At 48.2% G+C, this 121,896-nt stretch overlaps 4 protein-coding genes and 1 long non-coding RNA gene across 5 annotated transcripts in view; 4 read left to right on the top strand and 1 right to left on the bottom strand.

The window, feature by feature from the left end:
• Positions 1–2,930: 2,930 nt before the first annotated feature.
• Positions 2,931–69,585, top strand: LOC144727888 (uncharacterized). Its single transcript, XM_078607025.1, has 69 exons — positions 2,931–3,165; positions 9,206–9,337; positions 10,331–10,348; positions 11,876–11,914; positions 12,817–13,128; positions 13,625–13,651; positions 14,640–14,657; positions 14,930–14,938; positions 15,713–15,733; positions 16,696–17,007; positions 17,824–17,847; positions 19,251–19,358; positions 20,718–20,732; positions 21,344–21,364; positions 21,805–22,116; positions 22,499–22,522; positions 23,544–23,561; positions 24,530–24,541; positions 31,823–31,843; positions 32,839–33,150; positions 34,564–34,605; positions 36,213–36,329; positions 36,822–36,869; positions 37,065–37,181; positions 37,782–37,799; positions 38,632–38,748; positions 39,349–39,366; positions 40,199–40,315; positions 40,607–40,624; positions 41,377–41,493; positions 41,724–41,741; positions 42,328–42,345; positions 44,781–44,798; positions 45,828–45,851; positions 46,321–46,338; positions 46,530–46,649; positions 47,063–47,077; positions 47,594–47,611; positions 47,802–47,921; positions 48,293–48,307; positions 49,321–49,338; positions 49,527–49,646; positions 50,018–50,032; positions 51,047–51,064; positions 51,255–51,374; positions 51,788–51,802; positions 52,320–52,337; positions 52,526–52,645; positions 53,017–53,031; positions 55,649–55,666; positions 55,855–55,974; positions 56,577–56,591; positions 57,347–57,364; positions 57,553–57,672; positions 58,044–58,058; positions 59,055–59,069; positions 59,575–59,592; positions 59,774–59,890; positions 60,275–60,298; positions 60,798–60,818; positions 61,009–61,128; positions 61,467–61,580; positions 63,694–63,881; positions 64,301–64,434; positions 65,357–65,483; positions 65,673–65,782; positions 66,474–66,570; positions 67,629–67,803; positions 68,348–69,585. Exons 1-69 carry the CDS (start codon positions 3,099–3,101, stop codon positions 68,494–68,496), a joined length of 5,109 nt encoding a protein of 1,702 aa, XP_078463151.1. The 5' UTR covers positions 2,931–3,098; the 3' UTR covers positions 68,497–69,585.
• A 3,493-nt stretch (positions 69,586–73,078) lies between these two features.
• LOC144727951 (CUB and zona pellucida-like domain-containing protein 1) lies at positions 73,079–90,028 on the top strand. Its single transcript, XM_078607100.1, has 9 exons — positions 73,079–73,347; positions 75,085–75,108; positions 75,542–75,747; positions 76,482–76,615; positions 77,784–77,910; positions 78,168–78,277; positions 86,120–86,216; positions 87,090–87,264; positions 89,248–90,028. The coding sequence occupies exons 1-9, from the start codon at positions 73,281–73,283 to the stop codon at positions 89,394–89,396; spliced, it is 1,089 nt and encodes a 362-aa protein (XP_078463226.1). The 5' UTR covers positions 73,079–73,280; the 3' UTR covers positions 89,397–90,028.
• LOC144727950 (uncharacterized) lies at positions 78,983–85,110 on the bottom strand. The gene is made up of 2 exons (XM_078607099.1): positions 83,785–85,110; positions 78,983–79,061 (listed from the first exon to the last, which is right to left on the bottom strand). Exons 1-2 carry the CDS (start codon positions 85,054–85,056, stop codon positions 79,050–79,052), a joined length of 1,284 nt encoding a protein of 427 aa, XP_078463225.1. The 5' UTR covers positions 85,057–85,110; the 3' UTR covers positions 78,983–79,049.
• Positions 90,029–95,565: 5,537 nt separating the features above from the next.
• Positions 95,566–104,400, top strand: LOC144727953 (uncharacterized). Its single transcript, XR_013587460.1, has 4 exons — positions 95,566–95,708; positions 103,176–103,190; positions 103,851–103,868; positions 104,371–104,400. It is a non-coding gene; the product is annotated as an uncharacterized LOC144727953 (long non-coding RNA).
• Positions 104,401–104,920: 520 nt separating this feature from the next.
• Positions 104,921–121,896, top strand: part of LOC144727887 (uncharacterized) — a 17,480-nt gene continuing 504 nt past the window's right edge. The window contains exons 1-19 of the mRNA XM_078607024.1: positions 104,921–104,939; positions 105,718–105,729; positions 109,136–109,153; positions 109,494–109,808; positions 110,491–110,508; positions 110,982–110,993; positions 111,539–111,559; positions 112,065–112,076; positions 113,739–113,855; positions 114,341–114,352; positions 114,898–114,918; positions 115,424–115,435; positions 116,754–116,771; positions 117,722–117,838; positions 118,324–118,335; positions 118,881–118,901; positions 119,407–119,418; positions 120,727–120,744; positions 121,695–121,811. Coding sequence (XP_078463150.1) covers positions 104,921–104,939; positions 105,718–105,729; positions 109,136–109,153; positions 109,494–109,808; positions 110,491–110,508; positions 110,982–110,993; positions 111,539–111,559; positions 112,065–112,076; positions 113,739–113,855; positions 114,341–114,352; positions 114,898–114,918; positions 115,424–115,435; positions 116,754–116,771; positions 117,722–117,838; positions 118,324–118,335; positions 118,881–118,901; positions 119,407–119,418; positions 120,727–120,744; positions 121,695–121,811 — 904 coding nt within the window. The remainder of the gene's footprint in view (positions 104,940–105,717; positions 105,730–109,135; positions 109,154–109,493; positions 109,809–110,490; positions 110,509–110,981; positions 110,994–111,538; positions 111,560–112,064; positions 112,077–113,738; positions 113,856–114,340; positions 114,353–114,897; positions 114,919–115,423; positions 115,436–116,753; positions 116,772–117,721; positions 117,839–118,323; positions 118,336–118,880; positions 118,902–119,406; positions 119,419–120,726; positions 120,745–121,694; positions 121,812–121,896) is intronic.

Raw genomic sequence — 121,896 nt, 5'->3', positions numbered from 1 at the left:
TTGACATTCTTTCGCACCGTACGTAGCTAATCGGAGGTGGCGGTGGAAGGACGACAGTGAAGACGGCGATGGTCGTGATGGCGACTTGCCCCATCCTCCCCACTCCTCTCACCGCACCGCGTGGCTCTGTCCGAATCCCGTCCAGCAACTGTGGAATTACCTCAGACTCGGGGTTTCCCAAACTGCAGCCCTCTCGGCCTCACCACCACCACCGGGCGATTTCTTTCCACGTTTTCATAGTTTACTTCCCCCCCCCTCCCAATTCAAATGCAAACGAAGTCGTTCCACGCTGCACGCGCCCGATGATTGTTGAACACGTCCCACGTGACGCTCTGAGCAATGAACGCCGCCTGCGTCACGTGACACACGTGCACGCTGAGATCTCGATCCGAGTTGGAATCGGCTCTCTATTGACGCAGACAGCGGTAAATTAATTGCAAGGTACAGTCGAATTGGCCACGCTAAATTGTCAACATAGAGTTTGTGTTTGCGTACCGTACCTTAAGTGGATGTATAATCTTCTTGGTTTTTTCGGTAAAGTCACGTAGAAGGGAAGTAATAAAATAATAAAAATAAAACGTAATAAAACAATTCTCACGACGTTTCGGCTACAACGCAAGCAGCCGTCTTCAGGTGAAGAATGAGACACTCATTTTTATGTTTTATTTTTATTATTTTATTACTTCCCTTCTACGTGACTTTACCGAAAAAACCAAGAAGATGAATCCCTGCAGTCACGAAAGCTTTAAAAATGGATGTATAATCTCACGTTGGTAAACCTCAACGAGTAACTGAGCAAAAACAAAACGTGGTTTATAATACTGTTGAATATGTACCCCATTTTCCAAAATTAATATTAAGAATAATTCGGCCAATATTTTGTTTTATAATTGTTTTTTTACCCTTTTATCTGGCAACAAAACTGACACATTTTTTTACAAGGAGTCATGTTTTCATAGACCACAATACCTGCAGTCATAATGCAAACAAACAACATAACTCTGATAATGTATGCACTGTCCTTGAAGTTGATTGGTCCACACCCGAGACAGCTTTCCTTAGAGCCTAGTCTCACATGGTGTTGGACCAAATAATGCCAAAAGGCGCACTGGCAAATGAGGTTCCAATGGTGTAAATGCTTAACCCCGAGCTCTCATACTCTGATGGTGCATTGTCTTTGAGTTGTGCATTGTCTTTGAGCAGGGGTCTGCACCACCGCTACACCGAGCCGCCGAGGTGCGAGTGAAACTGACGGAGATTTCAGTTATCATTCTCGAGCAATAGCGAAGACACCCAACGTCAACCCAACGTCAACCCAACGTCAACCCAGCAACGAACGAGAGCATCGTTCATCGCCAGAGCACCCGGAGCCGGCGAGCGCGCACAGCCGCGTCGTCCATCACCGAGCACAGAGGTGCCAGCCACCAGCGCACGAGCGCACGAACATCGCCGCGCCGCCAGCGCCACAGAGTACAGAGGGTGCCAGTGCCGAGCCCCACCGGGCTCCACCGGGCGACCGAGCCTCTCCAAGGACAGCATCGGGCCGACGCCGCTCATGAATAAATGAACCTTGATCTCGCAGCGAGAGAGAAAGCCGCGGCTCGCTGCAATCCACGCCGAGCCAGAGGGAACTTCTCCGAAGCCGTTCGTATCCCCTCCCCCACACTCACAAATCCACGAAACACGCCGGCGTTACTCACGCAAGAATTTACCAAGGAAACTAACTCACACAATGGAATCAACCCTAGCCAATCATAAGAAGACCAATTATAAAAATATTAATCATCAGCTGGCCGTGAAGGCATCGCGGCTCATCGCGTGATTCGAATAAGTGATTTATAAGTGCCTTAGTTTGTTTTTCTTTCATATCTTTTTAATCGCATATACGACCAATAGATTCGTCGATGCAAACTAAACTCTTGTAATCCTCATCACGAATCCACACGTTTACAGAGAGAGAATATCGTGTCAAACCTGTTCCTTTGCTATAGAATCTCGCTTAAGAATTAATTAAAGCGGTGCCAGAAATACGCTCTCCCACAAAGAACACACGCACGCACTCGCACACCATTGTCTCAAAACATTTCGTTAAAAATGTAATCTTGCCGACGAATCTATTGACGTATGCTTTTGCCTTCGGGACATAATAATTTGCTTATTGCCTTTCGTATGACTATCGTTGCATGCCTGGTTTAAGACTCTACCTGTCGCCGGATATGCTCGTTACGCGGTGGAATTAATGATATGTGCGGTTGAAAAAGAAAAAAAGCATTGATGGTTAAGTGTGCTGCTCACTGAGAGAAATCTCCGCGATGGTACCGTGGATAATTCCGAGCGTGAGAGTTCGCATATTAGAGTGTCATATTTTTGTTTAGAATTAAAATTGCTTAACACAGAAGTGTTTTGAGTGTTTCTTTCCAAGTCCATGCATAACTCTTATTTATAAGAACTGTATAGTGCGTTGAGATATGAATTTGGAGACCTAACATAACATAAGCACACTAAAAGATAATCAATACATGTTTAAGCAAGAATAATTGTTTTATCCCGATTGATAAATACGACACTGGGCAGCGAAGATAAGCCTAATTATCATAACTGTCCACATTAACATAATCGTAAGCATTCGCACACATTAATACGATTATATCCATGATTATCATAATTTATGCATATAATTACATAAACTAGCATAATTTCCAAACTTGCGCATTTTTCCAATCTTCATTTAATTTATATTCTTTTTATAAAAATTTCATAACCCGACATATACAACAATAACACTCAAGACGCACTGCCAAAGTCAAGTTCAGTGTCTCACTTCCCGCTACCACCAGCATGGCCATCCTTATCAAGCCCCCATCATCTACCACGAGACGCGACCTCGACTAAACTCCGCCCTCTAACCCGAACCAACAACGACAAATGCAGCAGCCGAGGCGCGCTGTGAAAAGGAAACCAGCAGCAGCAGCAGGACAGAATTGACTCGTTCGACGCGAGGGCGACAAGACGTCCGCAGAGAGACTGGAGAGACGAGCCTCGCCAAACCCACGGCGCCTCCTCCTCATCCTCCTCATCATCATCCTCCTCCCGTCAGCATGGGACGCCTCTCCCACGCGCTCCTGTTTCTCGGCATCGTCGCGACCCTTTCCCACGCAGCTTGGGGTGAGTTTGTGAACGTCCGTCGCGCCCTCGTTGAGGGCCTTGGTGGCGCACCGCGCGGTGACCTTACGGGCGTCCGGGCGTGTTCGCTGGCCGCCCAACCCCCCTCGTGCGCCGTGCCGGATTTACGGTAATAGGTGCTACTCGTTCACGGCACTTGCCCCACAAAGTTTGTCAAGGCTACACGGGGGATCTGTGTCTTTCGTTTAGTCCAGGGACGTGCCGGACTTGTTTTTGCAGCACGCATTTCACTTGTAACGCACCTTGCACTGCTAATGCTGTCAATAGCCATGACGTTGACCTGCTAATGCTGTCAATAGCCATGACGTTGACCTCGGGCATACATGTTGGCATTATTACCGGAATGAATGCGTCCGGTTATTGTCAGATTTCGCAAGCGAAGTACGCAGCGTTTAAAGCCTGGGGGGGGGGGGATAGCGCTTAGATGTGCGTGTGACCCGCGTGCACAAGCAGGTCAGATTGTCTTTGAAATCGATTGTTTCTATTAACGTTTTGATAAGTGCATTGCCTTTGTACTGTCTGCCTCTTGCCGTTCTCTGGTCTGACACTGGCGGTGAGACAAGGTCACAGAGAAGACTGTCGTCTGGTGTAGGCCAATCAGTTTCAAAGACAATGCGTGCATCGTGATGAGAGCACGTGTGTTCGTGTGTTCTACTTCAAGTGCGTGCATCGCGATGAGAGCAGACTGTGTGCCTTGCAGTCGCTGTCGATTGGTGTTTGAACATCTTTACGCCTCCTCCTGTTTTGTTGCCAGAAAGGGTAAAGCTCTACTCTTTATTTTGTCATCAAATAAAATGCATTGGCCTTATTAACTTCCTCCTCTGCATATCGCGCAGCGCCAGGGCGCCCTCTGCGTGAGTTTCTCGCTGGGGTCGTGGTGGGTGAGTGGGTGCCAGGGTAGACTGCCCGTGTAAGACCTGCTTTTCCCTTTGTGCCACTTCCACAACTGGTTGCATCTTGCTAATGACAACCAGGGAGGTAAAAACCAGTCCTCTCCCGGCAATGAGGAGCACACTTGCTATGTAATTCTGCTCTGTACCTTTAACCGGCACAAACTGAAACCACTTTGTTTTGTTTGATTGATATAGATCAGTCACCTTAACATCCGTGTTCCCCTTTTTACAAGTCAGATCAAATGATAACTCATCTTCGGAATAAAATGTCACAACGGTGATTCGACTGCCCTGTAGAAGAGACACAATCGTATATCCGATGTCAACGGGTTCTCATGTATCGCTGGGAGAACGCGGTCACAGTAACATTGATCACTGTCAAGAATGTTTGTGAGTGTGTAGAAGCTGGCGGACATACACTGCCACCTCCAATTGGCACGGTTGGCTACGTACGGTGCGAAAGAAGTTAAACGTACATCATAACGGCGCTCTCACAACGGCCCGTACACAACACTCGCCGACACCTCTGTGCCCCCATGCACGTAAATAATGACGATTAACAGCGGCGTCTTTTATGACAATGCTATATACTATAGAGCAGTGGTTGCCTTCCTGAAGAACACCGCGTTATGGGAATATCGCGTTATAATAAACAATGTATAATATATGGGGGGCGAAGCACAGTCCGCGATAACGCGTGAGACGCGTACGCAGGCTTAGCAAAGACGGAGGCACGTGGGTAGCATTTAGAAGCATCCAGCAGCATCCCACTGCCTCGTGTGATGACGCTGCGCTGGACGACCGCTTATTCCTACTCGCGCGACGTGGTTATGTTCACTCGATCGCATCTGCGTAAAAATAAAAAATGTGTTTCCTAATATATTCATCGCGTTACATCCAATTCGCGTTATGAAAACACCACGCGGCGTTATAGGAAGGCAGACTGGATAGAGATGTCGGGGAACATAGTTCAAATGTTGATAACCATACTCTTTGGGTCTTTCAGTAACCAACATGAAAATTGCCATGGATATTTTAATAGAGGAGGAAACAAATGTCTATAAGGGAAAAACACAGCCACATACAAATTCAAGAAGTTACCACTTTGTACAGGATTGCAACCTGTTCTCCCTGATATTGCCCATTTTTGTGACACACACACACACACACGTGGATACGGATGAAGTGTTCCTGAACGGATGCTTGCAAAATGCGGAGCTGTCCCACTGTTAAAATATGAAACAAGGGCATACAATAAGCAGCCGTGAGGGATTGCCTTCCTTGTGGAGAGCATCACAACCTCCGCTGTTGTGGACACAGATTAACAACCCAGTGAAAGTGCATTTTTGTCTATATCCGAGTTATATTTTCGAAAGCCCATCTTTAACCACAGCATTCTTGGTTTATTAGGCAGTAGACCCAGCAAATGGCTTCAGAGTTCTGTACAAAAAAAACATCTCTAGTTAATCTATCATATCATGGGATGCAAGTAGGTTTCTAGTTTATTTCTAAACGGGATAGTCTCATCGGTCGAGCACAATGCAGTGGTTCATGCACCTCATTTGTGGTACAGATTCAACGCAGTGTATGATATAAAACAAGAAGAGGTGTTAGGTTCCATATGCCTGTTACATGTATCAGTAACTGTGAGCCTAACATCTACGTGGCTGATGTCGGGCTGATGGGACTCATTGACGTGAAGGTGTCACGCCAAGATGTCACAGCTACATGGGCGGCACTTAGAGCAGAATTCGTTTCAGCGTGGTCAATCCGATGAGGTGACACAAAACGCCGACTTTCCACAGTACAACAGAGCCGTGGCGAGCCTGCCTAGCACGGCTCTGGAGGTGCCAGGGTTGTATTTGCAATCGCAACTCGAGGGACGAGTCCAGACTCGTGGAGATTACGAGAAAGCGACGCTATATTTATGCAAATTTTTCTCTACTCGCTCAATTGGTCCCCCGAGCCAGATTCAGACGACTTGTGAGTTCATCATAGACTGATTATGCTGAAAGCTTAGCCGTAAAATAGCGAATATAAAATCACCTGTACCGTTGGGCCCCAACGGTTGGGGCCTTGCGCTGGCTTGGCTTGGATGTGTCAAAATGTGCAGTAGAGGACAATTTGACCTTTTTGCCAGTATCAAAGTATGCAAAAATAATAATAATAATAGGTTTCGTAACTGCTCACCCCGAGCTATGAATGCTCTAATAGTGACGTTGTCTTTATGGTGTTCGCCTTTTGGCGTTCTCTGGTCTGACACTGTTTGAGCCTAGGCCTTAAAGAAGGCTGTCTCAGGTGTAGACCAATCAGTGTCAAAGACAATGCCCATTCATTACCAGAGCGTGTCTTGTCTGTATGTCCACCACAAGTACCGTGTGTGGTTCATGCAGACACGATTCCTTGCAAAAGGTTTCTATTTGGTGTTTGAAGATCTTAACAACCCCTGTTTTATTGCCAGAAAGGGTAAAAACCGATTCTTCGTTTTTTTTCATACAGAGAAAAATTAGTTCGCCATATTGAGATTTGGCAGCCATCTTGGATTTGCAGACCTTTGTGTCGTCGAGTGACCTCGTGACAATCACGCCTCGTGCTTGCGTCGTCGTTAGACAATAACCCTCGCAGGCCCGCGACGTAAAAACTCCACTCATCAATCACCTTGGAAAGGAGAGGTCAACTTCAGTGGCAGGAGACCTGTGGCGTTGCATTCAAGGCAAGATTTGGAATCCTACAATATATATTTTTGCTGTGTTGCTATTATATATATCTGGTGCAACATAACTTTTTTTAAAATTTCGATATGCATCCAAGCATGCATGCTAACCATCGTTTAGTAATAACTATAATTTTGGTTTCGTTTTAACATGCAGACTCACACACAATCTCTCCCTGACAATTAAACGACACTTGCAATGATGCCCCGCGTCTCTCCACGTGGGCTCATGGTCGTTTAAGTTGTGGAGGCAGCAACGTGCGTGTGTGTGTGCGAGCGTGCGTGCACGCGTGTGCGTGCGTGCGCGCGAACGTGTGCGTGCGTGCGTGCACGCGTGTGCTTGTGTGCGCGCGAACGTGTGCGTGTGTGCGCGTTTGCGCGCGCGCGTGCGTGTGCGCGCGTGTCTGTGCGCGTGTGTGTGTCTGTGCGTGCGCGTGTGTGTGCGCGTGTGTGTCTGTGCGTGCGCGTGTGTGCGCGTGTGTGTGTCTGTGCGCGTGTGTGTGCGCGTGTGTGTGTCTGTGCGTGCGCGTGTGTGTGCGCGTGTGTGTCTGTGCGTGCGCGTGTGTGTGCGTGTGTGTGTGCGAGCGCGTGTGTGCGCGCGTGTGTGCGAGCGGGTGTGTGTGCGTGCGAGCGGGTGTGTGTGCGCGCTATATTTAACAGCGCGAATCGTGTACACTCTGGTCGAGTGTGTGATAACTCGAGTGTGTGTGTGTGATAACCCGAGATATTATCCGGCTCACCTGTCAGCTGTTTACTGGAGAGGACAATGCAATTACCCCCACCCCTCCACCCCCATGCGTTACACAGACACGTGCCACCCCCCCCCCCAGGGGTCACACAGACACGCGCCACCGCGAGAGAACAAACCCGTGGCGCGTTGGGATCGCGAAGTCAGATAGAGGCGGGAGGTTCACTTCCTCCCGTCTCTCACGGTGGTTTGCTATTTGCAACCCCAGTCGCGTGGAATTCACGTGGCCCGTTTGGCAAGATGTTTTAAACATTTTAAATTCACGCCTGTCAAACCCATAGGGCTTAACCCCGTATTGTTGTAGGGGGGAATTGAGTTTTTAGGTCAATAGGGCGTACAGCCGTTTTAATTCGGGCGCAAAGAAATATCACAATTTGTGATTTTTTTTTATGTTTCTCCCTTGTGATGGAACTTTGCAGGATGAACGTTGAGATGTATAAGGGCACGGGGTGACCAATAAGGTCTGCATTGGTCTGTAATAAGGTGGGGCACTGATAGAGCCTACGTGCTAAACTCGCTGATAAGGGGTTGACAGGTATGCAGATGGAACGATATATATAGCCCTACATCATCGGATACAGCGACATTGCATCGTGTGATTCCACAATAATGACTCATCCACCCGTGGATGTAAACATTGCTGCTGGTGCCGCTGAAGTTGTGCCGTTGTTGACAACGACGGCCACATCACCCGGTTCCTCTTTGGTGGCCACTCACCGTGTGCGGCGAAACACCTCCACCATCACTCTTGGCTTGGTGGTGGTTTGTACACGACGTGGTGACCAACTTGAAGCAGGGCTGCCTCACACGATCGCTGTTAAGTGCCCGGTGATCCCACGGAGACAGCAGAAGAGCTCTGCAAAAATCCTGAACCACCAACTCATCACCAGCTATAAACTCCCTCGCCTGGTACACAGGAGGTCGTGGATTCGACCCTGATGCCTGCTGTATATTTGGAGTTTGCGGTGTCTCTCTCTCTCTCTGTAGCCACGTGGATTTTTTTTACTCCGGGTCCTTCGGTGTTTCCCTAAACTTTGAGAATCAACCTCACGCGTTTCGAGTATTCGGCCGCTATAACATTTCCACACGACACCCCTCTTCGTTGGGCTAGCATTTATGGCCAGGTAGCTTCGCAAAAAAGAAAAACCAGAGATATCGTAAACCTCTGTGGGCCTTACCTAGTGAAATACATGTTCTTTTTTAGTAGTGTTGGTTTAGCTTTCTCCGCAGCACGGGAAGGCCACCACCGCCAATGTCGCCGGGCCTGATGGTGGAGGAGGGGACCTCGCCCGGGCTACCAAAGCAGAGCATCACCACAACCACCACCACCACTACCACAACCACCACCACCACTACCACAACCACCACCACTACCACAACCACCACCACCACCACTACCACATCTGCACTTGCAGCCACCGTCTCACACACACACACACCAGCCGCTCGCTCGCTCTGCCACGTGGCGGAACATCCACCAAGGCCGTGCTCGAAGTCTCCCCCCCACTCACCACCACCTCTGTGACCTCCTCCTGCGAAACGGCGTTCCCGTTCCGTCGCAACCCCAGCGCCGATCGCTCCACTTCTACGCACGACGTATCGTGGCGGTGACTTGAAAAAACCCCCCACAAAAGACGCGCCTCCTCTCCGTTTTGTGTTTGCCAACAGCGATCAGCTGCTCGAGCGACCAGTTTCGGTGCAGCGACGGGACCCAGTGCTTCCCGGGGAGCTGGCGATGCGACGTGATCGTGGACTGCGCGGATCGCTCCGATGAACGCGGCTGCGGCGGCAACGCTACGTGTAAGCTCTTCTTGCTGGCGGCATTTAGCCCGGCGTGAAAAACCTCCACGCGGCCGTCGATAGCGACGCCTCACGAAGGGCAGCGTATCGTAGGTGACGTTCCCGGCAATGCCCATTCCTTTCTGCACATCGCATTATGAGCGCGGCATCACGAGCACAGAATGCGCCGTGAAGAAAGGGGTCTGGGTTATTGTCGAGACGTGTCGAGTGCTGTGCTCGCTTTGTCTGTGCCCGTGCACCACCGCCAATGCAGCAGCATCACAAACACGCAGGAGACACCATCACAGCGATGATGATGAAAATACTACACTCTTCCTCCGCTGCTCCTGACGGGGTTGTCTGCTGGGTTGACCACCTGAATGTGGAGTCGTAGTCGTTGCTCTGCCATGTACATCAGCAGCCATACCACAACAACTACAAGCAGCATCACCAAATCATTTGTTTTGTGATTTGATCATCAATATGATTTGACCATGAGCAGAGTTTTTGTTTTTCCACACTGATGCAGTGGCTTGCATCTGGAGGGTTTCTGATGACTGAGTTGGCCACTAAAGGGTCTCGACTTCTTATAATGTGGTCACCCTCTCTCACTTGACTCGAGCTGACGCAACATCAATGTTCAGCGTCTGCACCTCTAGGAATGGCCTCGCCTACACACAGAAACATTCGGCAACCGACTTGCTGATGCTGCATTCGCTCAGAGCACTTTTTTAGAGGAACAAAACACATATATACTGGGCGACGTTTCGAGCAACGGCCCTTGTGCAGGTGCTATTCAGAAAATCCATAACAAATAAATGGAGGAAAATAATTGTATTCTTCCTTCGATTACTGTAAGGTTCACCATGCCCGCATCTAAATTCCAATGTATTTATTCTTAAAAGATTGTTCGGCTTAACACATCGAGAATCTGTTTCACTAAACGGACCAATGTGTATGAAACATAATGCGGATGTTTGTTGTGTTTCTCATGTTCTCCGTCGTGCGGCTCAGTCCCGACATCTTCAATTGGTGAGTGACTTCACGCACCCCGCGACGCGTCACCTGCCCTGTGTGCGCTTAGCCGCACAAGGGAAGCCTCCCCCCACGTCACGCGAGGTCGAATCACTCCGGCCGCGTGCTGACGTCACGCGTGCCATAATGACAGCTCGCGTTCACCGGGCGGTCGGGTGGCTGCTGGAGGGCATTCGTTGTAACAAATTCGCGCGGTGCTCCTTTGAAAATAAAAACAAACCAGGGACCCCCAGCGGGTCCACGCATGCTGGTGACGGCGTCACGCAGCGGCGGCCTGCACGCAGCCGCCAGTCGGCCCACATCGGCAAATTTGCCTCGCCAGGTAGTCCCCCGCCTCTCTCGTGGTCTCAGGCTCCTTGGGAGGTGGCATCACTTCGCCTGCGGTGGCCGCTTCCATTCAATTTGAGAGACTTCGGCAGCCCTATCGGGAGGGAAGTCAATCGCCAACATCGTCCCACGATTTTTTTCAACGCTTCACAGACAGGCTGTACTGCACATCTGTGAAAGAGCTTTATAGCTCATCGGATTCCTCCAGTATGTATATACATTTTCTGATTCTGCTCAGCAAATCTACGGATTTGATATTGGGAATTATAGATCCGATCACAATTCTTCCCCTGATGAACCAACTGTGATCACGGGCCGCTTAGGAGTTTCTCAGCAAGCAACTTACCCGCAAACAAAGACAAAGATCCCCCGTGTAGACTTCACGGACTGTTGGGGCAAGTGCTGTTATCAGGCACACTATATGACGCTCACACTCTCATGCAGACACATTTGCTCACCGCCCCGTGCCCGTCTGTTGATCATTCCTGAACAAAAGTGTCGTGGCAATTGCATCACCACTCCCTCTACCGCGTGGAAGGTGATGCTGTCGCATTACGCCGGGACATCTTATGGATAAACCCTCAACTAATTTCAGATGTTTGTTTTCCAGGCCGATTTTTCAGATAATATCTAAAAACACATCCCGTATAAATGTAATGTTGTATTGAAGACAGTCATAGGCAGCAGGAGAAAGGGAAGGTCTTGAGTCTGGACTTGAATGAAGGCAGGGGGTTGAGAGTAGAATCAACGTCATGCGTTTAGAGTATTTGGCTGCTATACATTGACACATGATAAGCCACTTCGTTGAGTTATCATTTGTGGCCAGGTCGCTTCGGAAAAAAAGAGCATTGTAGCTCAGTGGGCCTTACCTGGTAAACAAAAAAAGCTTTAGTTTAGCATGGATGGTTGAGGGTAATGGAGTCACAAACCCAGGCACAACATGATAGAAGGAGCGACCTCCTGTAGAGTCGAGGTTGACTGGGAGTTTCGATATAGGAGGATGCCTTGGTTGCTGGAATGGAAAGCATGTCGAACTTCTTTCGTACGTATCCAACCGTGCTCATCGGAGGTGCGGAGGGGATTAAAGTGAGATGAAAGGACAGAGTAGGGGTAGCAGGGGATGAGTCAGTGGGGGACCAGGATTGCCATGACCAACAACATCTTATACTTGCCGTTCTACTTATTTTATGTCTACAGCGTCATCATCTCCACCTTATCTTCCAACCGCGTCTGTTGGTAAGTGCCCTCTATTCTGCTCACGTATGCAACACCTCAGTGTCATTGCGTGTAACTTGCATTCAAGCGATCCTGTAATCCCCATGTCACTCATGTCAAGGTGATTGCTCGTTATAAGGAATGGCTTTGCTACCCTTCACTCATTGCAAATAGTCACGTGATAAACTTTCACGCCATGAATGGGTTTTTTTCTCCCTTCTTCTGGACAGTTTTGTGATTATATAAATCACAGAGAACCTTTCAAATATACCAAGCATGCATAACTGCGCGTTGCATATTGAAAGTCGTGGGGGCTCAACAGTGCCGGATTAAGCTAGCGCGGGGCCTGTAGCATATGTAATAAAGGGGCCCTAAATAAAATAAAAAAAACACATCAATATTAAAACACACATTTTTAGCTCGCATAGTAAAGTCATTGTATTTTTCCATTTGCTATACAGCCAGATAATACGACAAATCGCTAACCTTAAATACCCAGTCGTTCGTAAAGCTGAAGGCGGTTTAGTACTAAAGTAATCGAGCAAGTGCAAAATCACTGAACCGGAATTGATATCGGAATTAAATCGCAATTGATAGCTTGAAAGCATTTAGCGCGGGGCCCTTGAAAGTGCGGGGCCCGTAGCTATACATATGTAGTAGCTAAATCTTGACTTGAAGCTTTCGTGACTGCAGGAATCCATACTCTTTGGTTCTTTCGGTAAAGTCACGTAGGTATACCGACGTGACTTTACCGAAAGAACCAAAGAGTGTATGTAGTAGTAGCTACTTTTGCTACTAGGATCATCCGGCACTGGGGCTCCAACGGACAAACGCCACGAGCCAATGGGTCATCATCCCCAGCACGCGCACATCCCCGAAAGTCCCAAAACGCATTCTCATCGGCCCCTTCCCCTGGCACCCAGGCGCGCCCATCCGACTGGCCGCGGGCGGCGCGTGCCACGGGCGGGTCGAGGTGTTCCACAACGGATCGTGGGGGACGGTGTGCGACGACCTGTGGGAGCTGCAAAATGCCCACGTGGTGTGCCGCCAGCTGGGCTGCGGCGAGGCGGTGTCCGCGCCGCTCTACGCCTACTACGGAGTGGGCAGCGGCCACATCTGGATGGACAACGTCCAGTGCTTGGGTCAAGAGGCCGAGCTCTCGCACTGCGGCCAGAATGGCTGGGGAGTTCACGACTGTAGCCACAGCGAGGACGCTTCCGTCATCTGCTCGCAAGGTGTTTGAGGGTGTGCGTGTCTGGGTGTGTCTGTGTGTGTGTCTATGTGTGTGTCTCTGTGTGTCTATATGTATGTGTCTGTGTCTTTGTCTCTGTGTGTCTGTATGTGTGTGTGTCTGTATGTCTGTGTGTGTGTGTCTGTGTGTGTCTGTGTTTTATGTGTGTCTCTGTGTGTGTCTTTATGTGTGTGTGTCTGTGTCTCTGTATGTCTTTGTGTGTGCAAGCCACTAGCGCTATGAACCCGGCGACCCGAGTTCGATTCCTGTTCACGGCCAACACCGGTGGTGACGATTATCTGAACCGATCCTGGGCCTCCCCTAGGTCGACTCAGCCTCAAATGAGTACCCGGTGTTGTGTGTCGTAAACATCGCCACCGGGGAGACAAAGGCGGCCGGGCGTGGTGTCGGCCACCCACCCCTCGTGTGACCCCCCTCCCTGCCAAGGCTGTCTCCGACTGTTTTCGGTGACATTCGTCTCTTCTCTCGTCCTCCTCTAGACGCGTGGGCTGCGTCAAACACGCTGTGTAAGATCACGTTACAGATTCATGCACAACACCACATTTGTACAACACCACATTTGTACAACAACACATTTTTACAAAACCACATTTTTACAACACGACATTTGCACACCGTCACATACCACATTGTTTAGGACTCGCCTCGTGTTGTTGTGCTGTCTGTCGTTGTGAATCACTGACGCCTGTGTGAACAAAGAGCTTCACAGCTCATCGGATTCCTCCTGCAGTCCAAATAAAGATCCCGATTCTGCGATGTTGATTTACACAGCCTACGATGGCAATACTTTCTACATTAATCGAAGTGATTTGAGTACTATTATTCGTACTTGATTGTGTGTCACATTGCGTTAGCACAAACTGTGCACCGTACACCACGCGACACGGCAAATCAATAAGCGCTGTCACGTCAACAACAACAACCACAACCACGCTGCTCGCTAAAGCCCTGCACGAGTTAAGTTCAACTCACGTACCGGGCACCCTTTGAGAATGTGTTTTTTATTGTCTGGGTCAACCGGGCAGACGCGAACTAGTCTCGATTTGAAGTTTTCGTGACTGCAGGGATCTATACTCTTTGGTTCTTTCGGTAAAGTCACGTAGGTATAAAATAAAATAAATTAAATCACGACGTTTCGATCGTAACACAAGCAACCGTCATCAGGTTGAATACATATAGCAGGAAAACTGCTGACAGGAGAAAGAGCTGCTGCAACACGAGTTTATCTCGGATGTTGGTCGATATAAACTCTTGTTGCAGCAGCTCTGACGCTCGCTTGTGTTGCGATCGAAACGTCGTGGTTTTATTTAGTTGATACCTTCGTGACTTTACCGAAAGAACCAAAGAGTAGAGACGCAAACTACACCAAGTGGCAGCTCTTGAGAGCGATTCTCGGCTTTTGCGTCACAAGCTCGACACACGCGAAGGTGATGACATTTGTGTTGTTTTTTTGTTTCTCAAATGCAATGTTTGCACGCACAACGGCGGGAGCAGACACCACAAGCACCACAGGTGAGATATCTCTCAATGATTATCATCATCATCATTATTATTATTTCACTCACGCAGCGCAGACGCGACACACTTAGCACCAATCACGCAATGCCTACAGGAGCCCAATTTATATTCACAACCGCGTTGGAGCGCATACATCAACGCATCAGACGTTCATTCTCAAGTTGCTTTCAAACGCAAAAAGATGCTAATTTAAAATCTGCACTCGTTGATAACCTGCGTATATGTTTGTCTTTTTGTAATGTCTTCATCATCATCGTCTGGAGCAGCTACGACAGGTAATCCGCGACGCGACTTCGTGCACAAGTAGAACTATATAGAGCTTCAGGCGGCCTTTATTACATGTATGTTTCTAAACAACCGAGTTAACGTGGCTAGCGGTAGCATGTTCTTGCTTAGAATAAGAGAAACGTGTTCACACAAAAAAAGCACCACAACTCTGATTGGCGCCTAAAGAGCCCGTGAGTTCAATATGGAGTTGGCAACTCGTCAAAACTCCGCGTTCACAACGAAGAACAATCACGCTCGTGCATGGACTCTGCAATGCTCAAACAGCGTCACGTCACATTTGCTTTTGGCCTTAATCTGTCCAAATTCCACCGTGGTTTACTCGTGTCACACACATTGCTTTGTAGCAGGGCGCTGATTTTACTTTTATTAATTTTAATGTTTTACCTACGTGACTTTACCGAAAAAACCTAAGAATATGAATAAAAAAGCGCTGGCCCCCTAGTCTGGATAAGCGGCCACCTTAAGGGATCTCAGATTTAGTTCCTTGAAATTTGCTTCAATGGACCTTTTAAAAACATGTGGGAGGCTTAACATTTATTCGTCAGTTTGTATTCTCTGTCTCGTAATTAATAGATGATCCATTCAGCAGACAATTTGGGATAAGACAAAATAACACATCTAAAGATCGGATGTTTTCCCACGAAATATATACTTTTAACTGGGAACACGTGAATGAGGACTTCTACGGACCGCCTCCGGATTTGATGTTCTCTGTAACATTGACATTGCGTTTTTGTGTATCTCTTTCAAATGTTCTGAAGTCCGGCCAACCACAGCCAGCGGTAAGTGATGTCTTTCTGCCCTCAGGAGTGCTTCCTTATTATCCCGAGTAAAACTTGCCACTTGCTAAGACCTTCCTTCAGTAAAAAGTCTTTCTGCATTGCTGCTCCGCGTTTCTGGAATACAGCCTGCTCCTCCCCATTCAATCCACCCACCGATATTATTTTGTATTATTATCATCATATCCCATTTTATCAAAAATATGATTGTGGTATTAAATATTATAAGCTATTTAAAAATATCGTTATGAGCATCATTGTAAGTATGTTGATCTTATTTCGCAACGTACATAACCAACTGTGCGAATCGGAGTTGCGGGGGAAGGAAAACAAACTAAACATAAAAAGCATTTATAAAGGAACGAGTTTGTCAATCTAGACGATTTAAAAGTGTGTATCTCCAGTGGCTTCCTAATACTGGAAGGAAGAGCGTTCCAGACGGCCACGGAAGCGCATCTGAAAGCGTGCGATGCAGTGATATGTTTGTTCAATAATATGAGCTGTACATTTTTAATGATTACATATATTGACATATTTGCGTAATATTTAAATACTTGAGTCATGTCCTGCTCTTAAATGTTTGCTTTGGGTCCTGATAATTACAGGTCAGAGGCCTTACCAAAACAAACCAATCGAGATAGTTTATTTTTTATTGAAACCAAAGTCAAAGTTGCTTAAGACTAATATCTGTTCAGAATACAAGGAAGTTGATTCAAAGTCTAATTTGGGCTCTTTGAGGGTCACATAACGGTGTAATTCCATCTAAAAATGCCAATGTGTCGGATGTATTATCAAAAATCCATTATTCAACTTAATTCAACTTCAGCTTCAAATCAAGATTATTTCAACTGTTGCGATCCTCCACGCGGTAATGGGACCTCTGCCTCTGGATTGTTTTGATCAGCAAAAAAAAAAACTCACAAGCTGACATTTGTCTCATCTCCACCCCTTTGTTTTTGTATCAGATTTTCTAATCCGGCTGGCCGGGGGAGGCACATGTCATGGCCGGGTGGAGGTGTTCTACAACGGTTCATGGGGCACGGTGTGCGATGACATTTGGCAGGGATCTCATGCCGAAGTCGTGTGCCGTCAGCTGGGCTGTGGCTATGCCCTGTCTGCCCTGCAAAGCGCCTACTTCGGGGAGGGCAGCGGTAACATTTGGCTGGACGACGTCCAGTGCACTGGCAACGAGTCTCGGCTCTCCGAGTGTGGCCACCCTCCGTTTGGCATTCATAACTGCGGCCACAACGAAGACGCTTCGGTCATCTGCTCGAACGGTAATCCCCCCCCCCACCCCTCATGTTCATCGCGTCAACCTTTATATATACAGGGTGCTTCACACAAATGTTTACACTGATATGGGACTATCGTTTTTAATGGAAAAAGAACGAATAATACACTCAAATGAGTATCTGGTGCGATGTGTAAACATCGCCACTAGGGAGACAAAGGCGGCCGGGCGTGGTGCTGGCCACCCACCCCCTCGTGTGCCGTGCCGGCCTTCATAGGTGCAACTCGCTAACAGCACTTGCCCCAACAGTCGGTTGAGGCTATACGGGGGATCTTTGTCTCTAAAGATCCCCCGAGTCAATTACACTCGTTCTGATGTCCTATACATCTACAATTATATGAATATCAACGATATATATTCCACATCTCCGTTGAATAAAAAGACTTCCCGTATCTACAGGCTCTTACCTGGTCTTGTAGACGGGGAAGTCTTTGATTTAAGGGTTTGTGTGACCATGTGGATGCTGTAGGTTTTTAATTGATACATATGTGTCCTCTGGGTCATTGCAATTCAACAAAAGCATAATAAAATATAGAAGTATGTACAAAATAGTAAAATTACAACAATATATGAGAAATATTGGAAAGTCCACTTCGGTGCCATTTGCGAGGATGGGATTATGGTCGACTATATTCTAACCATTGCACTTCATGTGCCGTGTGTTGCTTTAAGACAATAACCCACACACACACAAAATGTTTGTCCGGACCATGCCACCTGCATTTGCAGCGCATTTTTGTGTGTGTGTGTATGTTAAGGTTAGTTTTATATGACGTGTTTTCTTTTTTTGCTTTCTCTGCAGATATGTGGGCCACTTATAAAACGGGTAAGATATTTAACCTGTTCTGTAATGTTTGTATTACCGAAGTAAAATATAAATTTACGTGCGTCTTAATTAGAAATTAACTTTTTCCCATAAGCCCTGTAAAAATATGTACACCTACTACACTGTAATAATAGTAACCTTTAATGAACAAGTCTATAATTAGAACAAAACTACAAACATGTGCTAAGACATAGACAGAACTGAAGATATCTATAAAGAATAGTGACTTTACCGAAAGACCCAAAGAGGTATAATCGTACAAATATCAAGAAGATCATTTCCAGCCGTGACTCAGAGACTCCGCGGAGTAAGACTCCGGATTCCTCCTCGTTCGTCCGACGAAACGGGCGAGCGGCCTTCAGCAGGCTCTTCCACCTGGTGGTGGCGGTGGCGGTGGTGGTAGTGGTGGTGGTGGATCTGCTGGTCCGTGCGTTGTGGGAATTCGACGCCACAATAATGGGAGCAGCCACGGAGTGACGGCGCTCCGCCAGGAGGGTTTTGGTTCGGGGGACAGCGAGCAACATTGAGGGATGAGGACCTTTAAAGTCCATGCGGGGTGGGGGGGGGATGGCCAGATGTGGAAGCCCATGGGTGAGAGCACGATGAGTTTAACGTCTCGACGTTCTGCGCGGCATTGTCCACGCGTAATGCCATCGTGGTGGCCTCTGCGCGGCAAGAATGGCGCGAATACCAAATGTACACATTCAGTGTCTATTTCGTGATGGTTTAGTTGTTACTTATGTATGTTGAACTTCTCGCGCAATGTATGTTGCCAACCGTGATAATCGGAAGTGTGGGGTGGGTCTGGGGGGGAGGGTAGTCTGGGTGGGTCTGGGTTTGGGGTCAGAGTTAGGGGTCAGAGTTAGGGGGACAGAGTTAAGGGTTAGACTTGGGTTGTGTGTATTTTCTTCGGCTGGCCATCGCGACCGATGAGTAAAATTCACGTGGACCCGCTTTCTTCCATGCACTGTCATTGGTAAACTTTGATTTTTCCTTTTATCTCTTCCCAATGGCTTCACCATCATTGTCTGGACTGGACCTGACAGCTGTGTCCGGTGAGATATAAAATCATCGAACCTATTTCCACCACACCAGCTACACCACGACTCGTGGACATGCGCTCAGCCTGTCAATCCTCTAGCAGGATCAGGACCCCCCTCCCCCTTCGGTGTCTATTTCATGATGGTTTAGTCGCACGTCTACACGTTGAACTTCTTGCGCACTGTACATAGCCAAACGTGCTAATCGGAGGTGTGAGGTGGGTCGGGGGGGGGGGGTCCAGGGAGGAGCGCTGATTGGGTCAGGGTTCGGGGTTCGGGGTAAGGGGTCAGGGTTCTGGGTTAGGGTTGGGTTGTGTTTATTGTCTTCTTCGGCCATCGCGACCGATGAGTAAAATTCACGTGGACCTGCTTTCTCACATGCACTGTCATTGGTAAACTTTGATTTTTACTTTTATCTCTTCCCAATGGCTTCACCATCATTGCCTGGACTGGACCTGACAGATGGGCCCGGTGAGATCTAAAATCATCATACCTATTTCCACTGCACCAGCTACACCACGATTCATGGACATGCACTCACCTTATCTGTCAATCCTTTGGCAGGAAAGGGCCTTCTCACGCCGTACAGGTCTTGGGGGTTATTTGACCATACTTCACCATGCTGGTCAGTGTAGGTAGTTGACGGCAAGGAGCATAGGACATAGAAGTAGTTGAAGCACAGTCTGTTGTTCTATAACGCGGTAGTTGCGTTCCTGAAGAACACTGCATTATGGAAAAATCGCGTTATAATAAACAATATATAATATAGGGGGTAAAGCACAGTCCGCGATACCGCGTGAGGTGTGTATGCAGGCTGAGCAAAGACCGAGGCGCGTGGGTCGCATCTAGACGCATCCAGCAGCATCCCACTGCCTCGTGTGATGATGCTCCGCCAAGGCAGCCGTACGACCGCTTATTCGTTCCGTTCACTCGATCGCGTTATATCCAAATTGGAGCCGCGATGTAAAAAATGCGTTGCATCCAATTTCGCGTTGTGAAAACACGTGCCGTTAATAGGACAGCAGACCGTACATCAGTGGGTCTTGCCACATTCCCCCCTGTGTTCACAACTTCGCGCAGCTGCACGGACACCGATGAAAACCTCGCGTCCGTCACGGTCACCCATCGGAGCACTGTGCAGGCTCGAAGCGTCTTAGCTTTCGAGATGTGATGAGATCGGGTGACTTTGTCACAGGAATACTAGAACACACATAGCAGTAATGCACAGAAGCACCAGTGCATGCAGTAGTCTATACCTGCTTAAGTTTGTAATTGATATTAATATTTACAATAGAATGAATGGTGTACCCATCCCGTGCCCTGCGTTCCATCATGATGTGTAGGGAACCTAAAATTATGTTTATCTATCGGTGAGATATCGTTTATCATATGGTGAGATTATCATTTTGAAAGGCGCTTTATAAAACTGAGTTTATTATTAATACTGTAAAAACGTAGTTCAGCGGAGGCCAGATGTTAACTACCTCGCCTGGTATACAGGAGGTCGTGGGTTCGATCCCGACCCTGACGCCTGTACATTTGGAGTTTGCATGTTTTCCCTGTGGTCGCGTGGATTTCCCTCCACATTTAGAAACATGCTTATAGAGTATTTTCCTGGTATAAATGTCCACGTGATGAGCCACTTCGTTGAGCTATCCTTTGTGGCCAGGTCGCTTCTGAAAAAGAGCTGCATAGCCCTGTGGGCCCTCACCTGGTGAAATAAAATGAAAAATAGCACAATATATTATTACAAGTAATAAAAACTGCGAATGAATTAATCACAACATTTATGAATTTCTCTCGTTCGCATGGCAACCTTGTCGTCTGCAGTCGTGCCAACATCGGGTAAGGGCTCTCATCATTTCTCCCGTGGGTAGCGTTGCACCGCCGTGCTGCCAACGCCTACCATTCATCAGTGATGTTTGAGTCGGATGGCGTGAAGTAAAATGCTGTGTCGTGCACCCTCCATCCACCCGACACGGTCAACGATTAGCGCTGTCATCACGTGATGAGCAAACGTGGCGAGTGTTGTTGCTGCTAACAACGTGTAACAAATTTGGTGCAGACTTTTCGCCGGCGCTTACAACCAGCATAATCGGGCACCTAGTTTGTAATATGGGAAAATACCATTATATAGGCTATTTGTAAAAAAATGTAATCGACTTATATTGTTCATATTAGAAAGTATCATATGACAAATTCTAAGTGTCATTCCACCTTTGTATAATTTGACAAAGAATGGTTCAGCCTTTGTCAAATTATACGATGGGGCTAATTTACGTGTTGGTGGAAAGTGAGGGAAAACAGCAAAATTGTTGATATTAAAAAAAAAGTTTTACAATATTTTTGCAAAAAAGATAACCATAAAAGCAGCTTACGTGTGTGCGATGTCTCTCTGTTAAAAACAACTGATTCTCTAATGTATTTTTCTGTCTCCTTCAAATGTCCGCGTTCAGAACCAGCCACCACGACCGCCGGTGAGTACTGCGTGACGCGTTGCTGCCTGCACGTTGAACTTCCTTCGCACCGCACATGGCGCTGCGTGCACGCCACCACGGGGGGTTCCTGCCGAACCTGCGCGGTGATGACTGCTCTTCGCTAGGCGCAAGACGTCGCACCCTTCATGTTTGACGATAAACTCTGATGCCTGAAAGCGAGCGCATGTCAGCACACACTCGCTATCCTCACAGCTCCGACTAGCACGGTCGGCTACGCGCGGTGCGAAAGAAGAACACACAGCGTGCCCCCTCCGTAACAAACAACTGGAGTCGCGTGACGCAAAAGAGAATCTCTTTGGCCAAGGCTCCTCCTTTGCCTTTCGACCAAGGAAAGCCGCCGTGACTTCGTAGCTCCGAAGCAACAACAACAACAACAAAAGCGAGCCGGCCTACGACTGTTCCCGCCGTTATCGTTGCAGATTTTTCCCTCCGCCTGGCTGGAGGCGGCACATGCCACGGGCGGGTGGAGGTGTTCTACGAGGGCACGTGGGGCACGGTGTGCGGCGACATCTGGGGCCTGCAGCACGCCGGCGTCGTGTGCCAGCAGCTGGGCTGCGGCTCCGCCTATATGGCCCCGAGGAACGCGCGCTTCGGACCGGGCAGCGGCCAGATCTGGTTGGACGACGTCCGTTGCTCCGGCACGGAGTCGCGGCTCTCCGAGTGCCAGCACCTTTCCTGGGGGTATCACAACTGCGTCCACGGAGAGGACGCCTCCGTCGTCTGCTCTTCAGGTGATCTGTTCGAACGTTTCACGTGCGCGCTCGGAGAGGGGGCGTGGGGGCGGGGGGAAATAAAAATGGCTATTGCAGCGTGCTCGCTTGGCCAATCCGAGCGTTTGGCGTCGAGTGGGAGGAATCGACAGAGAATGCAGAGAAAACACTCGGCGTGCTTGTACAAAACATCGCAACGTGTTCACGTAGGATGTAATTCAAAGTAATGATGGGGGGCGGTTGTGACACCCGATATTTATTTGAACACCTTTCATTGTGACTGGCGTTGGCTTTAATCGACCAAAGTGCTCTGCTTTGTGAAGTGTGTGGATCTGTCATTAGTTGGGCAAAAGTGTTGAAGCATGACATGAATTTTAACAAGTATTTTTTTTTCTCCTCTCAGACTGGTGGGCTATCCCTACTTTCGGTAAGACTATTTTGTAAATTTCTAGTTATTTGTATATACAAATACGAACGTTTACATGTGCTGATTAATGTTAAATGATGTATCCTGCCATGACGTGGTGCAATGGGCCATGACACGATACTATTAAATAAAAAAAATCGTGAGTTCAGATCCCAGTTAGGTGTAGCCTCCAGCCTTCTTCCGTCGAAATCCATTCCGTGCATTATACACACAGTGAGTCTGAGACTGTGTTTTCCCCCCCAGCTGCTGAATGCTGTTCTGGAGCATTTAACAGTACGAACGCCATACAAATATGTTAATCGGTACCAGGGTGGGTGACAATAACCGTGGTTTAAGAACCCTCGCTCCCAACGCGAACAGTTCAGACTCATTACGTGGCCATATCTAATGAAGGTGAAGTAATAAAAAATAATTAAAATGTATAAAGCACCCTTAAAACAATCGTTCTCAGGACGATATTACTAATCATACAACATCAACCGCCATTCGCCATTAAGTGGCCGTGACATCACCACGGCGCCTGTGCCAGGCTACGTGCACTTCGAATGCCCGCTGGCAGGAGGTCACGGGACAGACCCACACGCACATGAACTCTGTGTATTCGTGGAAGTTAGGTGACGTAAAATTAGACTCGAATAGATTAGGTGGAAGAAGTGGAAACAAATAAGATATAATCAATAACAGGTGACACAAACGTGGTTGGAATCTGCACCAGGAAGCATCGAGCTCTTGTTTATCTTAGGCAAGCTTAATGTAGTCATAAGAAAAGAACAATGAAAAATATATATTTTTAAAGGTTTAATTTGCACATAAATGGAGACGGTCCGTTGCCCAACAGGTCACCTATTTTATATTCATCCTTTGAAGGCCTCACACAGTGTTGTTGACGAACACGTTGAGTTGTTACTGGTGGTGTTATTGTTGGCTGTGCTTGTGCACCATCGCCACCAAATAATTTGTTTGACTAATCATCTGTTGCTTGTGTTCCTCTCTCAAATGTCGTCTTCATCAACTGGAGCAGACCCGACAACCTTACCTAGTAAGAGGCCCTTTCATGTTCCTTCTCTTTGCCCGAGCACGCACAAAACAATAAAATCACAGAGGCCATGGGCAAACAATAGCCTGCATTTGCAGGAATCGTGTAACAGTGTCTCCACATTTGTGAAGCAAACAGAGTGTTTTACGCTATTTTCCATAACTGTGTAATGACGACTTGACACACTTCTCTTGAGATGGCACTTTATTGAAGACGCGTTCACTTGACATCAGGCGGAGACCCCAGTGCAACATCCTCGATTCTCCCGCGCATCTCCCTTTTATACCAACTCGAGGCCACGCCCCCTTTCTCGATCATTCTCGCTGACTCTGGACGCTCGCTCCACCGGCAGACTCTACTGTCCTCTTCCGTCACCTGACCACGCTCCCTTTTCCAACATTCTTGTAGCCACCAGTCCCTTCACGCACTCACAACTGATAACCCTGTCATTATCTCCCGTAGCCACCAGTCCTTTCACACACTCACAACTGATAACCCTGTCATTACCTCCCGTACCCACCAGTCCCTTCACACACTCACAACTGATAACCCTGTCATTACTTCCCGTAGCCACCAGTCCCTTCACACACTCACAACTGATAACCCTGTCATTACCTCCCGTAGCCACTAGTGTATTCGCACTGCAGGCTGACTCCCCTGTCATTACCTCCCGTAGCCACTAGTGTATTCGCACTGCAGGCTGACTCCCCTGTCATTACCTCCCGTGGCCACCAGTCCCTTCACACACAACTGACTCCCCTGTCATTACCTCCCGGGACCACTAGTCCCCTCACACCGCATGCAGGCTCGATTGTCATTGCAACTGCATAATCACGCGTGAAGTTTGCAGAACATTCATTCGTAATCATGATCATTATCGGCACTGTACAGTTATCTGTTGAAAATGAACATAATGTTGATCATGTTTTTTGTTGTATTTTTTATCAACATGTGACTTTAATCTTACGAAGCTACGAGAACTGGTAACGTGGAGCACAATTCTGCTTTTTTTTTTCTTTAAAAACGCACCTTGAAACTCTCGGCGATATATATCTGTTGTTTTCAGTATTGTTTTGTGAGAATTTTGCCTTAATATTAGTTAAGCATCATTAACTCTGTCGCCTTTGAAAATACTATCATTGCATGACACTAACATTTAACAAATATATATTTAAAACGTACACCATGAATCTGCTTACATATTCATAGAAACCAACTTTCCACTGACTTCCAGTCGTAAAAATTACCCAATCATCAAATGACAGCAACATTTTTTACATGTTTAGCTCAACAACATGTGTTTGTATCTCTGTGCTTCAACGTTGTTTTGCGTAATAGAGGTTTTTGGGTTAGAAAGTGTAAATATATAAATGTGTCGCTAAACCCACCACCACCCGACACAGCCAATAGTAAGGTTTGTCACGTAAACAGAACGTGCCAATTTGTTACTAGTGTAATAAACGACTGGACCACGATGTCTGGCTCAGTGTCCTTTATTCGGTTCGTGCTGTACACCCACACGGCTGTCTTTACTCTGTAGCTTCTCCACGGTGCTGACTCCAATGTCGGCCCGATCCACAACAGCAGCCCCGCTGCTGTTTCTCTCACACAGCCCCCCTTGGCTGTACTCGCTGCAACTCCTCTCTCTCTCCGCAGCTCTGACAGCCTCGTGCTGTCTCCCTCTCTCCCTCCGCAGCTCTGACAGCCTCGTGCTGTCTCTCTCTCTCTCTCTCCGCAGCTCCTCCTGGCAGCCACACCGCTGCCTCTAACACGCAGCCCTTCTGGCTGTCTCCTCTGCAGCTGCACACCACTCCGCAGCTTCCTCTTGTCTTCGGGGTTGGCTCCCGATGGCCGTCGGTGCCCCCCCCTTCTCACTCGCCCGCGTGGCCTCACTCTTTTCCGCTCACACCCCGACTGACTTCCCCTTCCGGTTTACCCGCTTAAGGACCCGAACCTTCCACCCACGTCACATGACTCCACCCCCCGTGACGTCACATCCGGAAGGTCGCTTACGCCCGCATTACACCACCCTCCCCCGTAGAAAAATCCCAGCCGACCTCGGCTGACCAATAGCAAATCGTAATGCGGCGAACCGAGCTTCCCCCCCTAAAGGACACTAAGCATACAATGTAACAGCAAGAACAACAACAACAACGCAATTAACATCAACGAACGTACAAAAAGCATGCAATAAATACAACTGTAAGAAAAAAAAAATAACAAGACAGCAACAATCAACGAAACGTAAGCGATTTGGAACGTGTGCGGGTCGCCGGCCCGTCCCGGACGGTCGGCGGCCCACTCGCAGAACGGGAACGCGATGAAAGTCGAGGAATGACAGGGGGTAATCCCCCTGTCGCAGCTGGAAGTCCACCGACGTCCCGTGTCCCTAAAGAGTTAGTCTTGGGCTTGTCCTGTGACCGTGCCCGCAGCTGGGTCGGAAGGGCTGCAGGGCTCGAAGGTCCCGCAGACCTGGCAGGCGTCCTCCGAGCAGGGCCCCTCGTCCCCCGCAATGTCACGGCCGGCCTGTCTGGAACAGGTACGACAGGCGCTCTAGCAAGATCAATGGACGCAGGCAGGGGAGAGTCAGCAGCAACAGACCCCGGCAAGGCAACATTGGGGGATGACGCATCATGTAAGGGAGCAACATATGGTTTCAAGCGCGACGTATGCACAACCCAGCGACGAGACCCAATCTGGACGCGTGCTGACTGTGGGTTGGGAACCGCAATGAGGCGTACGGGACCATGCCAGGGTTTGTGCAATTTCGGCGAGGTCCCCGGACGTACCTGTGGACAATGAAGCCAGGCTAGGTCCCCAACCTTCCAAGGGCACTCCCCCTCAGACCGTCGCGCATATCGCTCGTTCCGGGCATGGGCTTTGGCCGTAGCCACGCGGGCATTCTCCCGCGCCTCCGTGACTCGGCGAACCGTGTCCTGAATGTATTCAGGAAGTGGTTTACGAGGTCCCTTCACCCCAGTTCCCAATTGCACATCCACCGGCGGCACGTTTTCCCGACCATACATAAGGTAAAACGGCGAATATCCTGTAGCCGCATGAGGCGTCATCCTGTACGCCGAAAGCACCCCGGGGATGTGCAGATCCCAATCTGATTGTTGTTCACTCACGGTATGGCAAAGCATGGCAGACAATGTCCTGTTCAGCCGTTCAACCATACCATCCGTCTGCGGATGGTATGGGGATGTCCGTACTTTCTTAGTCCCAAGGCCCGCGCACACTTCCGCCAATAATTTAGAAGAGAAATTCCTGCCCTGGTCCGTGAGGAGTCTCTCAGGCGCCCCCTTATCCATAATATACCCAAACAAAAAGGCGTCGGTAATGGCCGCGGCCGACTGATCGGGCAACGGCCAGGCCATCGGCCAACGGGAGAGGTACTCAACCCCTACCAGCAAATATTTATTACCCCTCGCCGATGGTGGAAAAGGTCCCAATATGTCCAGTGCCACCAATTCATTGACTCGAGACACCTGAATCGACTGGAGAGGCGGCACGTAAGGATGTTTCGGCGGCTTACGTCGTGCACACGCAGGGCACGCGCACACGTGCCCTACGACATCTGTCGCCATGCCGTGCCAAAAATAATGACGTTGCAACGTCAACAAGGTCTTCTGCACCCCTAAATGTAAGAGAGTGTCACAATGGAGGGTTCTAATCAACTCGAATCGCAAGGACGTTGGTACCACCAGGCGCCAACGTTCCTGGAACCCCTCCCGCCACATAAGCAGACCATCTCGGAGAGCGGTTTGCGGCCCCATAGCCGTACTCGGACTCCCATTGTCCCTAGCAGACCGCTTCCGCAAGGACACCAATGACTCATCCATCATCTGTTCCCGGATCCAGACAGACCGCGGCAGATTCAAAACCCCGTCAGCCGGTCCCGGTTCCATCGGAGTGTCCGACTTCTCGACGGCCAACGTAAGCGGCTGAGGGGGGTTTGGAATCGGCGAACACCTATGCGTCCCCGACTCACATTTACAAGGGGCGCGCCGCGGTAATCTGGAAAGTGCGTCAGCGTTCGCATGGCGCACTCCCTTCCGATGTTGAATTTGGAAGGAAAATTCCTGTAGCGTGTCCAACCAACGTGCCAACTGTCCGGATGGCTGGTCAATTTTAAGGGCATATTGCAAGGCCGCATGATCCGTACGCACAATAAAAGAACGACCGTAGAGGTATGGTCGAAATTGCCGTAGGAAAAAAACAACCGCCAATAGTTCTCTGCGAGTGACACAGTAGCGGGTTTCCGCAGGAGACAAGACTCGGCTACCATACGCCACGACACGCTCTACACCCCCTTTAGACTGTGATAACACCGCCCCAATACCTGTGTCACTCGCGTCCGTATCAAGAATGAATGGGTGATCGAAATCGGGATAATCCAATGTTGGGGCCGTGGCCAATAGATCACGCAGACTCCGAAAGGCCGCCTCCTCCGGCTGTCCCCAAACAAACTTCCGTCCTTTACCCGTAAGGAGATGCAAGGGCCTCGCAATCGTCGCAAAACCCGGCACAAATCTTCGGTAATACGAGGCAAATCCCAAAAACCGCCGAACATCCCCCACGGTGGCCGGAGTCGGCCAATCCCGGACGCACGCCGTCTTTTCCGGATCCGTGGACACTCCCTCAGCACTCACAATGTGCCCCAAATAGCGGACGGACCGTTGCAGTAGGTGACATTTCTTTGGTTTGAATTTCAATTTGGCAGAACGCATCCTCGTGAACACTGTCTCCAGCCGCGTCAAATGTTCATCAAATGTGCGGCTGAAGACAATAATATCGTCCAAATATATAAGACACGTCTCCCACTGCAACCCCGTCAAAACGAGCTCCATCAATCTTTGAAATGTAGCAGGGGCCGCATTCAATCCCATCGGGAGACAGTTGAATTGAAATAACCCCTGCGGCGTACGGAATGCGGTTTTCTCCCGTGAGGACTCGTCAAGGGGAAGCTGCCAAAATCCCGAAGAGAGGTCCAGTGTGGAAAAGAACTTAGCCCCCGACAATGCGTCGAGGGAGTCATCCATACGCGGCAGGGGGTACGCATCTGCCACCGATATCTTATTCAATTTGCGGAAATCAACACAAAATCGCAATTTGCCATCCTTCTTCTTAACCAAGACGACTGGAGCGCCCCATGGGCTGTTAGATGGCGATATAATGTCCGCAGCCAACATGTCTTCCACTGCCCCCCGTACGTGTTCTCGCTCCGCAGGACTCATCCGATGCGAATTTAATCGAATAGGGGCAGCATCGCCCGTCTCAATGTGATGGTAAAGCAACGAAGTGCGGCCCAAATCCAAATCATCGGAGCTGAACACATCGGAATATGTCAACAACAATTTACGCAGCGCACCACGTTGCTCCATGGACAGGGAAGAATTTCCGTCACATAAGTCAGCAACCCAACGATTGTCCGAACCCCTTGGCTCGGAAACCCCAGCAACCACTTCCCGGCTATGCGGACAATCATGCGTCGCAAACGCCGTAGTGGCATGTGCCACAACCGTACCGGCCGGAACACGGACGTTTTCCCCCCCCGCATTAAGCACCTGTAAAAACGGTAATTGATCCGGCCGGACGATGGTCTGTGCCCCCACTAACGCCAACCCGGTTGTTATCGTGGCGGACGGTGACAACAAGACCCCTACTGCTCCTAGCCGATCAGGCAGGGGCTTCCGATACCGCAAGGGTATAAGCATCTGTGTACCAGGTGGGATGTCCACAGATGCGACGGACAGCGCCTGCACTTGTACGGCCGAAGCAGGTCGCCCCCAGGGCGACGGCAGAAACGAGATTTGACGGCCCCCCGGCAGTTCAATACAATTCTCATTGATTTTGATCAAAATGGGCATCTTAGCCAAAAAATCGGTGCCTAACAAACAAGGAACCGCCAAAGATCTCGATATCAACACAACACCCGAGGCCGACACATCCCCAATAGATATCTTAGCATCCACCTGACCCACGATACCCATGCTACCCCCGTTCGCAGCGACGCACGACCCATAAACCGGATTCACAGCCCCCGGCGGGATGCCCAACAGATGGAAAATGACATCCGAAATAATAGTCGCAGACGCGCCGGAGTCGACCAAAATGCGTACGTCCACCCCTTGTATAGACCCCGGTACAGTGGACGAGCCCGTAGCGGCCGCGACGACTCTCCGTGCCAACTTGCGCCACTGCGTGACCGAGCGACAAGGCCCCGTCGAAGGGCATGCTTTAACCACAACGTTAGGATGGCGCAACGACGGTGATGGGTGAGGTGTAAAGCCTTGCCGAGTGTCTGGTGCGTGCCGACAAGCCTGTTTCGGAGGATCTTTAGCCGACTTGACCGGTGCCGAGGCCTCCTGCCGCGGCGGAGCCGGGAAGCGGGCCCAGCAGTCTCTGGCGTAGTGGCCCCTACGCCCGCAGCGGAAACATTCGGCCTCGTTGCGCCGAAGCGCAGGCCTCGCCTCCTGACGGCCCCGTTCTGGTAGCGCCGCGCGCGGTCTCGGCCCGCCGCGTCCCGTCCATGGAGCGGAGGCGGCCGTCAGTTGTTGAGGGCCCCGGTCATCCGGAACATAGACAGCCTGCGCAGGGTTCCACCCCAGCGCATCCCCTTCTTTGACGGGCCCCCCCGTCCACGCCGTCACTTGTTTCCAGCGACGGAGGTTGAATTGCGCATCGAGACACTTAGCAGCCGTCCGGGAAGTTAGCTTCTCATGCCCACACACAGGCATGGGGATCCCTAGATCCCGAGACAGCTCCAACATTTTCCCTAATATGAGAGGCTCGAGCAGGTCCTGTGGCATCTCAGGATAAGCTGCCATGGCCAGCTCCAGCACCGCACCCCTGAACGCCACGGGCGACTCCTCTGGTGCTCGTTGTCGTTGAGCGAATCGCCGATGCGCATCATCTGGTGGCTCATAAGCATCGGCCATTTCTTGAAAAACACCACATAAAGTTGCCTTCTTATCGGTCGTTATGGAACGGAAGAATCGGACAGATTCGTCGTCCAGGAGAGTCGGCAACACCTCCAAAGCCTCCGCATCGGTCCATCTTGCTGTGCGTACCGCCGCCAAGAAGCGGCAGGCGAACGCGCTCCAGTCCCCACCGACGGAAAATTCTTTAACCGTTGTAAGGTGGCGACTCCGACTCCTCTTCCCGCCGTCTTCCAATGGTGGTGGTTGTGATGGCAAATTCAAAATGGCGTCGGCCCGCGGCGTGGCCAAGATGGCGGTTTGGCGCCACGGAGCGCGCAAAATGGCGGCCTCTTGCCGCGTGGGCAATGGCGGCGGCAGGACAGGCAACGTGGCGGCCCGCGGAGCACCAATTGCATCATCCATCGTCCCTGGCGCGACGAGATGGCATAGATGCGCCAGGACGTCCTTAAGTGCCTCCAGTTGTACCGCCATCGCTTGCCATCGTTGATCCGCGTCTGATGATGTCGACGGACCCGCCACCCCACTTCTGACACCAGTGTAATAAACGACTGGACCACGATGTCTGGCTCAGTGTCCTTTATTCGGTTCGTGCTGTACACCCACACGGCTGTCTTTACTCTGTAGCTTCTCCACGGTGCTGACTCCAATGTCGGCCCGATCCACAACAGCAGCCCCGCTGCTGTTTCTCTCACACAGCCCCCCTTGGCTGTACTCGCTGCAACTCCTCTCTCTCCACAGCTCTGACAGCCTCGTGCTGTCTCCCTCTCTCCCTCCGCAGCTCTGACAGCCTCGTGCTGTCTCTCTCTCTCTCCGCAGCTCCTCCTGGCAGCCACACCGCTGCCTCTAACACGCAGCCCTTCTGGCTGTCTCCTCTGCAGCTGCACACCACTCCGCAGCTTCCTCTTGTCTTCGGGGTTGGCTCCCGATGGCCGTCGGTGCCCCCCCCTTCTCACTCGCCCGCGTGGCCTCACTCTTTTCCGCTCACACCCCGACTGACTTCCCCTTCCGGTTTACCCGCTTAAGGACCCAAACCTTCCACCCACGTCACATGACTCCACCCCCCGTGACGTCACATCCGGAAGGTCGCTTACGCCCGCATTACACTAGTACAGCACACACCGGTGTGTTGGAGAGTAAACTCACAACATTTAGAATTTCGCCTGTAGTTGCAACTAGCATCACATTTCTATTAACGCGATTTAACCCAAAAACCTCTTATGGATAATATTGGTCACGAAAGCCTTGGACATGCCACATTTTTTTATTTAAAATAACGTTTGTGCTTCTTTCCCCTAAACTTTCCTGCTTCATCATCTAAAGAGGAACCCACCACTGCCATTGGTAAGTGCCCTTTACCCTCGTGCGTTCATCACTTGCAGTGACGGTTATCACTGTTAACGAGGAGCTTCGTGAATAACCCAACACTCTCCACCGCATCGTGAGTTTAGTTCTATGCTCAACAACGTGCAGTTAAAGAAATATTGCAACCATTCTTTCTTGATGACTAAACTCACTTTCATTGAGCAGCGAGCTCATTGTTAGAGGTGACTGGGCCACACATTATAGCTCATGGAAGTGGATTATGTTTCACCTTCATATGTGGGAATTTACAGTGGCAGCCAATTAAATTTAAACGCACGTTTCTAAACGTGGAGGGAAAAACCAGAGAGAAATCCATGCGACCACGGAGAGGGAGATCATGCGATCTCTAAACATACAGGCATCATGGTCTGCGGATGCTCGCCCGGCCTATAGGGCGATGTCAGTGAGCGATTGTCTTTGGGCAAGACGAGCAGCTGAGTTGCAAGGGCACAATTCGTACTTCACCTGGAATTTTCATCCAGAAGCAGAAGAGAATAAATCCCCCCCTTTGAACCATTGACCATTACGCAAAAATATACGGAATTGATTTCTAACGCAGCGTACTGCGTGATCTAGGCATTTTTTCACATCCGGCTACAATAATAAGCACTGCGTGTGCGTGTATAATTTGATGGAAATCATTACGTCGCTGATTTTGACTTAAACGTATGCACCATATCCCAATGTATTTGGCAAATTATATAAATCACTCTCAGTACCGTAAATATACATGTGTATCTCATCATAAAGCAGAAATATAGATTTTTTTGCGTGGGAAAACTTACACGTCTTCATTAACTATATCGATTTCGCAAAACATGATTCCGTAAAATCAACCACCACATGACATGGAAACACGAATCATAAACCCAAATCATTTACGGTGGAAACTTGGCCAGGAACCACCCAGCCAAGCTGCACCGCGTCATCGCTCCCCCTGCTCACAGATTTTCTCACCTTTGCATTCGGATCAGATTTCCCGATCCGCCTGGCTGGAGGAAGCGCGTGCCAGGGCCGGGTGGAGGTGTTCTACAGCGGTTCGTGGGGCACGGTGTGCGACGATATTTGGGAGCTACCTCACGCCCAGATCGTGTGCCGTCAGCTGGGCTGTGGGCCTGCCCAGGCTGCCCTGCAAAGCGCCTACTTCGGGCAGGGCAGCGGTAACATCTGGCTGGACGACGTCCAGTGCTCTGGCTACGAGCCCCGGCTATCCGAGTGTGGCCACCCTCCGTTTGGCATTCATAACTGCGGCCACGACGAAGATGCTTCGGTCATCTGCTCAGAAGGTTGCTTTTTTTGTCTGCTCGAGTTTATCGCCGTGATTTTGTCCGTGCGCGTATATGTATGCCGTGTGTGGAAACGCGATGCGCGACGTAATTGGTAATTCCAAACGCTCCGCCTTAAAAGGTGAATGTTTGCAAAAGAAGTATTTTGTATTTTTTTGCAAGAGTTGGATGCATTGAGACGCATCGCGTTCAAGCTGCACGCACACGCGTGCAAATTATGGCCTTGTTAACGCATTCACCCAGGTGGAAATATATTCGTATATACTGTACGAGCTTTACTACCCGGCTTTGCCCGGGACTTGGATTCTTGTCTTGGATTAATACACGGCCTACGCGGAGGGTTTGAGGGGGGGGATGCGTGACGTCAGCAGGCAACACTGCGTGACGCTTCCGCATTTGGGTGATATCACAGATGTGACGTCACCGCTCACTTCCGTGCAAAATATATGCATTATTGCGCCCCCCCCCCCACCAAATACAAAAGTCTATTTTTATACTTTTTGCATTGTGTACAGTCTAGAAGATACCCACATGCCAAATTTCAAGTGTGTTGCATGTCGGGAAGTATGCTAAACATTTCGAACAGACACACATATTCACAAATTCCCCTTTTATATATATATAGATATGCTCAGGGAATAAAATACAAGATAATAAATTGTATCACAATCAGCAGTGTAAGAATTCGCAGAGACATCCTGTTAACCTATGAATTGCAAAAATGTTATCAGTGCAAAGGAAATTTGAGACAATGTGAGATAAAAAAAAACTAGTGAGAATGGGCTTACATTTTTTAACACTGTACAAACACCATACCACAGATGCAGAGTTTGAGGTGTGGGTTTTAAATTGGAAAGCCTTGACATGCTAGGCCATCCACCCAGATACCACGTCTCACATAAGTCTCACAACGTAGTATCTGGAAACAGTACCATAAGAAAATCCAACTCCCATTGGATACCGTGTGTCATTACACGGATTTTGATTCTTTTAAATGTTTTCAATGCTGAGAGGAGATCGACAGACGTCAGCTCCTCGTGGGATTTTTCTGAACCCAGTGTCTGCGTTATTACTTGAGGTGTGTGGGTACATTTTAAAGAAAGTCATCCCCATCACTTCACAAAACATTTCCTGTACTGATATCAAATGATCTGTATATAACTGCTACCGAGGGGTAGATTTTTGTGTGACAATCGCACGCTATTTTAACATCGTAATATTGATGCACTCACGCACTATTATTAAACTACTGTCCACTGCAGCGTATTCCATTTCGTAAACGTGAATATATTCGATCGGGCAGAAGTTAACGTTTGTTAAAAATGTTCATTGGTTCTGTTACCACGGAAAAGAAAAATGGCTGCGCAGTTGCTCACCGTGTGTGTTGTGATTGTTTCTCTCGCGTGTCTGCAGCTTCTACGCCTGGAACAGAACCACCTACACCTACCTACTCCAGTAAGAGTCTTGAAACCCATTTGCTTTAGAACTGTGCCTCCACACAAGTAAACACTCTCAGGGCCGATAGTAAAGTAGGCCATTGTTGATCGGACAATAGCATCGCTTCATAACAACACCATTAAAAAAATTCCACTGTGCATTTTGGATTTGCATCACCACATCGCACACAATGCGTGATGTTCGAATGATCGGACAATAATGGGAGTGAGTCCCTTCCAGGGCTCACACTGCCCACAGACAACTTTTGTGTTGAGGGAAACCAAGGCAATGGACAACTCCACCCATGTATGTCCACTTGCAGGCCGCGGGCCTTCTTTCAAGTTGTTTGGCTAATGCCCGGCTCTCTGACAACAACAACCGCCATTTGCCATTAAGTGGCGATGACATCATCACGGTTCTTGTGTCAGGCTCTGTGCAATTTAAGGCCACGCGAAGTCTCAAACGCCCACGGCAGGAGGTCACGAGGCAGACCCAGGTGCCATGGGTTTCCGGAGATGACTGTCAGATGCATACATTTGTAGTGACATCGTTGGATGTCACTGTGTGAGGCCGGCCTGGGAGAGACACGGTGTCCGCGAATGTGGATGCAGTACCGGCCCTAGCGGGGCTGCGTGAGCGCTGACTGACAGTGATGGATGGCACCACGCTCGGCGTGCAGTGCCGGCCCCTACAGGATAGGGTGCAAGAGTGCCGGCCATGGAATAGGGTTACAAGGGGCCATGGTACTCTGGTTGACCCCGGAGGACATGTGACCGGTGGTGTCTACACGGGGGCCTCCAAAAGGGGGCTAAGGGTGATCACGTGTTCAGGTCGAGATCCTGCTCGACGATTCTAGAAGGTGGTCGTGGCTAAGGGTGGAGCGAGCCCCGCCACACTGGATATAAGCCGGGACCCCAGAGGGACCTGCTGCTGTTGTTATCCTGAAGAAACCTACGTTCTACATCCAAGAAGAGTCTCCAACACGTGGACGCGTTACTGATTAGTGTAGTTAGCCTGGTGGTCACCACCATAGGTTGTATAGTGTTTAACCAGTGTTGGTGTTAAATAAATGTGTTGCCTCTAAAGAGTGTGTCTGCGACTCCGTTTGAGCCCACTACTCATTAACCCACACATAACTCCTTACCCAAATACTTGTCTCCTAACACTAATACTCTCTACTCTTCTAATTGAAAAGTCATCTTGTGCCAGGGCAGGGACAGCTGCCACTGGGGGTGCCCTTTCTGATGCGTTAGTTACTACTTGAGCACACCGGTTGTGAGATGGAGAGTAAACCCACAGAATTTACTGTTGAGTACGACATTTCGCTGGTGATTACAACAACCAGCTTAATCAGGCCAGTTTCCAGAATTGTGTTTTGTTCACGTGACAAACCTTACTCATTGGCTGTGTTGGGTGATGGTAGACTAACAACACATTTATACTTACACGATCTATCCCAAATGCCTTTGTCATGAATATTGGTCGCGAAAAGCCTACGTGTTAAATTGGCGAATATAAGTTTAAGGGGTATACCATCTTGATAATGTTAGAAGCTTGATTATATTACAATGTGAATGACAAATGCCAGGACACTATGACCGAACAAAATCTACATGTCTCTGCAGGGGCATGCCTGTCTCGCCCGTGTCAAAATGGGGGCACCTGCGTGGAGGAGAATGTCTACCCCTATTACTCCTGCAACTGCATCCCATTCACATACGGCGAAAACTGTGATTATCAAGGTGAGTGGACTGCGTTGCGTGTGTGCGTGTCCGGGTGCAGAAATGAAAGTGCTGTATGCCAAGTATTTTTCTCTCTTACAACTACAAGAACAAGAAAAAGCACTGCGGCAATTTAAAATCGAATACAGAGGCTGTGATTGGTGCGTTGGCGGATATATTTTAGCGACAATTTTGTTCTAGAAAATGTTCCTTTGTCTCCACCACTAAACAACAGAAAAATCTGAAAGGCAATGGGTTTCGGTTATTTTATGTCACGGGACGAATCTGCATGAAGTTAGAATGTGGACCAGAGCAACTTTTTGTTGAAAACAAGTGTTACAGTTCTGCAACAGTCTTCTGCCTGGTCATCCATTTTTCACGGAATCTTAACATCTACAATGAGACGGAAGCAACTTTGACGTCGTAGGATGGATGCATGGCTGAATAATAACGATGATGATGAAATGGACATCCTTTTTAATAACTGCCGTGTGTCTATATTTGTGTCCATAGCAACTCCACGACCATCGCCTGGAACGGTGAGCCCTACTCCCCCTGCCGGTAAGTGTCTCTTCTCCCTCTCTGTTACTTGCACCTAGACGCCTGCCTCGTTCCGATTCTGCTGCCACTGCCGTTGTTTGAGTGCAGCTGGTGTAGACCTTTAGAATCGTGAACAGACCAAACACAATCACCAAGGGCGGCCTTACCGCGCAATGCTGGCTACACGGTTCTGTAATGACGTATCTCTTGCTGCAGCTGGCTGCCAGTCCAACCCATGTCTCAACGGAGGGACTTGCGACGATAGGTTGTACTACCCCAACTACTGGTGCGCTTGCATCTCGCCGTGGTCGGGCAGCAACTGCGACTACTACGGTGAGTTCCTCGTTGACGAGTGTGTCGCTGCAGTAGCGCACGTTTAATGAGTGTAATCCGATAGATGTCACGGCTTAATCAGTAAAATGCAATAGATGTTACGGTTTAATCAGTAAAATGCAATAGATATCACAGTTTGATCAGTAAAATGCAACAGATGTCACGGTTTAATCAGTAAAATGCAATAAATGTCACAGTTTGATCAATAAAATGCAATAGATGTCACGGTTTATTCAGTAAAATTCAATAGATGTCACGATTTGATCCCTAAATTGCAATAGATATCACGGTTTGATCAGCGAAATACAATAGATGTCACAGTTTGATCAGTAAAATGTAATAGATATCACAGTTTGATCAGTAAAATGCAACAGATTTCACGGTTTTATCTGTAAAATGCAATAGATGTCACGGTTTGATCAGTAAAATGCAACAGATTTCACGGTTTGATCAGTAAAATGCAACAGATTTCACGGGTTGATCAGTAAAATGCAATAGATGTCACGGTTTGATCAGTAAAATGCAACAGATGTCACATTTTGATCTGTAATAATGCGTTTTGTCTTTTTCAACTGGCTTCATCCTAATTACCTGGAGCAGCTCCTACACCTTCCCCTGGTGAGCAGAACATATCTACTATTGCCCGGCCTCACCCTCGCTCTGTTAGACTTGGATGCTTTCCATAGATTTCTTTGTAATCTGGAAGAATCACACTTTTCTGATGCAATACACCTCTTGTGTGTGAGCTGATAAGATTTTCTGAACCAGTCCTGTGACTCCCCGAGGTCGCCTCAGCCTCAAATGAGTACCTAGTGTGGTGTTTAAACATCGCCACTAGAGAGACAAAGACGGTCAGGCCTGGTGCTGGCCACCTACTCCCTCGTGTACAGGGCTGCCCTTCATAGGTGCTCGCTCATAGCACTTGCCCCAAAAGTCTGTTAAGGCTCTATGGGGGATCTTTGTCTTTGCTGATAGGTGCCTTGTTTCACTCGCTAAGATGTATTGTACGCCGCTTAAGTGTGTGTGCTTTCGCTAAGTTCTCCCCACCTGAAGAAAGACGCTTGTGTTGCACCCGAAACGTCGTGATTTAATTTATTTAAATTTTTTGCCTACGTGACTTTTACCGATTAAACCAAAAAGTATGAATCCTTGCAGTCACGAAAACTTCAAATCTAGAATGTATTGTATAGTCATCTAGTGTTGGTTGATGTGGTCCTAAATGATGACTTGGTTCCTTGGTATAAACAGGTACAGGGACAATGGAAATGTAAGATAGACACAAATATTGTTGAGGGCCTTGTGCCCGTTGTACCCAGGTCACTCTTGCACGGTCGGGACTCTGCTGGTCTCTCCTACTCTCTCCGGGTTTAACCAAAACAAAACGTGACTTGATTTGCATAAAAGCGACACACCGATCATGCACACTTCCCTTTAATGCCTCTTGCTGCAGCTGGCTGCCAGTCCAACCCATGTCTCAACGGAGGGACTTGCGACGATAGCTTGTACTACCCCAACTACTGGTGCGCTTGCATCTCGCCGTGGTCGGGCAGCAACTGCGACTACTACGGTGAGTCCCCCGTTGACGAGTGTGTCGCTGCAGTAGCGCACGTTTAATGAGTGTAATCCGATAGATGTCACGGCTTAATCAGTAAAATGCAATAGATGTTACGGTTTAATCAGTAAAATGCAATAGATATCACAGTTTGATCAGTAAAATGCAACAGATGTCACGGTTTAATCAGTAAAATGCAATAAATGTCACAGTTTGATCAATAAAATGCAATAGATGTCACGGTTTATTCAGTAAAATTCAATAGATGTCACGATTTGATCCCTAAATTGCAATAGATATCACGGTTTGATCAGCGAAATACAATAGATGTCACAGTTTGATCAGTAAAATGTAATAGATATCACAGTTTGATCAGTAAAATGCAACAGATTTCACGGTTTTATCTGTAAAATGCAATAGATGTCACGGTTTGATCAGTAAAATGCAACAGATTTCACGGTTTGATCAGTAAAATGCAACAGATTTCACGGGTTGATCAGTAAAATGCAATAGATGTCACGGTTTGATCAGTAAAATGCAACAGATGTCACATTTTGATCTGTAATAATGCGTTTTGTCTTTTTCAACTGGCTTCATCCTAATTACCTGGAGCAGCTCCTACACCTTCCCCTGGTGAGCAGAACATATCTACTATTGCCCGGCCTCACCCTCGCTCTGTTAGACTTGGATGCTTTCCATAGATTTCTTTGTAATCTGGAAGAATCACACTTTTCTGATGCAATACACCTCTTGTGTGTGAGCTGATAAGATTTTCTGAACCAGTCCTGTGACTCCCCGAGGTCGCCTCAGCCTCAAATGAGTACCTAGTGTGGTGTTTAAACATCGCCACTAGAGAGACAAAGACGGTCAGGCCTGGTGCTGGCCACCTACTCCCTCGTGTACAGGGCTGCCCTTCATAGGTGCTCGCTCATAGCACTTGCCCCAAAAGTCTGTTAAGGCTCTATGGGGGATCTTTGTCTTTGCTGATAGGTGCCTTGTTTCACTCGCTAAGATGTATTGTACGCCGCTTAAGTGTGTGTGCTTTCGCTAAGTTCTCCCCACCTGAAGAAAGACGCTTGTGTTGCACCCGAAACGTCGTGATTTAATTTATTTAAATTTTTTGCCTACGTGACTTTTACCGATTAAACCAAAAAGTATGAATCCTTGCAGTCACGAAAACTTCAAATCTAGAATGTATTGTATAGTCATCTAGTGTTGGTTGATGTGGTCCTAAATGATGACTTGGTTCCTTGGTATAAACAGGTACAGGGACAATGGAAATGTAAGATAGACACAAATATTGTTGAGGGCCTTGTGCCCGTTGTACCCAGGTCACTCTTGCACGGTCGGGACTCTGCTGGTCTCTCCTACTCTCTCCGGGTTTAACCAAAACAAAACGTGACTTGATTTGCATAAAAGCGACACACCGATCATGCACACTTCCCTTTAATGCCTCTTGCTGCAGCTGGCTGCCAGTCCAACCCATGTCTCAACGGAGGGACTTGCGACGATAGCTTGTACTACCCCAACTACTGGTGCGCTTGCATCTCGCCGTGGTCGGGCAGCAACTGCGACTACTACGGTGAGTCCCCCGTTGACGAGTGTGTCGCTGCAGTAGCGCACGTTTAATGAGTGAAATCCGATAGATGTCACGGCTTAATCAGTAAAATGCAATAGATGTCACAGTTTGATCAGTAAAATGTAATAGATATCACGGTTTGATCAGTAAAATGCAACAGATTTCACGGTTTGATTATTCAAATGCAATATGTGTCACGGTTTGAGCTGTAAAATGCAATAGATGTCACGGTTTAACTACAAATAATTAACTTTTGTCTTTTTCAACGGACTTCATCTTAATTTCCTGGAGCAGTTCCTACACCTTCCCCTGGTGAGCAGAACATATCTACTATTGCCCGGCCTCACCCTCGCTCTGTTAGACTTGGATGCTTTCCATTGATTTATTTTTAATCTGGAAGAATCACACTTTTCTGATGCAATACACCTCTTGTGTGTGAGCTGATAAGATTTTCTGAACCAGTCCTGATTCCCCGAGGTCGACTCAGCCTCAAATAAGTACCTATTGCGGTGTTTAAACATCGCCACTTGGGAGACAAAGACGGTCAGGCCTGATGCTGGCCACCTACTCCCTCGTGTACAGGGCTGCCCTTCATAGGTGCTCGCTCATAGCACTTGCCCCTAAAGTCTGTTAAGGCTCTATGGGGGATCTTTAAGTTGTCCCCACCTGAAGAAGGATGCTTGTGTTGCACCCGGAACGTCGTGATTTTATTTATTTAAAATTTTTACCTACGTGACTTTACCGAAAAAAACAAAAAGTATGAATCCTTGCAGTCGCGAAAACTTCAAATCTAGAATGTATTGTATAGTCATCTAGTGTTGGTTGATGTGGTCCTAAATGATTACTTGGTTCATTGGTATAAACAGGTACAGGGACAATAGAAATGATAGACACAAATATTGTTGAGGGCCTTGTGCCCGTTGTACCCAGGTCACTCTTGCACGGTCGGGACTCTGCTGGTCTCTCCAACTCTCTCCGGGTTTAACTAAAACAAAACGTGACTTGATTTGCGTAAAAGCGACACACCGATCATGCACACTTCCCTTTAATGCCTCTTGCTGCAGCTGGCTGCCAGTCCAACCCATGTCTCAATGGAGGGACTTGCGACGATAGCTTGTACTACCCAAACTACTGGTGCGCTTGCATGCCGCCGTGGTCGGGCAGCAACTGCGACTACTATGGTGAGTCCCCCGTTGACGAGTGTGTCGCTGCAGTAGCGCACGTTTCATCAGTAAAATGCAATAAATGTCACAGTTTGATCAGTCAAATGCAATAGATGTCACTGTTTAATCAGAAAAAAATCAATAGATGTCATGGTTTGATCACTAAAATGCAATAAATGTCACGGTTTAACCACAAATAATGAACTTTTGTCTTTTTCAACTGGCTTCATCCTAATTATCTGGAGCAGTTCCTACGCCTCCCCCTGGTGAGTAGAACATATCTACTATTGCCCGGCCTCACCCTCGCTCTGTTAGACTTGGATGCTTTCCATTGATTTCTTTGTAATCTGGAAGAATCACACTTTTCTGATGCAATACACCTCTTGTGTGTGAGCTGATAAGATTTTCTGAACCAGTCCTGGGACTCTACGAGGTGTTTAAACATCGCCACTTGGGAGATAAAGACGGTCAGGCCTGGTGCTGGCCACCCACTCCCTCGTGTACAGGGCTACCCTTCATAGGTGCTCGCTCATAGCACTTGCCCCTGGAACTCGCGGAGGATCGGTCCGTTGAACAAAATAGATCCGCGGTTTGGTTCGTAAGCACGACTGTACGTTCGGAGTTGGACAGTTAAAAATAATATAATCTAACGGTGGCTCGTTCATAAGTGCGGATGTTTGTCAGTCGGCGACTGCCCATATTAAATAATGTAAAGAAGATGACTTGAGTGTGAGTTTGCATTTTTATGAATATCCTTAAGCCTGAAATGAGCAGATAATCGCGACCTTTAAGTTACAATATAATGACTGCGTCTCTCTGTCTCTTTCATATCACCTTCATTGTCTGGACCAGAGCCTATTACCTCTGCCAGTGAGTATCCGGTGTTTCACGCGTACATCACGGTGGTGAAAGTCTCGTCGCAGTTTAATGTTGTGATGAAGAGGCTGTTGGCGGAGTCGGTTAGAAAATTCCAGTCAACTAAATGTCCATGGCGCAATGGTTGTGCGTGTGTCTGTAGGGCGGTGCCAGTATAATTCGTGTGTCAATGGGGGTACCTGTGTAATGGTTCGATTGAGGCGCTTACACTCGTGTGGAGGCAACACTATTTATTTAACACAACTGCAACACAATTGCAACACACCCTACACAAGGTGGTGACCACCGTCCTACTCTCGCTAACACTCGGGTACTACTTGGCGTGGCCAAGCCAGGAGGGCTTCTGCTTCGCCACGATGTCTGGAGGCTTCTTTCTTCAGAGTCTTCCTCAGACGGCTTCATCCCAGGCACCAACAGCCCAGCTATCTGCGCTGAGCCCGCTTATAAGCCTCTATGGTGTGGCCGGCCACATCCTGGCCACGCCCCCCTTCTCGAACCCACGAGAAGTTCAGTTCATTTATTAGGTATAGCCCTATGAGCCATTCGGCTCTTGAATCGGGTGCAACCGCAACAAACAAAAACATGAACAAGAAAACATCTTAAAGTGACTATGCGCAAACAGAAAAATCCAGGAAAAAACAGCAAAGTCTTCAAGAAAAAGCACCGTATATCAACGCTGTGTGCAAAAATCCCAGTGGGATGCAAGTCAAACAATAACAACCATAAGACAATTTAGATTAAAGTTATCAGTCTAACTCTGTACTACAACAAACAAATATGGCTAAACCAAAACGTTTTCGAAATCACCAAAATAAAGCTATAAAACAATGTAACAGTGATCACTATTTGTGACCCCCAGGGTCCCCCAGGGCCCCTGGCCCCCTCCTGAATCCGTGCCCAGACGGGGTCACTCGGAGTGCCTTGGCCTGCAAACAACCCCCGTGGCACCCATCAACAGCCTCCATGCCAAACAGGCAGTGTCGTCACGCGTACAGACCCAACATAGTAGTGACGTCATGTATGTACAGACCCAACATAGCAGTGACGTCATGTGTATACAGACCCGATACAGTAGTGATGTCATGTGTCACTACACCTGTATGGAAAAGCCATACTACTACCCTTACTACCAGTGCAGCTGAAACCCAGGTTTCAGCTGCACTCCCCGGGTTACGGAAGGGTTAGGTTACCAAAAATGATTCGTAACCCGATTTTTCCCTATTTTAGGAAACTGAACAATTTTCCCCCAAAATCAACGATAAAATTCCATAGCCGGAAATAGCTGTGCCTACCCTACCGTTTTTTTTAATCAGGACTGCATCGCGCCATAGTCCATTCTCTATCGCTACCTTATCGTATCACGGTACATACACTCTGCACTTGTTATGATTCTTTCCTTTAATCGAATATCTACCCTAACACTACCCATTATTAAACTAATGTAACATATACTGTATCCCATTGTTTATGAGTACCACGAAATATTTTAAGGTTTATTGGTTATCAATAAAGCACTCACTTCGGAATGTCTGTTTACCGTGCATTAGGCCAGGCCTAGATTCTCCGATCACTGTTGGGCTGAGACATAAGCGTTCGAAGTGTCATTGTGTTAAATAAAGTGCACACAGTAAATAACTCATGAAATAAACTTAAAATGAAAAAAACTAGCAATAGAAACGTGGAAAACAATATAGTTCTAAGCATAGAAAACAAACACGTAATGCTACAAAATGAAAATAATTACATAACGCTACAAACAATTCCATTGACCTTAATCCCGGTGAAGCTCGGTCTTACGCCTCGTACCGCGGTATTCATCCGCGACCTCACCGCGCTGCACTATTTGCCCCTTACGTAACTAACGCGAACATTTCCACATGTTGATATTTTTTTAAACACGATTCATGGGAGCATTTCCGTAAACTCGTATTTCCTTAAGTCGGCTATTCCGCAACCTGGGGACTTGTGACCATCCCGGTGAGAATGGCCTCGACTGCAGTCTCGGTGGTGTCCAAGGTGCGCAAATAGTGATGCGTGCATCTCTCTATTCGGGCAAACGTGAGGTGTTGTTTTCTCTGTTGGTACCCTACAGTGACGAAGGATTCCACTTTCCTTGAGTAGGGGACGACAGTATTGCATGCGTATATACATCGGTACAGCGTGTGGTACAGAGTGTGCTTTTATGCACTCGTCAGATGCAGGGAAACCTCAACTTTTCGCAATAACGCTGGGAACTCCTGTTGTAAAGAGCAGGAAGATGTCACTTTGCTTAAAGGGCCAAACCTTCACCCTCCTCTCACTCTGTACAACTTCTTACCTGTGTGGTCTACCAATAATAATAACTAAACACAAGGACATAATATAAATTCGCAATTGATCGCAATATATTTGAGTTTGTCTCTAAGATGCTGGACGTTCTTTGTTTGCAGGACAAGGACCCACTCACGGTAAGTCCTTCATTATTACTTTGTAATCATCGGCTACACCGAGAAGCATTACATTCATTCAGGTGCAGGCTGTCACCTCACCTGGTAACATTTGCAGTGCATTACAGTTTAGATTTACATTGCAATAAAATCGGAAGGGCATCTCAATATACCACACAGGACCAGTGGGCTGTACTTAGTAATAAGAGGCAGTCAGTCATAGGCAGTGAAAAAAGGAAAACGTAAGCCTTAGCTCAGGACGAGTACATGGAGGATCTTGATGATGGCATGTGTTATCATTTGGTCTGGGATTGGATTAGGAGGCAGCGGAGGATTTGGGGTAGTATTTGGATGATGTGGTCTCGTTCATGAGTTTGTACACGGAGTCATACAAATATACAAACACAGACATAATTTCAACCGTGATGATGGGTACAAACTGAGTAATCATTGGAAAGATGTGATTAACCATGCAAAAAAAGATTTAACTACACATATTTGGACCATCTTATTTGACAGACAACTATTCTTGAGTTACCGTCACCTTACCATAATAAAGGCTCAGTCCTTTGTTATGTAAACTAGCCGTAGTGTCAAGCCGCACCTTACCATAATAATAACAGTGGGTCAGTCCTGGCCCATCCCCCTCCCCCCTCAACCAGTATATATACGGGGTAGTATCCCTTGGAATCTCTCATTTACTTGATTACAACAAGCATGCTGTGACGGTTCCACCTGAAGACGGAAGCTTGTGTTGCCTCCGAAACGTCGTGATTTTTATTTTATTTTTATTTTACTTTTATTAATTTTGATTTTTTTACCTACGTGACTTTACTGAAAAAACTAAGAATATGAATCCTTGCAGTCACGAAAGCTTCAAATCTAGACTGCCATGTAAGCGTCCGCTTCCCTCGCCAGGGCGACTCGTGTAGACTCCCGTTCACTTATTTGCCCTGAAAGCAGCAATTAGGTTTTCTAAAACTGCAATGAAAATGACTTGGCACACTTGTGTTTGTGTTTCCTGCATGACTGGACCTTCGTCATCCACAGTCGGCACTTTCAGGACTACCGCCGGTAAGTCCTGACTCATCGGTGTTGCGTGCATCACGTTATTCCATAGAGCAGACTGGGCAGGGTGGTTGACAATGGAGAGCTGTGTGGCATCGGCATGAAGTAGATGCTCGACATTAAAATTGGAGATTTTGCCAAGAGGGAAGAAATGTATTATTAAGAGTGGATGTAGTTCATGTTGGCCACTTCTCTAATGTACAATAGGTAGCTTCTGCTCATATTCTACAATTTAGTGGACTTAATAAGACGTGCACCATTGCAACTGGTAAAAGGGAATTATGTAGCTCAAATGTCTCTGTTGCACCAAGCTAAACTAAGACACTGCGCCAAATTGTTTCATATTTTCCCCCTTAAGAAATCCTTTTTTGATAAGTTGCTATGAGGGTCGATAGCAATAGTGTATACTATTCATGTGGATCACGCTTTCTTTGTCTATTTGTCTCTTCCATGTGACCTTCATTGTCTGGAGCAGAGCCTCCGACCACTCCCAGTGAGTAACCGTTGTCTCACGCGTGTCTCACGGAGGTGGAAGTCTCCCTGCGTCTCTCTTACTCGATGGATTCGAAGTGGAAGCTGTCTCATCGCGATTGATTTTGACGAGAAGCGTGTGTTGGTGGAGTAGGTAGAAAATGTCAGTCAAACAATTTCCACGACGCAATGACCGTGTGTGTGTCTCTGCAGGTGTGTGCCAAAATAACCCTTGTGCCAATTCGGGTACCTGTGTGGATCAACCTTATTACTACCCCTACTACTGGTGCTACTGCAGCCCACAATGGTCAGGCAGCAACTGCGAATATTACGGTGAGGTCGCCATTGTAGTTTGCACTTGTTTGTGTGTGCATCTACATTTGTCTATTTTGCACTTTACATGCGTAATGGATGCAGACGATGGTGGTAACCGGTCACGTTGGTGCATCTTCACAATGTTGTTCTAAAATGTTTAGAACAAATCTACTTGAGAAAACAATTGTGCTCGTACACATTCTCTCTTCTTCACCCCATTTTATTGTTCTGTATTGTGCACAACTAATTACTGATCAAAAGCAGACAGCCTGAAAGTGTAAGTTATAATGCCCCACGTTTAAATACATATTTATACCAGAACAGAAACAAAGACCTATTAAAATACTGTCATTTAAAAGTGACTTGCCATTTGGCACATCTGTGTTTGTGTTTTGTCTCCATCATGGCTGGACCGTTATCATCTGCCGTAGCCACCACGACTACTGGTAAGTCCTTTTATCGGAGTTGTGCATCACGTGATTCCATCGAACAGATGATGGAGAGCTGTGTGGTATCAGCATAAAATTGATGCATGACATTAACAATGGAGACCATTTTAGCTAGAGGCAGCAGATATGTTGATGAGAATGGTTGTATTTAATGTTGGACCCTGCTCTGATGCACAACAGGCAGCTTCTGCACACATTCTGTAAATTAGTGGACTTCATTAACAATGCGTGCATCATTGTTTGATCACATGGCCGTCGAAATAATGCTCAAAAGTAATTGTTCGACAATGTCAATTTTCTTGGGAAAATTCATCAAAGGTGATACTAACCTAAACTAAACACTTTGCACAAACGTGAGTAGCAATTTTCCCTGTAAGAAGCCATATATATAATTATTGTTAAACAATTTGCAATGTGCCTTTATGATCAATGGCAATAGTGTATACAATTCATGTGGATCACGGTTTCTTTGTCTATTTGTCTCTTTCATGTGACCCTCATTGTCTGGAGCAGAGCCTCCTACCACTCCCAGTGAGTAACCGTTGTCTCACGCGTGTCTCACGGAGGTGGAAGTCTCCCTGCGTCTCTCTTACGCGATGGACAGAAGAGGAAGCTGTCTCATCGCGATTGATTTTCACGTGAAGCGTGTGTTGGTGGAGTAGGAAGAAAATGGCAGTCAACCAATTTCCACGACGCAATGACCGTGTGTGTGTCTCTGCAGGTGTCTGCCAATCCAGCCCGTGTGCCAATTCGGGTACCTGTGTGGATCAGCCATACTACTACCCCTACTACCGGTGCTACTGCAGCCCACAATGGTCAGGCAGCAACTGCGAATATTACGGTGAGGTCGCCATTGTAGTTTGCACTTGTTTGTGTGTGCATCTACATGTGTCTATATTGCACTGTACACACGTAATGTATGCTGACAATGGTGGTAACTGTACACATTGGTGCATCTTCCCAATCTCGTTCTAAAATGTTTAGAACAAATCTACTTGAGAAAACAATTGTGCTCATAAACATTCCCTCTTATTCACCTCATTTTATTGTTCTATATTGTGCAGAACTAATTACTGTCCAAAAGCAGACTGCCTGAACTTATATATTATAATGCCTCACGCTTGCATACATATTTATACCGGAATGCAACAATAACATATCTGTGTTTGTGTTTTGTTTCTATTATGTCTGGACCTTCATCATCTGCCGTAGCCACCACGACTACTGGTAAGTCCTTTTATCGGGATTGTGCATCACGTGATTCCATCAAAAAATGATGTAGAGCTGTGTGGCATCAGCATAAAATTGATGCATGACATTAACAATGGAGATCATTTTAGCAACAGGCACGAGATATGTTGACAAGAGGGGTTGTATTTAATGTTGTACCCTGCTCTGATGCACGAAGGACAGCTTCTGCACACATTCTGCAAATTATTGGACTTCATTATGAATGCGTGCATCATTGTGTGATCACAACATGGCTGTAGAAAAAACATGAATACGGCAATTTTTCCTGTAAGAAAGCATAGAAAATTATTGTTAAACAATTTTCCATGAGCTACGAGGGTTAATAGAGTAACGACATAAATAAGCCTTTCGATAGCGATTGTGGGGGTCCTATTCATAAGGGCTCACTAGAGGGCAGAGTCAGGATGTCACGGAGGTCGGGTCAGGACATGACAGTTTGGGTGAACCCGCGAGAGCATGGGACCGGACGAGGGGGCATGGGGCCCCTAGAAGGGTGTGAGCGGGCCACGTGATGTGGACCCAGAGCCTTCGCGAAGGATCGAGAAGGGGGCGTGACCAGGGGCTCTGTCCCTGGTCACGCCACAGGAGATCTCAGCAGAGTCCCGAGAGGGAGCGTGGCTGTTCAACCCGGGAAAGAAGTCGCCTTCTTAGATCCTCGCTCCTCGGTAGCCACACACGACGACCCGACGACGTGTTGGCTGTTCTGGTTCAACCACATAGAGATTACGTTCAAGTGGTTAGGCAGTTCGTGATGATGGTCACCCCCTCACGTAGTTAACCCGTAATGTACATAGTCGCTCAGAATGCACATAGTTAACCTTGGAACGTTGAGTAGTGTTAGTTGCGTTAGTATATTAACGTGTTGCCTCCAAGTCTTGGTGTGCGCCTATTTAGAACCCACTACAATAGCAATAGTGTATACAATTCATGTGGATCACGCTTTCTTTGTCTATTTTTCTCTTCCATGTGACCTTCATTGTCTGGTGCAGAGCCTCCGACCACTCCCAGTGAGTAACCGTTGTCTCACGCGTGTCTCACGGAGGTGGAAGTCTCTCTGTGTCTCTTACTCGATGGACAGAAGAGGAAGCTGTCTCATCACGATTGATTTTAACGAGAAGCGTGTGTTGGTGGAGTAGGAAGAAAATGGCCGTCAACCAATTTCCATGACGCAATGAGCGTGTGTGTGTCTCTGCAGGTGTGTGCCAGAACAACCCTTGTGGCAATTGGGGTACCTGTGTGGATCAGCCATACTACTACCCCTACTACCGGTGCTACTGCATCCCACCCTGGTCAGGCAGCAACTGCGAAAATTACGGTGAGGTCGCCATTGTAGTTAGCACTTGTTTGTGTGTGCATCTACATTAGTCTATATTGCACTGTACACACGTAATGTATGCAGACGATGGTGGTAACTGGACACATTGGTGCATCTTCCCAATGTCGTTCTAAAATGTTTAGAACAAATCTACTTGAGAAAACAATTGTGCTCATAAACATTCCCTCTTCTTCACCTCATTTTATTGTTCTATATTGTGCAAAACTAATTACTGTCCAAAAGCAGACTGCCTGAACTTATACATTATAATGCTTCACGTTTGCATACATATTTATACCCCAAAGCAACAATAACACATCTGTGTTTGTGTTTTGTCTCCATCATGTCTGGACCTTTATCATCTGCCGTAGTCACCACGACTACTGGTAAGTCCTTTTATCGGGATTGTGCATCACGTGATTACATGGAACAGATGATGTAGAGCTGTGTGGCATCAGCATAAAATTGATGCATGACATTAACAATGGAGATCATTTTAGCAAGAGGCAGGAGATATGTTGATAAGTGGTTGTATTTAATGTTGTACCCTGCTCTGATGCACAAAGGGCAGCTTCTGCACACATTCTGTAAATTATTGGACTTCATTTTCAATGCGTGCATCATTGTGTGATCACAACATGGCTGTAGAAAAAACATGAATACAGCAATTTTTCCTGTAAGAAAGCATAGAAAATCATTGTTAAACAATTTTCCATGAGCTACGAGGTTTAATAGAGTAACGACATAAATAAGCCGTTCTATTGCGATAGTGGGGGTCCTATTCATAAGGACTCACTAGAGGGCAGAGTCCGGATGTCACGGAGGTCGGGTCAGGACATGACAGTTTGGGTGAACCCGCGAGAGCACGTGACCGGATGAGGGGACATGGGGGCCCCTAGAAGGGGGTGAGTGGGCCACGTGATGTGGACCCAGAGCCTCCGCGAAGGATCGAGAAGGGGGGCGTCACCAGGGGCTCTGTCCCTGGTCACGCCACAGGAGATCTCAGCAGAGTCCCGAGAGGGAGCGTGGCTGTTCAACCCGGATAAGAAGTCGCCTTCTTGGATCCTCGCTCCTCGGTCGCCGCAGACGATGACCCGACGACGTGTTGGCTGTTCTGGTTCAACCACATAGAGATTACGTTCAAGTGGTTAGGTGGCTAGGGATGATGGTCACCCCCTCACGTAGTTAACCTGTAATGTACATCGTCGCTCGGAATGTACATAGTTAACCTTGGAACGTTGAGTAGTGTTCGTTGTGTTAGAATATAAACGTGTTGCCTCCAAGTCTTGGTGTGCGCCTGATTAGAACCCACTACAATAGCAATAGTGTATACTATTCATGTGGATCACGCTTTCTTTGTCTATTTGTCTCTTTCATGTGACCTTCATTGTCTGGTGCAGAGCCTCCTACTACTCCCGGTGAGTAACCGTTGTCTCACGCGTGTCTCACGGAGGTGGAAGTCTCCCTGCGTCTCTCTTACTCGATGGACAGAAGAGGAAGCTGTCTCATCGCTATTGATTCTGACGTGAAGCGTGTGTTGGTGGAGTAGGAAGAAAATGTCAGTCAACCAATTTCCATGACGCAATGACCGTATGTGTGTCTCTGCAGGTGTCTGCCAATCCAGCCCGTGTGCCAATTGGGGTACCTGTGTGGATCAACCTTATTACTACCCCTACTACCGGTGCTACTGCAGCCCACCGTGGTCAGGCAGCAATTGCGAATATTACGGTGAGGTCGCCATTATAGTTAGCACTTGTTTGTGTGTGCATCTACATTTGTCTATTTTGCACTTTACATGCGTAATGGATGCAGACGATGGTGGTAACCGGTCACGTTGGTGCATCTTCACAATGTTGTTCTAAAATGTTTAGAACAAATCTACTTGAGAAAACAATTGTGCTCGTACACATTCTCTCTTCTTCACCCCATTTTATTGTTCTGTATTGTGCACAACTAATTACTGATCAAAAGCAGACAGCCTGAAAGTGTAAGTTATAATGCCCCACGTTTAAATACATATTTATACCAGAACAGAAACAAAGACCTATTAAAATACTGTCATTTAAAAGTGACTTGCCATTTGGCACATCTGTGTTTGTGTTTTGTCTCCATCATGGCTGGACCGTTATCATCTGCCGTAGCCACCACGACTACTGGTAAGTCCTTTTATCGGAGTTGTGCATCACGTGATTCCATCGAACAGATGATGGAGAGCTGTGTGGTATCAGCATAAAATTGATGCATGACATTAACAATGGAGACCATTTTAGCTAGAGGCAGCAGATATGTTGATGAGAATGGTTGTATTTAATGTTGGACCCTGCTCTGATGCACAACAGGCAGCTTCTGCACACATTCTGTAAATTAGTGGACTTCATTAACAATGCGTGCATCATTGTTTGATCACATGGCCGTCGAAATAATGCTCAAACAGTAATTGTTCGACAATGTCAATTTTCTTGGGAAAATTCATCAAAGGTGATACTAACCTAAACTAAACACTTTGCACAAACGTGAGTAGCAATTTTCCCTGTAAGAAGCCATATATATAATTATTGTTAAACAATTTGCAATGCGCTTTGATGATCAATGGCAATAGTGTATGCAATTCATGTGGATCACGGTTTCTTTGTCTATTTGTCTCTTTCATATCAACGTCATTGTCTGGAGCAGAGCCTCCTACCACTACCAGTGAGTAACCGTTGTCTCACGCGTGTCTCACGGAGGTGGAAGTCTCCCTGTGTCTCTTACGCGATGGACAGAAGCGGAAGCTGTCTCATCGCGATTGATTTTCACGTGAAGCGTGTGTTGGTGGAGTAGGAAGAAAATGGCAGTCAACCAATTTCCATGACGCAATGACCGTGTGTGTGTCTCTGCAGGTGTCTGCCAATCCAGCCCGTGTGCCAATTCGGGTACCTGTGTGGATCAACCTTATTACTACCCCTACTACTGGTGCTACTGCAGCCCACAATGGTCAGGCAGCAACTGCGAATATTACGGTGAGGTCGCCATTGTAGTTAGCACTTGTTTGTGTGTGCATCTACATGTGTCTATATTGCACTGTACACACGTAATGTATGCAGACGATGGTGGTAACTGGACACATTGGTGCATCTTCCCAATGTCGTTCTAAAATGTTTAGCACAAATCTACTTGAGAAAACAATTGTGCTCGTAAACATTCCCTCTTATTCACCTCATTTTATTGTTCTATATTGTGCACAACTAATTACTGTCCAAAAGCAGACTGCCTGAACTTATACATTATAATGCCTCACGTTTGCATACATATTTATACGCGAAAGCAACAATAACACATCTGTGTTTGTGTTTTGTCTCCATCATGTTTGGACCTTTATCATCTTCCGTAGTCACCACGACTACTGGTAAGTCCTTTTATCGGGATTGTGCATCACGTGATTACATGGAACAGATGATGTAGAGCTGTGTGGCATCAGCATAAGATTGATGCATGACATTAACAATGGAGATCATTTTAGCAAGAGGCAGCAGATATGTTGACAAGAGGGATTGTATTTAATGTTGTACCCTATTCTTAGGTTTTTTCGGTAAAGTCACGTAGGTAAAACATCAAAATTAATGAAAATAAAATAAAATAAAACAAAAATCACGACTTTTCGGAGGCAACACAAGTCTCCGTCATCAGGTGGGACCGTCACAGCCGAATTAGCTGCATCAAGTGAGGCAATGATTCAAGATGTAATCCCTTATAAGCAAGTTGAAGGGGGGAGGAGAGGGGTGGGAGCTCATCAGAATGTGGTAGCCAATGAATGGAACGTATCGGGAGGGAGGGGGGCGGGGCTCAAAGACAGCACGGAGTGCTAAGTACAACGCATCGGGAGGGGGAGGGGGGGGCCAAAAAAATGGACGACGGCTTGGACGCGGTTGCTGCTGCACACGCCAACACAATGGACAGAGAGGGGGAGGGGAGGTCTGATACACATGATAGACAAAAGAACGAAAATGCCCATGTTTATACCAATGCTGGCTGAACAATGAAGAGAGTACTGTTAAAAAATAACTGGGGATGTTAACACTCGGTAAAGTAAAGTAAAATAGTGCCTGTCAGATAAGATGGTCCAAAAAAGTGTAATTAAGTCTTTTTTGCGTGGTTGATAACATCTTTCCAATGATTACTAAGTTTGTACCCATCATCACGGTTGAAATTATGTCTGTGTTTGTATATTTGTATGGCTTCGTGTACAAACCTTTGATGGTAGCCGGGAGGTTTGCAGAGAACCTTGGTCTCGGAAAAGACAATTTCATGAGAGCCCACCGAGTTGTAGCAATGATCGGCAACGGCAGAAGAATCAGTTCTGCCGCGTTTCAGATCTGACTTGTGCTCGCGGACACGATCAGAAACATGACGTTTCGTTTCTCCAATGTAGCAATCACCACAAATGCAACTCAATTTGTAGACTCCAGGATACTGTAAGCCAGGAACGACATCCTTCACAGATGGAATCAGATCACGGATTTTATGCACTGTACTGAATCGGACTTGGATCTTATGTTTGTTTAGAATTTTGGAGATCTTTTTGGTCACGCCTGCTATGTATGGTAACGTGATGGTTTTGGTCGGAGTTTCATGTGGCTGTTTCTGTGTGGTGGGAGAGACAGCTTGGCGGATAGTACGGTCAGAGTATCCGTTCATCCTGAGGGCCCGATGTACATGTCTTAATTCACCGGTCAGGTGGTGTTTGTCAGAAATGCCATGGGCTCTGTGGTATAGCGCTTTGATGAGAGAATTATTTTGAGATGGGTGGTGGTGGGAATCCGGTTTCAAGTAGGAATCTGTGTGGGTGGCTTTCCTGTAGACAGAATGTCCCAAGGATCCGTCAGGCCTCCTCTCAAACAGAATATCCAAGAATGGTAGTTTACCGTCTTTCTCCACTTCCATGGTGAATCTGATGGATGGGTGTCTAGAATTGATGTGGTCCAAGAAGTGGTTCAATGCTGGGAGGCCATGTGGCCAGATGACGAAAGTGTCATCCACATACCTCTTCCACAGGGAAGGACGCAGGGTGGATGTCTGGATGGCGTCTGATTCAAACTTTTCCATGAACATGTTGGCTATAACTGGTGACAAAGGGGAGCCCATAGGGGTACCCTCATTCTGTTTGTAGAAGGTGCCATTCCAGGTAAAATAGGTGTTGGTGAGGCAATGCCTAACCAGCGCAGGTGCATCAGAATTCAATCCATGTTGGACTAAGTCCTCAATTATTATTAGGGTGTCCGGTACTGGGACTTTGGTAAACAAAGATACTACATCAAAGCTGACGAGGATGTCATCTGGAGATAGTACCATGTCCTTAACCATAGAGACTAATTGGGTTGAGTTGAGTACTGCCGAAGAGGTCTTGCCTGTGAAAGGGAGCAGAGTATCTGTACCCTGTTCTGATGCACAAAGGGCAGCTTCTGCACGCATCCTGTAAATTAGTGGACTTCATTAACAATGGGTGCATCATTGTGTCATTACATGACCGTCGAAATAATGCCTACAGTAATTGTTAAACAATGCTAATTCTCATGGGAAAATTCATCAAAAGTGATATGAACCTAAACTAAACACTTTTCATGAAAGTAAAGTAGCAATTTTCCCTGTAAGACAGCATATATACATACATTGTTGTACTTAAAACTTTCGTGACTGCAGGAATTCATATTATTTGGTTATTTCGGTAAAGTCACGTAGATGGAAAAATAATAATAAAAAGTCAATAAAAATAAAACACTAATGTAGACTGTAGCCTGGTTCTAAAACGGAGTGAGTGTATTGGCAGTCTATAATATAGACTATAGCCTGGTTTTTAACCTTGGTTAGCGTAATGTCAGTCTATAATATAGACTGTAGCTTGGTTCTTAACCTTGGTGTGTGCCTGATTGGAACCCACTACAATGTCAATAGTGTATACTATTCATGTGGATCACGCTTTCTTTGTCTATTTGTCTCTTCCATGTGACCTTCATTGTCTGGAGCAGAGCCTCCGACCACTCCCAGTGAGTAACCGTTGTCTCACGCGTGTCTCACGGAGGTGGAAGTCTCTCTGTGTCTCTTACTCGATGGACAGAAGAGGAAGCTGTCTCATCACGATTGATTTTAACGAGAAGCGTGTGTTGGTGGAGTAGGAAGAAAATGGCCGTCAACCAATTTCCATGACGCAATGAGCGTGTGTGTGTCTCTGCAGGTGTGTGCCAGAACAACCCTTGTGGCAATTGGGGTACCTGTGTGGATCAGCCATACTACTACCCCTACTACCGGTGCTACTGCATCCCACCCTGGTCAGGCAGCAACTGCGAAAATTACGGTGAGGTCGCCATTGTAGTTAGCACTTGTTTGTGTGTGCATCTACATTAGTCTATATTGCACTGTACACACGTAATGTATGCAGACGATGGTGGTAACTGGCAGAGGTGTGGACTCGAGTCATGTGACTTGGACTCGAGTCAGACTCGAGTCATGAATTTGATGACTTGCGACTCGACTTGGACTTGCATAACAATGACTTTGTCCCACCTATGAGATGTGGACTCGAGTCATGTGACTTGGACTCGAGTCAGACTCGAGTCATGAATTTGATGACTTGCGACTCGACTTGGACTTGCATAACAATGACTTTGTCCCACCTCTGGTAACTGGACACATTGGTGCATCTTCCCAATGTCGTTCTAAAATGTTTAGAACAAATCTACTTGAGAAAACAATTGTGCTCATAAACATTCCCTCTTCTTCACCTCATTTTATTGTTCTATATTGTGCAAAACTAATTACTGTCCAAAAGCAGACTGCCTGAACTTATACATTATAATGCTTCACGTTTGCATACATATTTATACCCGAAAGCAACAATAACACATCTGTGTTTGTGTTTTGTCTCCATCATGTCTGGACCTTTATCATCTTCCGTAGTCACCACGACTACTGGTAAGTCCTTTTATCGGGATTGTGCATCACGTGATTACATGGAACAGATGATGTAGAGCTGTGTGGCATCAGCATAAGATTGATGCATGACATTAACAATGGAGATCATTTTAGCAAGAGGCAGCAGATATGTTGACAAGAGGGATTGTATTTAATGTTGTACCCTGTTCTGATGCACAAAGGGCAGCTTCTGCACGCATCCTGTAAATTAGTGGACTTCATTAACAATGGGTGCATCATTGTGTCATTACATGACCGTCGAAATAATGCCTACAGTAATTGTTAAACAATGCTAATTCTCATGCGAAAATTCATCAAAAGTGATATGAACCTAAACTAAACACTTTGCATAAAAGTAAAGTAGCAATTTTCCCTGTAATACAGCATATATACATACATTTTTGTACTTAAAACTTTCGTGACTGCAGGAATTCATATTATTTGGTTATTTCGGTAAAGTCACGTAGATGGAAAAATAATAATAAAAAGTGAATAAAAAGTAAAACACTAATGTAGACTGTAGCCTGGCTCTAAAACGGAGTGAGTGTATTGGCAGTCTATAATTTAGACTATAGCCTGGTTTTTAACCTTGGTTAGCGTAATGTCAGTTTATAATATAGACTGTAGCTTGGTTCTTAACCTTGGTGTGTGCCTGATTAGAACCCACTACAATGTCAATAGTGTATACTATTCATGTGGATCACGCTTTCCTTGTCTATTTGTCTCTTCCATGTGACCTTCATTGTCTGGAGCAGAGCCTCCGACCACTCCCAGTGAGTAACCGTTGTCTCACGCGTGTCTCACGGAGGTGGAAGTCTCTCTGTGTCTCTTACTCGATGGACAGAAGAGGAAGCTGTCTCATCACGATTGATTTTAACGAGAAGCGTGTGTTGGTGGAGTAGGAAGAAAATGGCCGTCAACCAATTTCCATGACGCAATGAGCGTGTGTGTGTCTCTGCAGGTGTGTGCCAGAACAACCCTTGTGGCAATTGGGGTACCTGTGTGGATCAGCCATACTACTACCCCTACTACCGGTGCTACTGCATCCCACCCTGGTCAGGCAGCAACTGCGAAAATTACGGTGAGGTCGCCATTGTAGTTAGCACTTGTTTGTGTGTGCATCTACATTAGTCTATATTGCACTGTACACACGTAATGTATGCAGACGATGGTGGTAACTGGACACATTGGTGCATCTTCCCAATGTCGTTCTAAAATGTTTAGAACAAATCTACTTGAGAAAACAATTGTGCTCATAAACATTCCCTCTTCTTCACCTCATTTTATTGTTCTATATTGTGCAAAACTAATTACTGTCCAAAAGCAGACTGCCTGAACTTATACATTATAATGCTTCACGTTTGCATACATATTTATACCCGAAAGCAACAATAACACATCTGTGTTTGTGTTTTGTCTCCATCATGTCTGGACCTTTATCATCTTCCGTAGTCTCCACGACTACTGGTAAGTCCTTTTATCGGGATTGTGCATCACGTGATTACATGGAACAGATGATGTAGAGCTGTGTGGCATCAGCATAAGATTGATGCATGACATTAACAATGGAGATCATTTTAGCAAGAGGCAGCAGATATGTTGACAAGAGGGATTGTATTTAATGTTGTACCCTGTTCTGATGCACAAAGGGCAGCTTCTGCACGCATCCTGTAAATTAGTGGACTTCATTAACAATGGGTGCATCATTGTGTCATTACATGACCGTCGAAATAATGCCTACAGTAATTGTTAAACAATGCTAATTCTCATGGGAAAATTCATCAAAAGTGATATGAACCTAAACTAAACACTTTGCATAAAAGTAAAGTAGCAATTTTCCCTGTAAGGCAGCATATATATGTATACATTTTTGTACTTAAAACTTTAGTGACTGCAGGAATTCATATAATTTGGTTATTTTGGTAAAGTCACGTAGATGGAAAAGTAATAATTAAAAGTGAATAAAAATAAAACACTAATGTAGACTGTAGCCTGGTTCTAAAACGGAGTGAGTGTATTGGCAGTCTATAATATAGACTATAGCCTGGTTTTTAACCTTGGTTAGCGTAATGTCAGTCTATAATATAGACTGTAGCTTGGTTCTTAACCTCGGTGAGTGTATTGCCAGTCTATGATGTAGACTGTAGCAATGGTTATTAAACTGAGTGACCATACTGGCAGTCTATAATGTAGACTGTAGCCTGGTTCTTAACTGGAATAACATAAAATAATAAAATAAAAATATTTTAACGTGGCAATTGGGGTACCTGTGTGGATCAGCCATACGACTACCCCTACTACCGGTGCTACTGCAGCCCACCCTGGTCAGGCAGCAACTGCGAATATTACGGTGAGGTCGCCATTGTAGTTTGCACTTGTTTGTGTGTGCATCTACATTTGTCTATACACATCTGTGTTTTTGTTTTGTCTCCATCATGGCTGGACCTTCATCATCTGCCGTAGTCACCACGACTACTGGTAAGTCCTTTATCGGCATTGTGCATCACGTGATTCCATCGAACAGATGATGTAGAGCTGTGAGGCATCAGCATAACATTGATGCATGACATTAACAATGGAGATTATTTTAGCAACAGGCAGCAGATATGTTGATGAGAGTGGTTGTAGTTAATGTTGGACCCTGCTCTGATGCACAATGGGCAGCTTCTGCACACATTCTGTAAATTATTGGACTTCATTATCAATGCGTCCATCATTGTGTGATCACAACATGGCTGTAGAAATGATACTAATACAGTAATTGATATACAAAGTTAATTCTCATGGGCAAATTCATCAAACGCGGTACCAACCTAAGCTAAACACTTTGTAGCACTTTTGCCTGTAAGAAAGCAAAAAAAATAATTGTTAAACAATTTGCTATGAGCTATGAGGGTCAATATCAATAGTGTATACTATTCATGTGGATCACGCTTTCTTTGTCTATTTGTCTCTTCCATGTGACCTTCATTGTCTGGAGCAGAGCCTCCGACCACTCCCAGTGAGTAACCGTTGTCTCACGCGTGTCTCACGGCAGTTGAAGTCTCCCCGTGTCTCCCTCACACGACGGACAAAAGAAAAAGCCGCCTCGTCACAGTTGTTTGGCAAAAGTGACCGATGGAGTCAGGGTGGATGCACGATTAAGTTTGTATGACAATGGCCGGGTGTGCGCGCCTCTGCAGGTGCGTGTCTATCATCCCCGTGCCTGAACGGTGGTATCTGTGAGGATCCGTGGTACTACTCCGACTACCTGTGCCACTGCAGCCCAGAATGGTCAGGCCGGAACTGTGAATATTACGGTGAGGGCGCGCCGTTTGTAGTTCCATTTGTTTGCGCGTGCACCCACATTTGTCTGTATCGCACTCGGCACACGCATGCAGAAAAGGATGGCGACTGGAAAAATGAGTGCATCTTCCCGATATCGTCGCAAAATCTTTCGAACAAATGTTCTTCGGAAAACAATTGTGGTCATAAACACGCGCCCACCCCTTGCATGTCCACTTCTTCAATGCACATGCTGCTGTCTAAAATCACGCAGCCCCGTCCGTTCGTAAGTTGTACCGTATTGCACCATGTTTTGGCACAGCAACAATGACTTACTTAAAAACTGAATATTAAATATGACTCGCCATTTGGCACACCTGTTTGTGTTTTATGCATGTCTGGGCCTTTGTCATCCGCAGTAGGCGGAATGACTACTACTACCGGTAAGTCCTCTCTCATCGGTGTTGCGTGCATCACGTTATTCCACTGAGCAGACTGGGCAGTGCGGTTGACAATGTAGAGCTGTGTGGCATCGGCATCAAATTTATCCTCGACATTAAAACGGGGCATGATTTAGCCAAGAAGCAGGAGATGTCTTGATAACAGTGGTTTTATATTTAATGTTGGCCGCTGCTCTGATGCACAATGGGCAGCTTCTGCACACATTCTGTACATTAGTGGACTTCATTAACAATCTGCACCAGGATTGCGGTGATACTACACATTTATAAAGTGAATTCTACTGGGCAAATGTATCATCTGTGGCATCAACCTAAATTAAAACACTATAATAGATGTGTAACATTTACTGTTCCCTGCAAGAAAGCATGTTTTTACAATTTCCAATGAGCTATGAGGGTCAATATCAAAAGTGTAAACAATTCATAAAGATCACTGTGACTTTGTCTATTTGTCTCTTTCATATCAACTTGTCTGGGGCAGAGCATCCTATCACCACTGCCGGTGAGTAGCCCTTGTCTCACGCGTACCTCACGGCCGTGGAAGTCTCCCTGCGTTTCTCTTACGCGATGGATAGAAGTGGAAGCTGTCTCATCGCGATTTATTTTGACGTGAAGCGTGTGTTGGTGGAGTAGGAAGAAAATGGCAGTCAACCAATTTCCTTGACGCAATGACCGTGTGTGTGTCTCTGCAGGGGTTTGCCAGTGCAATCCGTGCTACAATGGGGGTACCTGTGTGGATCAGCAATACTACTACCCCTACTACCGCTGCTACTGCATGTCAGGGACATCGGGTGCCAGATGTGAATATGCCGGTGAGGGTGACCTTTAACTTCCGGCACGGTTGTGTGCACGCTGCACATATTCAGATGCTTGTGTCTCTCCACTCAAGAAGCACAAAGTGGTAATTTTCTATGTTGGTGGCGTTTTGAGTGATGAAACTCTGCAGGACAACATTACATACATGGGCATGCAATACATTCATCGTGTGTGGGAAAACCTCAACTATTCGCACAGTTGATGGCAACAGGTGCCCCCTAAAGTAGTAAATAATGCATGTTTACAAGTGGGCAGGCGGGCGCGTGTACCCGTGGACGGGAAATGGCAGCGAACACAGGCGTGCGGCGACTCACGGCGGTGAATATTTCTGCAGCGGGGTGCTGGTTAAGACCATGCCACAACGGCGGGACGTGCGTGGATCTAGGGTTCCCCAACTATCAGTGCATCTGCAACTCGCGTTGGTCGGGCCTCGACTGTGAAAATCCCGGTAAGAGAGCCACTCTGCACCTCCGATTAGCACTTGGCTACATGCGGTGCGACAACATACGTACGTACATGTGCGTTTTGACAAATGTCGATTGCTCACGTGTATTTCTATCATAGTGTGTAAAATGGGTATCATGGATAAAAACTGACTACTTTTCATTTTACCAGCTAAGGCCCACCTAGCTGTTATAGTTCTTTTTCCCGAAGCGACCTGCCCATAACAAATGATAGCTCTACAAAGTGGCTTATCACGTGGAAATTGATAACAGCCTTATACACAAAACGCATGATGTTGATTCTTAATGTGGAGCGAAAAACTCTAGGATACGAAGAAAAATCCACGCGACCACAGGGAGAGACAGACAAGCAAACTCCAAATATACAAGCGCCTGGGTCAGGATCGAACCCACGACCTCTTGTATACCAGGCCAGGTAGTTAACATCTTGCCACGGTGGCGAGATGTTAGTGTCAAGAAACGCGAACGGTGGTGCTGTGTTAGAGCGTTGTTACGCGTTGTTACGCTCTAACACTGCTCACCCCGAGTTATAAATGCTCTGATACGTGCATTGGCTTTGTGCTGTTCGCCTGTTGGCGTTGTTCTCTGGTCTGACACTGATAGTGAGACTCGGCCATTAAGAAGGCTGTCTCTGGTGCAGAGCACGTGTTTTGTTTGCATGTTCACCACAAGTACGTGTGGTTAATGCAGTCTTGATTTCTTGCGAAATGAATCAATTTGGTGTTTGAACATCTTAACACCTGTTTTATTTCCAGAAAGGGTAAAACCTATTCTTATTTTTGAACAGAGATCAAGCTTGCGCACTATTCATCCGGCTGTGCCAAAGTGAGGGTTGTGAAAGTGTGGGGAACCAGAACCAATTCCAATATCATTCACCACTGATGGTAGCCATGGCCAGGAGTCGTTGCCATCGGCACTGTACATCACTGTGCTTCACACTGCAGTGCACTACATTTAGACCAAATAGTGCGTACGCAAAACACACGCGCTATTTTTTCCCATCAATAAATTACATAACATGTGACTGCAACTATATCAACAACAGCAGCAGCAGCAGCCAATCTTAAGACCGTGAGTTTACAACCCATCAGGGTCAATGCAGTAAACCCTTGTTAATTCGACACAGTTGGGGCTCTGGCCTTGCCGAATTATCCAATATTCCGAATTATGTACAATGGTACTCCCCACTGCTTCCTGCGCCCCAATAAAAACAAAATTTCAAATTTGTTTTCCAAACTCTTCACACACCATACGCATTGACACACAGCCTGCATCAATTTATCTAAAACTTTGGATTTGTCTCGCAGACTCAGGGATTTATGCATCGGTCCCGTTCTATTACTTCTTGATGTAGGTGTGGACGACATTCCTGAGTGGGTTGGCTTGCACAGAGTGCACATGAACAAGGTGAACGCTCACCACGCGCGTCGCCACAGGACCGAGCCGTTGTTTTGGTCGTGGCGCGCGGCGTCGCTTCACGTGCGTGCCGAAATTGGCCCATTCGGTACGGCAATTCGGCTCATGGCGAATTTCTAATACACCATATATATGCCGAAAGTGCAGCCGTACCAAATTATCCCCAATTACGAATCATCAAATCCCAAAATAACGAGGTTTACTGTATGTTGAGCATCCCGATGCGTAGATCACCACTTAGCTGGCACTGCGGTTCAACGGCAGCTGCCCTACGGATGGGCTTCTGGTGTCCACCTGAAACGTGGATCCCCATCGCCGGCTCAGAGACCACCGACGGACGAGCACCCCGCAGTGCTCGTCTGGTTACGTGAACACCAATTTGTTTACAAAAGGTTTATTTTTATTTGTATAGATTCGATCACGTTTAATGACACATTTATAATAGATCGCGTGAATATAAATGTGTTGTTAAACCGCCACCACCCATGTCAGGTGGTGGTGGGTTTAACGGCACATTTACTTATACGCGCTCTAACCCTCCCAAAAAAACCTTTATTATGGATATTATTGCTCGCCTGAGCCTGCTACTGCATGTTAAACTGACGGCTGGCACCGTAATAACAAATACGCCCCAAAAAACGTTACAATCTCGTGCACGCCTACACGTTCACCCGTTCACAGTTCGGGAAGTGGAGCTGATGAACTGCACGTCGCGCTACATGGAGCTGCAGATCCCGCTGAGCGAACTGAGCGAGCTCGGCCTCTCGCCGTCCGACGTCCACCTGGAGGACCCCTCGTGCCGTGGCTCCATCTCGGAGCAGTACCTGGTCCTGCACACCGACCTGCTCGGCTGTGGCTCCACGCTGGAGGTACGTGTGTTCGATACAACGTGTGACACTTTGTATCCGTGCAGTGCCCGTGTATTAGAGTATTCCCTCGTTTTTCCCGCATTTGCTCATCCGCGATTTTTGGCTGTCCACGAATCGCATTTTGAACTCTACACGACTGCATTGAGAGCGAGAAAGAGATATAAAGTGACGAGAGAGAACGCGATGTGAGAAAGTGATGAGATAAAGTGATGATGCGTATTGCCTCGCTGCAAAGCACCGTCATGTGGTTACCGCCACTTGGTGATGATTTGCGTTCCACGTACACTGCATGCAAGGCTTCAGAAGGGAACACGCTCTCAAAGCTGCGCTTTGTATGTATGTTGAACTTCTTTCGCTCCGTACGTAGCCAACCGTGCTAATCGGAGGCGCTCTGTCTCTCTCTGTCTATCTCTCCACAGACACACGACAACAACATCGTGTACTCGAACACGGCCTACGGCTTCGTGGCTGGAACCAGAGCCAAGAAGCTGCGCATCCCCATGCACTGTTACCTGGGTGCAGAGGGAAGGGTCATAGCGAGCTTCGCGCCCAGGTAATAACAGCAGCAGCAGCAGCAGCAGCCACTCACCAATATATCGAACGTCTCACTTTATATACGAGATAAATAACCGACAGGCCGAGCAGATTTTTTAAAATGTTTTAAATATATTTCAGAAGAGTCCTGGTAGGGAGCACAAACCGCGACGTAGCGGGTTGGGGAGTGGTGCAGAAATCCCTTGGACAGAAGTCCCAAATTCTCTCCTCCTGAGTTCACAGGCGGGGGTAGACTTGGCTCGCTGCTGCCCCACCGAGTGGGGACCGCGAGCGGGGTGTGTGTGTACTTTAATGTGGGCAGGGGAAGGTGAGGCAAGAACTTAAGAAAGGGAGTAGAAGGAGTGGGGAGAAGAAGGGGGGAGGGGAAGGCCGAGCAGATATTATTAGCGTCAATTGCAAATGCTAATGTGTTTGTCGGTGGCTACGATTCTTTGTCAACAAAATGCGACGCACGCAACGGAAGCTAACTGCGCACTTTGTTTTGTTATGGTGCGATTTCCAAAAATAATCGAGACCTTGGTGTGTTTTAAAAACATTCATTCACACCCCGATAGAACTGAAGTAGTCTCTAAGTTTCTCGTTTGAAAAATGGTACCATGTGACCCGTAACCTGAATCACACTTTAGATAAGTATGACAGCATTACGCGTGCAAGCGGACCGCAGCAGAAGAGATGGAACAATTGAGATAAGGTCACGTGGAGTGCCGGATGGCGAGGGTTGGCGAAGGCGTAGTGATGCACTCATCCAGCAGTATGTAGACAAAGACTGATGATGATGATGATAACAATAACAGCATTCCACATTTCTATGGAAACAGCCAGTTAGTGTGGTGCACATTTGCGGCAAAAGAGGTCTCCTTGTAAACAAGATATGGTCACTGATCCATGCGGGTGTCTGTGCGCCCCCCGTCTCGCTGCAGGGTGTACGACAAGTACAGCTCGGGCACCTTCGACCTGAGCATCGCGATCTACACCAGCCAGGCCTTCAGCCAGGCCGTCCGCGCGTACCCATTCGAGGTGGACCTCGGAGCCCCGATCTACGCAGAGGTTGGAGAGACGAGCTTGCGTTGTTGGATCGGTCGCGTGGCCCGGTGAAAGCCAAGGGCTCAACCGAAGTCGTCACAGCTACGTGAACGGCGTGCCGACTGTGCGCTTGGCTGACTCCCAAGTGGCCGGGTCACCCAATGACCACTTTCACTTCTACCCAACGACCACGCATTCCTCTTGTTTCACCAGGTGCTGCTCAACTCCTACGATAACGGCCTGCAGCTCCTGCTGGAGACGTGCAAGGCTTCCCCGAACCCCGGCGCCGCCGACAGCGAGTCCTACGTCATAATTCGAGATGGGTGAGAGAAGAAATAAAACGACTGCCACTTTTTCTGTGTGCATGTGACACCACCGTACTGTGTGCATCATGCACACAGACTCGAGAGAATCAAAATTGTGGCCATATTATTTTTAGACAGCAACAGACAACAGGGGACATCTTCTCATGGCTGATGTTGATGTAAGGTGGAGACAACTGCAACTTTACATTGAGGTGGTCGAGTCAGATGATTGCGTCAGGAGTAGCGGAGTGGCGTTTCATCGCCGTGACGATGCCTCCTTCATATTTGTGAATTGGACACTCAGACGTTATATATTCCATTGACCGTTCTGGGTGACCACAGTCGCACACAGCGGAGAGTTTTGCATTTCCCATGAGAGAACTGTACAACGGTCTCATTCTTGATAGGGGTCATCAGTGCAGCATAGCCATCACCATTTCCTGCTTTCTTGCACCTCAGGGGCTTTATTGATCACTTTGTGGCACAGATTGTCACTGCCTAAGGGTGACGATCAACCAATTCTAACGCTTCACACGGAGGCAATTTGGCAGGCTTGGAAAGCTCGGTGGACGACAGTCCTCCCATTGCTGTTTGGCTTAAGAAAGGGGTGGCAGGAAATCACACGTCAAAAAGGTGGATGTGTGTCATGCGTTGTGTTCGCGCCGAGCTCACGTGTGCTCATTGGCTCTTCTTTCGCTGGCGACGGCAGGTGCCAGGTGGATCCTTCCTACAGCACCTACTTCAGCGGCGACGAGAAGAGGCAGCACTTCAGCTTCCAGAGCGTGGAGTTCTTCAGCGGATCCCAGGTAAGCTCTTCCGAGGCCTCCCTTTAGCCGATTCAGGATCATTCCAATACACTCGGGGCTTCTGCGGAATGAGAACATGTTAAAAGCGCCCCGTATGATTTGATGTTGGTCTGCAGATGCATCTACACGCGTGCGTGGGATTTCCTAAACATTGTGAACATGAATGGGATGCTTGTGAAGTGCAGACTGACATTTTCCAGAATCTGTCACCGGAATATTGCAGAGTCGAATGAACTCTTCTTTCAATGAATTTTAGTCACGGTCACATTTATTTGTGTCGGGGTATGGGATCGTAAGTTCGTGATGCTATCCACCTCTCCTAAGTCTGTGGCTCATGTACCCTTAGCCTCTCTTGTCTTTCACCCTCTGTCCTTTACACCCCTTCTTATTTAACCACAACGTCTTATATCTCAGTAAGAATACCCCCTGCTTCGTGCAGGTTCATCAAGTCGTTGGGGTTCAATCATTCAGTCGGTGAAGTCGGAACCCAAAAGGCAAAAGGGCATGTACCGGAGGCCAGTCAGATATCAATCTCCCTAATGACTTCGGATGACTACGGCACAGGCCTGGTGATTTAAATATCTAACATATAACCCAGGAACACATACCTGTTCACCAATACGGTTGACCCGTATTCTTGTACAGGGAAATTGAGTTTCAGGTCCATGTGGCGTACAGTCGTCTATTGTTTGTGTCTCACCCTCGCGATGGGACTTTGTAGGATGAACGTTGAGATGTATAAGGGGGCACGGGGTGACCAACAAGGTTTGAATTGGTCTGTAATACGGAAGGCACTGATGAGGGGTTGACAGGTATGGGAACGTCTCAGTCATTTCCAGAGTGAAACCCTGCTGGGATATTATGTCGATTTCTCTTTTTAAACTTTTACACTCCTCAAAATAAATATTGACTGCGATATTAATTGAATTCGTGCAATGCATCTAATCGTGGAAGGGTTAGTCACCACATCGCGATATCCCACGCCAACATCTCCGTGTTGATGCCACCCAACATCTCCGTGTTGATACCATTCCACGTTCACCACTGTCCCTGGGCAGGTGTACCTGGAGTGCAACGTGCGCGTGTGCAACATCTCGGACGTGAGCTCGCGCTGCCGGCGAGGGTGCGTGCGGTCCAAGCGCTCCGTGCGTGACCTCGTCGGCCCGGAGAATCGCGCCGAGCACAAAGTGGACCTCTCCCAGGGCCCCGTGCTGCTCCGCAAGACGCGCCAGGGTGAGCTCCTCCTTACCGATCGGCTACCATCTGCGTAAATGTGTGTGTATGTTGAACTTCTTTCGTGCTGTACGTAGCCAACCGAGCATAGCTCCAGTGGCTTCCTAATATCGGAAGGAAGAGCGTTCCAGACGTCCGCAGAAGCGCATCTGAAAGCGCGCGATGCGGTGACCGCCTTTTTTCGATGGCTTTAGCCAAAAGTCGCTGCGAGGGTGACTGGAGTTCGTGTGATGGTTTATGCTCCTTGATGAGATTAGCAAGGTATTGTGGTTCATTTGTGGCAAGCACTTTGTGTGTAATGTTCGTATCCATTATATACCTGCCAATCAACCTGCTATGCTAGAACCAAACAAATAACATTTATAATTATTGATTTGAAGCTTTCGTGACTTTACCGAAAGAACCAAAGAACATATAGAATTGTCTGCTTTTTTTTTGGTCAGATACCAGGCATAGCCACCCTGTGCTACTTTGTGCTAATTACATTTAATAGCTTGGAAATGCAACGGATCGCTTGTGACCTTTTAACCTTTGGTCCCCGCAGTCTCCGGCTTGAGCAGTTCGGCGCTGGGGTTGGTGTACGCGCTGGCCGCTGCTCTGACCGTCGCTGCCGTCTGCGTGGCTGTGGTGAAACTCTACGGTATCCACTCCAGAGCCACTCAGTACGAACTCATCATACCGATCGATGACTGAGTGGGACATGCACGGATCCGGACAAAGAGTGGCTGCTCTCCGTTGGCCCATAGAGGGGCGTTCGTTTATTTTCATTCTCCAAACCTTACTCCAATATCAATGTTATAATCCCAATCTCGACCCGGGAGAATCTCGCCGAGTCTAGAACGTGTTTTCACAGGGAGGGTTTTAGACCAATGAGATCTTCATAAGTTGTGTTGCTCAGGGGAAACCAGGGTTCCTGATGAACGCACATGCATCCCGAGAAGAATATTCACACTCTACGCGGATCGCTTATCAAAAGCAGGGCTGTACTGCCCCCCGCCCCCGTGGATATCACTTTGGTGGGCTCTCAATTCAATATCCATGAGCCTCGTGGCTGTGTAATCAAGTTGAACTCTTAAGCCACTTAATCACGGTAGCGGGTTACATCTGATCAATAAACATCGATTTTCAATTAATTATCTACAGTGTACTTTTAGCTATAGGTGTCTACAGACGAGTAGAAGTGTAGTGGCAGTAAAAAAAAAACCTGACAGCCCTTCAGCACCCATCCATAACTGCATCAACCGTGGACGTTGCTTGTCCATATTTTACCATGCTAATGTTACCATGCTAATGTTACCATGCTAATGTTACCATGCTAATGTTACCATGCTAATGTTACCATGCTAATGTTACCGAGCTAATGTTACTGAGCTAATGTTACCATGCTAATGTTACCATGCTAATGTTACCATGCTAATGTTACCATGCTAATGTTACCATGCTAATGTTACCGAGCTAATGTTACCGAGCTAATGTTACCATGCTAATGTTACCATGCTAATGTTACTGAGCTAATGTTACCATGCTAATGTTACCATGCTAATGTTACCATGCTAATGTTACCATGCTAATGTTACCATGCTAATGTTACCATGCTAATGTTACCTACGGCCTAGAATTACATTCAGGTTGCTTGGCTCGGAGCTCAATTAGCCAACCACCCCACCACTGCTTGGCCCACACATGTGTCGATGCAGGTAAACGCATTATTGTTATCACCTGTAACTCTTGTATCACGATTCATATATTTTCGTGTGAAAATAAAATGATTTGAAAATAAAATGCGTTCCCATTGCGTCATTCATCTTCATTGTATATACTGTACATGTAAAATCAGTGATAACGTGAAATTACCACATTACAAGGCTTAAGAAGAAAACTGCGGATGGAAAATGAATCTGGCCCTACGCGCACCGTGACCTCAGCATGTGGCAAAGCGACGATGGGAGCCCGCACCCTCGAGCCGTGGCTGAACGGCACCACGCGCCTGGAACGCTCCTTTCCACCGCACCTCCGATTAGCACGGCGGGCTACGTACGGCGCGAATGAAGTTCAACGCACGTGCGTGGCACCGCCACCCCCCCACCCGCATCCGAGCCGTTACCGACACTCGCAAACCTAACTCACAATGCCTCGCTTTTTCTATAGATACACGCGTCGCTACATTTCATTCTTCGCTGGAACGCACTACATGCCACGTGCTTTATTTGTGTTCAAGTTGTTTGTTCAGTGCCCTGGTCACGGCTCGGCATGTTAAGGCGCGACAGAACTTGTTATTCTGTGCCCGTATTGGCACATGTGCCACTATTATATATATTTTATAAGATTGAGTTTCTTCCCCAACCCCCACAGGGAGACACCTTCCTTTAGGTTTAGGGAAATGAATGCCAGAATAAAAGTCTCTGTGCAGTGTGGGTTGTTTGCTGGCCACGTTGATTCAAGCAAAGCGCCACCAGTCCAGGCATCGCTTGTTCTGAAATTACGATGCACTCCCAAGGCCGTGGGGCCAATGGCTGGTGAACTTTTTTTCAAATTTTATATATTACGGAGGGATGGGGGCCATCCATAAATGACGTCACGCACCTAGGGGTCGGGGGGGTCAAACATTTGTGACGATGTGTGACGAGGGGGGGGGGGGTTTGAGAAATGTGACGTCACATCAAAATGCGCAACTTTAAATGAATATAGACAACACGTTCTACTTAATTAAATAGACTTTTTAATAAATGTTTTTTCCTACAACATCAGAGTGCAGCGCCACATTAAATACGCACTACAATGACACTAGTTTGCTACCTATTTTGCTACTTCATTCGTATTATTCTAATGTAAACATCTTACGCAGACGTAGACGGCGGTTTGTTCCTAGGCGACGTGTTTCGGAGCAGTGGCAGAGTGGGCTGCAGGTCACGCCGACAACTCCGCCAACCCGAGTTGAGTTCGTGGCGCGTGATGCGTGCGGACGGTCGAACTCATGTGGCACCAGTACGTGGCCAACCGTGCGAATCTGAACCAGTCCTGACCACCCCGACCGCTTTCACGAACCCGCTCAGGCGAGCACGCTGGCATGGGCAAGTCCTCCTCGCGCTGCAGTGCAGATTGACAAAGAGGGCGCACGCATTTGTTGCTAAAGCCGTGACGCTGCTTCCCGTTCTGCATTGCGCTGTCCAGCTGTACGCAAGCCAGTTTGATGTAGATAGGGCTGCCCTCTCTTCTTACTCGGCGATGCGGCAATGAATCTGATATGCCAGCCAGCCACGACTAGTCGAGTACAGAAAAGGGTCTGCAGCTGGCATGCTGTTCTTTGGAAACACCTCGTAAGCAGTATTTCTCATCAAGCCCCTGAATGCATGCCGATACGCTATTTATATCGCGATGGTGTCCATAACTGTATAGAGATCGTTCTGCTGATTTCATGGAGTGAACTGGATGCAACGCAATCAATATATTAGGGAACACATTTTTTATTTTTACGTGAATGCGATCGAGTGAACAGAACTTCGTGGCGCGAGTAGGAATAAGCGGTCGTCCAGCGCAGCGTCATCACACGAGGCAGTGGGATGCTGCTGGATGCTTCTAGATGCTACCCACGTGCCTCCGTCTTTGCTCAGCCTGCGTTACGCGTCTCACGCGTTATCGCGGACTGTGCTTTACCCTACATTATACGTCTCGATTTGCAATAATTCTAAAGCAACACATGAAAATCAACAATAGTATCACAAGTTATCATGTGCCAGTCATGTTGGTGTTTTCGAAACCTACTACCCCCAACCCCATAATTGTTGTTGTTGTTATTATAACGCAATTTTTCCATAGCGCGGTGTTCTTCAGGAACGCAACTATCGCGTTATAGGAGTACGAACCCTATATGCTGCCATATATTTAGCAGCAAACGGCACCTAAAGTGTCCAGCTAGATAGAGCTGTAACTATCAACTTTTGGGATAATTGATCAGTGCGTTAATTATTGATTCGATCAATTGAGCGATCTATTATCGTAAGAAACACGTGCATTGTCGTTCGCATAGACGACGAGGGGGGGGGATGACCACGCGTACACCTCAAACTTGCGTGGTTCAAGGCGGACGGGGTTTCGTGGATTTGAAGATGCCACGGGCATCAACATCGTCACTGTGCCACAACTGGTCGTACACTGGGTTGAGCTACCCACGATTTGGAAGGCAGATTGAAGGCGTCTTGCCATTTTTAGAACGAGTGCCAATTAATCAATTATTTTTTGTTTAAGATTAAAAAAAATAATCAATAACTTCGGCACTATGTAGCTGTCTGTACCTTCTGTGAGTTATAATGCTATTTGACACATACACAATCCGGCTTTACAGAGTGTGTGGATGCTGCATTTATAACACTTTTAATTCGTGAATACCCTATATTACTTCATGAAGATAAGTACACGTGTATGTTTACCAATATAAGTTGGTAGATGCGAGCTGTTTAGCCAAACTAAGCCATAACATTACCTTACAACTTGGTGATTTTATCCAAATGAACTGAGCATTTTAAAATGTCGCCGCAAAAGATGCCTTGTATTTCTATTCACTTATTGAATGTTTGGTAATTTTCTCTCAATTCTATTCTCATCGTGCCATCGGCACCACGTCACGTGATGACGTTCCCACGCGGGTCCCTTGCATAGCAGTGCGACCCTCTGGTTTGAGAAGGGCCCAGGGAAGCAGAGCCTACAGAGCCACCTCCGAGGAGATTTCTTCCACTGACCTCTGGGCCACAAACAGGAGTAGCTGGAAGCACTTTCCCCACCCACTCGGCACATGAAACCGAAGGTTTGGATGCATGGCAGCCAAACCAATAACCTCCTTCTCAGAGGTGGAATTGAATCCAAGTAAGGGTAGAACCTCGTTTATACGCGAGGACTTTTTGTCCGTGAGCACACCGCCATCAACTTGCCGCGTTGCAGAATGCAGTCTAATCCCAGGCGGCTGCCTGGATTCGAACTCAGGTGCTCAGAGGTGCCAACTCAGTGCACTGATCTCTGAACCACTAGGCCACCTCGTGACTGCATTTGAGTTGTTAATCTGGCCATCGACTTGCACTTAGATGACACACAGTTCCAGGGGGAAGTTGACTTTCGAATGAATGCCCCGGGTGGTTTGGCGTGCAGGCTACGATACTTACTATTTATGTAAATGAATATGAAAAAGGGCACACGAGGACTGGAAATGCCAGACAATTTGAGTTCCTGTAAGATCTGACGTGAACCAAACACCTTATCACAAAGCTTTGAACCCTCAAACCTTTGTCCCCCTCCCACCAGAGCCGCCACAAACGATCTCCCATCAACCACCACGGCACAACTCTGCGACCTCCACCTGTCACCCTGACGCTCGTCAAACGCCGAGAAGACGACGGCGTGTGGGTGCGTCCGAGTCCGAGAGGCAAAACGAAAGCACGGAGTAAGAGACGGAACGGGCTGCCGGCTGCCCGGCTCCTTCTCTCGCCATGCCACTCGCGTTCTGCCCGCTGCTGATGGTCGCGGTCGCGACTTTCGTCTCACTAGGCGCTGCTCGTAAGTTTGAAACTCACGGAGGCTCTCAATCTCATGTTGCCGACGAGGTGACCGATTGTTGACAGACACTGGGGGGGTTTGAGGGCGCCGCCAGCAAAGTGGGCCTCGTTGAGAAATAATGCGGCGTTCGTAACAGTGATTTTGATTGTCTTCTAAAAGTAGTTGTCATTTTTTAAAAAAAGTGATAGTCACACGTGCACTCGTCATAATGATAATCGTGAAACGTCTATTTTGCGATGGAAACGTGGACAAACATCTAAAACGAAATCGGTAGAAGTGAATTCAACGTGCAACCCCCCCCCCCCCCATTGATTTATAGTGCGTTGATCACACATCAACAAACATCGATCACTCATCAACACACATTGACCACACATCAACACACATCGATCACACATCAACAAACAACAAATCGCTGTTCATGGCAGAGCCGGGTGTCATCAGCGTAGCGACGGTGGCCACTGCCGAACTGGAGATGATTTGGCCAAGTGGAAGGAGACGTTGTCAGGAGAGCGGAGGACGAAGGCGGAGCCTTGTGGTACACCACAAAGCAACGTTCCCTGGGATAAGGTGGTGGCCTTTGTATTGAAGCATCGAGGAGCGTTTGAGACGGGACAGACATTTCCAAGGTTGATGGGGCCCGTCGTGAGTTGTGTTAGCACGCCAGTGACCGCGGTCGTTTGTACGTTGAACTTCTTTCGCACCGTGCGTAGCCAACCGCGCTAATCGGAGGTGCACGAGGGAAGGACAACAGACTAAAGGCAGAAAAGGCAGTTCTCAAGAAATTAGTTTGAAAACTCGGCCACCCTAATGACGACTCAGCCATCACTTATGACAGTCCCCCAACAAACTTGGGGGTGCCTCGTCCATTCCCAAATGCTCCTTTGCGGTAATAGTACCGGAGGTACCCATGGCAGTGACTTCGACACAGCTGGTCATGTCTTGGTGCTTTGGGAGGCTAGACTCTGCTGGGTAGAGGACGGACTAGAAAATTAAACGTGTTTTGAACGGTAATCACGAAGAACACCGTCTCTGTTTGCGTGTCTGTTCTGACTGTGTCGCCTTCAGCCGAGCCATCGGCACCACGAGTGCGTTCACTGCAATGTTGTTGGTGCGAGTGGCTTCTCAACTGAGCTCTGTATGACAGTGAGTGTGCATTGTGATATCGAACGTTCGTCTTTATAGCACAACCCCCCTCCTGCTTGACCATCTCATTTCATAGTTCACGACCTTTGGACGCGTGCGAAGAAAGAGCGCCAGAGCTCAATCGGATTACTCCGGGCATAGAGATTCTGATTCTTAAACCGGTTTATTTTACCGGTTAACGGTTACGAGCTTTCAGTTCGTCCCCACTCCCTGCGCGTGACACAGCAGCCTCCCCCCTGCCCTGCCTGGCACGCCAGGCCGTGCTACGTCGTGCCATGGTCGGGGCAGTGAGAGGAGCCACCCATTCATTTATAACACCCAGCGAGGTGCTGCTCCGCACGTTTCTTCCGAGGCAGTTCCAACAGTTCCAGTTCCACAGTTCCAATAGTTCCACTTCAAGCAGCTGCTTGTGTGGGGGGTGGGGGGGGGGACGACGACACCCAAGCGTAGCTCACCTCTTGCCTTGAACAAGCGAGACAAAAACAATAAATCACTGACACGGAAGAAATGTCACCCCAAGTGTTAATCAATGTTTGCATTTTGTTGTTTTAATGGAATCACCGCCATCATCATCACCCCCACGTGGAGCAGAACCACCGACCTCCGCTGCTGCCGGTAAGAAACACAACTTTTGGGGATTCAGAGCTAATGACTGAGCATACCTCATTTTAACCGTGGACATGTACACGTCGATCTCTTCAACGAACTGGGTGCATGCACGCGGCGCGCACGCACGCAGCCAGCCGTGCTCATCTTCCACAAACACCCGACGTCTCTACACCCAGCCGGCCCGAAACATAACCGCGCCACCGTCTGAATAATCTTGACTTGAAGCTTTCGTGACTGCAGGAATCCATACTCTTTGGTTCTTTCGGTAAAGTCACGTAGGCAGAAAAATAAAACAAAATATTAAAAATATTTTTGGTTTTATAATAAATATGTTTTGTTTTATTTTTCTGCCTACTTGACTTTACCGAAAGAACCAAAAAGAGTATCGTCTGAATACTCTGCCCCGCTTTGTTCCACTGCGTGTCGCCAACATCATCAGAAACGTCGTCGTCGGCGGCGAGACGGGCGGAGCTGATGAACTGCACGTCGCGCTACATGGAGCTGCAGATCCCGCTGAGCGAACTGAGCGAGCTCGGCCTCGCGCCGTCCGACGTCCACCTGGAGGACCCCTCGTGCCGTGGCTCCATCTCGGGGCAGCACCTGGTCCTGCACACCGACCTGCTCGGCTGTGGCTCCACCGCACAGGTTATCCGCAGAATCGTGTTCACACAAACACAACGATGACTCCCAGTGGCATTAACAGACTGTTGGGGCAAAGCGCTGTTAGCGAGCAGCACATGTGAAGGTCGGTACACGGCACACACGAGGGGGTGGATTGGCCAGCACCACGCCCGGCCGCCTTTGTCTCCCCAGTGACGATGTTCACACACCGTTACACCAGGTACTCATTTCAGGCTGAGTCGACCTAGGGGAGCCCCTCCCCGTAATCCGTGGTGTACGGCAGGGAGAGAAGTTCACGCGAGAGGTCTCACGTTTGGCGCACTGGTCCCTCGCTGACCAGGCGCGCGACTAACGAACGAACGAACGGACGGACGAATTATACCGAGAGAACAAAAGCATTTTGGCAGCACAAAACGCGCACATCAGAGACACGACACATTGACCGGGGAGTTACAAGTTGAAGTTCGGCTTGGGCCGGAGACGTCTCTGAGAGAAAGGGGCGAGGGTGGATTGACGAGAGCCATGACGGACTGGCAGTCGACAAGGCAACACGCCAGACAGGGGGAGAGCCACCCTCGGACACCGAGGGGTCAGATTTTAGATCACGTGCAGGAGAGACAGAGGTCGATTACCGGGGCATCACAAGACCCACGTGGGATGGTGACGACGTCGGGGAGGCAATTCAGTGGTGGATCGAGCGTGGCTGTGCACAACAGGCGCTGGAGGCGCCCTTGCTTTAATCCCTCTCCCCACCCCAGGCACACGATGGCAACATTCACTACTCGAACACCGCGTACGGATTCGTGTCGGGAACCAGTGCTAAGAAGCTGCGCATCCCCATGAACTGCTACATCGGCTCCGAGGGAAGGGTCATCGCGAGCTTCGCTCCCAGGTGACCTCGCCTGGGGGTCGCGCGTTCGCCACCTCGGAGTCGTAACAGCACTCACCTGCCTGGTGAGTGCTGTTACGACTCCACTCACCAGGCTGTCGCCTGATGAAGCTAGTTGTAATTGCTGGCGAAACGTCGTACTCAGATGGTAAATGTTGTGGCTTGGCTCTCCAACACACCGGTGTGCTGTACTAGTATACTAGACTATACACTACACTATACACTACACTACTATACACTACACTACTATACACTACGCTACACACTAGTGCTGTACTAGTGACGAATTGGCACGTTCTGTTTACGCGACAACCCTTACTAGTTGGCTGTCGGGTGGTGGCGGGTTTTAACGACACATTTATATATTTACGTGATCTAACCCAAAAAAAACTCGATTTTGGTTGCCTGGTGTGTTCACCACAATGATACGCGCCACCTGCTTGTTCAGTTGGCCGTTAATGAGATCCCGTGGCATAATTCAATGGTCCACACTTGCCAAAATTACCAAAATTGCTCATTTAGAATCTATGCAATAACCATCGCCACCCTACTGCAAAAACATGGCAGGTCCCTCCTGAATGAAGAGTCATAAGGCTCGTTGAGTCCATCCAAGCATAATAACTACAACAGCCACTTGTAATCTACATTGTATGATTACAAGGTACAAATGAATGTATTTGTGTCAATCCCAGTTATTAATTCACGATGAGCGACAGGGAGCCTGGCATGCACCTGGGAAAACATGATTGCAATTCTTGCTCAAAAAATATAAAACGACGCTATTTTTATTTTACCAGGTAAAGCCCACTGAGCTATGTAGCTCTATTTCAGACGCGACCTGGCTTTCACAAATGATAGCTCAACGAAGTGGCTTATCGTGTAGAAATTTATAGCGGCCAAATAACCTAAACGCGCGTTTCTAAATGTGAAAGGAAACCCCGGAGGACCCAGAGAAAAATCCCCATGACCACGGGGAGAGAGACATGCAAAATGTATACAGGTGTAAGCGTTGCGATCGAACTCACGACTTCCTGTATACCAGGCGATGTAGTTAACATCTCGGCACGCGCGGCTCATTATGAGACCTTCAGGTGGCGGTGCCTGTTCGCTTGTAAGACGCGTGCACTGACGTGGCAATGCGGGTGTCTGTGCGCCCCCCGTCTCGCTGCAGGGTGTACGACAAGTACAGCTCGGGCACCTTCGACCTGAGCATCGCGATCTACACCAGCCAGGCCTTCAGCCAGGCCGTCCGCGCGTACCCATTCGAGGTGGACCTCGGAGCCCCGATCTACGCAGAGGTTGGAGAGACGAGCTTGCGTTGTGCCCACCGCTCACGGTCGCACGGCAGCGTGACATGAGGCACTGCCCATGGCTGCCATCACATGGTTGCTGGATCGGTCGTGTGGGCCGGTGAAAGCCAAGGGCTCAACCGAAGTCGTCACAGCTACGTGAACGGCGTGCCGACTGTGCGCTTGGCTGACTCCCAAGTGGCCGGGTCACCCAATGACCACTTTCACTTCTACCCAACGACCAAGCATTCCTCTTGTTTCACCAGGTGCTGCTCAACTCCTACGATAACAGCCTGCAGCTCCTGCTGGAGACGTGCAAGGCTTCCCCGAATCCAGGCACCGCCGACAGCGAGTCCTACGTCATAATTAGAGATGGGTGAGAGAAAATATAACGAAAGCGATGCTTTTTTTATGTATGTATCTATGTACGGCGAACTTCTTTCACACCGTACGTAGCCAACCGTGCTAATCGGAAGTGGGGGTGAGGAAGCAGCCACAGTTCTGTAAGCAGACCACAAGGTGGACCCTCGTTCAACTTTGAATTCGTTTTTTTAAAATAACAGTTTCCATTTCATTCCATATTGCCGTCCAATACTGCATGCAATAGCAGTGTAGAGATGAGCCGACACGAGATTGCAGGGGTCTCGTCCTTTATTCCTTTCCTTCCATTCACACCTGTCGCCAGCCGTCCCAATCCCGTTCCCGCCAAAGGCCCCTCTTTCCCCCCCGTTCTCTCCTTATATCACCTCGATCACCCCTCCCCCTAACCCATCTATTGGTGGGAATCCTTCCCCTGACACCCCTACATCACCCCCCCCCCCCGGAGAAAAAATAACCGTCCTCGGTTCTGCCTCCCCCATGGACCATTTAAGTCTCCCCATGCCTCCCACCACTGACAGTGACGACAGCCCTTACCCCCCCCCACAACCATACAATGCAATATAACACAACAAATCAATTGCGCGGCCTGCCCAGGTCTCCAGCCAGCATCCCGTAACAGCCCGGACATCCACAGGCAGCAGATGACCGTGGCGGCCCCCTCCTTCGAAGGCCCTCTCGTCGCGGTCCCTGGTTCGGTGGTGCCGGTGTCGCCTTGCCTGGCGCTGCTGTCTCTCCGGCCCCCGCTCGTGCCGCCGCTCCGTCAGGCCTCACATGGGGTGCTGTAGGTGACAAGGGAACACAGGGCACCGAACCCCCTGCCGGTCGGCGCGTGGTGGTCGGCGACCTTGGCCTGGGTAGGGATGATGATGATGTTGGCAGTGATGTTGGTGGTGATGTTGGTGAAGATGACGGTGGAGAGATGTATGGCTTAAGGCGGGTGGGGTGTACAAACCATCGTCGCTTACCCAGTTGGACCTGGACGCACTGCGGTCGGAGTGCTTTGATGACCTCGACCGGCCCTTTCCAGGGTCGGTGCAGCTTTGGTGAGAGGCCAACCGGCACCTGAGGACAGTGTAGCCATGCCTGGTCCCCGACTTTAAAGGGGTTGGCTGTCACTGTCCTCTCCCGTATCCGTACATTACTCTCTTGGCTCGCGGCCGATGCGGCCTCGGCTGCCTGGCGGGCCTCTCTCAAATAAATGAGGGAGGTCTTTAGTGCCTTCGGCCATGCGTCGGCTCTTGCCGGAATGTCCGTCAGCTGCACCTCAATAGGCGGAACGGGATCCCGTCCGTACATCAGGAAAAACGGCGAGAACCCCGTCGCCGCGTGTGGGGCCACCCTGTACGCCGCTAAGACCGATGGAATGTGGAGGTCCCAGTCGGAATGGTTTTCGTCCACCACTTGGGACAGCATGGCCGCTATGGTGCGGTTAAGCCGCTCTACCATCCCATCGGTCTGGGGATGATATGGAGATGTTCGGACCTTTTTAGTGCCCAGGATAGAGCAGACGTCCTTCAATAGCTGTGAGGAGAAATTCCTGCCCTGATCCGTGAGCAACCGCTCCGGTGCCCCCTTATCAAGGACATAGCCTCCCACGAAGGCATCGGCGATGGTCTGTGCCGTTTGGTCCGGGAGGGCCCACGCCATCGGCCACCTCGTGCAGTACTCGACTCCGACCAACAGGTATTTATTTCCCCGTGGCGTGACCGGCAGCGGTCCCAAGATGTCCAACGCAACCAATTCGTTGACCCTGGTCACCGTGATGGGCTGTAGGGGCGCCCGGCTTACCCGGGGTGGCGGCTTTCGCCGCGCACATTCGACGCAGGTAGCGACCCATCGATGCACGTCAGCGGTCATACCTGGCCAAAAGTACCGACCCTGTAATGTGTGCAGTGTCTTCCGCCCTGCCAGGTGCAGCAGCTGGCGGCCGTGTACGTCCATAACCAATTGTTGACGCAGCGACTCCGGAACTACCAGGCATCGCCGGCGCCCTGTCGGGTCCCATCGCATGAGGAGATCCTCCCATACGATGTACTCCTCCCCCCCTGCCTCTGCTGAGGCGCGTAGTGTTCGCAGTGGGGCTTCCTCCAGCTGTAGCCGTCTCCAATCATCCAAGGTCAGCCCCAGGTCGTGGTCGGTCAGCTGGACCTCACCCTGTGCGCCCTCCGCCGTGCGTACAGGAGCGATGACCGTCCCCTCCGGCCTCGCCTCCTTGCAGCGTGCCCCGCCTGTGGTGCATGCACAAGGGCCCTGGGGCACCAGTCGGGACAATGCGTCTGCGTTGGCATGTCTGGTCCCTTTGCGATGCACTACTTGGTACCTGTACTCCTGCAGGCGTTCTATCCATCTGGCCAGCTGGCCCGAAGGCTGGTCGATGCGGAGCGAATACTGCAAGGCCGCGTGGTCAGTGCGGACCGTAAATTTGCGACCATACAGGTAGGGTCGGAATTGCTGCACAAAGTGAACGACTGCCAGGAGTTCCCTACGTGTGACGCAGTAGCGCTGCTCCGCTGATGAAAGCACGCGACTACCATAGGCGATAACCACCTCCCGACCCTGCTGGACTTGCGACAAAACACTGCCGATGCCCACATCGCTGGCGTCCGTGTCCAGGATAAAGGGGAGGCCAAAATCCGGAAAGGCCAATGGTGGTGCATCTGTCAGACGTGAGCGCAGCTGCTGGAATGCCTCTTCCTCCAGAGGGCCCCAATAAAACCTCTGGTTCTTCGCCGTCAACACGTGCAAGGGCTTGGCAATGGTTGCGAAGTTGGGCACAAACCGGCGGTAGTAAGAAACGAAACCCACAAACCGGCGTACCTCCGGAACCGTTGTGGGAACAGCCCAGGCCCTCACGCAGGCCGTCTTTTCCGGGTCTGTAGCCACTCCCGACTCACTGACGACGTGGCCCAAGTAGCGTACCGACGACTGCATAAGGTGGCACTTCGACGGCTTGAGCTTCAAGTTCGCGTTCCGGAACCGCAGGAACACCTGACGCAATCGGTCAATGTGTTCCTCGAATGATCGGCTGAAAACAATGACGTCGTCCAGGTAGATGAGGCACGTTTCCCATTGGAGGCCTGCCAAGGCCAACTCCATTATGCGTTGGAACGTTGCCGGCGCCGTCTGGAGGCCCATAGGCAGGCAGTTGAACTCGAACAGGCCCTGTGGTGTCCGGAATGCTGTTTTAGGCCGGGAGTCCGCGTCTAGTGGGACCTGCCAGAACCCGGACAACAAATCCAGCGTACTGAAAAATTTTGCTCCCGCCAGTGCATCCAATGAGTCGTCGATACGTGGTAGGGGATATGCGTCGGCCAGCGTGACGGCATTGAGGCGTCGGAAGTCCACACAGAATCTCAGTGACCCATCTGACTTCTTGACTAGGACCACCGGTGCCCCCCAGGGACTCGAGGATGGAGAAATTATGTCGGCCCGCAGCATCTCCTGCACCGCTTGTTGAATGTGCCCTTTTTCCATTGGGCTCATTCTATATGTGTTTTGGCGCAGGGGTGCGGCATCTCCCGTGTTGATGTGGTGCTGTGACAGATTTGTGCGCCCTAGGTCGAACGGTCCCCGGCTGAACACGTCTGAGAACTCCTGCAATAACGAGTGCAGCTGCTGTTTCTGGTCGGGCGGCAATCCCGGCTCAGGCCCCGCCAGCTGGTCCATCCACGATTTGGCCCCTCTGTCCTCGGACTGGCTGATGCTGCCTACAAGCTCGGGCTCTGTCCCTGGGGCTCCTAGTGACAAGGGACTAACGTGGGCCAGAACTGTTCCCTCCTGCACCGTCGCTGTTCTATCGGAGGTGTTCAGCACCTGAATGAACAGATGCTGGTTCCTCTGTACAATAGTTTCGGCCCCCACCAGCGCATGACGATCCATGGCCGCTGACGCCGGAGACACCAGGATGGGTGAGTCTGGTCGGGCTGTCACGAGGGGGGACCGATATTGCAGCGGAACCAGCATCTGGGCTGCCGGGGGAATGGAGACAGACTTACTGACCAGAGCCTGCACGTAGGGTACACCCCGGCTGGCCCCCTCCGCCTTTAGGAAATGGAGATGCGTTCCCTGGACTTCCACCCGCCCATTGGCCAGATCGATTTTCATTGGCATCCGCCTCAGAAAGTCCGTCCCCAACAGGCAGGGTACGGGCAACGTTGCGGAGACAAGGATGGGTCCTGCTACCGAAAGCTGCCCAATCTGTATCGGGGCTTCAACCTGGCCCAGGAAGCCCATGCTGCCTCCATTTGCTGCAATGAACGTTGTCTTGACGGGGACTAAAGGTCGGATTTTATCCGGCAGCATCTCATGCATGGTGCTCGAGATGATCGTGGCTGATGCCCCCGTATCGACCAAGATACGTGCCGACACTCCCGCGATTTCACCGACCAGGACCGAGGTTCCTGACGTGGCCGCTACCACCCGCCTTGCCAGCTTCCTCCATTGTGTGGCTGAGTCCGGCCACTGACCAGGCGGCGTCTCGTTATCCTGTGGTGCATGGTGAAATGATGGGGGATGGGTGTGGATGGACTGAAGATGGGGTTCCTCCCTTTGGAGTGCGTCACAGCAGGGTGAACACGCCCTTGTTACATAGTGTGGGCTTACCCCTGGGTTGCGGGCTGGGCTCTCTATGTAGTGCAAATTGCCCCCCCTAGGTGACGTAGGATGGGCCCCCCTTGTGGTGTGGGGGGGCCCCCCCATTGTAGGGGGCGGTGGGGACTGGGGGGTGGGCCTTCCCGTGAGCCCCTCCCTTTCCTTTGTCACGGGGGCGTGGTCCCCCTGGTTCCGTCTCGCTCTGTCGCAAAGCGGTGGTGAGGCGGGTCGTGGAATTGCTCCAGGGCGCAATGTCAATCGTGTGGGCTGCCTCCGCCCCCGGGCCGTTGCCCCTGGCAACTCGCCGGCGTTGCAGGTAACTGGTGACGTCACGCCCGCCGGCGACGTCACGCCCGCCGGTGACGTCACGCCCGCCCGCGAACCCACGCCCGCCCGCGAAACCACGCCCACCCGCGACGTCACGCCCGCCCGCGAAACCCCGCCCGCGCGCGACGTCACGCCCGGCATCGACGTCGCTGCCGGCCGCGACGTCACTTCCGCCCGCGACGTCACCTCCGCCCGCGACGTCACCTCCGTCCGCGACGTCCCTCCCGGCGTCGGCGCGACTCCCGGCGTGGTCCCCGGCCTCGGCGCGATCCCCGACGCGGTCCCTGGCCCCGGCGCGATTCCAGGCGCGGTCCACGGCCCCGGCGCAATTCCCGGCGCGATCCGCGACACCACTTCCGACCGCGACGTCACTTCCGGACGCAACGTCACGTCCGTTCGCGACGCCACTCCGGGTCGCGATGCGACCACAGGCCCCGGCGCTATCCCCTTCCCCCGACCAGAACAGCGGGGACCGGGAAACGACACCACCGGCGCCCACCCCGAGGAGACTCCCGGTGAGTTCGCGGCGTCGGAATTGTAATTACCCGGCCCGCCCGAGAGGCCGGGTGGGACGGCGTCACTCGCCTGGCTCCTGTCGGCGTTCGGCCCCGGCAGGTTCCAGGTGACGTTGGCGGCCTCCGGCTCCGTGCGGCACCCCCTCGCCACATGCCCCTCGCGACCACAACGGTGGCAGACCCACGGGGCGTTGCGTCGGGGGGGCTCGGCGCGATGTTGTAGAGGCGGCTGCCAGCGACGCGGCGGCTGGTCCCTCTGCTCCGCCAGTCCCCGGATCGCCGCGTACACCTCCCGTAGCGATGGCTCCGTCTCAGACGTCGGCGGTCCGTCCCCAGATGCCCCACCGGCAGCCTGTGGTGACGGTGCAGGTTCGGCGGTTAGTGTCGCTGGACCAAGTAGCGCCGTGGCAACGGCTCGGCTGTTCCCCCCCGCCGCGCCAGCCACCGGGCCCACGGGTGGCGCCCGGCCCATGACCTGCTCGTGGGCTTGGATGGTCCGGGCAGCCCACAGCGAGGTGCGTTCTTCCGGCGTCACTACGGGCATTACAACGCCGGCGCGGCAAGCGTAGGCGATGAGGTGCTCGACCACGAGGTCCTCGAGCGCTTCTTCAGCCAGGCGAGGGAAAGCTCTCCTCGCCAACACGAGCAGCGCCCCCCTGTAGGCTAAAGGGGATTCTTTAGCCCCTCGCTGGCGATCCTGGAACCGTTTAAAGGCTCCTTCCGCCGGGCAATAGATCTCCCCCAAAGCCTCGTAGGCCGCCTGTAGCGTGGACTTGCTGTGCGAGGGAAGGGAGGTGTAAGAGGAGAGTGCTTCTTTGCCCAGAACAGATGGCAGCGCTCGTAGGGCCTCTTCGTCTGTCCACTCGAGAGCGTGGAAGGCAGCCTCGAATCGGCGGACAAACTCCTCCCAATCTTCTTCCTCAGCCACAAACTTGTCGACGGGCCCCAGCCGACGCGGCCGTCCGGCCACCTGCTCTCCGTGTTGGGTGTTTAGCCCTGGGGGTTTTGGCGGGAGCGGCGGCGGCTGGCGTGACGAGGTTGGTTGCGGCTCCTGCCCGGCCGGCTGGTCGGCGTCCGGTTCCCGTGGCCTCTCCTCCCGTAGTACGCGTGGGGGTGGGGGTCCCGGTGCCGGCGGGCCCCCCATAGGGAGCCTCTGCAAGAGCTCCTGGAGCGCCCTCTCCACGCGGGCCATGCGGTCCTCCATGCGATCCTCCAGGCGATCCGGGCCCCCTTCTGCTGCTTCTGACAGCAGGCCCCCTTGTTGCCCAGGATGTGAAGGATCCCCGGCCCCTGCTTCCTCCTCCCTCGGCTCCCTCCCGCGAGGATTCTTCTTTGTAGCCATTAGGATCCCACCGCTGCCACCAAATGTAGAGATGAGCCGACACGAGATTGCAGGGGTCTCGTCCTTTATTCCTTTCCTTCCATTCACACCTGTCGCCAGCCGTCCCAATCCCGTTCCCACCAAAGGCCCCTCTTTCCCCCCCGTTCTCTCCTTATATCACCTCGATCACCCCTCCCCCTAACCCATCTATTGGTGGGAATCCTTCCCCTGACACCCCTACAGCAGTATTGGACGGCCCGTTTGTATGGCTAGCAGGCAATGTGATGATCCAGCGATTAAAACCATATTTCAAGCTCATGATACATGCGTTGTATCATGCGTGCACGTTTTCATTATTGATGATTAATGATTTGTGCGAGTTATATGGTAATTATATGCAACTAACACATTTAGGCTCATGGGATAAATAAGGCAATACAAATGAGAGAGAAAAAAATAAATTACGTGCAATTTTCGAACTAAATGCTACCACCTTAATCAATATTCTGAATCAAGGAGAAAGCCAAGGGCTCAATCGAAGTTGGGTGCCGTGGTGGCAAGATGTTGACTATCTGGCATGCAGGAGGTTGTGGGTTCGATCCCGACCCTGATGCCTGCTGTATATTTGGAGTTTGCGTGTCTCTCTCTCATAATCATCACGTTGGCTAGGAGATGTTAACTACCTCGCCTGGTTTGCAGGAGGCCTGGGTTCGATCCCGACCCTGACGCCTGCTGCTGTATATTTGGAGTTTGTGTGTCTCGTTCTCCCTGTGATCACATGGATTTTTCTCCAGGTCCTCCACATTTCGAAAATGTATTTTAGAGTATTTGGCTGCTATAAATTTCGGCATGATAAGCCACTTGATTAGGGTATCATTTGTGATAGCCTAATTATTTTTGAAAAACAGGGAAATATCTCAGTGGGCCTTACCTGGTAAAAATTAAGTTTAAATAGTTATAGAAATTGAGAATACGTGTTAAACTGAGAATGTGGTTGTTCAAATTGTAATTATGAACGTGTATGCTACAACTTGCTCCTCTGAACTTGCTTGTGTTTTGTGGACTCTTTGTCTGCCGACTGCAGGTGCCAGGTGGATCCTTCCTACGCCACCTACTACAGCGGCGACGAGAAGAGGCAGCACTTCAGCTTCCAGAGCGTGGAGTTCTTCAGCGGATCCCAGGTATACAAGACTCACGAGCCCTCATCCGAGATGTCATTCGTACATGAAGTGGCCTCTCCGATGTTTCAAATGTACAGTGATATGGGGTACGCTTGTGGAGAGCCAATTCAGATGTGCAGACCCTGAATTCATAGATCCTAAAGTACACGGTAGTAGTATTTCCCCCCTCCCCCCCCAGATGTTTGTCAGGACAAAGTGGTGAATGCTTTTGAGGCAGCTCTCAAACAGAGAAAATCTCAAGATGTGGTGGTACGATTCCCGTGGCCGCCCTGGTGAATACCGTGTGTGTGTTAACCAAAAAAAAACGTGTCGTCTGAATCCCAGTGGATGTTAAACAAAATGCGATGTTTTTCGAAAAATGGGCCAGTCTGTCCATGGCATGGCCCAAACACGCCGGTTGGCATGGTCTAGCGGTGGCACACTAGCCGCTCGTTGCAGAGGTTCATGGTCCAAAGCCCGCAGCCGCCCTGATTAATACTGCAGGTGTAGTAACAGTATGTTAATACATTGGATGTTAAAGATCCCATGACGTTATTCGCAAGAGTAAGCCATTGTGTGCTGGTGCCATTGTCCAAATAAAATGAAATAAATCACCTGCAATGGACTCCAGTGGAATGTACATGATGCACACCTGTGCAGGGAGTTCCTCGTCTATTTATTGACTTCATGTAAGCCAGGTGAACCTTTAAAAAGAGGTCAAAGTAACATGGTATGCCTCAACAGGCCTGTATCTCATCTCCTGGTTAAACAAATGATACTACTACTACGACTACTATCAGAACCTCTAATTAGCACGGTTGGCTATGTATGGTGCGAAAGAAGTTCAAGTATATGTACATAGACACATCGGTGTCTGTTGATGTCCCTGGGCAGGTGTACCTGGAGTGCAACGTGCGCGTGTGCAACATCTCGGACGTGAGCTCGCGCTGCCGGCGAGGGTGCGTGCGGTCCAAGCGCTCCGTGCGTGACCTCGTCGGCCCGGAGAATCGCGCCGAGCACAAAGTGGACCTCTCCCAGGGCCCCGTGCTGCTCCGCAAGACGCACCAGGGTGAACGGACGTTGATTCATCAGTCGGTTATCTCCGATACGTTGGAAGAATATAGAAAAAAAATTAACTCACCTCGCTAACAATAAAAAAAAGTCTACATTTCCCATGGAAAATAAGGCATCGGATGCACGTATTTGATACTCTCCTTGTATTACTTTGAATCAACAGGGAAGGTTCATCTTCTTTAGACCCTGGCCCTTCCTCTTTACACTCCACCCCTTCCTTTTCAGGCCCCGCCCCCTTCCTTTGTAGACCCCATCTCCTTCCTCTTTAGGCCCCGCTCCTTCCTCTTCAGGACAGTTGCATTCCTTTGGACACGGGATTGGGCTGGTTTGGGTCGTGGCGGGGGTTGTGGAAGATGGGTGAGGTTGAGAGTGCATGTGCAGCAGTCGGTACTGGTGGGTGGGGACAGTGGGTTAGGGGTGGGGCAGCTTCATGACAAATTATATCCCTCTGAGAACAATATTACATTTTTTCCCAGTACCCTGCTGTTCAGAAATCATATTGTCTATTGTAGTCACGGTGTATGGATTCCTCAATTATCTACAAATCATCAAGGATTCTCTGATAAACCAAGCGGCAGAATCAAAGCATAATATCAATTGCAGCCCTAGAAATTGCTGCGATTGTGTACAAATGTTGTGATCTTCTGCACAACCCTTAAACGTGGCGATCTCCATGTAAAATAAGACTTTAAATAAAAGCAGCAATTATGAAATCATTCATAGGCAGTGCTCATTTCGTCGCTGTCAATAGAAGTGAAGCGAGTTTGCTTGAATTAACATTTTTAAAGATCGATTTTCAAAATCAAAAGTCATTGTCTCTCTAAACAGAGGCGAAGGAGCAGTGTTTATCGACATTGGATCCTGAGTCGGTGATGGAAATTCCACAATACGTGCCATATGGCTAGATTGATGGGATAAATTGGTGTATTAATAAAGTAGTATTCTATCTTACTTTGACACAACATGGAGTTAGCTTGCGATGTAATCTTGGCGCGCAAATCTCTTCATGAGAGCATCTCCTCTTATCAGAAATGTCTCTCCTACCCCACGTCACCATCGTAAATATTCGGGGTCACATCATAGATCAGAAGCTTGACAATGTGGAACGCCACTCTCTACAGACTCAAAGCTTCAAAACATCGAGCATTGTGTCAGAGAGATCCCACGTGGGAGACGTCAGAAGCAGTTCCGTGGGTGGTATCATTATCCTCAAGGATTCTTCACCGTTAACATCTCGCGTTGCTGCCATTAAGTGACCTGACTATTCGACAGTGGCGGCTCCTGCAAAATCTCTCAGGGGGAGAAAATGTCTGGATGATTGATAAGGATAAGGTCCGACTAGTGCAATGGATAAATTAACGCTTAAGCATGTAAAGGCAACTTCACTTCTTTAATATTAATGCAAAATAAAGTGAATCTTACAATACATCTTGTTTGTTTCTATACTCACTATTATTACAATCCACTCAGTTTCTTTTATTAAAGATTCCACTAGGTGGCGACAAATAATATTGTTGGATGAAACGTGCTTACGTATGATGACGTTAGCACGTATGATGACGTAAGCACGTTAGTGCGAGCCCTCCCGGAAGCCATAGAGAATGCATTGCAGCGCCCGCCGTTCGAAAAAAAACATCTTTGAATGTAAGTCTATGGGACCACTCGGGGCGATTCTCAGCCGGAGTGAAATCGCCCAAAAAGAGGCGGTACTCCACAGAACGTGACATGACGCTGATTGGACTATATCCAGCGGCACAGTGACGGCTAGCGTGACTCTGTGGTTGAATGACATTGGTGGTGCGACGCCCAATCGCCCTAATGAAGAAACCGCCCCTGCTATTCGATAGCACAATTGCGATACGATTAGCGATGTAAACAAAAACATTCGCAATGCGCCGCTGAGACCCGTCCATCCGATGGGTGCGGGGTGGACTTGTTGTTGTTGTTGTTGTGACTGCCGTGTTTATTATCCCCGCAGCTTCCGAAGTGAGCGGCGCGCTATCCGGAATGGTGTACGCGCTCGCCGCTGCTCTGACCGTGGCCGCTGTGTGCGTGGCCGCGGTGAAGATCTTCCACCTGCGCAGCGCCGGCGCCCAGTACCAACTTCTCGTCCCCAACGACGAGTGAAGAAGGGGCGAGAGGTCGCGCACTATTTAACCAGGGGCGCGCACCTTACTTACTTCCTTCTGCCTAATTGCACAAGTATCTCATTGTTCGAGAGCAGCTCCGATCGCAAAGGCGACCTCTTTCGTGAGATGGAGAAGCGGGGTTGCTGTAATACCACTTCCATTGAAATGTAGTGGGATGGGAAATTCGCCACCCGACTTGAAATGAGTTTGTTAAGACAGGACAACATCAGCATCACGGCAGATCCAGGATGGTGATGCTCTGCCAGCCTCTGGCCTGAGGGAGGCAGCACTGGCGATGTATTTGATTCCAGGATCTGGTAGAAAGAAGTGTAGTGTGTGGCTGTATGGGGAAACAAAAATCTGCGTCTTTGGAGTGAGTCATTTGCAAAAGTCTTCAAGTGACTGCGGCCACCAAGTGAACTCGTAAAGAGTAATCGAATGCCTTAAATTCCGTTGTAAAATGTTAAGGGAAGAGTGCGTAAATGTATTTCTCATTAAATAATTATTTTAAAATGTCGATTGCTGTGAGTGGAAGGTGCCCTGCGTGAAGAGTAAGAGGGCTGAGGAGTGCTTGCTCAGGGTGTGGTGTCTGTTTATGTCTGTTCATTAAACACACTTGTCTCTGCAAAACCTGTCTGCCTTGCTCTTTGTATGTGTGTATGTGGAACTTCTTTCGCACCGTATGTACCCAACCGTGCTAATCGGAGGTGCCGGAACATGCAATCAAATGATCTGGTGCCAATGGCACACGTACAGCCCTTTTGTCAATCCACTGCTGGATGAGGGCCACCCTACGCCCTGCGGGTTAAGGTCGCGGTGGTTAGTTTACCACACTTCTCCACGCACATATTCATTTAGTGATCGAATGTTGTCACACGTGACTACACAGTTAAAGCAGCACGTGTCACGTGTTAACCGGGATCACGAAGATCCGGGCCGGACAACCGCAGCTTTGGATTCCCGGACATTTCGAGGGATTCGCTGCAAGAGGGGAGGTGGAGACACGGCAAGTTGGAGGCGGGGAGAATAGACGCGTGAACATTCAAAGAGAGTCCAACAAAATTGATGTTGCTCCACCGCCCCTGCTGACCGACCAACATGTAGCCCCGCACCATCGGGACAACTTGACTGTGCGCTCGCATGTGGAGGTGAACGAGCCCTGGCTGGTCCTGGCGGGTGGTGGGACTGAACCCATTGGGTGGTGGCACTGGTACCTGCGGGTTATCACTAGAATCGCCGGCCCGCCAGCGTAGATCCATCCGGAGTGCGCTGGTTCTCCGAGCGAACTTGCCGCTTGGCCTGGCAGTGAAGCTGCTTGCGGTGCGGGCGCCGCGTGAGTCTGGCAGACCGGTGGGACCCTTGCTCAGGCACAGAGTTGCGGCATTGTACATTTACAATGACATTGACAGTGACATTTACAATTGTAAAGGTTGTGGATTTATTCTCCAACACACCGTGTGATGTACTTGTAACGAATTGGCATGTTTTGTTTACGTGACAAACCTTACTAATTGGCTGTGTCGGGTGGTGGCGGGTTTAATGACACATTTATATATTTACGCGATCTAAATCCCCCAAAAACCTGTATTATGGATGGTATTGGTCGCAAAAGCCGACGTGTTAAAGTGACAGTCTGATTTGTGCCTCGGGGAGGTCTCGGTCAGCTGCGAAGGCGTCCTCCGAGTGAGAGATTTCCCTTCACTCATCGCGAGCAGCTTCGAGTATCGTAGCCACGCCGTTTGAGACTCACTCAGGGCGGGGGAAAATGCGCCCGCGGCTGCGATGGGAGACGATGTCACGACGCGAGGCTGCACTGGGGACACGTAGCAGGTCACGGGCTACACGCTCTAGGAGGACACACCAGCAATGGTGATGGCAGTTGGTGCAGCAAACGACGAATTAGCAACGAACACCGTGGGAGTCGCTCCTAAATATTCACTTTGAAAGGATTTGTTGAGTCGTGCCAGCCGATCTTCAATTGTTCGTGAGGCTTTTGGCAGTGTCAAGGGGGTTGCGTGGTGTGGACTTGAGGGTCATGGGGACAGCATTTGAGTGCTTTGTTGTTTTGTTTCATATTGTTTATGCATGCCTACCGAGGGTAGATAAAAGTGATATCACTTTCACGGGAAGGCCAATAACATGACGAGGTTTTTATTAATTAGAACACCAGATTTGCAGAGGTTACTCATAACAGCCCCACCTCGTGGAGATGTCACGAGCCGCCGCTGGTTAGATCGCGTAAATATATAAATGTGTCGTTAAACCCGCCACCACCTGACACAGCCAACTAGTAAGGGTTTTCACGTAAACAGAGCGTGCCAATTCGTCTCTAGTACAGCACTAACCGGTGTGTTGGAGAGCCAAGCCACAACATTTACAATCTGAGTACGACGTTTCGCCAGTAATTACAACTAGCTTCATCAGGCGACAACCAGATTTTTGTAGACGTCCACCTGTTTCGTTCCTTATATAGAGGCGTAGGTGTCGGTGGCGTGACTTGTGAGCCCTTCACGTGCGAAGGGGCGGGGGGGTTAATGAATGCATGTGATTGACAATGGGTATCCCTTGCCGGTTGCGTTACTTATATGGTAACCAGACTGTGTTGCAGCGGTTTATCATATGAACAGCTTAAAATGTTATCTTCATTAGGCAATTCACGTTGACAGAATCATTGTATATTTTTATTAAACACAGCAAAACAATTCATAGAAGATTATATGTTTTGTATTACGTGTACCACCACTGGTACGTGGACAGCTTCTCAGTGGTACGCAGTTGTCTGTCTCGCCTCCCCTCGTCAAGTAGTACGATGGGCCACGTCGACAGGACTGTGACGAGCCTTGTGCTGGAGACGACTTCGTTGCGTGTGACATTGCGGGACTGAGTCGGCCTTCTTTGCAAGGCCCCCACGGGCCACTGGCGGCCCCCGTGGTGGCCTTTAGTGCGGCCCCTGGCGTGCGGCCTCCCCTACAAGACACACAGCGTGACAGCACCACCCCACCACCATCATCGTCGTCGTCGTCGCCATCATCAGCAGCTGGTGTCAAACCCAACAATGGTTGTAAATGTGTGGCGGCTCTCACAGTGACGATGTCTTATCGGCTCACGTGCCACCCCACGTTCTCTGACAATTAGTGAAGGTCGCTGCTGTAGGAGATGGAATTGTTTGCCAGAGGCTTGGTCCAGGAGAGAAAGGAAATATAAAAGCATGCAACCGTTGCTGCGTATTGTTGCAGGCAGCCATTTAATCAACAACAACAGCAAAGTTTGACATGACTTTGCATAATAAGCTTACAAATTCCTCCGAAACGAATGCATACAAGACATATGCCACCTGACGATTGACACTAAACAGAACATCTGTCACAGCAGCGTGCGTTTGAATGCATTCGAACATTCATCTGAAGCAAAGTTATCTCGACAGGAACTGAGTGCTCACGAACCGTGACCGCGTGTCATTTAAGTCGACAAGCAATTTCCAAACAAGCAGAAATATATTGTAAGCAGAAAACAACGCAGGCATTCTGAAACTAATCTTCACCTGAGTGACCTTCCCCCCCCCCACAGCTTTTGCGTGACTCCTTAAAGTCAGAGTCAGGGCTCACGTCCAGAAGGGTACAATCGTAAACGTTCACGACACGAGGAAATCAACTTGAGAATTCCCCCCCACCGACCTCCTCGAACGAAACACAACGGCGCAGAGAGAAGAGAGAAGAGCTGAGAGCTGTCACCGGCGGTGTCCCGGGGTTGAAGCGGCGAGTCCTGGGCGATGGGGCAGCAGCTTTCTTTCCCTGTGCATTTGCATATCGCGAGAGAACTAAACTCAAAGCACAGCAATGAATTAGTCTTAGCCAAAGGGGCTCATTAGAACACGCAATACCAAGACGAGACGTTACCCGCCCCTGTCTTTTGACATCTGTGGAAAAGAGCTTCACAACTCATCTGATTCCTCCTGCAGTCTTGAGAAAGACAAAGAGTGCACCCGGAAAGAGGTCTCGTGCAAGTATTTTGCATAGAAGCAGGGAGGGGAAATCCCCCCGGGCAAGGGCACCTTTTGTTCCCCGGCGAGACGACGGTGGGCGGAATGCGCCACTCACTCGTGGCACAATGAATGTTCCAGAGTCTTTTGTCTTTGAGAAATGTGAACCTGGCCGCAATAACCACACTGATGTGTCGTTCAGGTAACTCTGACAACGGTGTACAAACATGACAACGCGTATGTTTGCGTGGCCAATTTCAACAAGAAACTTCGTTTTTTTTTTTATAAACAAAGGTACCTCGCTCAGATCTGAGCACTCTACTCACAGAACGTGAATCATAATAACGGCTGCGACATACACAAAAAAAGTTTAAAGTTATTTTTTAAAATGTAATTATTCCTTGTAATAGTATATATGTTGTGTGTCTCTTAACTATATTCTTTGGTTCTTTCGGTAAAGTCACGTAGGTATAACAAATAAAATAAATCACGACGAGGTATAAAAATAAAATAAATCAGACGTTTCGGGCACAACACAAGCGTCGTGATTGATTTTATTTTATTTTTATACCTACGTGACTTTACCGAAAGAACCAAAGAGTATGGATTACTGCAGTCACGAAAGCTTCAAATCAAGATTGTCTCTTAACTGTGATTCTTATTGTTAGCTTCAATGTTAGGTTAGTAACACTTCGTCACTAATGGACCGGAACTTGAGCATGTGGCTGACACGTTGTCAAGGTAAGAACCCTGAAGTAGATCCCTCAGGCCCTCGGGGAACTGGTCTCTGGGTTGTGCTCAAGGCCAGGACCAAGACCACTCATGGGGAGGGCAGCCTTCAGACGCTGTGGGCCTCGCCTTTGGAACGACCTGCCTGAGGATCGGAGGGCATTAGAATTGGTGAATGTTTTTAAACGAAATCTTAAAACATACCTTTTTAAAATTGGCTTTTATTAAAATGCTTTTATTACGTGTTTTTTATGCACTTTATGATACTTGTAATTAATTATGTGATGTGCTTTTTTAAAATGTATTATTCTCATCGTTATATACATTGCGTCAGTCCCTTAGTTTAGTCCTGTAAAGCACTTTGTATTGCATTCTTTGCACGAATTGTGCCATATAAGCAAAGTTTGATTTGATTTTTATTTGATTTAGGTAAGGCCCACTGAGCTGTGTAGCTCTTTCTCAGAAGTGGCCTGGTCACAAATGATAACTCGACGAAGTGGCTGATCACCGTGTGGAAGTGTATAGCAGCCAAACACTCTAAACGCGTGTTTATAAACGTGGAGGGAAAACCCGGAGGACCCGGAGAAATATGCACGCGACCACGGGGAGAACATGCAAATTCCAATTATACAGCAGGCGTCAGGGTCAGGATCGAACCCACGACTTCCTGCACGCCGAAACGATCACTCCCTCCTTCCTTGTTGAACCAATTCTACAATATTTGCACCCTTGTTATTGTGCTAAAGTAGGGGTCCGGCAACCCAAATAACATGATTAGATTGTTTTATTTATTCGGTAAAAATAAATCAATATTTCAGGAGCTGGTGAACTTTAGAGACGGCGGTGGTCCTTAATAATTATTAACGCGTCACGAAGCAGTTCCTTGAAGAGCCCCCAGAGCAGCAGGTTACTAACCCCTGCACATGGTACACTGGACTCCCATGGTGAACTGGACTCTCATGGTAAACTGCAGTTCCATGGTAAACTGGACTCCCATGGTGAACTGAACTCCCATGGTAACTAGACTCCCATGGTAACTAGACTCCCATGGTAAACTGGACTCCCATGATGAACTGGATTCCCATGGTAAACTGGTCTTCCATGGTAAACTGGACTCCCATGGTAAACTGGACTTCCACGGTAGCATCCTCCTCTTCGTGGATGTTCTGCTCGAATGTTTAAACGACCGTTTCAACTCGAACGCGGCACAAGATTGTCCCTCTGCCATAGCAGCCCTCGTCTATAGAAGCGTGGGGAGAGGAGGGGGGTCTAAAAACTTGGAATAGCTGAACAGTGGCACAAGAAGCACGCATCTCATGACTCGCGACTACAACCTCGGTCTCGCTAAACCTCCCACCACCGTAATCACCGATACGATCACCACCACCTCCTCCTCCGCCACCATCACCACCACCATCGCCGCCACTTCCTCCGCCTTGCGTATATAAGGGCGAAAGAGAGAATACCGGTGGTGATTAGAGTTTCTGTCACAGTGTGACGAGACATTTAGCGTTCAAATCATATCGTCCACAGTCGCCATGGGGCACCTCCTCCAGCCTCTGCTGATCATCACCTGCGTTCCATGGCTCCTCGGATTCACGGGTGAGCATTGCATTGCAGCGCATTGCGAATGCGTTACACGTACACATCCACGCACGCATATACATGCACATTATACAGCCACATGCACCTCCTCGTTCTCTTCCATAGGTATCCACATCATTGTATTTGGAACATGAGTTAAACCACATCCTGTAATACAGCACTCAGCACAGCGTTGAAATGCGCGTTAGATATCATTTGAAACCAAAATCTACTTTCATTTCCTTAGCATCGTTCGCGTGGCAGGTGTATTAAACGAACCGGGGTGCCGTCACGCCAGGTCACGGCTCGGAATTTAAGTTGTCGGGCAGCCCGCGCCACGCACCCAACGCTGTGCCCACACACTCGACACCTAGATTTGAATTTTCTCGGCAGTCGTCGTGACGAAAGTGTCGAGTTGTGTTGTTGTCCGAGATGAGAGATAGTCACGGAGTGCGGTCGCGGCTTCCTCGCACCGTGACGCCTGCAAAGGGGCGCCAGGGGTCAGGGGTCGGCAACCACAATAACAGGAAGAGCCAAAGAAAGCTGTCTCTGGTGTGGACCAATCAGTTTCAAAGACAATGCAAATATTATCAAAATATGTTTTTGTTTGCATTCTGACCACAAGTCTTGTGGTTAATGCAGTGACATGATTCCTTGTTAAAGGTTTCAGTTTGGTGTTTTAACATCTTAACGCCTGTTTTGTTGCCAGAAAAAAGGGGAAAACCTATTCTCAGGAAGAGCCAATTTCTTCTAATTCTTCTCAATATTCTGAAAACACGCATCAAACATTTCAGACAGGTGGATAAAACAAAATAATTAAACACAGGTGGCTGTGGTACGAGTAGATATACAAACACCTGTGCCCTGCTTAGCTCAGAGCTTAGGCCCCATTTACAGCCAATTAAACCAGTGGCCTAAAGCAGAGCCTACGGGCACGCGGTCTGTAATCCAGCACTGTGGAGGCAGCGAGGATTGGTTGATCGCATAAATGTTGTGAAACTTCCATCCCGTGGGCGTCCAGGAGGAGCCTTTGCCTGGCTTGCCAGGAAAAGTCGGTTCAGGAAAATTGTGGACTCTGCCTGTTGCCTCTCCACGGGATAGAGTGTTTCCCCCTCGCACACGTCGGCGTTCTCCGGGCGCTCCTGTTTCGTCCGACATATAAACACCCATTGATTGTCCGGTAACACCTTGGTATATCGAGGACTGCAGAGCTTGGGAATTCGTTGTCAGTGCTGGCTGCTCACCGCGTGGCTGCCGCTGCCGCCTTCTCTTCCCTCGCCTGTGGTTCCTCCTCCTGGTGCCTCACGGTCGTTCGCTCCCTCGCTGTACGACAGCGATTATTATGATTGATTCTGTGATAGAGAATGTCCTCATCGCACGCACGAGTCTTCTCCTGGAGCTCCCGTTTTCTCCCAACATGTATTGACACTTATTAATTGGTCGATAACATCTTCATACGTAGAGAACCATCGAGCTTTGGCAATTATTGGCGCCAGCTCGTTGCCTGGCTGCTGCTGCTGCCTCCCAGCTTTTCCTGTCGTTCCTCCATGCACCTATGAGTCGCTCTTCGAGAGTGCGTGAATACTGTGCGGTCTGTTACTATTTTATTATTTCCTTTGTCGTTACAGCCTCATCAAATATATGTACACATTTCCGTCAAAAAGTGCAAAAACATTATTCAAATGTAGCAATGTAATGATAACGTGACATATGCGAATTAGCGTTCTATTTAAACCTCCAAAGTTTAAATGTATCATGTTTACAATGTTGAACTTAACATGTTTTTCTACAATAATAAAAAAGTATTTGTAAATAAATTAATAATCGAAAGGACGGACACAAAAAACATAATTTAGTAAACATCAAGCGAGTTTAAGTCGAAATAATTGACACGCGACACATTTCATAACAGTGATATAATCAGGATACGATGATAAAAGACGCGAAGAAGAGTTTCTCAACGTATCCATAATAGAGGTGTTTTGGGTTAGATCGCATCAATATAAATGTGTATTTAAACCCGGAACCACCCGACACGGCCAATTCGTAGGGGTTGTCACGTAAACAAAACGTGCCAATTCGTTACTAGTACAGCACACCGGTGTGTTGGAGAGTAAACCCACAACATTCACAATTCGAGTACGACGTTTCGCCGGTTATTACAACCAGCCTCAGGCAACAGCCAGAGTTGATCAACTTCCAGTAATCGTTAGTGTAAACCCAGCACGTGTTACACAGTGAATGCCATGAAGCAGGAATCAGGGTGTGGGTCAGGAAATGGTGCTTTGTTTAACACCTCCATGCCTCTATGCTGGTGCACAGCTGTGGTACACACCCGTGGTGCACACCTGTGGTTCACAACTGTGGTGCACAGCTGTGGTGCACACCTGTGGTGCACACCTGTAGCGCACACTAGTGGTGCACACCTGTGGTGCACAGCTGTGGTGCCCGCCTGTGGTGCACACTTGTGGCGCACACCCGTGGCGCTCACCCGTGGTGCACACCCGTGGTGCACACCTGTGGTGCACCCCTGTATTGCACACATGTGGCGTACACCTGTGGCGCACACCTGTGGCGCACAGCTGTGGTGCACACCTGTAGTGCACACCTGTAGTGCACACCTGTGGTGCACACCTGTGGGAAGAGTTTGTGCAGTGATATACAACGTAGAAAAAATACTGTTAATAGTAATATAGGTGGAGCAGGCAGGTAAAGATTACTTCAGCTCATAATGCTATTACATAAAATTCCAACGGTACGCCCAACTGCTTGATAAAACACGCAGTCTAAGAATTTGCGGGTGGGAGATATTTGGAGTTATTCCTTAAAACGATTCAACTCCAGAACCCTTGGTTGATGAGGAGTCAGCGGGATTTCGATGCAGCTGAAACCTTTGTCACAATCTCCATTAACATTTATATGGAGAGGCGTTTCTCCCGAATTGATATTTCCAAGGAAAGAGTGGCCAGGCCTCACCATGGAATTACTCTGCTGACTTAATTCCCATAACACAGTCCTCATTTCTCTTTGTTTAGTTTTATTATTAATAAATCATGTTTATTAAAAGCACGACTTATAGCAGAAAAATATTTCTAGAATTGGATACAATGTTTGATTGAAAACTCAGATTATTGAGATAGTTTGATGTACGAGTCAAGCCCTTTATCTCCAGTGCCACGCAGGCAGAAATACTAAATAGCACAGAGTTCAACATTTAATGCCAGCAAAAACCTTGCTGCATTCATGACAATGCAATTCAAAATCAGAATATTTATTCATACTGGAGGATTCTGATGAGCTATAAAACTATTCGTCACATATGTCCAATTTGTATTGATATGCTACGATGGATGCGTTGACATGCTGGGGCAGAGGTCAGGGTGTTCTCGCCTGATTTAAACATCTTTTGTTTAAACAAAAATGTATTTTACCACTTCCCCATCTACATTTCCGAAATGTCAGTCGAGTAAGCGTTGCGTCCCTGCACATTCCACGCATTCTATAAAATACAAAACCTAACATTTGACTCCATTGTTCACTTGATGTTTTCTTACACGTCAGCCGGACAAACATATCTATACCATCTTGTCACGCAAACATCTTCACTACAGTCAGCCTCCATGGAAATTTACCCAAAGCGTGTATAAACATAAAATATGATGATGATGTTGATAAACCCATCAACAGAGGGAAATGCCTGCAAGCTGAAAACGAATATAAATTAACAACACTTAAAGGTGTGAGCACAAACAGCAGGGTGGCATGATTATTGTATGCATCGCCCTGCTGTGATGGGGTTTCCATAGCTGTCACCCCACACGCTGACTCTGTATTCTTGGACAGGGACATTGAGTTTTTAGGTCCATATGGCATATAGCCGTTAAAATACGGGCACAACAAAAATAATACGTCCAAATAAAAAAAGTGTATTGTTTAACCCTTCATAATTTTACGTGTTTATTGTTATACATTTACAACATGAGTGTGTGCATCCACATATCAAGCAAGCATCAGCATACTAGATCGAAGACAGTAGCATGATTAGCATCATTGATACCAATTAGAAAAATTAATACGTAAAACAGTTTTTGTTTCGTAACATAATTTGTGTCTATTTGTTTGTGTTTCTCCCTCGTGATGGGACTTTGTAGGATGAACGATGAGATTTATAGGGGGCACGGGGTGACCAATAAAGGGTTGTTACAGCGATGGTTTTCTCAAATTTTTTGCCGTCGGGCTGGAATCGAACTCGGACGACTCGTACAACAACACCACTACCCCGCCGTTCGCCACCAAGCCTGTGCCAGGCTAGGTGCACTCCGAGGCTGTCGCGTGAAGTGTCGCTGGCTCGCTGCTGACAGGAGGAGGTCTCGGGACAGACCCAGGTGGTGCCATGGGTTGGCCGACTGAGATGGCCGGCAGCTGCACCACCACCAGCTGTACCCCCCACCCCCTTGCTGTGCCGACTTGCTGCACTTTATCCGCCCGACGCAGTATTAGTAGCAGGGATTTCGCGACCAATATTATCCATAATACAGTTTTTTTGGGGTGTTAGATCGCGTAAATATATAAATGTGTCGCTAAACCCTCCACCACCCGACACAGCCCACGAGTAAGGTTTGTCACGTGAACAGAACGTGCCAATTCATTACTAGTACAGCACACCGGTGTGTTGGAGAGCAAATCCACAACATTCACAATTTGAGTACGACGTTTCACGAGTAATTACAACTAGCTTCATCAGGCTGTCGCCTCACTAATTATCTGTGTCGGTTGGTGGCGGGTTTAACGACACATTTATAAATTTACGCGATCTAACCCCCCAAAAAAACCTGTATTGTGTACTCGACTCTGTCGACGTTATGTTGTACGGCACGTGGCCAACCGCGCGAATTAGGTGCGGAGTGGTGGAAGGAAAACAAAGTGAAGCACAAAGGACAGGTCGCGTCTCGCGGTCGGGTTCACGTGCGGGCAGACAGGCGACAGCTGAGGACACGGAACGGAGCTTTAGCCGCACAAAGCCCCGACAGCGATAGAAGACCGCTGACTCGAAACGCCAACCTGGGCATTATAAACTTCCCTGGTTCTCCTCTCACTCAGTGCCGGATTATCCAAGTAGCAAAAATAGCTACATATGATGCTACGGGCCCGCACTTTCAAGGGCTCCGCGCTAAATGCTTTAAACCTAGAATTTCTGGTTCAGTGATTCTGCACTTGCTCTATACCGCCTTCAACTTTTACGAACGACTGGGTGTTCAGGTTAGCGATTTGTGAAATGAAATTAACCTCATGGCGGTACCCCGGGGTACCATAGCACCCCGGCTCTCGCACAATGTCCGTGATGCAATCGTTTTTAGTCTGTTGATGGTCGGCGATGCGGCAATCGACTCATCTCGACGAGCTGCACACGATGCACCACTACGGTGCGTACGAGCGTTCAGGGTTTCAGCGCTATCGTCCTCGCTGCGTTTCGACATCGCGGAGTGGCACCGGTTTTGGATTGATTGGTACCCCAGTCGCAGAGTTAAGTACACCCCTGGAAAAAATAGTGTCCCAGAAATAAAATATGTAATTGCCTCAGTCAGTTTGTATTATTTGGTACCCAGGGGTACTGCCATGAGCATCATTTGCTACAGGCCCCGCACGAGCTTTATCCGGCACTGCTCCCACTGCTTCCCGCTCGGCCGATTACTTTAAATTCTCGTGGTTGACGGTGATCCCCCGCATCGCAGAGTCTGTGGGTGTTGTAGCTTGTCGCGTCGTTAGTCCCCAAGGCGGTACCGGGTAGGTTTTTGTCGGCTGAGTGCGGATTCCCCGTAATGCTTATGAACAATGACCTCAGGTAGCATGAGGGCGTCTCATGACTCGCTACATACTCGGATAAAATGTTTATGAATACATACTTGGCTCGTTTTCACATACCTGTCAACCCCTAGTCAGTGCCCACCTTATTCAATTCAAACCTTACAGGTCACCCCGTGCCCTTATAAATCTCAATGTTCACCCTACAAAGTCCCATCCCAAGTGTAGTGTTGTGGATTCAGGAGACGCCGGAGACGGTTCTTGGAGGCAACACTGTTTATTAAACCACCTCGCTCGGCAGCACAGTCCCAGAACACTCAGGGTTACTGCCCTACTGTACCACTGTCTGGGGAGGTACTGCCTCCGGGCTAACGTGCCCTAACACAGGACTACACTCAGGCTCCTCCGGCTATGGGTGCCGAGGGGGAGGCTATTCTAGCTCGCCCTAGCCAGGGTGCGAGTTCCGACCACTGACCCACTTGACCCGGCCCTTACAAGGACGCCTTACAAGGACGTCGGGCCAGGGCTTCCCAGGGTCTCACCACTGAGCCGCACAGAGTCCCGGCCCTGGTAAGGACAGTGGGGCTCGGGGTCTCAGGGGTCCTATCTAGCTGCTCTTCGGCTTCTGTCTTCAGCTAGGTCCCGATCGGCTGGGGAGGTGCCCTTTTATACCCCTTGCCCATCGAGGGGTGGGGCTGCGTGGGATCCTAGATCCACCGCAGCCCCCCCCCCCCCCCGTTGGTAGCGCCGAATGCTTAGCTGTCTGGGATCCTGAGCCCCCCCCCCTCTTGGGCTGGTGCTGCAGCCCCTCCCCAGGCGGTACGAGGTACCGCCTGCAGATGGGCCCCGTCTACCACTGCCGGTAAGTGCGGCCCATCTACGGCACTACACAAGAGAGCAACACAAACAAAATAGACAAAAACATTTGTTTTGCCCGTATTGAAACGGCTGTATGCCATATGGACCTGAAAACTCAATTCCCCTGTACAAGTGTTGAGGTGCAAATGGCAACACGGAGGCAGGCCTTCAGGTAAGGGCTTGTGCCGGTTTATTATTAAGGGTTTAGAGACCTCCACCCGAGGTAGGTGCCCTACACTGGGTCCTTCACTTAGGCCCTCAGCTCTGTCTGTTCCTAGTTCGGCTAGCTCTAGGGCTCTCTCCCTCGAGTCGGATCGGGGGTACAGCCAACACCGACCGACCGGGGAGAGCAACACCTTCTATGACTACAGCCGGCTTCTCTCCAGACTCCCTGAGCTCTACCCCTGAATGTCTCTTCAACCGCTCTCTATCCTGGGCTCCCACAACGAACCAGCTTTCGTCACGGGGTCCCCCTTAAGTACCCCGGTTAGACATGACGTCCTCGCACCGCCCAGCGCACATGACGTCACGTCACATGACGTAATCGCACTGAGCAGCGTGCATGACGTCACATCCCCATATTACTCCTCTACACTAGTAACGAATTGGCACGTTCTGTTTACGTGACACTAAACCTTACTAATTGGCTGTGTCGGGTGGTGGCGGGTTTAACGACACATTTATATTCATGCGATCTAACCCAAAACAAAAACCTATATTTGGTTACTTATGTAGGGGAAACGTATTTTATGCAAAACAACATCATGGTTCTGCTAATCATGCATTTGTATCTTGTCTCTTTCAAATGAACCCGACCTGGCACAGCTACAACACAGGCTCGTAAGTAATCATTACTAACATCATCTCTGCACGTCGTCGTTGATTGTAGCAAGAGGACAACCACTGTTAAGCTGCAAGTCACCATTATTCAGGGTCTTGAGCCTGTCCACAAAATTGTTAATTTTATTGACCTCACAATGAAGGCCTGGATGAATCCCTGTATGCCAATAAACGTGCAGTGTTATGACTAAGTCAACCACTAACCACTGTGCCATGCTGCTGGAGTATAGAAGGGTGTACTACTGGATTATGGAGTAAATATACTGTATTTATATTGTTCTGTAAATATGACTTGGTCGTTCAAGTATGAAGAACAACACATTGCCATAAAATGTACATGCCATAGATGTGAATGGGTTTGATCTGTTTTAAATAATTATCGCTGGGTGCGGCCCTGAGCACTGCTGCTGCTAACCCCTGACAATCGCTATCATCTCTGTGCGATGCTTCAGTCAGCTCATTAGCTAGTAACCAGTGAACTTAAGTCAGATGTAGTCATGTCGGCAACACATTTTATTCACAACACTACTGCACATTGGAAGGCCCTGGTACGGATCGCATTGTTTTGGACACGTGCTTTTGAGATTCTCCACAACAATGATACAAAGACCCAGCTGATCATTGTGTTTTGTCTTTTTATGCCTTCACATTCGTCTACAGAATCTACTACCATCCCATGTAAGTCATCACGCTCACACGTGACTCACAGCACCACTTGCTGGTACCGGCAGCGCCACCGTTTAGGCCCAGCCTCATGAGCAGTGCCCCAAGCTTGGGATGTCATCTTCAGGGATCGAGCTTCTTGCAAGTGAAGACGTGATCTGACACCTACATTCTTCCCTCACCTGATACTGCCACAACAACGAAAACACCCCTCATTAAATTAACTAAATAATACTGTAGTCGTGTGACCATGTACAGGATAAAAAAAACTAACATACATATGATTGACTCACAGAGTTTATAGACTATTCTGAGACGATCCTGGCTATAGTTTTGCCAAACTGAAATGTTCGCATGCAGCAGGCAACGAGAAGGGAACATTGATCAATCAGGCATAGATGGAACATTGTATACCAAGGTCATAAATACGTGTACATGTGATTTTTTTTCATTGCAAAATGATCGTAATATTCATGTATTTGTACTTTGTCTCTTTTCAAATCACGATCTGGTTCAGCTACATCTACTGGTAAGTAATAATTTTCAACACAAACATATCAGTGCATGGTATGGGTCATTGTATAGAGAAAACAATAACTCGTGCTAACTGACCATGAATTGGTTCTAATTATATTTACCTTATTGATGATCAGCCGAATATTTCCTTCCATGGGATTGATCTTGTAACTTTCTGCGTAAAGCAATCTGGCCACTATGCCATTCTGCTGGATTATATAATTTTAATACTTATATTCTTTTGAATATAGGACTTGGTAGTTGAAATATGAAGACCAACCCCTCGATAGAAAATTTAAAATCCATTGATGCTCACGGGTTTGTCTGTTTTAAATCATAATTATCATTTGGTGTGGCCCTTAGCACTACTTCTGCTATGTCATTGCAATCGCTATCATCATGTCAGTGCGATCGATGTTGGCTCATTAACTACAGTCAGCTCATTGTCAAGTAACCACTCTGAACTTAACAAGCCAGATGTAGCAATTCGAGTATTGTAGGTTACACATTTAGCTCACAACACTACCACACAATGAATGTCCCTGTACTAGATGACCCTGTTTTGGACAGGTGGTCTGTACTACTTATTTTCAGATTTTGAGATGTTCCACAACAATGACACAAAGATCCATACTCTTTGGCTCTTTGGGTAAAGTCACGTAGGTGAAAAAATAATAAAAATAAGAATAAAAATAGAACAACTCAATTAAATCACGACGTTTCGGAAGCAACACAAGCCTCCGTCATCAGGTGGGACAACCACATCAATAAACAAAGGACCCTGCTGATAACTGCTTTTTGTCTTTTTCATGCCTTCACATGCATCGTCTGCAGAATTAACTACTTACTTGACCAGTAAGTCATCACGCTCACACGTGACTCACAGCACCACGTGCTGGTTCCGACAGCGCCACCGTTTAGGTCCAGCCTCACGAGCAGTGCCCCAAGCTTGGGATGTCATCTTCAGGCATTGAGCTTCTTGCACGTGAAGACGGGATCGTACACTCTTCCCTCACCTGATACTGCCACAACAACGAAAACACCCCTCATTAAATTAACTAAATAATACTGTAGTCGTGACTATGTACAGGATAAAAAAACTAACATACATTTGATTGACTCACAGAGTTTATTGACTATTCTGAGACGATCCTGGCTATAGTTTTGCCAAACTGAAAAGTTCGCATGCAGCAGGCAACCAGAAGGGCACATTGATCAATCAAGCATAGATGGCACACTGTATACCAAGGTCATAAATACGTGTACATATGATTATCTATTTTCAAATGATCGTAATATGAATGTATTTGTACTTTGTCTCTTTTCAAATAATCATGATCTGATTCAGCTACAACTCCTGGTAACTAATAATTGTCAACACAAACATCTCAGTGCATGGTATGGGTCATTGTATAGAGAAAACAATAACTCGTGCTAACTGACCATGAATTGAGTCTAATTATATTGATCTCAGATTGATGACCAGTCGAATTGTTCCTTGCATGGGATGTATTTTGCAACTTTCTGAGTCAAGTACTCTAGCCACTTCTGTTAGATTAGATAGTTTGTTTATATTCTGCTGTAAATACGACTGGGTAATTCAAGAATGAAGAACAACCCCTTGCTAGAAAATATCCATCCCATTGATGAAAATGGGTTTGGTCTGTTTACATATTTATAATTTGGGGGAGCCCTTAGCAGTGCTGCTGCTAAGCCCTAACAATCGTTATCATCATCTCTGTGCGACAGTGGCTCATTAACAGCATTGAGCTCATCGAATAGGGGCAGCATCGCCCGTCTCAATGTGATGGTAAAGCAACGATGTGCGGCCCAAATCCAAATCATCGGAGCTGAACACATCGGAATATGTCAACAACAATTTACGCAGCGCACCACGTTGCTCCATGGACAGGGAAGAATTTCCGTCACATAAGTCAGCAACCCAACGATTGTCCGAACCCCTTGGCTCGGAAACCCCAGCAACCACTTCCCGGCTATGCGGACAATCATGCGTCGCAAACGCCGTAGTGGCATGTGCCACAACCGTACCGGCCGGAACACGGACGTTTTCCCCCCCCCGCATTAAGCACCTGTAAAAACGGTAATTGATCCGGCCGGACGATGGTCTGTGCCCCCACTAACGCCAACCCGGTTGTTATCGTGGCGGACGGTGACAACAAGATCCCTACTGCTCCTAGCCGATCAGGCAGGGGCTTCCGATACCGCAAGGGTATAAGCATCTGTGTACCAGGTGGGATGTCCACAGATGCGACGGACAGCGCCTGCACTTGTACGGCCGAAGCAGGTCGCCCCCAGGGCGACGGCAGAAACGAGATTTGACGGCCCCCCGGCAGTTCAATACAATTCTCATTGATTTTGATCAAAATGGGCATCTTAGCCAAAAAATCGGTGCCTAACAAACAAGGAACCGCCAAAGATCTCGATATTAACACAACGCCCGAGGCCGACACATCCCCAATAGATATCTTAGCATCCACCTGGCCCACGATACCCATGCTACCCCCGTTCGCAGCGACGCACGACCCATAAACCGGACGCACAGCCCCCGGCGGGATGCCCAACAGATGGAAAATGACATCCGAAATAATAGTCGCAGACGCGCCGGAGTCGACCAAAATGCGTACGTCCACCCCTTGTATAGACCCCGGTACAGTGGACGAACCCGTAGCGGCCGCGACGACTCTCCGTGCCAACTTGCGCCACTGCGTGACCGAGCGACAAGGCCCCGTCGAAGGGCTTTCTTTAACAACAACATTAGGATCGCGCAACGAAGGCGATGGGTGAGGTGTAAAGCCTTGCCGGGTGTCTGGTGCGTGCCGACATGCCTGTTTCGGAGGATCTTTAGTCGACTTGTCCGGTACCGAGGCCTCCTGCTGCGGCGGAGCCGGGAAGCGGGCCCAGCAGTCTCTGGCGTAGTGGCCCCTACGCCCGCAGCGGAAACATTCGGCATCGTTGCGCCGAAGCGCAGGCCTTGCCTCCTGATGGCCCCGTTCCGGTAGCGCCGCGCGCGGCCTCGGCCCGCCGCGTCCCGTCCATGGAGCGGAGGCGGCCGTCAGCTGTTGAGGGCCCCGGTCATCCGGAACGTAGACAGCCTGCGCAGGGTTCCACCCCAGCGCATCCCCTTCTTTGACGGGCCCCCCCGTCCACGCCGTCACTTGTTTCCAGCGACGGAGATTGAATTGCGCATCGAGACACTTAGCAGCCGTCCGGGAAGTTAGCTTCTCATGCCCACACACAGGCATGGGGATCCCTAGATCCCGAGACAGCTCCAACATTTTCCCTAATATGAGAGGCTCGAGCAGGTCCTGTGGCGTCTCAGGATAAGCTGCCATGGCCAGCTCCAGCACCGCACCCCTGAACGCCACGGGCGACTCCTCTGGTGCTCGTTGTCGTTGAGCGAATCGCCGATGCTCATCATCTGGTGGCTCGTAAGCGTCGGCCATTTCTTGAAAAACACCACATAAAGTTGCCTTCTTATCGGTCGTTATGGAACGGAAAAATCGGACAGATTCGTCGTCCAGGAGAGTCGGCAACACCTCCAAAGCCTCCGCATCGGTCCATCTTGCTGTGCGTACCGCCGCCAAGAAGCGGCAGGCGAACGCGCTCCAGTCCCCACCGACGGAAAATTCTTTGACTGTGGTAAGGTGGCGACTCCGACTCCTCTTCCCGCCGTCTTCCAATGGTGGTGGTTGTGGTGGCAAATTCAAAATGGCGTCGGCCCGCGGCGTGGCCAAGATGGCGGTTTGGCGCCGCGGAGCGCGCAAGATGGCGGCTTCTTGCCGCGTGGCCAATGGCGGCGGCAGGACAGGCAACGTGGCGGCCCGCGGAGCACCAACTGCGTCCTCCATCGTCCCTGGCGCGACGAGATGGCATAAATGCGTCAGGACGTCCTTAAGTGCCTCCAGTTGTACCGCCATCTCTTGCCATCGTTGATCAGCGTCTGATGATGTCGACGGACCCGCCACCGCGCCGACATCCTCCACTCCCGTCCCCGTGCTCGCCTCAGCAGGGCTCTCCTCCACCACCCCAGCAGAATCCGTGGTTGGAGGGAGTTCGTCGTCGTCGGACTAAGAAGCCGATGCAGGCGCCGGATTAAATTTCTTCCTCGCTTGTTTCGACATGCCGTTGCACTTCCGACACCAGTGTAATAAACGACTGGACCACGATGTCTGGCTCAGTATCCTTTATTCGGTTCGTACTGTATTCCCACACGGCTGTCTCTACTCTGTAGCTTCTCCTCGGTGCTGACTCCGATGTCGGCCCGATCCACAACAGCAGCCCCGCTGCTGTTACTCTCACATAGCCCCCCTTGGCTGTACTCGCTGCAACTCCTCTCTCCTTCGTCCTCTCTGCAGCTCTGACAGCCTCGTGCTGTCTCTCCCTCTTCTCTCCCGCCACACCTGGCAGCCACACCGCTGCCTCTAACACGCAGCCCTTCTGGCTGTCTTCTCCGCAGCTGCACACCACTCCGTAGCTTCCTCCTGTCTTCGGGGTTGGCTCCCGATGGCCGTCGGTGCCCCCCCCTCTTCTCACTCGCCCGCGTGGCCTCACTCTTTTCCGCTCACACCCCGACTGACTTCCCCTTCCGGTTTACCCGCTTAAGGACCCGAACCTTCCACCCACGTCACATGGCTCCACCCCCCGTGACGTCACATCCGGAAGGTCGCTTACGCCCGCATTACACAAGGACCATACTGATCACTGTGCTTTCGTCTGTTTCATGCCTTCACATTCATCGTCTGCAGAATCTCCTACCATCCCATGTAAGTCCTCCTGCACACACGTGACTCACATCACCATATGCTGGTACCGGCAGCGCCACCGTTTAGGCCCAGCCTCACGAGCAGTGCCCCAAGCTTGGGATGTCATCTTCAGGGTTCGAGCTTCTTGCAAGTGAAGACGTGATCTGACACCTACAAGTTTGAGAAACACTGCGCTGAAGGAAGCATTACATTTATTTAGGATAAATAGTCATCAAGTTGTAAATGCACGAATTGATGCACGTTTCTTGAGTGTGACGGTAGATTTTGCTATGTGGGTCATTAAATGCGTAAAGCTGTTGCAATGTTGAATAATACAAATAATTACTTTCATGCTCACCAGATGGGTCCATACGGCTGGCTGGGGGTGGCTCCTCGTGTCAGGGCCGGGTGGAGGTGTTCTACGGCGGCACGTGGGGCACGGTGTGCGATGACATCTGGAATCTGCAGCACGCCCAGGTCGTGTGTCGCCAGCTGGGCTGTGGCTCCGCTGTTGCTGCCTTGTCCGTAGCTTACTTCGGACCGGGCTCTGGTCAGATCTGGCTCGACAATGTCCAGTGCTTTGGCGACGAGCCTGAGCTCTCCTCCTGTCAGCATCCTTCCTGGGGGTTTCACGACTGTGGGCATCAGGAGGATGCCTCTGTCATCTGCTCGCAAGGTACATTCAATGTAACGTGCATGTGTAACACTTTGCCTAGATGCCCTGTAAATACATGTCCACGACGCTTCTATGTAGCCTAATGGAAAGGGTCAAAGGATTTCGAGAAGAGATAATGAGATGTACACAGTTAGACATAAACAGTCTGCCTCAGCAGCAGACCATGCTTTCCCACCTGATGACGGACGCTTGTGTTGCGCCCGAAACGTCGTGATTTATTTTATGTTTCTACCTACGTGACTTTACCGAAAAAACCAAAGAGTATGGATTCCTGCAGTCACGAAAGCTTCAAATCAAGATTGATCTTTTGTATAATCAGTTTGCAGTTTTAGGAGCCACAAAACACTGTCCGAAGGGAGGTGAAAGGTCCCTTTATACTCTTGTCCAAATCAAGTGTTGTGTTCTGTTTTTCACCTTTTTTCTGCACCATCGCGAGATGCGATTTAAGCACCAGGTGGCATCATGGGGGATACCGTCTACGCCAGGTGCAATGAGCGAGCCCTGCTGTGACGCTGGGATTGAATGCATTGCTCCCACTTGATATTAAACTGTATCTTCATGTGCAGTAGTTTGGTATGCGATGGGTGACTCTTCAGGCTTTGTGATGCTCATTAACAATGATACGAGAGCCCTGCTGATCACTGTGCTTTTGTCTGTTTCATGCCTTCACATTCGTCTACAGAATCTCCTTCCCTCCCATGTAAGTCCTCATGCTCACACGTGACTCAGAGCACCACGTGCTGGTACCGGCTGCGCCACCGTTTAGGCCCAGCCTCACGAGCAGTGCCCCAAGCTTGGGATGTCATCTTCAGGGATTGAACTTCTTCCAAGTGAAGACGTGATCGGACACCTACGTTCTTCCGTCACCTGATACTGAGCTAAATGATACGGTAGTCATGTGACCTTGTACACGATAACAAAAACAAGCATACCTATGAATGACTCAGAGTGTGTAGACTATTCTCAGATATCCTGGTTATTATTGTTATAAAATTGAAATGTGTTCTTGCAGCAGGCAACCGGATAGGTACACGGATCAAGCACGTATAGATGGCACTTACACTGTATGTAGGTGAAAAAACGTGTGAAAATATTAATTTATTATTGCAAAATGATTGTAATATTAACGTATTTGTACTTTTTCTCTTTTCAAATAATTACGATCTGGCTCAGCAACAACTGCTGGTAAGTAATGATTGTCAACATCAATATCATCTCTGTGCATGGTATGGGTCATTGTATAGAGACAACTCCTGCTAACTTACCACGAATTAGGTCTAATTATATTAACCTCAGATTGATGATCGGCGAATTGTGGTTCTAATGATATTGACCTCATTAATGACCAGCCGAACGTTTCCTTGCATGGGATTAATCTTGTAACTTCCTGAGTAAAGCAATCTAGCCACTATGCCCTTCTGCTGGATTATATAATTTGTAGATTTATATTTTTCTGAATATACTACTCATTAACTGCAGTCAGCTCGTTATCAAGTAACCACTGTGAACTTAACAAGCCGCCAGATGTAGCAATTCTAGTATTGTAGGTTACACATTTTGCTCACAAGACTACCACACAATTAATGGCCCTAGAATGGATGACAATGTCTGGGGCAGGTGGTCTGTACTACTTATTTTCAGATTTTGAGACGCTCCACAACAATGACACAAGGACCCTGCTGATCACTCTGTTTTTGTCTGTTTCATGGCTTCACATTCATCGTCTGCAGAAACTACTGAGTACTCCACCTGTAAGTCCTCACGCTCACACGTGACTCACAGCACCACGTGCTGGTTCCGACAGCGCCATCGTTTAGGCCCAGCCTCATGAGCAGTGCCCCAAGCTTGGGATGTCATCTTCAGGGATCGAGCTTCTTGCAAGTGAAGACGTGATCTGACACCTACATTCTTCCGTCAACTGATACTGCCACAACAACGAAAACACCCCTCATTAAATTAACTAAATAATACTTTAGTCGTGTGATCATGTACAGTACATGATTAAAAAAACATACATATGATTGACTCACAGAGTTTATAGACTATTCTGAGACGATCCTGGCCATAGTTTTGGCAAAAACTGAAATGTTCGCATGCAACAGGCAACCAGAAGGGCACATTGATCAATCAGGCATAGATGGCACACTGTATACCAAGGTAATAAATACGTGTACATAAGATTTTGTATTGCAATATGATCGTAATATTAATGTATTTGTACTTTGTCTCTTTTCACATAATCATGATCTGATTCAGCTACAACTCCTGGTAAGTAATACAAGTCAACACAAACATCTCAGTGCATGGTATGGGTCATTGTATAGAGAAACAATAACTCGTGCTAACTGACCATGAATTGAGTCTAATTATATTGATCTCAGATTGATAACCAGTCGAATTGTTCCTTGCATAGGATTTAGCTTGCAACTTTCTGAGTCAAGCACTCTAGCCACTCCTGTTAGTTTAGAGAGTTTGTGTATTTATATTCTGCTGTAAATACGACTGGGTTATTCAAGTATGAAGAACAACCCCTTGCTAGAAAATGTCCATCCCATTGATGAAAATGGGTTTGGTCTGTTTTACATATTTATAATTTGGGGGAGCCCTTAGCAGTGCTGCTGCTAAGCCCTGACAATCGCTATCATCTCTATGCGACAGTGGCTCATTAACAGCATTCAGCTCATTAGCTTGTAACCATTGTGAAATCAACAAGCCAGACGTAACAATTACAGTCGTGTACGTCATATATCTAGTTCACAACATTACAGCACAATGAATGGCCCTTGTATATCATGACACTGTTTTGGACAGGTGGTCTGTATTACATATTTAGTGGCATCGCTGGATGTCACTGTGCAGTGCCGGCCTTAGAGAGGCACGGCGTGCGGTGTAACGACATCGCGGACACCACAATGGTGTGGGTGCAGTATCGGCCCTAGAGGGGCTTGGTGAGCGCTGATTGATAGCGCTGGATGGCACCACGCTTGGCGTACAGTGCCAGCCCTACATGATAGGGTGTGGGAGTGCCGGCCATAGGAATGAGGTTACTAAAGGCCATGGCACTCTGGTTGATCCGAAAGGACACGTGACCAGTTAAGTCTACAAAGGGGCCCCAAGTGGGGGCTAGGGGGGTCACTTGGTCGGGGTCCAGATCCTGCTCGAGGATTCTGGAAGGTGGTCGTGGCCAAACGCGGAGCCAGCCACGCCGCAGAGGATCTAAGCCGGGTCCCCAGAGGGACTGGCATTGTTGTTCATCCTGAAAAAACCTTCGTCTACGTTCTCCGAGTCTCCAACACGTGGACCTGGACCCGAGCTGTGGTCCCGGTACATAGTAGCTAGTTACGTGGTAATTAGTGTAGTTAGCCTGGTGGTCACCACCATAGGTTATTCTGTTAAGGGGCAGTTACCCCGTGTGTTGATGTTAAATAAATGTGTTGCCTCCAAGTGTACGGCTGCGACTCAGTTGAACTCACGACACATATATTCAGTCAGATGGCCTTTAACAGATGGCTCACATGACTATAAAGTCTTTATTTAGTCCATGATTATTTTTATTATGTCACCATATAGTCATTGTTTCTGTGTGCGTGCACACCATTGTATTGAGGATCATGTAAAGTTCTAGTGATCCTAGTACGGAAAGTCAGGTAAAAAGTTCAAGCCCAATCCCAGCGCAATAAACATTGTAAACAAGGTCACGGCATCATCGCGTGCTTTCAGATGCGCTTTTGCGGCCGTCTGGAAAGCTCTTCCGACATTAGAAAGCCACTGGAGCTGCGAACTTTTAAATCTAGATTGAAAACGGATTTCTTCACAACTGATTGTCGTGCTTAGTTGTCTTTTACCAGCACCTGCGATTAGCACGGTTGGCTGCGTAAGCTGCGAAAGAAGTTCAACATGCAGACCTAATGATTGCGCCTTTCTTTGCAGATTGGTGCCAGTCATACCCCTGTCAAAATGGGGGCACCTGTGCATTCTACTGGTCGTATCCCTACTACCAGTGCTTTTGCCCTCCAGAATCATGGGGCAGCAACTGTGAATACGGAAGTAAGATAACTCCTTGAACCTTGTTTATCCCTTTTAATAAATCAAGCATTGTCATGTATCTGCTCATGTTAATGCGCACGTGGATGTATTAGTCTGTATACCTGTTGGTGTATTTTAGAGACGTGATCGGACACCTACATTCTTCCCGCAACTGATATTGCCGCAACAGCAACAAACCCTTATAAAATGGACTAAATAATACAGTAGTCACATGACCATGTACAGGATGAAAATATAGCCATGAATCACTCACCAAGTGTATAGACTATTCTTAGAAGATCCTGATTAGTCTGTGGAAAACTGATTGTAAATGTTTGCATCCTGGAGGAAGCCATAGGGCACACGATCCAAGCAAGTGTAGATGACACTTACACTCTGTATAGGTCAGAAATATGCGTGTAAATATGAATTTATTATTTCAAAATGATTGTAATATTAACGTATTTGTACTTTTTCTCTTTTCAAATAATTACGATCTGGCTCAGCAACAACTGCTGGTAAGTAATGATTGTCAACATCAATATCATCTCTGTGCATGGTATGGGTCATTGTATAGAGACAACTCCTGCTAACTTACCACGAATTAGGTCTAATTATATTAACCTCAGATTGATGATCGGCGAATTGTGGTTCTAATGATATTGACCTCATTAATGACCAGCCGAACGTTTCCTTGCATGGGATTAATCTTGTAACTTCCTGAGTAAAGCAATCTAGCCACTATGCCCTTCTGCTGGATTATATAATTTGTAGATTTATATTTTTCTGAATATACTACTCATTAACTGCAGTCAGCTCGTCATCAAGTAACCACTGTGAACTTAACAAGCCGCCAGATGTAGCAATTATAGTATTGTAGGTTACACATTTTGCTCACAAGACTACCACACAATTAATGGCCCTAGAATGGATGACAATGTCTGGGGCAGGTGGTCTGTACTACTTATTTTCAGATTTTGAGACGCTCCACAACAATGACACAAGGACCCTGCTGATCACTCTGTTTTTGTCTGTTTCATGGCTTCACATTCATCGTCTGCAGAAACTACTGAGTACTCCACCTGTAAGTCCTCACGCTCACACGTGACTCACAGCACCACGTGCTGGTTCCGACAGCGCCATCGTTTAGGCCCAGCCTCATGAGCAGTGCCCCAAGCTTGGGATGTCATCTTCAGGGATCGAGCTTCTTGCAAGTGAAGACGTGATCTGACACCTACATTCTTCCCTCAACTGATACTGCCACAACAACGAAAACACCCCTCATTAAATTAACTAAATAATACTTTAGTCGTGTGATCATGTACAGTACATGATTAAAAAAACATACATATGATTGACTCACAGAGTTTATAGACTATTCTGAGACGATCCTGGCCATAGTTTTGGCAAAAACTGAAATGTTCGCATGCAACAGGCAACCAGAAGGGCACATTGATCAATCAGGCATAGATGGCACACTGTATACCAAGGTAATAAATACGTGTACATAAGATTTTGTATTGCAATATGATCGTAATATTAATGTATTTGTACTTTGTCTCTTTTCACATAATCATGATCTGATTCAGCTACAACTCCTGGTAAGTAATACAAGTCAACACAAACATCTCAGTGCATGGTATGGGTCATTGTGTAGAGAAACAATAACTCGTGCTAACTGACCATGAATTGAGTCTAATTATATTGATCTCAGATTGATAACCAGTCGAATTGTTCCTTGCATAGGATTTAGCTTGCAACTTTCTGAGTCAAGCACTCTAGCCACTCCTGTTAGTTTAGAGAGTTTGTGTATTTATATTCTGCTGTAAATACGACTGGGTTATTCAAGTATGAAGAACAACCCCTTGCTAGAAAATGTCCATCCCATTGATGAAAATGGGTTTGGTCTGTTTTACATATTGATCATTTGGGGGAGCCCTTAGCAATGCTGCTGGTAAGCCCTGACAATCGCTATCATCATCTCTATGCGACAGTGGCTCATTAACAGCATTCAGCTCATTAGCTTGTAACCATTGTGAAATCAACAAGCCAGACGTAACAATTACAGTCGTGTACGTTATACACGTATATCTAGTTCACAACATTACAGCACAATGAATGGCCCTTGTATATCATGACACTGTTTTGGACAGGTGGTCTGTATTACATATTTAGTGGCATCGCTGGATGTCACTGTGCAGTGCCGGCCTTAGAGAGGCACGGCGTGCGGTGTAACGACATCGCGGACACCACAATGGTGTGGGTGCAGTATCGGCCCTAGAGGGGCTTGGTGAGCGCTGATTGATAGCGCTGGATGGCACCACGCTTGGCGTACAGTGCCAGCCCTACATGATAGGGTGTGGGAGTGCCGGCCATAGGAATGAGGTTACTAAAGGCCATGGCACTCTGGTTGATCCGAAAGGACACGTGACCAGTTAAGTCTACAAAGGGGCCCCAAGTGGGGGCTAGGGGGGTCACTTGGTCGGGGTCCAGATCCTGCTCGAGGATTCTGGAAGGTGGTCGTGGCCAAACGCGGAGCCAGCCACGCCGCAGAGGATCTAAGCCGGGTCCCCAGAGGGACTGGCATTGTTGTTCATCCTGAAAAAACCTTCGTCTACGTTCTCCGAGTCTCCAACACGTGGACCTGGACCCGAGCTGTGGTCCCGGTCCATAGTAGCTAGTTACGTGGTAATTAGTGTAGTTAGCCTGGTGGTCACCACCATAGGTTATTCTGTTAAGGGGCAGTTACCCCGTGTGTTGGTGTTAAATAAATGTGTTGCCTCCAAGTGTACGGCTGCGACTCAGTTGAACTCACGACACATATATTCAGGTTTTGAGATGCTCCATAACAATGATACAAGGACCATACTGATCACTGTGCTTTCGTCTGTTTCATGCCTTCACATTCATCGTCTACAGAATCTACTTCCCTCCCATGTAAGTCCTCATGCTCACACGTGACTCACAGCACCACGTGCTGGTACCGGCAGCGCCACCGTTTAGGTCCAGCCTCACGAGTAGTGCCCCAAGCTTGGGATGTCATCTTCAGGGATCGAGCTTCTTCCAAGTGAAGACGTGATCTGGCACCTACATTTTTCCCTCAACTGATATTGCCATAACAGCAAAAAACCCGTATAAAATAGACTCAATGTGACCATGTACAGGATCAAAATATACCCATGAATGACTCACCAAGTTTACACACAATTCTTACAAGATCCTGCTTAGTCTTTGGAAAACTGTTTGTCAATGTTTGCATCCTGGAGGAAACCAGCGGGCATACGGATCAAGCAAGTGTAGACGACACTTACACTGTCTATATAGTTCAAAAATGCGATTGAAGTATCATCTAATAAAGGCACAACATTGTCCTCTGGGTAAACCTCGAACACAAAATAGCTCCGTCTCTCCGTGATCCACAAACCTCACCCACAACCACATAAAGTCAGATGGCCTTTAACAGATGGCTCACATGACTATAAACTCTTTATTTAGTCCATGATTATTTTTATTATGTCACCATATAGTCATTGTTTCTGTGTGCGTGCACACCATTGTATTGAGGATCATGTAAAGTTCTAGTGATCCTAGTACGGAAAGTCAGGTAAAAAGTTCAAGCCCAATCCCAGCGCAATAAACATTGTAAACAAGGTCACGGCATCATCGCGTGCTTTCAGATGCGCTTTTGCGGCCGTCTGGAAAGCTCTTCCGACATTAGAAAGCCACTGGAGCTGCGAACTTTTAAATCTAGATTGAAAACGGATTTCTTCACAACTGATTGTCGTGCTTAGTTGTCTTTTACCAGCACCTGCGATTAGCACGGTTGGCTGCGTAAGCTGCGAAAGAAGTTCAACATGCAGACCTAATGATTGCGCCTTTCTTTGCAGATTGGTGCCAGTCATACCCCTGTCAAAATGGGGGCACCTGTGCATTCTACTGGTCGTATCCCTACTACCAGTGCTTTTGCCCTCCAGAATCATGGGGCAGCAACTGTGAATACGGAAGTAAGATAACTCCTTGAACCTTGTTTATCCCTTTTAATAAATCAAGCATTGTCATGTATCTGCTCATGTTAATGCGCACGTGGATGTATTAGTCTGTATACCTGTTGGTGTATTTTAGAGACGTGATCGGACACCTACATTCTTCCCGCAACTGATATTGCCGCAACAGCAACAAACCCTTATAAAATGGACTAAATAATACAGTAGTCACATGACCATGTACAGGATGAAAATATAGCCATGAATCACTCACCAAGTGTATAGACTATTCTTAGAAGATCCTGATTAGTCTGTGGAAAACTGATTGTAAATGTTTGCATCCTGGAGGAAGCCATAGGGCACACGATCCAAGCAAGTGTAGATGACACTTACACTCTGTATAGGTCAGAAATATGCGTGTAAATATGAATTTATTATTTCAAAATGATTGTAATATTAACGTATTTGTACTTTTTCTCTTTTCAAATAATTACGATCTGGCTCAGCAACAACTGCTGGTAAGTAATGATTGTCAACATCAATATCATCTCTGTGCATGGTATGGGTCATTGTATAGAGACAACTCCTGCTAACTTACCACGAATTAGGTCTAATTATATTAACCTCAGATTGATGATCGGCGAATTGTGGTTCTAATGATATTGACCTCATTAATGACCAGCCGAACGTTTCCTTGCATGGGATTAATCTTGTAACTTCCTGAGTAAAGCAATCTAGCCACTATGCCCTTCTGCTGGATTATATAATTTGTAGATTTATATTTTTCTGAATATACTACTCATTAACTGCAGTCAGCTCGTCATCAAGTAACCACTGTGAACTTAACAAGCCGCCAGATGTAGCAATTCTAGTATTGTAGGTTACACATTTTGCTCACAAGACTACCACACAATTAATGGCCCTAGAATGGATGACAATGTCTGGGGCAGGTGGTCTGTACTACTTATTTTCAGATTTTGAGACGCTCCACAACAATGACACAAGGACCCTGCTGATCACTCTGTTTTTGTCTGTTTCATGGCTTCACATTCATCGTCTGCAGAAACTACTGAGTACTCCACCTGTAAGTCCTCACGCTCACACGTGACTCACAGCACCACGTGCTGGTTCCGACAGTGCCATCGTTTAGGCCCAGCCTCATGAGCAGTGCCCCAAGCTTGGGATGTCATCTTCAGGGATCGAGCTTCTTGCAAGTGAAGACGTGATCTGACACCTACATTCTTCCCTCAACTGATACTGCCACAACAACGAAAACACCCCTCATTAAATTAACTAAATAATACTTTAGTCGTGTGATCATGTACAGTACATGATTAAAAAAACATACATATGATTGACTCACAGAGTTTATAGACTATTCTGAGACGATCCTGGCCATAGTTTTGGCAAAAACTGAAATGTTCGCATGCAACAGGCAACCAGAAGGGCACATTGATCAATCAGGCATAGATGGCACACTGTATACCAAGGTAATAAATACGTGTACATAAGATTTTGTATTGCAATATGATCGTAATATTAATGTATTTGTACTTTGTCTCTTTTCACATAATCATGATCTGATTCAGCTACAACTCCTGGTAAGTAATACAAGTCAACACAAACATCTCAGTGCATGGTATGGGTCATTGTATAGAGAAACAATAACTCGTGCTAACTGACCATGAATTGAGTCTAATTATATTGATCTCAGATTGATAACCAGTCGAATTGTTCCTTGCATAGGATTTAGCTTGCAACTTTCTGAGTCAAGCACTCTAGCCACTCCTGTTAGTTTAGAGAGTTTGTGTATTTATATTCTGCTGTAAATACGACTGGGTTATTCAAGTATGAAGAACAACCCCTTGCTAGAAAATGTCCATCCCATTGATGAAAATGGGTTTGGTCTGTTTTACATATTGATCATTTGGGGAGCTCTTAGCAATGCTGCTGGTAAGCCCTGACAATCGCTATCATCTCTATGCGACAGTGGCTCATTAACAGCATTCAGCTCATTAGCTTGTAACCATTGTGAAATCAACAAGCCAGACGTAACAATTACAGTCGTGTACGTTATATATCTAGTTCACAACATTACAGCACAATGAATGGCCCTTGTATATCATGACACTGTTTTGGACAGGTGGTCTGTATTACATATTTAGTGGCATCGCTGGATGTCACTGTGCAGTGCCGGCCTTAGAGAGGCACGGCGTGCGGTGTAACGACATCGCGGACACCACAATGGTGTGGGTGCAGTATCGGCCCTAGAGGGGCTTGGTGAGCGCTGATTGATAGCGCTGGATGGCACCACGCTTGGCGTACAGTGCCAGCCCTACATGATAGGGTGTGGGAGTGCCGGCCATAGGAATGAGGTTACTAAAGGCCATGGCACTCTGGTTGATCCGAAAGGACACGTGACCAGTTAAGTCTACAAAGGGGCCCCAAGTGGGGGCTAGGGGGGTCACTTGGTCGGGGTCCAGATCCTGCTCGAGGATTCTGGAAGGTGGTCGTGGCCAAACGCGGAGCCAGCCACACCGCAGAGGATCTAAGCCGGGTCCCCAGAGGGACTGGCATTGTTGTTCATCCTGAAAAAACCTTCGTCTACGTTCTCCGAGTCTCCAACACGTGGACCTGGACCCGAGCTGTGGTCCCGGTCCATAGTAGCTAGTTACGTGGTAATTAGTGTAGTTAGCCTGGTGGTCACCACCATAGGTTATTCTGTTAAGGGGCAGTTACCCCGTGTGTTGGTGTTAAATAAATGTGTTGCCTCCAAGTGTACGGCTGCGACTCAGTTGAACTCACGACACATATATTCAGGTTTTGAGATGCTCCATAACAATGATACAGGGACCATACTGATCACTGTGCTTTCGTCTGTTTCATGCCTTCACATTCATCGTCTACAGAATCTACTTCCCTCCCATGTAAGTCCTCATGCTCACACGTGACTCACAGCACCACGTGCTGGTACCGGCAGCGCCACCGTTTAGGTCCAGCCTCACGAGTAGTGCCCCAAGCTTGGGATGTCATCTTCAGGGATCGAGCTTCTTCCAAGTGAAGACGTGATCTGGCACCTACATTTTTCCCTCAACTGATATTGCCATAACAGCAAAAAACCCGTATAAAATAGACTCAATGTGACCATGTACAGGATCAAAATATACCCATGAATGACTCACCAAGTTTACACACAATTCTTACAAGATCCTGCTTAGTCTTTGGAAAACTGTTTGTCAATGTTTGCATCCTGGAGGAAACCAGCGGGCATACGGATCAAGCAAGTGTAGACGACACTTACACTGTCTATATAGTTCAAAAATGCGATTGAAGTATCATCTAATAAAGGCACAACATTGTCCTCTGGGTAAACCTCGAACACAAAATAGCTCCGTCTCTCCGTGATCCACAAACCTCACCCACAACCACATAAAGTCAGATGGCCTTTAACAGATGGCTCACATGACTATAAACTCTTTATTTAGTCCATGATTATTTTTATTATGTCACCATATAGTCATTGTTTCTGTGTGCGTGCACACCATTGTATTGAGGATCATGTAAAGTTCTAGTGATCCTAGTACGGAAAGTCAGGTAAAAAGTTCAAGCCCAATCCCAGCGCAATAAACATTGTAAACAAGGTCACGGCATCATCGCGTGCTTTCAGATGCGCTTTTGCGGCCGTCTGGAAAGCTCTTCCGACATTAGAAAGCCACTGGAGCTGCGAACTTTTAAATCTAGATTGAAAACGGATTTCTTCACAACTGATTGTCGTGCTTAGTTGTCTTTTACCAGCACCTGCGATTAGCACGGTTGGCTGCGTAAGCTGCGAAAGAAGTTCAACATGCAGACCTAATGATTGCGCCTTTCTTTGCAGATTGGTGCCAGTCATACCCCTGTCAAAATGGGGGCACCTGTGCATTCTACTGGTCGTATCCCTACTACCAGTGCTTTTGCCCTCCAGAATCATGGGGCAGCAACTGTGAATACGGAAGTAAGATAACTCCTTGAACCTTGTTTATCCCTTTTAATAAATCAAGCATTGTCATGTATCTGCTCATGTTAATGCGCACGTGGAT

The sequence above is a fragment of the Lampetra planeri genome, chromosome 27 (genome assembly GCF_965212315.1).
Source record: "Lampetra planeri chromosome 27, kcLamPlan1.2.h2, whole genome shotgun sequence".
In the NCBI taxonomy this organism is placed as follows: domain Eukaryota; kingdom Metazoa; phylum Chordata; class Hyperoartia; order Petromyzontiformes; family Petromyzontidae; genus Lampetra; species Lampetra planeri.
The sequence above is the reverse complement of the archived record's forward strand: the minus strand, read 5'-3'. Positions and strand labels throughout refer to the sequence as shown.

What these genes read in the sequence shown, in the direction of transcription:
- LOC144727888 (XM_078607025.1), top strand. Translation starts at nt 3,099, where the DNA reads ATGGGACGCCTCTCCCACGCGCTCCTGTTTCTCGGCATCGTCGCGACC. An exon ending in TTCGGTCATCTGCTCGAACG is followed by an intron (nt 17,008 to 17,823) that starts GTAATCCCCCCC and finishes CTTTCTCTGCAG; the next exon opens with ATATGTGGGCCACTTATAAA. An exon ending in GGAACCCACCACTGCCATTG is followed by an intron (nt 31,844 to 32,838) that starts GTAAGTGCCCTT and finishes CATTCGGATCAG; the next exon opens with ATTTCCCGATCCGCCTGGCT.
- LOC144727951 (XM_078607100.1), top strand. Translation starts at nt 73,281, where the DNA reads ATGCCACTCGCGTTCTGCCCGCTGCTGATGGTCGCGGTCGCGACTTTC. An exon ending in GCTGTGGCTCCACCGCACAG is followed by an intron (nt 75,748 to 76,481) that starts GTTATCCGCAGA and finishes TCCCCACCCCAG; the next exon opens with GCACACGATGGCAACATTCA. An exon ending in ATCGCGAGCTTCGCTCCCAG is followed by an intron (nt 76,616 to 77,783) that starts GTGACCTCGCCT and finishes GTCTCGCTGCAG; the next exon opens with GGTGTACGACAAGTACAGCT.
- LOC144727950 (XM_078607099.1), bottom strand. Translation starts at nt 85,056, where the DNA reads ATGGCTACAAAGAAGAATCCTCGCGGGAGGGAGCCGAGGGAGGAGGAA.